The following is a 119225-nucleotide window of genomic DNA, read 5'->3' as shown; positions in this document are numbered from 1 at the left end:
TCTACTTCTCAGCCTGCCACGAAAATAGCCACTTGTTTCTTTGAGCCATGGAGCTAACTGATTTCTCACCATCTAGGCTTCAGGTGAGGGGCTCCTCCAGATCATTGGACACTTGAGTTGCTTTTTGTCCAGGTGTGAAGCTGACACCTTGAGTGGCACATGGAAAGGCACAGCCTAGTCTTGTTTCTAGAAGCAGCAGGTTGGCTGGAAAGTGCTTGAGGTGTAAAGGAGATGACAAGTTTCCTTTTGGGTCCAGGTGGTGTGATCCCAAGCAATCACATTTCTGAGTCACAGTTTATTTATCTAGAAAATAGAGGATTGTGTATGCAGTTAGGGAGAGGTTTGTGATTGGAGGCCTTCTGAGGGCTGGCAGTGTTCAATCTCATGACATGGGAGGAAGTTATGCAGACATTCACCTTATGATAATGTATTATTATACCTCACATGGTGTGTTTACATGGTGGGCACTTTTGTGTATGTGTGTTATATTCACATGAAAGATTTTATTTAAATAAAGAAAATGAGAGTAATGATGGTATTTCACAGGATTATTGTGAAAATTAAAAGCAAGGATAGCCCTGGGTGGATAGTAAGCAGTGCTGTGCGGGTGGCACAGTGCATGAGAGTGAGCCCGTCACTGTCACCACTGTAGCCAGTGCACATAGATATCACAGGACCACAGAATAGCAGCGGAATGTGTGCAGAATGTGGAGTTGGCATCCTTCTGATGGTTGTGCACTGGTCTCAAATCCCTTCCTGTGCCAGTGAAGGATTTAAGGGTTGGGAATTCAGAAGCAGAAGCTCCTGAAAAGGTGTTATCGGTCAAAGCCGTATGTCTTATTTCTCTCTCTCTTTCTCTCATCTTTACCCATTCAAACCTTCCCCTCATCGTGGACCCATCTGCTGTATCATCACAGAAGAAGCCCCCAACCCCTTCCTTCCTCCAACCTCCTCTATCCACTCCCATCCCCCACCTCATGCCATCCTCCTTACCTCTCTATGCCACATGTTCATCACATCCCTCTCTTCTCGGGCCTCCTCTCCCTCTCTCATGATCTCTTTCTAATCCATTTATTCTCTAAATTCTTGGACACCTAAACTGGCCTGGCCAGGCAGCAAGCTATGCAGTTAGGTGAGCATCTGAAGGAATGTCAGTCCCATGCAGTTGACGACTCTGCACAGACTTTGAGAGCTGAGAGATGTGAGGTTGGGGCTCAAGTGTGGTATGGTTGGGGATTGGCTAAGGAAGAGACTTCTCTTGTTGTAACAGTGCCATCAAGCTAGAACTCGTTACGGAATTCAGTAGTGCTCAGTTCCATTCCTTATTTTTACCTGTATTTTATTTCAGTGTGGTTTCAATCCATCCATTCCACTTGACAAGCCTGAAGTCTTTAAATGTATATAGAGGAAGTTATGATAGAGCTTTCAAATCCATTAAATTTGCCCAAGTAATAGTTTGTAGCACAAAGTCTACAGTTACTTTTTTCAAAGCTCTAAAAGCATTTCATAGCAAACGTGTAGCACCCAGCTGAGATGAGACCAAACCGGAAGAACTGCCAATGACTGCATTATAGGTTCTGTGAGGTGAAGATGAGATCAACAATCAGAACATCCAGTTTGCTGGGCACTTACTTGGCACTGGGCCAACTGCTTTTCAGGTATCATCTTCGCCCCAGTCTTCAGCACAATGTCAGAGTTCAATACTTATACCATTCCTAACACATAGATAAAGAGATGAGGTTAAATCTAACCTCTCCCCAAGGTAACACAGCCAGTAGTGGAAGGGCTAGGATGGGCACTGTGTGTGTCACTTTCCAGAGACTGGCATATGTACAGTGCTCTCTCCAGAGTCTTTGGCTTTGTGAAAAGAGACTAGATCCAGGACATCCAGTTTTAGCCTCTCTGGCTGTGCTGGATTCATTGGACCCTGCAGACGGAAGGCTGACCTATGTGGGCTTCCTGCTGAGTTTGGCCAGCAGAGAGCATAATCAGGAGGTGGGAGGGTGTTTATTGCTCAGCTCCTTCCTACAAGGTCCCTGAGGCCAGGAGAACCCTTTTGCCCCAGGTCACAGCCTTGTCAGGCTGCCCCTCTATATGGTGCCCTCTGGCTCCAGGGTCTGGTAACTGTGGCCTCTCCTGCCCCTTCTGGTTTCTTTAGACCTTAGGACAATTCCTCTCTTTGTAAATAATTCCTTCATATCACCCACTTTGAATGTGCCATCCATTTCCAACTGGGAGCCTGACTGATTCACCAGCTTCACTCTTAAATAGTGTGAACTTGCAAGCCATTTAAGTTCCCTGGGCCCAAATTTTGTTGTTTTTTAAGGTTTATTTATTAATTTTGAGAAAGACAAAGACAGTGCAAGTGGAGGGATGCAGAGAGAGGGAGACAGAGAATCCCAAGCAGGCTCTGCACTGACAGTGCAGTCTGGCATGTGACTTGAACGCACGAGACCACAAGATGATGACCTGAGCCAAAACCAAGAGTCAGACACTTAACCAACTGAGCCACCCAGATGCCCCTATTTAAAATTATCTTGGGGGAGGAGCCAAGATGGTGGAATAGCATGGAAGCTTTCTATGTGTCTCACGTCCATAAAATACAACCAGACCAACACTGAACCATCCTACACACCTAGAAAACTGATTGGAGGATTAACACAACAATCTGCACAACCTGAACCACAGAATTCAGCAGGTACACGCGTGGAGAGCTGAACTTGGGGAGCAAGAAGCTCCGAAAGGTAGGGAACCGCTTTTGTGCAGAGAGAGGACAGAGACTGGGGAGGGGAGGAGAATACGGGAAAATCACCCCTCCCCAAAAGCAGCTGGAGAGAAAGTGGAAAATTGGAAACAGCCACAAGGACTAAACTAAAAAGGGAGAAAGGAGAAAGGAGAGGGTTTAAATTCCATTAATACTGTAAACATGGGGAGTGCAAAGGCTGCAACTCTGCAGCTCGACAACTGGCAGTGCTCTGGTGGGAAGGGCGAGTCCCCAGGAACAGAGTGGGGTCCGGGAGGTTCTCTGGCCACATGGGGAAAAGCGGTTCCACTGCTGGAAGGACATTTGGTAGAGACTATTGAAGCCACCTGGTTCCAGCAGACCCCAGAAGGCAACCACATTTGCTGGTGCTGGGGCAAGGTTGTTAAGGGTGAAGCCTGTTGCTAGACGTGTATTGTGATTTTCCATAATCCCTGAGATGCTGCTGCTACACTGTCTCACGAACATTTTCTGGGACGGGCTGGCACCTGGCCTCAGTCTCGGGGCACCATCAACAACAGGGTCCAGCAGGTGTACCTGGGTGCAGCTGATATTCGGCCATTGCTCATTTGGCCATTGCTTCTTGAGACCCCCTGCAGAGGGGTGGAACAGGTCAAAGCTGCAGTCCTTCAGAAGTAGGGTGCCGGGGAAAACAGCCACATCTGAGACAAGGCTTGGGAGAGAGGTGCTGCCTGGGGCCTGGTCATGGAGAGTGAAGAAGCGGGGAGTGGATGAGAGCTGAAGACAGAGGACGGGTGCACAATTGCTGATCTGGGAGAACAGACTGGGTGGCTGGGTGGCGCCATTTTCACTGCTCCCATGCATGTGCATACACACCTACGAGCCCCGCAACAATCCACCCCAGTAGGCTAGCAGCACCACCTAGTGGAAAGCGCAGCTGTTACACTGAGCCCCACCCAACTGGGCCAACTTCGTCTCAAGAACACAAGTCTCACCACCGCCTGAATTTATGGACTATAAAGAGCTACATAGGCTGACTTCTAGGAGAAAACGAAGCAATTTCAGTCCTACTTCAATCTGTTAGCAGGTTCATCTATTCAATTTTCTTTTTTTTTTCCCTTTTCTCTTTTACAATTCTTTTTCTTGAATAAAGAGAAAAAATTCATTTTTATTTTCAATTTTTATTAAAAAATATTTCTTTAATTTTTATTACTATACTTTTCACTTTTGTATAAATTTTTTCAAATTCTACTTTACTTCCATTATTTTATTTTACTCTACTTAAGTGTACTCACCTTTTCAAATTCTCAATTTCCCTTTTTTTCTTTTTCTTTTTTCCTCTTTTTCATTTCTTTTCCTTTTCTTGAATGCAAAGAGAGAAAAACTTCATTTTTACTTTCAATTTCTATTAAAAATATTTTTATTTAATTTTTATTACTATATTTTTTTGCTGTTATATAAGTTTTTTCAAATTCTATTTTACTTCCATCATTTTTTTAGTCTACTATAGTGTATTCACTTTTTCAAATTTTCAAACTATTTTTTTTTTATTTTATCTTTTTTCCTTTTCATTTCTTTTCTTTTTTCTTAAATACGGAAAATGAAAAAATTCATATTTATTTTGAATTCTTATTAAAAATATTGTTCTTTAATTTTTTCTACTACATTCTTTACTTTTGTGTATATGTTTTCAAATTCTATTTTACCCCATCATCTCATTTTAGTCTATCTCGTGTATTCATTTTTTCAAATTCTCAAACGATTTCCTTCCCCCTACGCCTTTTTTTCCTTGAATCTGTCAAACCACTTTCAACACCCAGACCAAAACACACCTAGGATCTAGCATCATCTATTTGATTTGTGTGTGTGTGTGTGTGTTTAATTTTTAATTTCAATATTTTTTTATTTTAATTTTTTTATTTCAATTCTTCTACCTCATTAATTCCTTTTCTCCCTTCAAAATGACAAAACGAAGGAATTCACCCCAAAAGAAAGAGCACGAAGAAACGACAGCTAGGAATTTAACCAACACAGATACAAGCAAGATGTCTGAACCAGAATTTAGAATCACGATAATAAGAATACTAGCTGGAGTCAAAAATATATTAGAATCCCTTTCTGCAGAGATAAAAGAAGTAAAAATAGCCATAATGAAATTAAAAATGCTATAACTGAGCTGCAATCACAGATGGATGCAGTGGCAGCAAGGATGGACGAGGCAGAACAGAGAATCAGTGATATAGAGAACAAACTTATAGAGAATAACGAAGCAGAAAAAAAGAGGAAGATTAAGGCAAAAGAGCACATCTAAGAATTAGAGAAATCAGTGACTCATTAAAAAGGAACAACATCAGAATCATAGGGGTCCCAGAAGAGGAAGAGAGAGAAATAGGGGTAAAAGGGTTATGTGAGCAAATCATAGTGGAAAAAACTTTCCTAACCTGGGGAAAGACACAGACATCAAAATCCAGGAAGCACAGAGGACCCCCATTAGATTAAACAAAAACCAACCATCCACAAGGCATATCATAGTCAAATTCACAAAATACTCAGGCAAGGAGAGAATCGTGAAAGCAGCAAAGGGAAAAAAGTCCCTAACATACAAGGGGAGACAGATCAGGTTTGCAGCAGACCTATCCACAGAAACTTGGCAGGCCAGAAGGGAGTGACAGGACATATTCAGTGTGCTGAATCAGAAAAATATGCAGCCAAGAATTCTTTATCCAGCAAGGCTATCATTCAAAATAGAAGGAGAGAAAAAAGTTTCCCAGACAAACAAAAATTAAAGGAGTTTGTGACCACTAAACCAACCCTGCAAGAAATTTCAAGGGGGACTTTCTGAGGGGAGAAAAGATGAAAAAAAATATTTATATGTATACTTATATGTATATAAATTTATATGTATATTTATATGTATATAAATATGTATATTTATATATACATAAATACCAAAAGCAACAAACGATTCAGAGAACAACACCAGAAGCTCCAACTCTACAAGCATCATAATGGCAATAAATTCCTGTCTTTCAATACTCACTCTGAATGTCAATGGACTCAATGCTCCAATCAAAAGACATAGGGTAACAGAATGGATAAGAAAACAAGATCCATCTATATGCTGTTTACAAGAGACCCACTTTAGACCTAAAGACACCTTCAGATTGAAAATAAGGGGATGGAAAACCATCTATCATGCTAATGGTCAACAAAAGAAAGCTGGAGTAGCCATACTAATATCAGACAATCTAGACTTTAAAATAAAGACTGTATCAAGAGATGCAGAAGGGCATTATATCATAATCAAGGGGTCTATAGACCAAGAAGACTTAACAATTGTAAACATTTATGCACCAAATGTGTGAGCGCCCAAATATATAAATCAATTAATCACAAACATAAAGAAACTCATTGATAGTAATACCATAATAGTAGGAGACTTTAATACCCCACTCACAGCAATGGACAGATCATCTAATCAAAAAATCAACAAGGAAACAATGGCTTTGAATGACACACTGGACAAGATGCACTTAACAGATATATTCAGAACATTCCATCCTAAAGCAACAGGATATACATTCTTCTCCAGTGCACATGGAACATTCTCCAGAATAGACCATATACTGGGACACAAATCTGCCCTAAGTAAGTACAAAAAGATCAAGATCATACCGTGCATATTTTCAGACCACAACACTATGAAACTCGATATCAACCACAAGAAAAAAATTGGAAAGGTAACAAATACTTGGAGACTGAAGAACATTCTACTAAAGAATGAATGGGCGGGGCGCCTGGGTGGCTCAGTCAGTTGAGCATCTGACTTCGGCTCAGGTCATGATCTCAGTCCGTGGGTTCGGGCCCCGCGTCTGGCTCTGTGCTGACAGCTCGGAGCCTGAAGCCTGCTTCAGATTCTGTATCTCCTTCTCTCTCTGCCCCTCCCCTGCTCATGCTCTGTCTCTCTCTGTCTCAAAAATAAATAAATAAACGAAATTTAAAAAATATTAAAAAAAAGAATGAATGGGCTAACCAAGCAGTTAAAGAGGAAATTAAAAAGTATATGGAAGTCAATGAAAATGATAACACCACAACCCAAAACCTCTGGGACGCAGCAAAGGCAGTCATAAGAGGAAAGTATATAGCAATCCAGACCTTCCTAAAGAAGGAAGAAAGAGCTCAGATACACAACCTAAGCTTATGCCTTAAGGAGCTGGAAAAAGAACACCAAATAAAACCCCAAACCAGAAAAAGACAGGAAATAATAAAGATTAGAGCAGAAATTAATGCTATTGAAACAACAACAACAAAAAAAAGCAAAACAAAACAGAACAGATCAATGAAACCAGAAGCTGGTTCTTTGAAAGAATTAACAAAATTGATAAACCACTATCCAGTTTGATCAAGAAGAAAAAGGAAAGGACCCAAATAAATGAAATCAGGAATGAAAGAGAAGAGATCACAACTAACACAGCAGAAATAAAAACAATAAGAGAATATTATGAGCAATTATATGCCAATAAAATGGGTAATCTGGAAGAAATGGACAAATTCCTAGAAACATATACACTACCAAAACTGAAACAGGAAGAAATAGAAAATTTGAACAGACCCCATAACCAGTAAGGAAATGGAATTAGTAATCAAAAATCTGCCAAAAAACAAGAGTCCAGGGCCAGATGGCTTTTCAGGGGAATTCTACCAAACATTTAAGGAAGAGTTAACACCTATTCTCTTGAAACTGTTCCAAAAAATAGAAATGGAAGGAAAACTTCCAAACTCTTTCTCTGAAGCCAACATTACCTTGATTCCAAAACCAGACAGAGACCTCACTAAAAAGGAGAACTATAGACCAATTTCCCTGATGAACATGGATGCAAAAATCCTCAACAAGATATTGGCCAACCGGATCCAACAATACATTAAAAAAATTATTCACCACATCCAAGTGGGATTTATACCTGGGATGCAGGGCTGGTTCAACATCCGCAAAATAATTAACGTGATTCATCACATCAGTAAAAGAAAGGACAAGAACCATATGATCCTCTCAATAGATGCAGAGAAAGCATTTGACAAAATACAGCATCCGTTTTTGATAAAAACCCTCAAGAAAGTAGGGATAGAAGGATCATACCTCAAGATCATAAAAGCCATATATGAACGACCGAATGCTAATATCATCTTCAATGGGGAAAAACTGAGAGCTTTCCCCTCAGGTCAGGAACAAGAAAGGATGTCCACTCTTGCCACTGTCATTCAACACAGCATTAGAAGTCTTAGGCTCTGCAATCAGACAACACAAAGAAATAAAAGGCATCCAAATCGGCCAGGAGGAGGTCACTTTCAATCTTCGCAGATGACATGATACTCCATATGGAAAACCCAAAAGATTCCACAAAAAAACTGCTAGAACTGATTCATGAATTCAGCAAAGTGTCAGGATATAAAATCAACGCACAGAAATTGGTTGCATTCCTATACACCAACAATGAAGTGACAGAGAAATCAAGGAATCGATCCCATTTACAGTTGCACAAAAAACCGTAAAATACCTAAGAATAAATCTAACCAAAGAGGTGAAAAATCTATACACTGAAAACTATAGAAAGCTTATGAATGAAATTGAAGACGACACCAAAAAGTGGAAAAATATTCCATGCTCCTGGATAGGAACTAGGAGCCCCTAGTTGGCCATACATTTGTGGGTCCACTTACGGTTCTCTATTCTGTTCCATTGATCTGAGTGTCTGCTCTTGTGCCAGTACCATACTGTCTTGATGATTACAGCTATGTAGTATAGCTTGAAGTCTGGGATTGTGATGCCTCCTGCTTTGGTTTTCTTTTTCAAGAGTGCTTTGGCTATTCGGGATCTTTTCTGGTTCCATACAAATTTTAGGATTAGTTGTTCTAGCTCTGTGAAGAATGCTGGTGTTACTTTGATAGGGATCTCGTTGAACATGTAGATTGCTTTGGGTAGTATCGACATTTTAACAGTATTTGTTCTTCCAATCCATGAGCATGGAATGTTTTTCCATTCTTTTGTGTCTTCAATTTCTTTCATAAACTTTCTATGGCTTTCAGCATATATATTTTTCACCTCTTTGGTTAGATTTATTCCTAGATATTTAATGATTTTTGGTGTAATTGTAAATGGGATTGATTCCTTGATTTCTCTTTCTGCTGCTTCATTATTGGTATATAGGAATGCAACTGATTTCTGTCCATTGATTTTGTATCCTGCAACTTTGCTGAATTCTAGCAGTATTTTTGTGGAATGTTTTGGGTTTTCCACATAGAGTATCATGTCATCTGTGAAGAGTGAAAATTTGACTTCCTCCTTGCAGATTGGGATGCATTTTATTTCTTTGTGTTGCCTGAGTTCTGAGGCTAGGACTTCCAACACTATGTTGAATAATAGTGGTGAGAGTGGACATCCCTGTCATGTTCCTTGACCTTAGGGGAGAACTCTCAGTTTTTCCCCATTGAGGATATTAGCAGTCTGTCTTTCATATATGGCTTTTATGATCTTGAGGTATGATCCTTCTATCCCTACTTTCTTGAAGGTTTTTATCAAGAAAGGATGCTGTATTTTGTCAAATGTTTTCTCTGCATCTATTAAGAGGACCATGTAGTTCTTATCCTTTCTTTTATCAATGTGATGTATCACATTGATTTTTGGATATTGAATCAGACCTACATCCCAGGAATAAATCACACTTGATCATGGTGAATAATTCTTTTAATGTATGTTCAATCCAGTTGGCTGATATCTTGTTGAAAATTTTTTCATCCGTGTTCATCAGGGAAATTGGTCTGTAATTCTTCTTTTTAGTCAGGTCTTTGTCTGGTTTTGGAATCAAGGTAATGCTGGCCTTGTAGAATAAGTTTGGAAACTTTACTTCCATTTCTATTTTTTGGGAACATCTTCAAAAGAATAGGTTTTATCTATTCTTAAATGTTTGATAGAATTCCCCTTGAAAGCTATCTGGCACTAGACTCGTTTTATGGGAGATTTTTGATTACTGATTCAATTTCTTTACTGGATATGGGTCTTTTCAAATTTTCTATTTCTTCCTGTTTCAATTTTGGTAGTTTGGCCATCTCTTCCAGATTGTGCAAATTGTTGGCATATAATTGCTCATAATATTCTCTTATTATTGTTTGTATTTCTGTGGTGTTATTTGTGATCTTTCCAATTCATGTGTGACTTTATTTATTTGGGTCCTTTCCTTTTCCTTTTTGATCAATCCGGCTAGGGGTTTATCAATTTTAATTCTTTCAAAGAAGCAGCTCCTATTGATTTCTGCTCTAATCTTTATTATTGCCCTTCTTCTGCTGGTTTTGGGCTTTATTTGCTGTTCTTTTTCTAGCTCTTTAAGGTGTAAGGTTAGGTTGTGTATTTGAGACATTTCTTTCTTCTTTAGGAAGGCCTGCTATATACTTCCCTCTTATGACCACCTTTGCTGCATCACAGAGGTTTTGGACTGTGGTGTTTTCATTTCCATTGGCTTCCATGTACTCTTTAATATCTTGGTTTACCCATTCATTCTATAGTAGGGTGTTCTTTAATCTCCAAGTATTTGTGGTATTGCCAAATTTTTTCTTGTGGTTGATTTTGAGTTACATAGTGTTGTGGTCTGAAAATATACAAGGTATGATGTCAATCTTTTTGTTCTTGTTGAGGGCTGACTTGTGTCACAGTGTGATCTGTTCTTGAGAATGTTCTATGTGCACTTGAGAAGAATGGTTATTCTACTGCTTTAGGATGAAATGTTCTGAATATATCCGTTAATTCCACCCAGTCCAGTTTGTCATTCAAAACCATTGTTTCCTTGTTGATTTTCTGCTTAGATGGTCTGTCCATTGTTGTAAGTGGGATGTTGAAGTCCCCTACTATTATGGTATTATTATCAATGAGTTTCTTTATATTTGTGATTAATTGATTTTTATATTTGGGTGCTTTCACATTTGGAGCATATATGTTTACAATTATTAGGCCTTCTTGGTAGATAGATCCCTTAGTTATGATATAATGCCCTTTTTCATCCCTTGCTACAATCTTTATTTTAAAATCTAGTTTGTCTGATATAAGTATGGCTAATCCAGCTTTCTTATGATTACCATTAGCATGTTAGATGGTGCTCCATCCCCTTACTTTCAATATGCAGATGTCTTTAGGTCTAAAATAGGTCTCTTGTAAGCAGTATATAAATGGGTCTTGTTTTCTCTTCTTTTTTAAAAAAATTTTTTATGTTTATTTATTTTTTAGAGAGACAGAGAGAGACAGAGAGAGAGAGAAACAGAGAATGAGCGGGGAAGGGACAGAGAGAGAGGGAGACACAATATGAAGCAGGCTTCAGGCTCTGAGCTGTCAGCAGAGCCCGATGCGGGGCTCAAACTCACAAACTGTGAGATTATTACCTGAGCTGATGTCGGATGCTTAACCAACTGAGCCACCCAGGCACCCCTGGGTCTTGTTTTCTTATCCATTCTGATACCCTGTGTCTTTTGATTGGAACTTTTAGTCCATTGACATTTAGAGCGAGTACTGAAAGTTAGGAATTTAGTGGCATTGTGTTGCCTGTAGAGTTGGTGTTGTTCTCTGGTCCTTTCTAGTCTTTGTTGCTTTTGGCCTTTTTTTTAAATGTTTATTTTATTTTTTTTTATTTTTGAGAGCCCACAAGCATGGGAGGGGCAGATAGAGAGACACAGAACGTGAAGCAGGTTCCAGGCTCTGTCCTGTCAGCACAGAGCCTGATGTGGGGCTCAAACCCACAAACTGTGAGATCATGACCTGAGCTGAAGTTGGACGCTCAACTGACTGAGCCACCCAGGTGCCCCAGTTTTTTTGTTTTGTTTCATTTCTTTCCCACTCAACGAGTTTCCCTTAAAATTTCTTGCAGGACTGTTTTAGTGGTCAGGAACACCTTTATTTTTTGTTTCTCTGGGAAACTCTTTATTTATCCTTCTATTTTGAATGACAACCTTGCTGGATAAAGAATTCTTCATGCATATTTTTCTGATTCAGCACATTGAATATATCCTGCCACTCCTTTCTGGCCTGCCAAGTTTCTGTGGATAAGTCTGCTGCGAACCTGATCTATCTTCCCTTATAGGTTAATGACTTTTTTTTCCCTTGCTGCTTTCATAATTCTTTCCTTCTCTGTGTATTTTGTGACTCTGACTATGATATGCCTTGGTGATGGTAGGTTTTTGCTGAATCTAATGGGAGTTCTCTGTGCTTCTTGGATTTTGATATCTGTGCCCTTTCCCAGATTAGGAAAGTTTTCTGCTATAATTTGCTCACATAAACATTCTGTCCCCTTTTTTCTCTCTTCATCTTCTGGGACTCCTATGATTTGGATGTTATTACTTTTTAATAAGTCACTGAGTTTTCTAAATCTTGTATTGTGCTCTTTTGCCTTCCCCCCTTTTTTCCTGCTTGTTTATTTTCCATAATTTTGTTTTCTCTATCACTGATTCGCTGCTCTGCTTCATCCATCCTTGCCACTGTAGCATCCATTCAAGCATGCATCTATGCTGACAGCTCAGAGCCTGGAGCCTGCTGTGGAATCTGTGTTTCCCTCTCTCTTTCTGCCCCTCCCCTGCTCACACTCTGTCTCTCAAAAATAAATAAACGTTAAATTTTTTTTTAAATAAAAACAAAGTTAAAAAAATAAAGATGTGAATGGAACTGGAGGGTCTTATGCTGAGTGAAATAAGTCATTCAGAGAAAGACAGATACCATATGTTTTCACTCATATGTGAATCTTGAGAAACTTAACAGAAGACCATGGGGGAGGGGAAGGGGAAAAAAGCTACAAACAGAGAGGAAGGGAGGCAAACCATAAGAGACTCTGAAATACAGAGAACAAATAGGTTTGATGGGGGGTGGGGGGAAAGGGGAAAGTACTAATGGGAATTGAGGAGGTCATTTTTGGGATGAGTACTGGGTATTATATGAAGCCAATTTGACAATAAATTATATTTTAGACAAATTAAAGACAAAACAAAAAATCAAAGGAAGCTCAATCCTAGGTGTGCTTTGGTCTGCTTGTTGAAAAAAGCATGATAGAATAGACAAAAAAAGGGAGAGAAAAGAAAAAAAAGGTAAGAAAAATTTTAAATTAAAAAAATCATGGAATAAAATAGAATAAAATGAAATACGGAAAATGAAATAGAATAAAAAGTTTAAAAAATAAAAAAAGAAAGCAAAGATAATTTTAAAAAATTTTAAAAATTAAAAAAAGAAAATAAAAATAAATTTTTCTCTTTCTGTATCCAGGAAAAAGAAAAGAAAGGAAAAAAAGAGAAAACAATGTAAACAAAACCAGAAGAAAAAAAAAAACAGAAAACCGGACTAATAAATTAACCAGCAAACAGAATGAAACCTGAATGAAGTTACATCCACTTTCCCCTAGAACTGAAACTATGAAGCCCTTCTATAGTCCGTATACTAAGCAGATGGAGGGACTTGTCCTGGTCTTCTAGGGGATGTACTTGGAGGGCACAGGGGGCGGGGCTTGGTATAATGTCCCCGTTCTCCACTAGATGGCACTGCTTAGCTTACTGGATCAGTGTGGTAAGCATGTGTATGCGTGGGAGAGGTGGAAATGGCTTCATCCAGCTCCCTAGTCTCTGGCACAGGAATATTGTGCCCTCACAGACCTGTAATCAAGCACCCCTGCTTTGTCTCAGTCCTCTGTCCACTCCCCACCTCTACCTTGTCAGGTGCTAGGTGACACCTCCCTCCAGAGTTTTATCTCAAATGCAATGTTCTTTCAAAATCCCACACTTCAGAGACCCCTGCAACTTGGACCCACACTGATTCTCTGGGGGAGAGTCTTGCTGAGCAATGGATGGGTGCCGGCTTCCCCAGAAAACATTTGTGTGATCACACAGCAACAGAGGTTCAGAGATTGTGCCAAACACAACACACAGCCAACACCAGGTTTTACAATACTCTGGCATCTTTGTCCCAATACCAGCAAACTGGCTGCTCTCTGGGGTCCACTGGGACCTTTGCCTGTGGGGAAGGCATATGGCCTCTACCAAATGCACTCCAAGCAGAGGAACTGCTTCTCCCAATGTGGCACATGGACCCTTCAGACCCCACTGCCTGCTCCTGGGGATTCACCTTATTTCCTCACCAGAGCACCACCAGGCACTGAGCTCCAGACTTTCTGACTCTGCTCTCCACTGTTTATAGAATCCTAGTGGTATTGAGACCCTCTCCTTTCTCCCTGTCCGTGGTTTTGGGGAACAGATTTCTTATTCAGTCCCCTGCAAGTGTTTTCACTCTTTTTCTTTCTTTCTCTCCAGCTAATTTTGGGAAACTGTTTTTCCTGTACTTTCCTGATGTGCCTCATTCTCCCCTTTCTCTGTCCTTTCTCTGCTATAACAGCTCCCTACCCTTGGTGGCTTCTCTCTCCCACAATTCACTTCTATGTACTGCATACCTGCTAAGTTTTGTGGCTCAAGTTATACAGATTGTTGTGTTAATCCTCAGATCAATTTGCTAGGCGTGCAAAGTGGTTTGGTGCTGATCTAGCTGCGTTTCAGGGATGAGACAAACTGAGGTTCTCCATGCTGCTTCACCATCTTGATCCAAAGCCCAGACCTAACTTTCTTTACCTGTCAGTCAGGGATCGTGATCCCTGGCCTCACTTGCTGTGAATGTTGAAGAAAATAACAGATGGAAAGGCACTTTGGAAAACATAAAAAGGGTGTGCTATCAATGTAATTCTGTGAGGCACAGAATGGGCATTTAATGCATAACCTGATTTGAATTAGAAGATCTTTCATGAGAAAAATGGGACTCTGAGATGGTGAGTATGATTCTATTCTGAAGAGCCTAATAAAAGCAAAATAGCAGAAATAATATTACAGAAGAGAATGAGAGGAAACAAGATCTTTGTTTTATTTTTTGGTTTTTGGTGGTAGTGGTGTTGTATTTAAAAAGCCCCTTTACTTAGGATCCTGTGATAAAACTACACATAATAAAAACATCAGAAAGTCAAGGCTGATTTCATCCAAGGTGATGGTCTTGGCCAAGAAGCAAGGTAAACACACCGCAGCTGTCCTAGCGGGTTCCTCTCGGTGAGTGTGTGCCAGAGGCCATCTCCCTCCCCTGCCCAGCTAGAACTCTCCAGCAGCTGTGGTTGCAATCTTCAAGCTGGGAAAGGCCACTTGGCCTTTTTCTTTCCCTTTCAAATGCCAGGCCGCTGTGAGTCCAGGCATGCCACCTCTGGGTGCAGGCACAGGAATGGAAGGTGTGCCTGCCAAGCCAAATTCCCTCATTTGAAAAAACCTTTGCTCTGTGGCCAGGTGTTTCAGCACCTCCCCACTCTCTGTCAGCAGAGGCTTCTGGAATTTCCCTGTCTGCAGAATGAGAACAGCCACACCAACATTCCTTCCCAGGGAGCTAATCCAAATACTGCCAACAAAAATCTTTGCAGAAGACTGAGGCCGAGAGACGCTGAATTATGATTCAGCGGATATAGTTTACTCATCAGTGTCTCCTTCCCGGGAAATCTGATGGGAGCTAGACCTCTGAGCTTTCTTTCTGTTCACTCTACCAGCGCTTGACTCCTGATGATGAAGTTGTGCTTGGACATTTTATTGTTTGGGAACCAAATACATTTTTAAAAATTATCTTTAAAAAATGGCTGTTAGAAAGTGTTACATATGTTTTAAACAAATAGGCTTTGAGTCTCCTAAACATTGTCTAAAAATTAAAGAACAAAACATTATAGCTCCTCAAGCAGTTTTTCTTTATTTAGATGTGTCTTGTCTACCAACTTAATAATGAAATGTGACTTGTACACATCAACAACTTTGAGAAATTTTCCAACTGCATTTTGTATGGACAACTGTCCTGTTTACTTGAAGAAAATGCTCTGAGTGAGGATGATGACTTTGTGTTTGATGTAGGTTATTTCCCCATCGTGTTTTATAAATTGAAAGGGTAAGTGGAGGAAGATTTCTGATGAATAACCAGCTTGGGGTAGGGGAATTCCAGTGCACATAGCAGATGCTACTGTTAGTCTGCACCCACTCTCCCCTTCTGCCTTCCTAACAAAATTCTGAGTTGACTGAGGGTAATGACTTAGTTAAAAGACTCAGCTTGCCAGATTGCCTTGCAGTTACGATGGCTGTGAGACTCATTCTGATGATGAAATGAAGTTACTAACAGGGCTTCCAGAAGAGCTACTGGGACTGTACCCACCCCCAACATCCTGCCTGGGCTGTGGCCCCTACTCTTTGTTCAATGCATAAACACAGTGGGAGCCTAAGTCTCTGCTGGCCATGCTGTGGGCTGCCCCTCTAGACTTCCTGTTACAGGCAAGAATAAACCCTAGAGTTCTGCCACTGTGCTTGCCTTACTGTTATACAAGTAGCTGGGAATAATCCTAGCACAGAAGGTCATGCCCAGGATGCCAGGCCTTTTTAACCTGGGCCTTAGAGGTAGGTTCAAGTGATCTACCTCTAGTCTCGGAGGAGATGAATAGTTAATGTTTATCAGCATCATGAGTATAACAAGGGGAGAAATTTGCACAAGAAGTCCAATTACCCCCTACCTGCCCTTTGGCAAGCTGCTCCATTTTGGTCACCCTCTCTTTGAACCTTGAGCCTTGCTCCCAACCCACTCTCAGACCTGAAAAGTCTGCCAGGGCAGGGCTCCTGGAGAGCCCTGATAGGAGGTCAGAGAGAGGGGAGAGCAGGGTGGGTTATGGGATTCCCCACATCCTTCCCATGGAGCTACATTGTTGGCGGAGTCCTGGCCTCTCAAGATGGCCTTCTATTCACAACTTTCTGCTTCAAGATTCTGGAAACTGCTCCCTACGCTCTCCAACTCCCTGCCCATCCCCCTTGGGCCCAGGGCTGGGAACAGCTGGTCTGGAACTGCATTTATGGCTGTACACCCTGGGCATATGTTGGTAACCAACCTTTCATGAAACCTCCCTTATCTTGTCCTGATTTGGGTGCCGTCTGTGCCTGGGGGCTCTGGCAGGTACACAGACTAAAGCATAGGGAGGTCAGCATGGCATCATCACTGGACAGCCCATTCCCCAGCAGTGCTCTGTCCTGTCACACTTCCCCCTTCACGCAGGATCGTAGAGGGAAGGGACCTTTTTATCAGTGATACTTAATGTATCCAGTTATTCATTCATCAGCAGTTTGCATCTATTTTGTTATGAGACAGATATCACAGTTTGCTCTAAGCTCGCTTGGCTTTTTTCTTTCCTACCATTCCTCTCCCTGATGCGGCCTCCTGCTCCATCCCCTCTAGCCTCCCCTTTTTGGGCCATGTGCCCTTTCTTCCAGGAAACTGCTTTGCTGGATGCCCTCCCCAAGACATACACACATCCACTTTGCCTGCTCTCTCCCTGATGTGGGACTCAGGTCTCTAGGCTCATTTGGATAGGTAACAAAGACTTCTATTAATATATTTTGCTTATTTAGATTTCAGAATACAGGAGGCCATTTTTATCTCTAGTTTTAGATTCCCTTATAGTGTATTTAAAATTTGTCTTATATGACATCTCTCCAAGAATTTGTTACTCCTTTTTCTTTGGTGTTCCCCATATTTGATTTTTAAACTTAATTTTATTTATTTCATTTTGTTGAGATTGTCTTTCTTATTGAGATATAATTGACATAGTATACTGGTTTCAGGTGTACAAAATTATGATTTAATATTTGTATCTATTATGGTATGATCACAATATGCCTAGTTAACATCTACTACCACACATAATTAGCTTTTTTTTCTTGTGATGAAAACTTTTGAGAGATCTACTCTCTTAGCAACTTTCAAATATACAATACAGTATTATTAACTATAGTCACCTTGCTATACGTTGCAATCCATGAACTTAATTATTTTATAACTGGAAGTTTGTACCTTTTGACCACTTTCACCCTTTTCACCTACCTCCACACTGCATCTCTGACAACCACCAATCTGTTCTCTGTATATATGAGTTATTTTTCTTTTCTTTTTTTAAAGATTCCTCATATATGTACAGTTTTATTTGTCTTTGACTTATTTCACTTAGCATAAAGCTCTCAAAGTCCATATATATTGCTATAAATGACAAGGTCTCCTTCTTTTTGTGGGGGAATAATATTCCATTTGTATATATTATAGATATATGAATCTCTTCATTCATCTATCAGTAGACACTTAGACGTTTCCATCTATTGTAAATAATGCTGCTCTGAACATGAGGGTGCAGATATTTTTTGAGTTTGTGTTTTCACATCCTTTGGATAGGTACCCAGAAATGGAATTACTGGATCATATGGTAGATCTATTTTAATTTTTAACGTTTATTTATTTTTGAGACAGAGAGAGACAGAGCATGAACAGGGGAGGGTCAGAGAGAGGGAGACCCAGAATCTGAAACAGGCTCCAAGCTCTGAGCTGTCAGCACAGAGCCCGACGCGGGGCTTGAACTCACGGACTGCGAGATCATGACCTGAGCCGAAGTCGGCTGCTCAACCGACTGAGCCACCCAGGCACCCCATTCTATTTTAATTTTTAAAGGAACGTCCATACTGTTTTCCACAGCGGCTACACAAATTTGCATTCCCGCTAACAGTGCACCGGGGTTCCCTTTTTTCCATATCCTCACCAACACTTGTTTTGTCTTGTCTTTTTGACAATAGACATTCTAACAAGTGGGAGGTGATATCTTACTGATGAATAGTGATGTTGAGCATCTTTTCATATACCTGTTGGCTTTTGGAAAAATATCTGTTCAGATCCTCTGCCTATTTTTTAAAATTTTTATTTTTTCCTGAGGATGTTGTGCTTTGGGGTTTTATGTATTTTTAAAAGTAATCTCTACACCCAGTGTGGGGTTGGAATTTGAGTTCATGACCCCATGATCAAGAGTCACATGCTCTACCAACTGAACTAGCCAGGTGCCTCCACCTCCTATTTTTTACTTGAATTATTTTTTGTGCTATTGAGTTGTAGGATTATCTTTTTAACATATATAGATTTTGTAAAAATATATCTCACTTGACTTTCTAACTTGGAATTTTGGAACTAGTGATCCTAATACTTTCTAGGTACAATTTTTACCCTATCAATCTAGTAATTTAAATATATTTATAATCATCTACCTTATATAACATCCCATCAGCTCCATTTTATCCTTGAAATATAGTAATGAAATATATTAGATGGAGCCAGTCCTCTAGACTTGGAAATTTAGCCTAAATAAAAACTTCAAAGAAGGAATATGTGTTAAAAATGTTTCTGGCAACATATTTTTTAATAGAAAAAAAATCCCTAGAAACCTGTTACACGTCTAAGTATAATAGAGCTTAAAGCTTGATGGTTTACTTGAAGTATTATGCAAACATTCACAAAATAAACTCAACAGCTGTCTACATGCATGGGGAAATTCAAACGAAATAGCATTAAGCAGAAAAACTTAAACTAATATATATATTTACTGTGGATCCAGCTACATATAAATTGTTACTTTAAGAGAGAAGGACATGGGTCTACATTTGTTGGCATAAGTGCCTTCCAATGAAAGCAGCCAGCACCTTGGATAGTATGGGTACTGAGTGGTGTTTCTTGGAGCCTGATCCTTAGAAGATGAGATATCTAGAAGACCCTCCCCAGTGGAGAAGGCTAAGAGCTGAACCACAAACCTAATTATGTACCTGGGAGCTTGGATTCATGAGGAAAGGCCTAGTGAGAAGTAAGTTTAGTTTGGCTCAGTTGCACATCCTCATGTCTCTAAAAACCATTAACTTGAAAGAGAGGGTCAGAGCCTGATTATAAGAAATAATCAGAACAAATATGGAAGGCTTAAACGATCTGATTTAAAAATGACTATTAAGTCACAGTAATCAAGGCAGTATGGCATGAAACATATAGATCAGTGGAATAGAACAGGACTCCAGAAATACACCCACACTTCTATAGCCCTTTGATTTTTGACAAATGTGATAAAGCAATTCAATGGGGAAAGAAGTAAGTGGTGCTAGAACAACGAAAAAAGTGAATCTCAACGCTTACTCTGCTCCATACACAAGTATTAGTTTGAAACAGACTCTAAACATAAAAGTTAAGCATATAAAGCATTTATAAGAAATAATAGAAGAATCTTTATAACTAGTGTAGGCAAAGTCTCCTCAAAACAGTAACCAAAAAGAGGAGGTGGACGGAAGCAGTATGAGAAGGGAAGAAAGAAAGAGGAGGAAGAGAAAACTGAACTAATAAAAATTATACATTTTCTGCTCATCAAGAGACACTTTTAAGAAAATTAAAAGCAAGCCACTCACTCAGAGATAATATTTGCCGTACATGTACTTGACAAAGAACTTGTATCCAAAATCTACAAGAATGCCTTTACATTATTTTAAAAAGTAAACAAGAAAGCTTGCTCCTAGAATGGCCATGTGAGAAGCTACATGGATCTGCTTTCCAGGGAAACAACTGTAACTAGTAGAAGTTATCATTTAAAATCTCTGGAGGTTGGCCTGTGGGTGGGCATACATACAGCAGTTGAAAAAAAAAAAGATAAAAAGCTTCTTCACAGCAAAGGAAACAATCAGCAATGCTAAAAGGCAACCTATGGAATGGGAGAAGATATTTGAAAACCACATACAGATAAAGAGTTAGTATCCAAAATCTATAAAAAACTTATCAAACTGAACACCCCCAAAACAAATAATCTTGTGAAGAAATGAGCAAAATATATGAATAGACACTTCTCCAAGGAAGACATACAGATGGCCAATCAACACATGAAAAAATGCTCAACATCACTCATCATCAGGGAAATACAAATCAAAACCACAATGAGATACTACTTCACGCCAGTCAGAATGGCTTAAATGAACAACTCAGGCAATGACAGGTGTTGGTGAGGATGCAGAGAAAGAGGAACCCTTTTTGCACTGCTGATATGAATGCAAACTGGTGCAGCCACTCTGGAAAACAGTAGGGAGGTTCCTCAAAAAATTATAAATAGAACTATCCTATGACTCAGCAATTGCACTAGGTATTTATCCAAAGGATACGGGAGTGCTGTTTCAAAGGGGTTCCATGCACCCCAGTGTTTATAGCAGCACTATTGACAATAGCTAACGTATGGAAAGAGCCCAAATGTCCATCAATGGATGAATGGATAAAGAAGAGTTAGTATATACATAAAATGGAGTATTACTCAACAATAAAAAAAAAGAAATCTTTCCATTTGCAACAATGTGGATGGAACTAGAGTATTATGCTAAGCAAAATAAGTCATTCAGAGAAAGATAAATATCATATGATTTCACTCATAAGTGGAATTTAAGATACAAAACAGATGAATATAAAGGAAGAGAAGCAAAAATAATATAAAAACAGAGAGGGAGACAAACCATAAGAGACTCTTAAATACAGAAAACAAACTGAGGGCTGCTGGCAGAGTGTTGGATGGAGGGATGGGCTAAATGGGCAAGGGGCATTGAGCAGGACACTTGCTGGGATGAGTACTGGTGTTGTAAGTGATGAATTACTAAATTCTATTTCTGAAATCGTTATTGTACCATGTTAACTAAGTTGGATTTAACTTTTTTTTAAGTTTAAAAAAAGACTTTGAAAGAAGTAGTGTGATAGGCCACTGATCATCATGTGCATCTGTTATTATGTAGTGATTTGTGCACTGAAGAGCCAGTAAAAAATTTGTACTTTATGCAATTACTCACAGTTCATATTTCATGGTAACTAAAATCTGAACTGTGTTGTTGGAGGAGTAGTGTTTTTAACTAAACTATAGCAACTGATAAGCATGCATATTGAATCCATGGAAAGCAAGATCTGCCTGTATATTGGGATTTTTTTTAAGTATTACTATTTACCAGTATGATGATTTGAAATCACAAGGGAATGAATTTAAAATTTTCAAAAACTATTAGAAAGTTTAGCAAGGTGCCAGGTCACAAGATAATTTTTTTATCTTTTAAAAATTTAATTTAATTTTTTATTTTTTAAACTTTACATCCAAATTAGTTAGCATATAGTACAACAATGATTTCAGGAGTAGATTCCTTAGTGTCCCTTACCCATTTAGCCCATCCCCCCTCCCACAAGACCTCCAGTAACCCTCAGTTTGTTCTCCATATTTATGAGTCTCTTCTGTTTTGTCCCCCTCCCTGTTTTTATATTATGTATATATATATATATATATGTGTGTGTGTGTGTGTGTGTGTGTGTGTGTATGTGTATATGTATGTATGTATATATATATATATATATATATATATATATATATATATATACCACATCTTCTTTATCCATTCATCAGTTATGGGCTCTTTCCACAACTTGGCTGTTGTTGATACTGCTGCTATAAACATTGGGGTACCTGTGCCCATTTGAATCAGCCTTTTTTATTCTTCAGATAAATACCTAGTAGTGCAATTCCTGGGTCATAGGATAGTTCTATTTTTAATTTTTTGAGGAACGTCCATACTGTTTTCCAGAGTGGCTGCACCAGTTTGCATTCCCACAAGCAGTGCAAAAGGGTGTCCTTTTCTCTGCATTCTCACCAACATCTGTTGTTGCCTGAGTTGTACATTTTAGCCATTCTGACTGGTGTGAGGTGGTGACTCATTGTGGTTTTTATTTGTATTTCTCTGATGATGAGTGATGTTGAGCATCTTTTCAGGTATCTGTTAGCCATCTGGATGTCTTCTTTGGAAAAGTGTCTATTCATGTCTTTTGCCCATTTCTTCACTGGATTATTTGTTTTTGGGGTGTTGAGTTTGATAAGTTCTTTATAGATTTGGGGTACTAACCCTTTATATGATCTGTCATTTACAAATATCTTCTCCCATTCCATCAGTTGCCTTTTAATTTTGCTGATTATTTCCTATACTGTGCAGAAGTTTTTATCTTGATAAGGTATCAATAGTTCATTTTTGCTTTTATTTCCCTTGCCTCCAGAGACATGTCAAGTAGGAGTTGCTGTGGCTAAGGTAAAGAGGCTGTTGCCTGTTTTCTCCAAGATTTTGATGGTTTCCTGTCTTACGTTTAGGTCTTTCATCCATTTTGAATTTATTTTTGTGTATGGTGTAAGAAAGTGGTCCAGTTTCATTCTTCTGCATGTCACTGTCCAGTTTTTCTAACACCATTTGCTGAAGAGAATGTCTTTTTTCCATTGGAGATTCTTTCCTGCTTTGTCAAAAATGAGGGTCCATTTCTGGTTCTCTATTCAGTTGTATGGATCTATGTGTGTGTTGTTGTGCCTTTACCGTCTTTGTTTTAATGTCTATGTTATCTGATAGAAGTATAACTACCTTAGCTTTCTTTTGGTTCCATTTGCTCTTCACTTTCAATGTGTGTGTGTCCATACATATAAAGCTTTCACTTTGTTCAACTCTTCACTTTCAATGTGTGTGTGTCCATACATATAAAGCGTGTCTCTTATACGCGACATATAGATGGGTTTGTTTTTTAATCAACTCAGATACTCTATGTCTTTTGATTGGAGAATTGGTCCGCTTACATTTAAAGTAGTTATTGATAGGTATGTGCTTATTGCCATTTTGTTTATTGTTTTTCTAGCTTTTTTTGTAATTCCTCTCTGTTCCTTTCTTCTCTTTAATTTTTTTTAACATTTATTTATTTTTGAGAGGGAGAGAGGAAGAGCGAGCATGACAGGGGGAGGGGCAGAGAGAAAGGGAGACACAGAATCCCAAGCAGGCTCCAGGCTCTGAGCTGTCAGCACAGAGCCCAATGTGGGCTCAAACTCATGAACTATGAGATCACGACCTGAGCTGAAGTCAGACACTTAACCAGCTGAGCCATCCAGGTGCCTCAGTTCCTTTCTTCTCTTGCTCTCTTCCTTTGTGATTTCATGACTTTTTTAGTAGTAAGCTTAGATTCTTTTCTGTTTATCTTTTGTGTTTTTTATTGTTGTTTGTTTGTTTATTTTGTTTTTTTGTTTTTTCTTGCTTTGTGATTACCATTAGGCTTACATATAACATATTTATAACAGTCTATTTTAAGTTGGTAACAACTTAAGTTTCATTCCATTTAATGCTCAACATTTTTTGTTTCTCCTCCCTCATGTTATGTATCTTATATGACATCTTATCTTGTGTATCTTTTTTTTTTTTTTTTGAGAGAGAGAGAGAGAGAGAGAGTGTGAGTGAGCATGTTGGAGAGGCAGAAGGAGAGGGAGAGAGCAGATATTAAACAGCCTTCTTCATGCCCAGCGTGGAGCCTAACATGGGAATTAGTTTTACAACCCTAAGCCAAAATCAAGATTCAGACACCCCACCAACAGAGCCATCCAGGCACCCCATCTTGTGTATCTCTTAACTAATTATTCTAATCATAGTTATTTTTACTACTTTTTTCTTTCAATTTTAATCCTAGCTTTATAAGTAATTAAGCCACTACCTCTACTATATATTTACTTTTCAAGTGAGATTTGTTCTTGCTAATAATTAGGGCCCTTGCTAATAATGTGTTCTTGCTAATAATTAGCACCCTTTCTTCTTTCAGCTTGAAGAAGTCCCTTTAACATTTCTTGTAAGGTCAACTTAGTGGTGATAAACTCCTTTAACTTTTGCTTATCTGGAAAACTCTATCTTTCCTTCAATTCTGAATGATAACTTGGCTGGGTAGAGTATTCTGGGTTGGAAGTTTTCTCTTTCAGCACTTTAAATAAATACATAATGCCACCCCCTCTGGCCTGCACAGTTTCTGCTGAAAAATGTGCCTAGTTTTATGGGGTTCTCCTGTATGTTATGAGTTGTTTTATTCTTGCTGCTTTGATATTCTCTCCTTGTCTTTAACTTTGACATTTTAATTATAATGTGTATTGTTGTAGGTCTCTTTGAGTTCTTCTTATTTGGATTCCTGGATCTGGATGTGTTTCTTTCCCCAGATTAGGGAAGTTTTAAGCCATTTTTTCTTCAAATAATATTCCCCTTTTTCTTTGTTTTTTCCTGCTAGGACCCCTATAATATGAATGTTAGCCTTTTTGATGTTATCCTATCCCTTAAACTATCTTCACATTTTTTCATATTTTTTTTCTTTTTGCTGCTCTGATCGGGTGAGTTCCACTGCTTTGTCTTATAGTTGACTGATTCTTTCTTCTGCCTCATCTAAGCTGCTATTGAACCCCTCCAGTGCATTTTTCATTTTAATTATTGTATTATTCAGCTTTGTGACTTCTGTTTCATATTTCTTATAGTTTCCATCTCTTTACTGAATTTCTCATGATGTTCATCCATTCTTCTTCCCAGTCTGGTGGGAAGAAGACTATTTGTGACCATTACTTTGAACACTTTATGAGGTAAATTATCTTCATTTCATTTTCTCCCCTAAGGTTTTATCTAGTTCTTTCAGTTGGAATATATCCTTCCATTTCTTGAGTTTGCTTGATTCTCTGTGTTGGTTTCTACACAATAGATGAAACCACCACCTCTCCCAGTTTGAAGGAGTGGCCTCTTGTAGCAGATGAAACTTTTCATTCAACACTACTCCAGCTTTTGGTCATCTCTCAAACCTTTGTGCTTATCTAAGCAATCAATCCCAGTAGATGAAGATGTGCCAAGACCTGTCAGTACCCCAAACGGGAGAATGTTAGCACCTAGATTCAGGCTGACTGGAAGAGAAATACCCGGAGATCAGCTTTTTTTTTTAACTTTTATTTTTTAATATTAAATTTATTGTCAAATTGGTTTCCATACAACACCCAGTGCTCATCCCAACAGGTGCCCTCCTCAATGCCCATCACCCACCCTACCCTCCTTCCCATCCCCCCATTAACCCTCAGTTTATTCTCAGTTTTTAAGAGATCAGCTTTTAAAAGTATGCAAATATATACAGCCTTGAGGGGCCATGAGCATAAGCGCCCCCTGGCCTCCAGAGTCAGGCATCAAGAGGCATCTTCTAGGTAGCAGCTGCAAAAATCAGGGCAGCAGACACATATAAAGGCTCCTTTCTGGAAGATACTGGTGCTTTGGAGTATGGCAAAGGGAGAACGTGAATATGACACCTGCCAGTTCTGTGCCCAGAGAGTGTTCCAGCAGCAGTGTGTGTGTTGAATTAGATGTCTGTCCCTCAGGCCAAGGTGATCCTCCACTTTACTCTGAACACAATTGGGTGCCTCAGCTAGGCCCTGGGGTGGGTGAGTCCAAGTGCATGAGCCCTTTAATAGCTGTTTCTCAGATCGCTACCATTTTTTTTAAGTTTATTAATTTATTTTTAGAGAGACAGAGATAGCATGAATGGGGGAGGGTCAGAGAGGGCGGGAGAGAGAGAATTTCAAGCAGGCTCTGTGCTGCCAGCTTCAGAACCCAACGTGGGGTTCTAACACATGAACTGTGAGATCATGACCTGAGCTATAATCAAGAGTCAGATGCTTAACTTACTGAGCCACCCAGGCACCCCACAGATTACTACCTTCTTCTGGGTCTCAGGATGCATGCCCTGTTGGCTTTCATAATAAGATGTTTTGGGGGCTCTCAAGTGCATGTCTTAAAATTTGGGATGACTGATTTGCAGCAATGTGGATGGAACTAGAGTGTATTATGCTAAGTGAAATAAGTCAGTTAGAGAAAGACAAATATCATATGATTTCACTCATATGGAATTTAAGAAACAAAGCAGATGAACATAGGGTAAGGGAAGAACAAATAAGATAAAAACAGAGAGTGGGACATCTGGGTGACTCAGTCGGTTAAGCATCAGACTTTGACTCAGGTCACGATCTCTTGGTTAGTGAGTTCGAGCCTCCTGTCAGGCTCTGTGCTGACAGCTCAGAGCCTGGAGTCTGCTTCTGCTTCTTATTCTCCCTCTCTCTCTCTCAGCCCTTCCCCCACTCATGCTCAGTCTCTTTCTCTGTCTCTGTCTCTCTCAGAATAAATAAACATTAAAAAAAAAAAACAGGAAGGCACACCATAAGAGACTCATAAATACAGAGAACAGGGGCACCTGGTTGGCTCAGTTTGTTAAGTGTCCAACTTCGGCTCCAGTCACGATCTCATAGTTCATGAGATCGAGCCCCATGTGGGACTCTGTGCTGACAGCTCAGAGCCTGGAGCCTGCTTCAGATTCTGTGTCTTCCTCTCTCTCTCTCTGCCCCTCCCCTGCTCACATTCTCTCTCTCTTAAAAACAAATAAGCATTTAAAAATACTTAAATTTTTTTTAATGTTTATTTATTTTTGAGACAGAGGGAGACAGAGTGTGAGTGGGGGAGGGGCAGAGAGAGAGGGAGACACAGAATCCAAAACAGGCTCCAGGCTCTGAGCTGTCAGCACAGAGCCGAACGCGGGGTTCAAACCCACGAACCGTGAGATCATGATCTGAGCCAAAGTCAGACACTTAACCAACTGAACCACCCAGGCGCCCCTAAGAATATATATTAAATACAGGGAACAAACTGAGAGTTGCTGGGGGAGAGGTGAGGGGGGATGAGCTAAATGGAGGATGGGCATTTAAGGAGGGCACTTGTTGGGATGAGCACTGGCTGTGATGAATCACTGGGTTCTACTACTTCTGAAACCAATACTACATGGTACGTTAACTAACTCAAATTTAAATAATTTTTTTTAAAAGTTGGGGTGACCGATGTGGGGTTTGAACCCTTCATCCTTCAGGGAGAAGCTCTAGGTTTGAGTACACTTCAAGTTATGGGTTGTTCTGCCATGGTGTGGTTTATGGTGAGATTGTGTCCCAGTCTCTCCTATCTGCTTTGATGTGGTTTTCTTCTCATTTGTCCAATGCATAGTCACCACTCAGCCACATTTGATATTTTGAGAGGAAATTGTTCCATATGTAGCTTTAGATTCAATATGCCGGTGGGAGGAGGTGAGTTCAGGATCTTCTAGTCACCATCTTGAATCTTTCAGATGAACCTAAGAAGTAGTTCTTTGAAAAGATAAAGTGACAAACCTTTAGCTACGCTCACCAAGAAAAAGAGAGCACTCAAATAAATATAATCAGAAATGAAAGAGGAGATGTTACAGCTGATACCATAGAAATGCAAAGGCTCATTAGAGACTACTATAAATAATTATAAGCCAGCAAGTTGGACAACCTAGAAGTGGATAAATTCCTAGAAACATATATAGCTTATCAAGACTGAATCATAATAAAATAGAAAATCTGAACCAGAAAGGAGATTGAATCAGTAGTTAAAAACCTCTCATCAAGCAAAAATTCAGGACCAGATCGCTTCACTGGTAAATTTTACAAAGCATTAAAAAATGAATTAATACCAATCCTTCTCAAACTCTTCAACAACAACAACAACAACAACAACAAATAGAAGACAGGAAACTTCCAAACACATTTTATGAGGCCAGCATTAGGCCAACCCTAATACCAAAACCAGACAAGGATACTACAAACAAAATTATAGGCCACTATGAACATAGATGCAAAAGTCCTCAACAAAATATTAGCAAAGTGAATTTCAACAATACATTAAAAGGATCTTACACCATGAGCAAGTGGGATTTATTCCAGTGATGCAAGGATGGTTCAACATCTGCATATCAGTCAGTGTAATACACCACATTGACATAAGGATAAAAATCATGTGATCTTTAAAAGAGTCCCACACTAGTGACTATGAGTGAACAAGAACATTTTCCCTCAGTGGAGGAGTTATCCTGTACAAGTGATGCTGACCAGCATTTTGAAAACAAGAATAGACAGAACATGAATAACCTGTTTCATTGGAATCACTACATAACTTTTAGTCTGAGTGACAAACCAGGCTTAGGGTGACTCTCAGCAAAATGGTTTTAAAGCTTGTCTCCATTTTCACCCTCTGGTTATCTCTCCCCTGGGTTTAAAAAAAGTGAAATACTTATATTACTTGAACTCCTCACAAGGTCTCTTGACACCAGAATGTTACGCTAAGCAGGATTCCTCTGACACTCGAAAATGCATTTTTAATACAATGTTTGTGCTATTTCCAGATTTTCCTTATTCATAAAGCATTCCAACATAGAGGAAATAGTACCAGGACTATTGCATTTTATTACAAAATGCAAGATGTCTTTGAAGGGCCCCAAATGCATAGAGTGAAGCCACAAAATACAGGTTATATGTTGGTTTTTACATAAAGCCAACAATTCATTGAAGCCTCCAAAAGCCATAGTTGTTGCCAAAGTAATTCACTAGAAATGTTTGGGGAAGAATAGTGTAAACAAAGCCCTGAATAAAGAGATGTTGTCCAATCCAAACTGGGTGTTCATGAGACTCTGCCACATCCCCCTGGACCACTGAGGCTGAAGGTGGAGGAGAGTGGGGCTCATAGAAGCAGGTGGTTCACTGAAGTCTTTGCTGCTGAGCACCTGCAGCCCAGCTCGTCCATCCCTTCTTCATAGTTCCCAGTGGGAAGGCCACCACTGCTTAGTTTACATTTATTCATATAATAAAATAGCCCCAGCTGGAAAGTATGCTTTGACAGCACACTTCCTCTGATGGTGTTATGTTGTTATATTCCACAGCCACTTACATACTTATTGTGGTTGGTAGAACAATGAGCTCTCAAAAGCATATACCCTCTAAGCCCTAGAACTTGTGATACATGATGTTACAAAAAGACTTTGCAGAGATGATTAAGGATCTTGAGATGGAGAGATGATCCTGGATTACCCAGGTGGGTCCTGTGTGATCACAAGGGAGAAGAGAGGGAAGCAGGAGGGTGTCAGGGAAGGAGATTTGACAATGGGAACAGAGGTTGGAGAGATGGGATTGCTGGCCTGGAAGGTGGAAGGGAGGCATGAGCCAAGGAATATGGACAGACTCTAGAAGTTAGAAAAGGCAGGAAAACAGATTTTCTTCTATAGTCTCCACAAGGAACACAACTGTGTTAAAACTTTGGAGTCCTCTAGAACTGTAAGATAATAAATTTGTGTTGCTTGAAACCACTAGGTTTGTGGTAATTTGTTACAGCAGCCATAGGAAATGAACATAACTGTAGATGTTTACATTTTCTGCCTTAATATTTTGCCTTTTGTGAGTTAACTTTATTGCTCACAGAGTTAGAGTGGAGCCTGTTTTCCTACTCTTGATTCTGGGTTGGCCCTATGATTTGCTCTGGCCAAAAGAATGAGCTAGAAGTGATGGTGTGCCAGTTCTGGGTGTAGGCCTGAAGGAACTTTGTGTGTCTGCTCACTATTGCACTTCTGTCATTGCCATGATGAAGGCAGGCATAGGCTAGATGTTGGTTTGAGGACAAGGATGGGGGACATTGGAACACAGCAACCCCAATTAAAGTATCCCAACAGCCATAGGCCCCATCTAAATCATAGCCAACTGAGCCCAACTTAGGTCATCTGGGATCCTTAGTGACCTCTGAACTATAATAATAAATTGTCACTTTAAGCCATTGAATTTTGGGATGGTTTGTTACATAGCAGTACCTAAGTGATACAGTGATGGCAACTTGGAAAGCAAAGCGTTTTTTTTTGTTTTGTTTTGTTTTGTTTTGTTTTTGTTTTACAATCTCACTGTAATGTTTGCTTCTGTTGAGTGCATGGCCCAGGCCATAAAAATTTAGGAAGTTCATTTAGGCTGGTCACAATCATACGGTCTCATCTTACACGTGCAATAACCAGGAACGGAGCAATCAGAGGCTTCTCCACTCACCTGCCCTCTCCCTCCCTCCACCCCCAGAAAGAACTCACATTGTAGCAGTCTGTAGATCTCCTTTTTATTAGTTTATTGAAACAGTAAAATATAATAAGTTATATATACAGGATGAGACAAAACTATTAACAATTAAGACTTCACTGGCTAAGGCCCACAGCTCCAGCTTAGGGTGTTTCCTAAAAGTTTTTAAGTATAGCAAAATAATGAATGTCTCCATACAAAATGTCAGGGTGGAAGTCCCTGTTCTGGTCAGTGATAATCATTATGGTCGCATTGATTTGAATTCCACAATGTAGGCTAAAGCTCATCAGAATAGACTATTCTTGGATTTATGTCCAAATAAGTAAATGACAAAGGAATGTTTAGCTCTATAAGGACTAACTTTCTAAAAATGGCAGGTTGAGAATCACTGAAACATGGCATGATGCTGGCTAGACATCTGGCCCCAGCATTGTAAGTGTGAAATGAGGCAAAGCTCTGGGTCCAGGAACAGCCGCCTCTGCTTCTTCACTGAAAATATTGTTCTTGGGAAACTGCAAGCTGTCTCCCTGGAACAGCATTCTCATCACATGTGACATTTGCAGCCTGATTCAGGGGGACAATCTCATCATCATCATCACAAAGCAGGAGAAAGGGGTGCCATAGGATTTCAAAGAGGGATTAAAAGGATAATTAAGTTTTGTCATGGAGTACTTAGCTTGTAGGATATAGCAAATAGGTTCTGAAAAACAGCAAAGAGACACAGAAAATGATGATATTAAATATTCAGGATCTAATTATGATCCTATCACAGTATGTTCTACATTCATTGGTGGGAAATTGCTTGTTGGCTCTAAATGTATGACTGATTTCCTCTCCCCAAAGCATTTGCTCAGTCATGTGACTTATAATTTTAAAAACATTGCTTTGTAAGTCAGAGACTGGTTTTAATTTGGTAATAACTATAGTCGGATCTGTCATTAGGAAGCTCAGCAGTGAACTCTAAATTAAACCCCTGGTATGATCACTACCCCGGCTCCCATGTTCTTGGCAACTGCAGGTGTAGTAAGAGATTTTGCCAAGAACAATGCCAGTTTATTACTTTACCTCTAAGTGTATGTCAAACAATTATAGTTACTCCGAGTTTTTCTGCTTCTAGTCTCATCTTGGTGACTCATCTGTGTTCACTTCAATGTGCACCTTGAAGGCCTGGCATTTCCTGAAGTCCACTTTCCTGTTGCCCACCTAAACCTTACTTTTCCTGATTACAGAATCACAGACTAATCTCTCTTTTGCAAAAGAGAAACTGAAGCCCAAGAGGGAGAAGAGAATGGCCCAAGCTGGCACAACTAGAATCAGGTCCTTGGATTTCAAGCCCAGGGCCTGCCTGTGTTGTGAGGCTCCATTTTCCTTGACTGGCTCAGAAACCCTTATGTCACAAGACTCATTCACAAGTCTCAGACAGAATCTAAAATTATACATGGCTGAATTCCTAGGAAGTCACAATTTCTCTTTCCACATATAGCTGACCACTCATTTCTGTTTGAAGCAAAAACAGGCTGACACATAATTTAAATGGACTGTGTCTTTGAACATTGCTGCCCCCAAAGGGTCAAATCTGACTAGGGATGAGAGTGGAAAGCAATTCATGTGTAATACAAAACCACTGGGTCTCAGGCCTGGGAATCAGGCAATAGGTGAAACTGGCCACTGGACACAGGTCTACTGGACTGGACAAACACATGCCTTGTAGATCAGTGACAGAAGGCAGGCCACAGAGTGAACTCTTCCATTAGTGATTGGAAGGGCTGTAGGAATACGAATGACCTTAAGAACAGCCACTTAGGATATTAACAGACTTGTACCAAACCTGACACACTATGTGGAGTGTGGCATCTGCCTTTGGTAGCCATTTCACCAGGCATTTGAGCTTCTTTCTTCATGATGCTGCCCTCCTTCATCACCCCAGTGGGGAGCCATCTCCCTCCCTCAGAACTTATTATGTTTTCTTAGTATCCCTTCGTCTAGACTGTTTGATGTTTTCTAGCAAGATGGTTTGTAGACACACCTTCTGTCTCTCCTGAGGTTGTAAACTCCTTAAAAACAGGTACTAGATTCTTCACCTCTGTCATCCCCACATTGTTTGGTTCATCTGAGCACCCAAAAACATCCCTTAAATGAGTTGAATAAATATTCATCCTGCCTGGTGAGGTACAGGTGGGTAGCTGGGACTATCCCAACTTTAATCTTTTATTTTTGGTTAGATTAGAAGACAGGCCTCATTTCCTCTTGTTCCTTGGAATGGCCTAAGGCAAATCCTCATGACAGCAGAAAAAGCCTGACTCTTGGCAGTCTGTCGCCAGCACTCACAGCTCCAGAGCCCTTGGTAGATCCTTGGTGCCTCCCAGGGAGGGCAGACTATAGGCAGGCTCCTCAGGATGTAGTGGGTGGTTGGGAGGCAGGTGGCACAAGCCCAGCCCACTCCAGTATGTCTGCACACAAGGACTCCACAGCATCCAGCCGTTCAATCTGCACCAGTTTTGTGAGCAGCTCTGGGATGCTGTAGCCTGCTGTGCTGATGCGATCAAAGAGCTGCATGCCATCTGTCATGCCCCCAATCTCATCCCTCTTGAGTCCAAAACTCTCGGCAAGGTGGCGCCATGTTTTCACAACAGCCTTCTCGGAGTTGTACGTGGAACTGAGCATTCGGCTTGTCTTCTCAAGGCAGTCAAATGGCAGCTCTGTGGGGCTGAGACCTGAGGACAAATAGCCATAGTCAGACATTGCAAATGGCAGTCAATAGAAGCTCAACACCATTAAAAATTATTTTTAAAACTTAAAAAAAGATTGTAAAATAAAACACAGGTGCAGAAAACCATATAAAATAAGTGCATAGCTTGAGATGAACTACACCCAGGACTTTGCCAGCCACATGAGAAGCCTTACCATGGATCCTAACCCCAATAACAGCCCCTTCCTCCTAGGAAAATAGCCACTATATTGACTGTTACAATAATCCCCTCAAGAACACTGTCAGCAGTCACCAAAGCCTTGAATATGGGCTACCCTTAGGTTACCGTGCTTTACATGGAACTGGGCTGAGGAGGGAGTCAAAAGGACAGTATTATGCCCTTTATGGAGACAGCAGTCACCTTTATGAAAAGTGCTTTCAAAGACAGCCCAAAATTGGTGTTACCTGAGCCAACTCACTGCAACCTGAGTGGTCCAATGGTTCTCAATCTTCCTGCCTGTTAGACTTCCCTGGGAGCATTTTTTAAAAATGATGTATTTTTACTTTTGGCAGCTGGAGTAGACATGCTTTTCCTGATTGCTCCTAGTAAGTACAGCTAAAAACCCTAGATGCTCTGTACAAAGCAAACACAAAGAGACTCTGGAAAGTGGTGAGAAAAGACAGACTGGTAGAGAGCTTGGGAATAAAGCAATGACATGGTGCTGAGCCTTTTGCATCATTATCCAAGACATGGAGCTGAAGAGTCCGGCAATCCAGAAATATGAACAATAACAAACCAAAATCGTCCAACAGATGCCTGCTCTAACTAAAGCACTAGGAAAAAAGAAGCTTAGCAAGAAGAAAACATTTAGACAGTAACTGCTTTGTTACAGCCAAACACCACAGAGAAAACTGTGGCCCCACCCTCAACAAGGCCAGCAAAGCCTGGATGTCCACTCTCCATAGGCTGTTACATTGCACCAGGTTTCAGGGAAGGCAAGGTCAAGAGCCTGGACTTTATCATCATCAGCTGGTAACAAGCCTCCCAGCCCAGTGGTATCAGTGGAGACCACTTGGAAAAACAGTTTCCCACCCCACCCCTCTGCCATCAACAAAAAGAGATTCCTACTTGGGTGTAAATGAAGGCTGAGTGGGAACCTAGATATTTACCTCCATAGAGGTATCAGAGGAAGCCAGATACAACAGAGGGTTTAAATAAGACACAGAGTCTCATAACATGACATAAAACTCTCCAGGTTTCAATAGAAACCCACTTATCATACCAAGAACTAGGAAGATCTCAAATGTTCTTAATTTTACTTTTGAAAATATTTCCAAAAAGGGATAAAGAGTGTGAGGCAGGGTCAGCCAAATTCTCTGTGGTTTTTGTAGCTAGAAAAATCTCAAATAAAAATAGAAAATATCAGAGATAACAGAGATGCTAGAATTACCTGACAAGGATTTTATAGAAGCCATGATACAAATGCTTCAACAAATAATTACATACATGCTTAAAACAAGTGAAAAAAAATGGGGAGCCTTAGCAAAAGATAGAAAATATAAGAACCAAGTAGAAATGTTAGAACTGCAAAAATACAATTGAGATAAAAAGTAAGTAGATATGCTCAATGGCAGAATATAGACTGAGGAAAGAATTAGTGAACTGGGTAACAGAATAGAAATCACTTATTTGAACAACAGATAAAAAATAAACTGAAAAACACAGAGCCCCAAGGACCTGTGGGGCTATAACAAAATATCTCACATTTTTGTCATGGAGGCTTAGGAGAGGAGAAAGAGAGTGTGGATGAAAAAAGAAATAATAACTGAAAGTTCCCCAAACTTGGAAAGAGACATAAGCCTACAGATTTAAGAAGCTGAGAAAACTCCAAACAGAATACACCCAAAGAAATTCATACCAAGATACATCATAAATTCATGGAACTAAAGACAAAGGAATCTTGAAAATAGCAAGAAAAAAATCAACACTTTACCTATAGGGGAAAAGTATTAGAATGAGAAAGTATTTCTCATCAGAAACCTGGAAGCCAAAGGGATGTGGCACTGTATTTTCAACTATGGAAATGAAAGAACTGTCAACACAGTGCCCCATGCCCAGTGAAAATACCTCTCAAGAGTGAGGGGAAAATCAAGGCATTCTCAAAATGAAGGAGAACTAAGAATTTGTCACCAAGAGAACTACCCTAAAAGAATGACAAAGGGAGGTCTCTAAACAGAAAGGAAATGCTAAAAGAAGGAACTTTGGAACATCAGTAAAGAGCACAGTAAGCAAAAATATTGGTAACCACAATAGCTTTCCTTTTAGGTTTTCTGAGTTATGTTTGTTAGTTTGAAGCAACTGATGTGGTTCTATATATAGAGAGAGGAAATATTTAAGACAACTATAAACAGGAAGGACATAAACAGAAGCCGTTGTTTTTTTTTTTTTAAAGTAGGCTTCATGCCCAGTGCGGAACCCAGTGGGGAGCTTGAACTCATGACCCTGAGATCAAGACCTGAGCTGTGATCAAGAGTTGGATGCTTAACTGACTGAGCCACCCAGGTGTCCCAGGACGTAAGGTTTTTATACTTCCCTTGAACTAGTGAAAGGATGACCTCAGTGGATTATATATGTATATATAATACAGTACCTAGAGAAACTGCTAAAATAGCTATGGAAAAAGATGCACTCAAAACATATAGTATACATCACTCAAAAAACATCAAAGTGTATTTCTAAATTATGTTCAAGTGACCCAAAGGAAAGCAGGAAAAAGAAAACAGAGAAATGAAAAACAGAGACAAAAAAAAGAATAAACAAAAAATAAAATAGCAATCTTAAATGCTAACATATCAATGATTATGTTAAAAATATCCTAATTATATGCTATCTACAAGAAGCTGATGTCCAATATAATGATATAGGCAGGTTGAAAGTACAAGAATAGAAAAAGATATACTATGTAAACACTTAATAAAAGGAAAGCACAAGTGGCTATTACATCAGACAGAATAGACTTCAGAATAAAGGAAATGACCAGAGATAGAGAGGGACATTAATAAAAGGGTCAATCCACTGTCTGTGAAGACATAGCAATCCTAAATCTATATGCATCAAACAACAGAGCTCCAAAATATATGAAGCAAAAAACTGAAGAACTTAAAGGAGAAATAGACAATTCCACAATTACAGTTGGGGACTTCAACACCTTTCCCTTAGTGATTCATAGAACAATTACTAGGAAATCAGCAAGAATACAGAACTCAACAACACAAGGAAAATCCAACCATGAAGAAAATCCAATCAACATTATAGAACACTTGACTCAACAATAGCAGAATACAGGCCTTCAATTTCAACAAAAGAATTTAAAAGAATTGAAAGAATGTATTTGCCTACCACAATGGAATCAAACCATAAATCAATAAATAACAAAGATAACAGGAAAATCTTCACACACTTGGAAAGTAAACAACAACCTCTTTTTTTTCTATTGTCAGGGATGAAATTTGGTTTATTACATTTATTTCTCCATGGAGTTATTGCATTTAAAGACATGGTTTATTTTTCAAATGAAGAGACTTCTTTTCAGAGATCTTTATTAGGTTCCTGTCAGTTCCCTTGACTTTCCTTTAGAAGAAAATTGCATATGGGGGTGGGGGAAGAAAAGATATATGGATCCTCCTCTTTCTGGGAGGTTTTAGAACCAAAGGCTGTTGGTGTTTCCCATGCAGGGATGAGTCACCAGCAGTCACTTTCTCCTCTGTGTCCTTCCTTCTGCCATGAAGAGAGCCACTGGCACTGGGAATAACTCCACAGTGCTGCCCTCCACTGGGCAGCTGAGGTCCCTTGGCCTTGCCAGCTTTATCACACAGGCTGACCCTGGGGCATGTATATTTTTGGAGAAGAGATGCCATATTTCAGCAGGCAGCCAAGTAGAGTTCTTGGCCCCTAGAACTTATTTCTGACCAACAGAGCACCCAGCCAGGGAGCCTGCCCCAGGCAAGGTGTGCTGGGCTCTAACTGTGCGGAGAACTGAGAGCACCAGGCTCCACTCCTGCTGCCTGGGCCAGACCTTGAAGTCCAAGGAGGGATGCCAGTGAGAGCAGGACTGAGTGGCCTGATGAAGCCGGGAACATTCCCTAACCTCAGTGATAAGGGGTTTTGTCTCCTGGGTGAATACAAAGGTGATTTAGAGCCTGGATTGAGAAGAAGTGGGCAGTGTGGATTCCTGTTTCAGGTTGAAATGTTTATATTCCTAGTCCTGCTGCCCATACCTGGAGGGTACTTGCTGTGATACAGCCTGACTTTGCTTGCTCCAGAAGCATCTTTGTGGATGGAGACCATTACACAGGGAAAGGGCAAGGCCAGCTAATTATTGGGTAAGTGACTGAAAACACCAATGTAAGGACAGGATCTGGGGACACTGGAGGACACTGTTCTCTAGATCATCCTGAATCCACAGTCCCCTAGAGAGGCTCTGCCCTGGGGATGGGTGTCATCTTCTTGTCCTGTGAGGGAAAGGGCTGTGGGGAGTGCCAGGCAAAAGTTTTAAATAGCTTCATGCCAAATCCCATGTCCTTCCACACCTGAAGTGGGTTCCCCAGCCACTGGGATAAGGAGCATGACAAGCTAGAGTGGGCGGCCTTTCTCAGCCCTCATGGGGCCTCAGGACTCCTACCAGAGCTGTTTCCTACATATTGATGATTGGGACAAGATCCTTGGGGAAACCTGGCTAAGTGTCCCCCAACAGTGCATCCATGCTTACCTTCAACAACTCCACACACATTGGCATACACATCCAATATCTTTTTCCTTCGACTTTGAATCTATAGGAAAAGTTAAGAGAATGTTAATTTTCACAAGGGAAAGTGGTAGCCATCAAAGATACAAATTCTCCATTGGAGTGTTGGCAGCTGCTCTCCCCTGACTTCTAGTCAGAAATGCTGAATGGTGCCCTCACATGAACATCTCATCAGGAAATCACAGGGAGAAAGCCTTTTCTTCAGGTCTCTGCCTGAAGCACATTCAGTATTCACAGAGGTAGAGGCTGCTGCTCCCACTGGACATTCAGGCTCACAAGACACCTGCATCAGTCTGTGTGGGAGGGTAAGTGGTGAGGACCCCAGCCAGCTGGCGGTGGCCTGAGATGCTATGGCCGTGTCTGCAGCTATCCACAGACTCTTTTCCCAGAGCACACAGCTTGGGGTAAGGACACAAGGCCCATGCTGGATGAGTGCAGAAGGGACCCTGGCTGAAAAGTCCCATGCCCCACAGGAGCCAATACCTCTCAGAAAAACTCCATAGGCCTCCAGGGTCCCTGCAAGTGATGGGTGCCATTACAGACATCCCTGAACTCAGGGCAGCCCAGAGCATGGCATCCCTGTCCAGACCCAGGCCAGATTCGGCTTCCCAATGGAGGGACTTTTTTTTACCCTAAGCTACATTACCTAGCAACATGCTGACCTGGGGTTGGGAGAATAGGTCCCAAGGGGCTGCCAACGACCCAAGTGCTACACACTCAGGCAGCCTGGGCAGACCTGTGCTTCTTTGCCCATGCACCCTGCCATGAGGGTGGGGGCCTGATTTAGGTGACAAGCCCTTTGGACAATTTTACATGAAAAATGCATATTATGTATGTGTGTGTATTCATATGCCCATTCCCACCCCCACCCCACACATATACATACGCTTGTCTGCTTAGATACACACCAGTATGTTTGCAAAGGTTTTTTCCTGTCCTATGGTATCCCAAACAATTTTAACTTTTTTTCTTTGCTTATTTTCATTTTCTTTTGTAAAGTTCTATAATAGAGAGATAAGTTTCCTATTTTTTTACTATATCGTTTTGAACCTGCCACTCTGTCTAGGTTCCTGGCGGTGGGTCTACTGGGGAATGGTGAGCGTGCGTGCGGCAGCGCCAGGGCCTCACCCCGGCTGACTTGGTGGCTGCCGACTTCTCCCGGGCCAGGTGAACCAGCGACAACAGGCACAGCTCTGGGGAGCCCTGCTTGTCAGTGGCAGGCTCCTCATCACTGTCCATGCTCCGGCTTAGCAGCTGCTCATTCTCCGATGATGCGTCATTCTCGCTGTGGAAACAGAAGGGTGTGTGTTAACTGCAGCCCTGATACGTCCTCCCAGTGGGGAGACAACCGGGTCAGGGACTTGTTCCCCATGCTTTTACTGAGCAGCTTCTGGGCATGAAGCCAGAGAGACGTGCCCCGCTCTTACTCCTCGTCCTCTGCTATTTTCCCAACTAGTGACCCGGATGTTGGGTGGCCTGCAGGTGTCCTGTCAGAGGACTCACAAGGTGTCTCATGAGCCCCGCAGGGCTGGGGTCCAACAGTGAGGGGGACGGCATCTGTTCATCTGTCCACCCCCACCTAGCTCAGTCAAGCTTTCTTAAATACATCACAGCTTCCTATATTTAATGCAGGAAAGTGCCAGGTTCAGCCTTGTGTCTAAAAGCAAACAGTTTATGTGGCCAGCACCGAATCTGTGCAAGCTCTCTGGAATAACCCAAAACAAAGCTGAATGGAGCCTGCCTGGGGACCCCTTCGTGACTAGGGGGTGACCTGGCTGAAATGTGTGCATTGTGGTGGGGGGGAGTCACAGAGAGCCTGGCGAGGGGCTCTGGAAAATCCCCCAGGAAGTCATGTGGGCCCACTTCCACCACTGCTCACTGTCCACAGCCTCAGGCACATGTGGGGTGGAGCTTAAACTCTCAAAATCATTCCAAATATATAAAAAACAGCATTCTTTTTTATAGGCATCCTGCTGGCTTCCTGTGGTCTGGCTGAAGACTTACAAAGAATTATTCTTTTCTAGCAACTGGGTTACAGTAATGAAGCCCACACTCAAACACAACTGTAGAGACCAGATAAAGGTGAGGCCCAGTAGGTTCAAGGGACTCACTTGGAGTTGGCTGGCCTGCTGCTGTCTCCACTTGACAGCAGGCTAGGAACAAAAGCATGGTTGTCCCCAGAGACCACTGACTGTCCTAGGTCCTTTCCCTAAGAACTGAGAGCAGGCAGAGGGGAGAGGAGCTCTGTGCCTTGTCTTCTATAGCACCATCGTTGGGTTTTAAGTTTTACTTGACATTTACATATGAAACAAGTATTATTTTTCCAAATATTTTTCCAAATACCCCAAATTTCCCTTATTCTTTAGATGAAGCTTAAGTCATGGGACACATCCCTGCCATTTTTAGTATTCCTTTTTCCTTACTTTTGAGAATGAGCAAAGGCTGGAAGAACAGAAGAGGAGAGGCCGCCACAACACCAGGCTGGATAGACTGGAGGGTGGAGGAGAAACTTGTCCGCAGGGAGGCACTCTGCAGAGCCAGACCCTGCATCATGGCCCCTGCATGCCCTGGTGTTCTGAAATGAGGTCAGTGGGAATGGAGGCACTCACAGGAAATACCTGCCATCTGAGGGCCTGCTGAGGTGGACACACTTTCTTTTCTTCCAGCATGCAAAGATTTCATGATTTAAGTCTGCTTTCTGACCTTGTGTCAGGGGTCTTGAGAGATGCTGGGGTTTTCCAAATGTAACATGTTTAGAAGTGCTTTATTAACACCAAAGCTCTACATGAACATGTGGATTCATGATCATTCCTACAAATGAAAGCCTTTGCAAGAGTTCACCCACCACAGGAAGGTCCCAGGCCGGAGGCCAGGACAGGAGGCATTGCTCCTCTGCTCTTCCTGTAACTAGTTTGGGGGTCTCCCATGGCCTCTGTGCCCCAAATACATGGGCATTTGGGTAGACGGTGTCCTGGAATGGCCAAGTGGGTGGAGGCTGGACAGGGTGCTGATACCATGGGGTGGGTTTTCAGAACCTAAGCAGGACCAAGTTCAAATTACCATCTAAGGGGCTAAGGAAAAGTTCACTTCCCTCTGCCCTAGACATTAGAGCCAGGGCTGATTCTACATCCTAATGTGCACTAAGTATGGTGCAAATTTCATATGCCAAACCTCTTCCTTAAGAGGCCTTACTTCATAAGCATTAGTGGTTGGTCTGGAGCCTGTACAATGTGGGCTCTGGAGTCAGAGCTCCAGGGGCTCTGGCTCTCTGCCCTGCCACTCATGGATGTGTGACCTCAGGCATGTGACAGCTTCCAGACCTTGGCTTCCCACAATCAGGGATATTAGCACCTTGCTCATGGGGTGCTTACACTTAGCATGGTGCCTGGTGGCCAGATGTCTGGTAGACATCATCATCACCTCTGCCATTCAGGGTTTAGGGATACTAGTGCTGGCCTTAGCACTAGTGATGTCAGTGTCAGTGCTGGCCGCAGTAGGCTGCTGGAGAAGAAAGGGGCACTCGCAGGCTTTGGGTCTGCATGCAGAAGGTGGATGTAGAAGAAGGCGGCCCAGGGCATCTGGCCCTGGAGCAAGGTGTTAACCACCTGCCCCTCATGCTGCCTGGCCCCTGCTGCAGGTCAGTGGTGAGGCTGAAACCTGGTACTCACTTGCCTTGCCAGTCTTGAGGCCCTGCTCCCTCTGGAGCCTCCAGCCAGTGGCTAGGCTTCTCCATGTGCTCCCCATCTGGCAACCCAGCTCCCCTTCCTGCTCAGGAACCCAAGAGGATCCCTGACGTCTCCTTGGGCTGGGGGCTGCTCCATCCCATGGTAAGTAGCTGCCTTGGCTTGGCTTACCTCTTGGCAGTCTTGGCTGGAGCGGCAGTCAGCTTCTCAAATTCATCCTTCTCGGAGAAAATCACCATGCTGTCTGCAGATAAATGGAAAGATTGGGGGTGGGAGAAGGGAGCTGGAGTCGGCCCCTGACTCTGAGCTCATCCTTCCCTGCTCACTTCCTCTTTAGCAGGCCTGACTGGTGTCTAAACCACACCACCCTCAGAGCCAAGCACAATGTGGGGGCACTGACACTTTTTCCTGCAGCCCTGTTCTACGTTGCATGGGAGCACCAGTGTCATGAGGCCAGGCTGGTGAGTGGGGCAGACAACCTCCACCCTGGAGATGGACACCCGTGCTGTGGGGGCTGTGTATGCAGACCTTGGGCCTCTTTCTTCTCCTCTTCCTTGCTCACTTGGGCTTCCACACTCTTCACTGGGTGGCTGGTGCAGCATGCTGGTTGGAGAAAGGGAAGGGTGTGAGGAGCCTGGCTCGCTGACAGGGTAAGCTGATGGAGCAGTCTGAGAGTGAGGGTTTGTGGGGTGGGTGTAGGGGCATTGGGGAGCAGTCACCTGGGGCTGAAGGCTTCGTCTTCATGATGTAGAACATGATGATGAGGACAATGGCTATGGCCATGATGAAGATGGTGGACATGGCAATGATCAGGGCTGTGGCCAGGTGCCCTTGGCCTGAGAGCTCTGCTGGAGGCAGGGAGAGAGGGCAACATAGGGCTCAGGATTCCCTACAAGAGCCCATCAGGCCGGCAGGACCCGCCCTCTGAGAAGATGGCAGTGCCTGTGGCAGGAGATGCTTCCAGGGGACCCTCAGAATCCAAAACACTTGCTTAGCCTGAGACCCAAGCTGTACAGATTTTCTTTGGGAATCATGTCAGGACTGCCCAGGAGCTCTCCTGGCTGGTCTTAACTAAGGCTGATCCAGACTTCTCTGGAACCCCATGGTTTGGGTTCACTCAGTTGTTCCTGAGGTGCTTGCTTGTGCTTCTACTACTTTGGGAGCCCTGGGTCAGGTGGGATATGGAGAGGAAGAGACCCATGAGCAAGTGTCCTGAAGACAGTTCCACCCAAGGTTTTTCTGAGGGCTAGAAATTCTATTTTTGGTTTGGCTCTGTCCTGTGTCTCATGCAATTTCAGTTGCATGTAATAATCGGAGTCTCAGGGCAAAGGTGGTACAGGTGCTGCCACACCTCTTCCTCTGTTCCATCACCTCCACCATGATTCTTCCCTGGGGCGGTTCACCAGGCGATTCTCAGTCATTTCCCCAGTAATGCCTGCTGTTGATACATACAATGCCCTGACGTGTGTTCTAATTCTCTGAAATCACAAGATTCCTGTTGTCATGAGGCAGGATCCAGGTTACCCACCATGGGAAAGGGATAAGATCTAAAGCACTGGGGACCATGTAAGGGAGGTGGCAGCCCTTTAGGAAGAGGCATAGAGCTTGTAGCCCCAGCACTGCCTGTTTCCACAGCTGCCCATCCTCCCCAGTGGGGTGTGTCTGCAGGAAAACTGGCCTCAGCTTGTCATGTGGGGAGTATCATTATTTGGATGCCAGGTATGGATGATATAAATGTTGTAATATTCTCTGTGGTGTGCTATTCCTGCCCCTCACTTGGGGTCTGGAGGAAATGAGATTCATATATCCTAGCAAAGTCTTCCTGCTTTGATGCTCTGTGAAAGTACAGGTCAGGTTTGGAGAGCAATGCCAAGGCTGGCACACTGAGTGCACTGTGGAATTTTGAAGGGCCCCCAAGCCTCACTGAGACCAGGGCTCTAAATATGCTTAAATAACAGCATTAAAACTGCCAGATGGCAGCATGAGGCCTTGATCTGAGAGAAACATGGGTCTTGGGGTCTTTTGCCCTCCTCAAGATTTTCCATCCCTAAGGGAATAGGTAGTGAAACGTAGTTACTGGAAACAAATATTAAAGTGTTGAACTCAGTAGGTTTATCTGAAAGCCAGCAACAGAATGGCTATTGCTGTCAAGCCCAGCCACGGCCAGGAAGCTGGCTCCCTTCTGAGGGGCCGCCTGTGCTCTGAGCACCACCCTGCCATCCCCGGGATGTGCTTTTCTTGCCAGCATGTTCTAAGGGGCCCAGAACACCCATGGAGAGATCCATTCCACTCCTTGCAGAGATCATGACCACCTTCCTGCTACTGGGGGCACTGAGGAGCCCTACTGCTATTCCTCATAGCTGCTTCCAGCCTCCCTTTTGCTCTTATCCAAGCCCCTCATTTCCAGCTGGCTAGCTGCAGAAGTGCAATCCTTACCTTTGTGGGCGTACTGGAAAGGAGAGAGGGTGCTGCTGCCAGAGGTGCTGGGGAAGTTGGCAGAGACTCCGGAGCTGGCTCCTGTACCTGCAATGAGAACCCAGTCACCGTGTATTCCTCGGGATGACCTGGACAAGCCCCACCTCCAAGGATGGAACGCAAGGTGTAGTCGCAGAGGCCAGAGATCTAGTATTCTAGATTATGCAGGGACTGCAGCAAGGGGCACAGGACAGGGAAACATTTTAATCTCCTAGAATGTTTCATAATCCCTAAAGAGTGTTCTGACCTCCCAAGGGTTAATCTTCAAGAGAAGACACGTAGGTAAATCTGCTAAGACTAAAAAGTGGTGCCTCACCAACTCAATATTTCTATGAACAGAGGTAAAATATATACAATCTATAAAGATGAGAAAAGTACATATACATACAAGTATTACTGGAGGAAAGTAATAATTGAGAAATTTCTTCAATTACACAAAACAGAAATGTCTTTTTAATACTTTTTCTAGTTATAAAAGTAATATGTTCCATTATTAAAAATCAGGAAAAAAATGGGAACACAAGAAAGAAGTAAAAGAATTGCTAGCTGAAGTTGAAAATTTGGTGTGTTTTCCTTTAGGATTTTCCTAGGATTCATTTTTTTTAATGTTTATTTATTTTTGAGAGAGTCAGCATGAGCAGCAGAGGGGCAGAGAGAGAGGGAGACACAGAATCTGAAACAGGCTCCAGGCTCCGAGCTGTCAGCACAGAGCCTGACCTGGGGATCAAACTCACGGACCACGAGATCATGACCTCAGCTGAATTCAGATGCTCAGCCGACTGAGCCACCGAGGTGCCCCTCCTAGGATTCATTTTTAAAAATACTTGTGCTCAAGCAGTTTAAGAATAGAGATGAACTTTGCCTTCTTTCAAAACTGTGACTCCTAAAACTTCCCTTCTCTATTCCTTCTATCACTTAGCAGGGATGAAATGGAAGCTGGTTTTGTGACCAATTGCATCACTGAGAAATTGGTTAAAACAAAGCAAAAATGTTCTGCCACAGAAAACACAACATCCTGATAGCCAATCTTCCTGTAGGCTGGACTTGAGTTTTGCCATTAACGAAAATGATCATGTTTCAAATATGCTTCCTCTGTCTCATTTTTGTCTCTGCCAGTTCTGGAGTAATTTGTGAAGTGTCCTTGCACGATCCCAAGTAAGGGCAGGTGAGCTGGCCTCTCCAAAAGTCACACACTCGGTCCCCCACCTGGCCCAGCAAGGAGTGACACCTTCCCTGGGACCCTGGTCAGCCAGCCTCAAGGCTTTCATGAGAGCCATCTGTAACACAGTTTCTTTAAGAGAAGTCATTCAGGAGAAACCACACTCTGTAAGTGGTATTTCCAAAACTACCCGTGCACACAGCTTGGGTCAACTTGGGAGATGGGCACCACAGCCAACTGGGTGAGGAAAGTCCTGTTGAATTATCCACACATCTGTGTCCAGTAAGTAGACAAGGTCACAGGAGAGCAGGGCCAGAACAAAAGAGAAAACTGCAAATACAATGGGGACAGATTGAAGATTGGCTCCCGGGGTCACTGTACTTCTGTTGGGTGCCATGGGTCTCAGGGGTGGCCTGTCACTTGGGTTTGCCAGGAATGTAACTGTTGCTGCTGGATGAGAAATGTCATCTGCAGGTGGAGGAGTCAAGAGGTGGGCTCTTTAAACCACACACCTACTGTAAGGAAGCACTGAGCGGTGTGAGGCACACATAACCCCAGCAGCCCCTGCACAGGGGCCAGCCTGGGAGCCCAAGAAGGCTTGTCAGCAAAGTTACCTTGGGGCACGCTGGGACCACCCTGCCACCCTTCCAGCCCAGGCCAGAGCAGTCTTGCTAAATCAGACCTCTCAGCACCAGAGGTGTCTCCTGTCTGGGGATCCATCACTTCTGGAGCCCAGGGGTCTAACTTATCTGGTGCTCCTGGTCTTTGCCCTTTCACCTGGTCTCTGTCACCTGCTGTGCTGCCCCAGACATGGATGTGGCTGTGCCAGGACCACCACACAATGGATGGAGCAGTCCCCTCCCCTGCACAGGGCACTCTGAGTTCTGTGGCTCCGGCTTCTCTCCTCTTTCTCAACTGATGGTTATGGGGATCACTTCTTAGCTCTGCCATTACAAGAAGGGGGGCATGCTGAGGGGTGCACGGGGCACCAAGGCAGCAGGCCCATCTGTGGTGCCCAGCTCTGTGCACCACCATGGGCTACCCTTGTGTTAGTGCAGACTGCAGAGCTGACCCGCTCAGAATGGAGGTTGCCCGCACCTTCCTCCCCCACCATCCCCAAACTTCTTAGCCTTTTCACCTGGCCTCAGAACCAGTGGCCTCTCAGGAAGTGCTGGTGGGAAGGTGCACCCCCTCTCCGTCTCCCTGTGAGGGCTATGTGCACACGGCAAACCCTGGGGCTGGGGGCTCTGCTGTGTGCACCTCACAGGCCATCCGGCTCCTCTTCATCATGGTAAGGGGCCTTCAACTGCATCCAGTCAAGTAGGAAAAGCAACATGGGGCATGGCTTTAAGCAGAACCCAATTTCTTTTTTGAAAGCAAACAGGACACTGAAAATAAAGCTAATCTATCTGTTTGGTAAGGGGCTGAAAGGAGTTTAAGCTATTCATCAGGAAAAAAAAATACCCATGGGCTCTGTTTGTGGATTTGTCATCTTTGTCTCTTCTTGTCCCTTTCTGTCAAGGCTTGCCGGCCAAGGCTGGGTGACAGAGTCTGGGGTTAGAGGCACAAATGTGCCCAGGCCTGTGGTCCAGGGAGGAACAATGAGAACAGCCCAGCCACACACAGACTTGTGAGATGACTTTGCACCCGATTGGCAGGACTGCTCACACAGCGCCATCAGCAAACAAGGTGTCCAGGCTACTGCATGTCAGTAAAACACATCTCACTACACCCAATGGACAGCTCCTGAACTCGGTCAGGTGGCAAGGTGGGCCCTGCCTCCACCCTGGTTCACTAGACGTTCCCCCAATTGAGCTCTAGCCAGTGTCAAATGAATGGCCCTGGCCTGCAGGTGCTGGGTGGGGTGTTCTCTGGCTGTTCAATGATCCCTGAGCCTACTAGAAAAATGTTCTGTTCTGAGCACATCCCAGGGAGAGAGGGAGGGTAGGCAGGAAGGCTGCATGATTAGAGGTCTATCTCTGTGGGTAGGTGCCCTGAGTACAGCAGGCCACCAGGCCACCAGGCCACTGCATGGCAATTTCCCTATTCCAGATTCCCCTTTGGTCTAATGAGGGTTAACTCAGTACTGACACAAGTATTTGGTGTCCGGGAGGTTTCCCTCCACTCCAACACATGGCACGTTTTGGGTCCACTTGGCCTCCTCAGAATGGATTGTTAGGTGAACATATTTCTCAGTAGTTTCTGTCGGGTGGCCAACTACTGGTCCATCCTACACAGCATAATGCTCCCACTGGAGCCTAGCTTTGAATAAGCAGAGATAAGTCCTTTACACACAGAGTCAGAGAAGTAGATGAAAACCGTAGGCCCAGAAAATCGGCAGACATCTTCACACAAGGTCTATATTAAAATGAAAGCAAGTGGGTCCTGGCTCTGCTTAGCTCACTGGTGTGTTCGGGGCAGACTGACTTGGACAGTAGGTAGGGGAGGTGGGGGTTCTACACGGTGTAAGCCCATTTTCTTCAAGAGGATTTTGAGAACTGTAAGCCTGTGGCTCAATGCAATAATACCTCTATTCAATGTGATGACAGGACTTACGGGGCCTTTGAGGTTTGTTAATCCACACAGTTTATAAATATGCCGTATGTGTTACAGACTGCTGGTCTTCTCTGCATAGGGCAAACAGGTTGGATTTTCAGGAGTGGTTTGATTCTTAGAGCTGTCGGCGCAGGTGCCCCCAGGATGCTGTGTTGGCCCAGTGCCCCCCAGTGGCGGAGCCTGGAACAATGGGCAAAGCTGCTGGAAACTTGGCAGGAGGGTGTCTCCAGGATCTCCCTGGAAATGCAGTCTAGGAACCCACCCCAGACCTGCCTTGTCGGGATCTCTTTCTTAGCAGGACTCTGTGATGGATGTACACATTCCAGTTTGAGAGACACTGTGTTAGAAACAGCTGGCCACTGGCATTTGGGAATGCCACAGCTCCACATTTAGTGGGCATTGCATGATGGCATCTGAATGAAACTTGCCACAGCTTTCCTAAGCAGAATTCTCCAAAACAGACTCTGGTTGAGTCTATCCTGGACCCGATGCAGGGCTTGTCGTCACGGAGGAGGGATAATAAAAATGAGGACATTGGGACAAGTGAGGACCCAGCCCCAGACCTGCCTCATTGGTCCCTCCAGCATTCTGTGAGGGTGGGCTCCTGTTGGTCTGGTCCCACTGGGGCAGGTGGGGGACAGAAAGTCAGTGTGGGCTACCTGGGGTGGGGCCACGCTCACCCATTGGGCTGTGGAACTCTGCCATCTGCTCCCTGAGCACCCTGTGTGGTACTGGGTGGACTCATCATCCACGGTTGATGCACCATCCCTCACCACATCTTATGACACAGATATCCACATTTTAAGGATGAGGAAACTAAGGCATAAAGTTAAGTAACTATCCTAAGAGGGGAAACTCATAATGAAACCCAAATCTTCCTGGCTATGGCACCAGGCCACCTCTGTGTTATCACACCACAGATTCCTTTATGAGGCAGCCCTCAGGCATGAATTCTTCAGAATGTGCGGGAAATAAAAACAGACAGTGCTGGTTCACCAAGTGAATAGTGCTCTTTGACTTGGGCTTCTTCTCTTTTTTCCATCTGGTGCTGATTTGCCAGCGCCCAGATAGGGATGGGATTGGAAGTGACTGCGGTCATTGCTGCATCTGGAAGGAAGCTGCACACTTTCCTATGGGCAGGTCACAAGCAGGGGAGGAGGGGAGGCTCCTCTGGGGGTGCTCTGAGCATCCAGGGGCCTCCCTGTTGCACTCTAGTTGGTTTAGAGAGGAGTCCTTATTTGCACTTGCTTTGTGCTTTCAATACTGCAAGTATTTTGTGCACGTAGGTCAGCCCTATTGGCATATTGAGAGGATATTAGTTCTCAATTTTACAGAAGAGAAAACAGATGGAGGGTGGTTCCTGGCTTGCAGGGTTTTTCACAGTCCCTGAATACCAGGCTCCACAGTAACGTCCACTAATTTCTGTTCTCATGAGAGAGAACAACTGGCCCAAAGGCAAGATGATCGCAAACAATGGCCCCTTCACCCTACATTTCATAGAGCTGTGTAGGGAAGATGCTTCCGTAAGATGGAAGAGGAACCCCTGTACAGAGAGAGGGGGAGTGCCCTAGAGGGTGGGGGGAGATGTGACAGCTCCTGGCTGGCCTTCTCTGGTATGGTGTCTTCCAGACTCCTGCATGGGTGTCTTTCAGGGGGCTCCTGTCACCTCTGGCCAGCTCCAGGTCTGCATTATATGCTTTGCCCAGGGTCCATGCCAGGGTCTCTGACCACAGGTTTGCACACTCTGCTACTCACTGACTCTGGGTAGTTTCATGCAGCAAGTGCCCAGGTAAATCACATCAAAACTAGAGGGAGCGTCTCAGCTTGGAGGCAAAGGAGTTCTTGACCACTGACTGTAGGCTCAGGAAAGGCAGCACCTGATGGGACTGGGACAGCCAGCCAGTGATGTCAGGATCCTGATGAATGAGGCTTCACTGACTCTCCTGGCTCTCCTGGGGTGGAGCTGTTGAAGGCAGCCCTATGGATTTGAGTCCCAGGGTCTTCATGGAGGCTGTGGTCACAACCAGCTTTTCTGATTATATTGGCTGCTCCTGAGCAGGAGTCTTGGTTTGAAAGATCTCGGGACTGAAGCTTGGTGCAGGGGGGAAGTGCAGACCCCAGAGCTGGAGACAGAAACTCTCACATGCACACTTGAAACCCTGACCCAGACAGGGCTCCATTCACCATGACACCCCACAACCTAGCTGGTTACCTCTCCCCATTTTCCAGATTGGCAGACAGAGGTGTGGAGGCTTGCCCCTTGACTCTTGGCTTCAGTGTCTTTGCTGGCCTCTTTTAGGGCTGGATGCTATGAACCCACTACAAGGCCTTACTGGAAGCTGGTTTTCAGTTAAGCAATTCAGGGCTGGGGGCTGGGGAAAGGATGCACTTATTTTCAAAGTGTCGAGGGCTCAGGGGCTCTGCTTTCTCTCCCCGTGTGATGGACCCCATTGTTGGACGGCAAGAGGAGGGAGGCACCCCTCCCCTGCCTCAGAGCTCTTCCAGCCATCTGGCTGGTTATGGAAGGCCTGGGCAAGAACAAACCTCACGTGTGTGAGCTTGTTTTCCAGGTTCTTCAGGCAAAGAGACTTTTCTGCATAGGTAGGGGAGTGCCTCACATCTTCCCAGTGAGAACTCCATCCCAGAACTATCTGGTATTGAATTAGTTGGGATCCTCTAGCAGGAGGCAGGAGGCGAGCAGACTTCACCACGGGACCTGCTGGAAGCCTGGAGCCCTTGGCCCTCCCCTAATTTGTGAATTAATGAGCATGTGGCTGGGTACAAAGCTTAGCTTTAAAGATATGCAAATCCATTACTGCCAGTGCATCTACTGAAGTTATCTAGGAAAGAGGGGTGGCCCCCCAGGGGCAACCTGCCACATGCCCACCTGCCCACTTGGGCATCTCCTCCCCCTGAACCATAAGGTGCGGGCGGGGGGCGCGGTGTGGAGTGGTGCTCCTTGTTTGCTTCTCTCCTTCCCTCCCTCCCACTGCTCTTAAGGGCAGGCCCTTGTTCTACTCCCCTGGGCAGGAATATTGTGAGAACATGGAGTGGGGGAGAGGCAGGGTCCCCGCACAGCCCCTCTTCTGCCCTGTGGTAGGAGTGGGCCTGGGGGAGAGCAAGGAAGGGCTCCTGCAGCCCAGGGACAGCTGTCCACCCACTCTCTTCCATGGCGTCTCTCCAGACCATAGATCCAAGGGGCCACATGCTACATTCTCTGGAGCAGAGGTCCCTGGCCCTTCCTCACAGATACATGCAGTGAGAATCAACCAGAATGAGAAGGGGAAAGAGACAGCTTAAGGTGGGACTCTGAATCTGCGAGCCTCACTGATTACATGGGCTTTGTGGAGTCCAGTTCATTCACTGTGACCACTCCTCATCTTTCCCTTGGTCTCATCTGGTTTGAAATGTATATACAAGAACTTAAAATTGTCTAGTACTTTGCAGGACTTTGCAAAAATACCTTGGCAACTGTGATCTCATTGGTCTTTCCAATAATTGCATGAGATGGAGGGTTCAGATTTTAAAGCCCCATGTCACAGATGACAAAACTTGTTCAAGGTGTCAGGTGACTGACTCATGGTTCAGCTATAGCAGACTTCCCTTCAGGGACCTGCTGCCTGACTGGCCAGGCCATGGGAGCATTTTTGTTTATGCCTTCACTGTATTCATCTGCCTGGGTGCTGGGACTGGCTTATTTTTACAACACCGCATAACAAGAGATACCAGTGCTGAAGCAGCAGTGTTCCAATGGAAGGACCAGGGCACTCACATTCCTTGGTGTTAGGGGGTGCCAGGAGGCAGGAGTAGCAGACCATGCCGTAGATGTTCCTGGGTCTATTTTCCAACATGTAGTAGCTACAGGGAGGGTGAGACAAGACAAAGCAGACAGGTGAGCCAGGTGTCACCACAAGCAAGTACTGATCACTTGGCATGCCCGTGATTCAGGCATGATCCAAGCATGATCAAAGTGTAACCAAAGTCAGGGATGAGACACATGCCATGGGAATCGGGAACCCTCAGAAATAGCAGCCCATTTTGACCACTGAGTTTCTCTGGGAGTTTTCAGCATGTCTTGAAATGGAAAAATAGTTTTTCTAATAATAGGCCACTTTGGGCCTTTAAATCTCCTTTCCTTTTTGATTGTTTTCACTGATGAATTTGTTGTGTGTGTGTGTGTCCTCATCATCTTCATCCACATCATCGACCAAAGTATCTGTGTGCCTACCACATGTAGACCCTGATTAGCTCTCTGGGAGTTCCAGCCAGCGAGCCAGATCCCCCTGGAGGAGGAGCTTCCCCCCCTCAGCAAAAGCCTGTCTCAGAACCTCTAGCCTGGCAGGATTACTGGCAAATATGTCTATAAGCCCCTACGATACTGGCACCTCACAGACCTTCTGCATGCCTGCTAAGATTGAACGGAGCTGGCTGCAGTGGACAGAAAGCAGCAATGTCTAGAGAGGTCAACGCAGAAGGCCTTAGGGTTGGCCTGACATACAACCAGGTCATAACTGAAATTCCTTTGTTTCCACCTCAGGAAGCACCTGACTCAGACGCTGCATAAGCTCAAGTGTTCGCACTGGGGTGGCATGTACTGAATGAAACAGAGAAATCATTCACAATAAGACTGTGAAGTCATTTACCCCCATTGATGCCACGTATTTTGAGCCTCCCAGTGTCAGTGTGCCAGCCCTGATGACCACGCTAGCCTGCAGAGCTCTGTACCCTGAGTCAGGACCCCTTGGACCTGGAGATCCTCACCTCCAGTGCTCACAGCTCTGGCTCCTTTCCACATGCAGACTTTGGCACCTCTCTTGGCATGTGCCTGCTTTTCATAAACACACATTCAGCGATGATCATGAAACCATTTATCACATCATGAGAGGTCGATTAAGTAACGTGAGCTGGTGCCAACATTTTTCCTTATGATTTCAAGAGATGAAAAATCCCTCTTCACTATTGGCTTTTTCCATGGTTGGTTTTTAATCTCTTTCTTATTAGCCGTGCACACCCAGGCCCCACTGATGGCAGGGTAGGTGGCAGCATGGCAGGGGTGCTGGGGTTGTCTTTGGACTCCAGCCGCCATGAGCTGGACCATTACCAATAACATTATGATCATAATTGCCTGCCCTTCCTCAGGGCCTTTTATCCTCAGATCCCTGTGTATCTCATAAACATTAATTAGTCAATCTTAAAACAGCCCTCAGAGAAGCCACAACAGCCAGTTTTACAGTTAAGCCTTCTGGAAAAAGCCTCTCTCAAACAAATATTCTGCCACTCTCCATAAGGCATCTGTGCCTGGGATGCAGGAAGTGACAGTGGGGCCTATGGAGCATCTGCTCCCAAGAGGTGGCACGTGTCTGTGTGTGGCCTCATGAGGGTGACAGGCTTCAGGCCAGCCCCCTGATTTCTAACATCCAGACCCACTGTTGGCACTTGGGGCTCTGAGTTAGTCCTCACCTCCCCTTCGGGCACATTCTTCTGCTGGATCAGGACTGTTGGTGTGCCTGGCCTGGGAGTCCCTCAGGGCCAGTCTTGCTCATAGCTATATTCCTACTATCTGTGCAGGGCACTGAGGAGGCATGGTTCTAGGCCAACATTGGTTGGAAAAATCAAATGAACAACACTAAGTTCTCCTCCACAGAAGTTCAAAGTTCACAGCCTGACGAGGGCCCTGAGGACATTCTGTGCATCTTTCTTCCTCCCTTTTAAAAAAGAAGCAGCACAGCTAAACCTACCCTGTTTGACACCTGAGCTCTGAGCTCTGTCTGAGATGAAGAGCCGCAGCTGCCCAGCGGGTGGAGAATGCCTGGGCTTAGAACATGGCTCCCTGATGGGTCTGCGGGGCCGCCACGCTCTGTGCACACGTGGGGGCGGGTCTGCTGCCCTTCCTCGCACACAGTTCCTTCTCGCTTTCATCCCAAGCGGGGGGCGGGGGGGGGGGGTCTGTCTGACTCCCATGGGGGCTCGGCAGGGCTGCAGCAGGGCCTCCTGTCCTGATGCTGTGTCTGGACCAAGCTGTGTGACATATTAAATAACGTAGCCAAGAAACAAAATACTGAAAGGCAATACATCGAAAAAAATAAATTGGTTCCAGAGGAACTTCCCAGCCTGAGTTGGCATGTGAACTGTCTCTCGCATTTCCAGGCATGTACCACTGCCCAGAACATTGTCAGGTGTGAGGGTTTCCTCTTCAGGGCTAACCTCAGCAACTCGTGCTGCAGCTTACACCCAAACCTCTCAGTCTGGCTACACAGGAGTGGAGGGAGAATCATTGCTGGGCTTCTTCTATCTGACAGATTCCCATCAGCCTGAAGCTGGGTGTTCATTCAGGGGTCTGTGTCCCTGCCACAGAGTATTGGGTCCCTCTGTCTTTCTGTAGAGGCCTGATTTCCTACACTTTGATCTATGTTTTGACTTTTCTTAGTTCTTTTTTGTTTTTTGTTTTTTTCCTCAAGGGTTGATTAAGGTAAGGAGAAAGATAAAACGCAGTTTAAATGGGACCTCTAGAATCTTCTATGAAGGGGTTGACTTATTCTATGTCAACAGATATATAGATTTCCCCCAAAGATTTCCTTTCCTCAGGGCTCCTAAGCTTGTAATGGATGTGATGGAGCCATTGGATGTTGTCTTCCCACACAATGAGGCACGTAGAACCGTGTCCTTCACCTGGCCCTCCAACAACCCTAGAATGCCTTATTTGAAGGGAGTGGATGTGGACTGGAAACCGGCCAACAGAAGGTAAGATGGGCCACTGCCAGCCATGGATAAGACGCTGCTCTGGCAGGGGGTGGGGGTGGGCTATGAAATAAAACCTCCATGTCTTCCTCTTCTCCTGATTTGTTCCCTGTCCTCCCACACAGCATTTCTCAACAGGAAAGCCATGTATGCTCATTGTTCTGCCAGCATCTCAGCCGCATACTGACGCACAGCAGAGAGGGCAAAGAATAAGGGGAGTGTGCCTGCCAAACCACAAGGGGGGCAGGGCCAAGGGAGCCTATGGTGTTAGGAAGACAAATCCGTGGCGGCCTGCATTGTGGCCTGGCAGCCACATGGACTCCATGAAAACAGCCTTTCACTGAGTGAACAGCGCCAGCTTACCCAGACTCCTGGTAACCCTCCCCTGTGACACAGAGCATGAGAGCCTCATTTGTTCTCTGGGCCTATGGTGGGTAACAGGAGACGGGAGGTCCTGAGGCCCTGGAGCCTTCCCCTGACAAGCACAGTACTCTATAGAGCCCCTCTGAGGAGGCTGGGGGACCAGAGATAAAGTAGGGGCCTTCTGCTACAGTGGCCTTGGGGTTGGGAGTGACTTATTTGAATGGTTTGTCACACTACAGGGCCAAACTGGAAACCAACTACATCTTCATATCTGTGAAGGATGCAGTGAGATGAAAGTCGAGACGTATCTCCGGCACAGTGGCCTTCATCCACTCAATGAGTGCCCTGGGTGATTCAGTCAAGGTGTGGAAGAAGGAGGTCGCTGTTCCTATGGAGCAGGGAGCGAGTTACTCAAGACTTCAGAGCTCAGAAGACCCTTTTAAGAGTACAGATGCTGGCTTCCCCATTAATCTACAGATGGTCATTCTTATCTTTTGAAGCCTTCTAGAAGCAGGGCACTCACAACTATTCCACTGGTAATCTTCTTTCTGGTAAATATATTGGGACCAAGGAAATTGTCTTCACTGCCACAGAACACCCTTTCTAGTGACCAAGCTGGCACCTGCTTACAGGACAAGGTTATTTACTGCATTGGTTCCCGGGCTTGTGCTTTCTGGCTAGAAAGTCTTTGTAGCCTAAAGATAAGAATGAAACAGGCTGCTCAATGTGCATTATCATTGCCCCTTCTAGATCATCTGTAATTATGCCATGGCTGAATCTCAGAGACCACTGTGGGATGCATGTATGGTCTGAGCCACTGCTGGGACAAAGCCAGCAATGCTGTGAGTGAGGCTCCATTCTGCATCTACCCATGCTCCCCTTCTGTTTCACTGGAACAGCCTGTCTGGACAACACCATTAGTGCAGAGATGACTTGCAGATCTGACTTGAACTTCATTCCTGTTTATCCATCTCTGTGTCAGATAGCTTGCTCTGGATGTTACAACCACCTCAAATCACACATACACCTCTTCCACCCTCCCTTCACCTTCCCTCCAAAATTCCTCCTCCTCCAGTATCCCACCTCTTAGCAAGTGGGTCTCACTGTCCACACAGCTGGCCAAGGAAGACATCTGAGATTCCTTTTCAAAATATACTTCCCCCACCCCCCACGCCCTTGGTCTGCAACTTCGGTCAATGCTATCTTCCAGTGAGCTCTCATGTTTCCTCTCCCTCCAATTCCTAAGGCTCCCACTTTGCCCCAGTTCTCACAACGCCCCTGAGCTCCTGTGTCTTCCCTACACAGCACATTTTCCTCACTGCTGCCAAAAGGATCTTCCAAGGTACAGTCCAATTGTGTCCTATACCAGCTTAGAAGTCTGCATGGTGGTCTGCTTCCACACTGAGCTAACGACCAGTGTCTTCAACATCGTTCTCCAGAGCCATTTTCCCTCTGGCCCCTGCCCCCCTCTCTGGTTTCTCCACAACCCCTGGGCATGCCTCCTCTGCAGCCACAGGGACCCTCAGCTCCACATCCCACCAGGTTGCTTGCCCCTTTGAGCTTTGCCCTGAGCATCTTGAGAGCTCTGTCCTAATTCTTAGCCTGACTAACTCCCACCTTCCCAATGTCACTCTGAGAAGTCTTCTGAGACCCCTTCCGACCCACCACCCCAACCATGAAGCGAGGGGTCCTTCCCGGACTTCTAGAACACCGTGTACACCTACCATACTATGCTGTGGTTACTGATTTTCTTGTCTCCTTCACAGAAAAGTGTCTTTCCTCTTTGCCTCACTAGTGCCTACCTAGTAGGCTCTGACTTCACAGGTTTACTAAAACAAATGCAGAAGCGGTTATGCTAGGTCGTGAATGCAAAGTCAGATTCTCACCCTGAGAGACTGTGAGAATAAGTTGAAATTTTGCAGAGGGTTATTTACTTTCCAACGTGAGCATGGCAAGGTGTGCACACTTTTCCTTGGCACACTTATAGTTAATCCATGAAACTCTGTGTATCTTTCGTGAATTATGTATCTGCACCAATAAAAACCAGTGAAGATGAAGTTCCAGGAAGCATATATATTTTCAGAGACTAGTTCTAGTCACCTAATGTGAAGAGCATACTGAATTTGTCTCATTCAAGCATGGCATCTGTGCAGAGCAGTCCTTCAATGGATGCTTGTACCATTGGGTGGGAATGCATTGATTCTGCTTCTCCTAACATGTTCCTTTTGGTGGAGCCCCCACAACACAACAGCCTCAACAATTAAATTAAAGACTGTCACCTATAAAACTTTTATTTTTATCACATTTTTAAAGAGAATAGTCTAATATCTTCCCTGTGTATTACCTGATTTTTTGCATATTGAAAAATAAGTTTCTGTAATAAGATTCCATGTTTTCTTTATTAATTTGACCAATATGTTTGAATCATACTCTGTGTCAGGGACACTGACATAGAGTTGTCAAGCAGATATTTGGAAATGAAGGTCTGTAGCTCTGGAGGTAGGTCTGAACTGAAGACAGAAAATGGGAGAGACTAGGGCTGGGGGATGGTCCCCAGTAGAAAGATGGTGGTGGAAGCCACGGGAATCAATGCTTCTCAGTCACAAATTTGAACTAAGGTCAATTTCTGTAATTTTAAAAGATCTCCTCATTTTAAAGAGTTATTCACTTTCAATCTATTCTGAAGTTGGTGGGTCTTTATGCCTTCCTTATACTTCCTTCTTATTACAGACTAATGCCTGGTGTTCTTGTTTGGATATATCCTCCTTGTTTTCTTTCTCCTCTTAATCCAAGACAGAGATCTAGAAAGATAATGTGCACAAATGGGTTGCAAAGTATAGTGTGCTATTCAAAATGCCACTATTACCATGACCACCATCATTATCATCACTACTACCATCATTACTACCATAACTTCCATCACCACCACCTCTATCACTACCACCCTCATCATCACCACCACTCCCTCCATCATCACCACCTCCACCATCGCCACTGTCTCCATCATCCCCACCACCTCTATCATCACTGCCACTGTCTCCATCACCATCACCACCTCCATCATCACTACCACCACACCACCTCTACCACCTGTACCACCTCTACTACCACGCCGCCTTTGTCACTGCTTTCAGTTTTATCTGTAACCCTTGCAAGCATTGTGCTATGTGGCCACTAGAGGGAGGCAGCAGCAACAGCCGTGGCTTGGTAGATCTGAGTGTCAAGATTGCACTTTGCTCTCCTAGGCAGAACTTGCTAATGTGTCCTGCCTGTAAGAAGGAAGATTTTATCTTTCTGTCTTTCACACTAACTGCATTTTCACTTTGCTTTTATGGGATAACTTTTGATAAATAACAGAATTGTGGTGGAATTATAGGCACCAAATGACTCACATATTCCTTAGTAGGAATATGTACCCTCAGATTTTTCCAGAATACCAAAAACACTAAATTTAATCAGAATTTTAGTTTTCTTTTCTCCAAAGCATTCCACATGTGTTATCTTATAGTAAGTATTCAACAAGTTTGTTTGTTTTGGGTCATCAGAAGATATTATTATGATGAACATCCGCTTAAGAGATCTGGAAGCTGAGCCTGGGTGGGCTGCCCATCCTCTGAAAGATGTGGGACTCACCATCCTAGACCCTGTACTTCCTGACTCCAGACACATGCCCTCCTCCCTGCTGAGCTGCTCCTTATAGAATGGGCAAATGCAGGAGTGATGCTACGCTGCAGCCTGAGGTGCTCACATTCAGGGCTTTCTGCACAAAGTGTCCTGGGGTGTGGTCTGGTAGCGGCCATGCTTACCCAGGAAGACACGGCCCACACTCAGCATCATTCTCCATGTCCCCTGGTGTCAGCACGGTGGCCCGGAAGAAGCCCTCACAGTCTTTGTGACGCCTGCATATCTGGTAGCCTCCTTTGGAAAACTTCTCCGCTGGGCAGGGGACGCAGCCATAGTCCTCATCTTTGGTGCCATAACCACAGGACTGGCCAAGAAACCGGACAGAGGATACAGGTGAGTACAGCAGCCACACCCACCACGACTGGGCCTTCAGTACTTGGGGGCACCAGCACACCAGGCACAGTGGGTGAATTGGGCACACTGCGCACAATGGGCACACTAGCTGTTTCCAGAAGCTTCTCTTGCTAGGCTTTGGCTTCCTGATCTGCCTTAACTGCAACCCCCCTGCATCTCCAACTCTGAGCTTCTTTCCCCAGTGTTTCTAGGCTTTAGACACTGCCCCTCTCCCAAGGGTTTCTGAATAAAGGCAGCCAGCTAAAGGGATAACCTGCCAGTGATGCAGCCTGTGGCATCTGATGTCCTCAGCTCTGTACAAGAACCGTGAATGCTGACACTGTGGGTGTTTTGCTCAGCACTTAACAGAACAACATAATGAGGCTTTCCCAAAGAAGAGGGGCACTGCAGCACTCAGGAATCAGTATGCCATTCCTGGAGGACATCAGTCATCCTCCAATCCAGATGGCTTGAAACCTATTTGATCAAAGAAGAGTAGGAAAGTAATCATCCTCTAAAAAACTAAAAACAGGTCCTCAGAAATCTGTAACAAGTGCTCGGCCATCTCCCTTGCCAGGGAGACACCGTTTCTGTGCTCACTGCTGCTTCAACCCTTTAATTGTGACATCTGAGGACTATAGACGACTAGCCTGATTTAGCTTAGGAACCACAAGTAGAGTGATACAGATGAGGGCAACACTCATGTGATAGAGAGTGCCAGGCCCAGGCACAGCCAGCAGGGGCCTTACCAGGTAGGGCTCCTCTCCAGGGCCACACTGGGGACACTCGTGGCACAGTCCCGTGGTCTGGTTGTAGTACTCATTCTCTCCGCAGTTGGAGTATTCTGCTCTGGCTGAACACAGCAGTGACACCTGCCAAAAGAAAGGGGGTCCTTTTGGCCTCTGTGCCTCCTTGGAGACACACTCAGGTGTGAGCACCCCATGCACATGTTGCAGAGGAAGGAGTCTGGGTGTGGGGGCCTGCTACCACTCATGTGGTACCAAATCCTAGAAACTGCAACTAATAAAGTGGGCAGGCCAACCCACTTCCCACCAGCTGGTCTCACTCCTGCATCTCCTTTACCCCTCCATCAAAACTCCATCCCATCTTTGAGGCCTGCTCCAAACTCTCTTCACCCATGAAATCTTGCTTCCAGCCTCTCTAAGGTTATGGATGAGGCAGCCCTCTTCCTGGAGCCTCTAGAAGGGCAGGTTTCAGTCACATGCAGCCTCTCCTCTTTGGGGAGTCCCATGATGGGGGCCTGGATCTTTCTCAGCTATAGGACCACAGGCATGGTGCTCACCACATAGGCACTGGGTTACATAGACTGCAACACAAGGAAGCATTTAAAGACCCCTAGAAAGGAAGCTACTGAGGAGAAGTCTGATTTGGACCTGGTGCTGCTCAGTGCTTTGCACTCTCAAAAGAGCCTGGTGAAGCAGGTGCCGTTAGCATTAATCCCACTGCACAGCTGTGGAAACTGAGGTGTAAGAGGCCAAGGGACTGGCCTACAGCAGTGTGGAAGGTGAAGGAGCTCCCACTGAACCTCCTCCCAGGCCATACTGCAGGTGCTCCGCAGGGTGAGGGTGCACTTACCACCAGGACAGGGAGCCAGGGCATCTGCTTGCGGTCTCCCGCGTGGGCCATCTTCTCCTGGGGCCTTGCCTGAAAGACACACTTCATGGCACCCTGGTGCCTGCAGGGCCTGAGCTGCCCCAGCACTGGCTGGCCACAGCCCAGCCCCCACCCTCAGTCTGGCTGCCTCCACCATGTCCCACTGGGTGTGAGGGGCCTCCCTGCAAGCGAGGCAGGAAATGAATGCACCCTAAAAGAAAAGGCAGGTTTTAAGCTGAGCCCCAGGCCACTTGGACTGACTCCATCCATGGCCCTCCCAGTATCACCCCTCCCCCCCCCGCCCAAGGACGAAAGGCCCAGAGTGCACTGAGAGCCAATTATGGAAGCCAGGGCAATGGCGGATGGTTCACCTGCTCACAGAGTCTGAGGAAGCCTGGCTTTACACAGTGTGTCAAGGGGTACTCAGGGCTGGTCCTGACCTTCTGGCTCCAGAGCAGTCCTGGAGATGGTGGCAGGATAGCCTCTCCCCCAAGCCCTCTGCCCTCTCTCCCTGCCCCACAGTCAGACTCTTCTTGTCTCTGTTAAGAACAGTTGTTGTCAGAGTGATTAAGGACTCAGTGCATGAGTCCAACCACTTAATTTTATAGCTGAAACAATTGAAGCCCAGAGAGGGTAGTGACATGCCCAGGGCCACACAGCCACTAAACAGACAGAGGGTGGCTACAGCCCAGGTGTTTAGATGCTTTCACCAACTGCTAAATTAATGCACTGCTTTGAAGGAGGAGGTATTGTTTTTCACTTTTCCATTTTCAGACTGGGAGGCCTGTGTTTCTAACTGAAAGCAGTCTTACCTGGGAGCCTGACTATACAAAGACATGAGACGTGATACACAGAAGTAGGTCTGGAGTGATATTCACTAAATTTTCAATAAAGATTTTTTTTTGGCAGGAGTGAAATAGGGTGGGAATGACTATGGACTGTGGTGGGTTATGGGGAACGCTCCCTTTCCACACATTTCCTAGTGTCAGAATGATGTGAACTTTGTGACCAGGAAAAAAGGCAATAAAGACATTTCACTTTGGGAAGAAGCATCTGATTACTCTGAGAACAGGCTGAGAAGGATGTCCCAAGGGTGATTCCAGAGACAGGGGCCCACTGGCTACTACTGTGTCAGTAAGGGGAATGGGGCAGGGTCCTGGGGGGCTTGGCTCTTTCCAGCATCTTGTCCCTGCTTACCTTGAGGTGTCTTCACTTGTGAATAACATTGGTAGGGAGGCTTTGGGGAAGGCTTAGGTTTCCAGAATCTCTTGAAGAGATACAAAAGCTGCCTCTTCTCTCTTTCTACCACGCTTGCTGTCTTGCAATTCAGTGCCACATTTACTTTTGAGACACACTAAATGAACTGAGGCAAGATTAAAGCACCCAGCCACCCCAGCAGTGAACTTCTGGGTGTTTTCCTTCTAGCAATGGAGCAAGCTGGGACAGGCAGGGAGGGAGGCAGAGGGAGGCCCCACCTGCAGTCCTGCCAGGTGGGGAGGGTAAGGTACAAAGTCCCAACCAGATCTTAGGAACCAACTCCCTGCCTGCCACCCCAGCTTCATGATGGTGGCAGCCCAGCCTTTGCTTCAGGATGGTGGGTAGCAGAGATGGGTTTGCACTGGGTCTACAGACGGGGCAGCGGCTCTTCCCAGAAGAGCTGCAGCCCTGGAGGCCTTCCAAGAACAATACTAAGGGTTTCTAATGTAATTGACTTCCAATTATAGCTGAGCCTGGGAGGGTTTCCCTGTAAATACTGAGAAGGGCTGGGCTGGGTGCACCGGAGTGTCAACCTAGAGCATTTATTGAAAGGCTCGTTAAAGATGTTCCCAGGCCAACCCAAGAAGACAGAAAAGAAAAACAAATACACAAGGCAAAACAAAGTCTGTCGTGTTGGATGCATTTATGCCACGATTACCAGTTCTCAAAGAAGGTAACGGGGTGGGGGGAGGAAGGCAAGGGCAGCCCTCTGGTTAGGGTTCCATTTCCAAGGTCTGACTTCCCTTGAAGCTCTGCACGTGGGAGCTGGCCTGGCCTGGGAGCAGGTGGGGCCCAAGCTGTTCCCAGAAGTGACCTCCTGGTTTTTACTCTGGGGACCCCCAGTGCCCTGATCAGGGCAGCACCCTTGCCCGCCAGCCGTCAGAGGTGACAGTGGAAGGAGCTGAGCCCCTATAGCTCCAACAGTGATGGAGAAATGGAGGTGTCCCCAAAACATCTCTTCCCACAGGTGAATCCAGCCACCACCCAGTCTCATGGCCACGATTTTGTTTCCTAGTGCCTGTGGCCACTTTCATGATAGCATGGAGACCCATGGCCAGGTGAGCCCTTTTCAGGAAAGCTCTGCCCACCCAGCCCTCGTTCACTGCTTCTCCTCCCTTCCACGGAGTCTACTGTTCCTTCCTCAGCACCATATCCTCCTAGAACAACAACACTACAATGGAAACAACAGCTGATGACTGTGGACCTCTGACCCCTCCCCAGGCACTGCTCTGGCTTAACTCTCACCACCCCAGCACAAGCTCTAACTCAAGGGTCAGTGAGAACAGGCTGGAACTGTGGGCCCACATGCAGAGGCGAGTGTGGCTAGGATTACTGGCCTGTTTGTTTCCTTTCCATTCTGTGACCTCAGCCTGCAGTCCCAGACCTGCTGTTAACCAAATAGGAAAAAAAGGGTAGTGATTAAGAGCAAGGGCTGAATCACATCTTGGCAAGTTATGTAGCCTCTCAGTGCCTCAGTTCCCTTATCCATAAAACAGGCATAAGATGAATGCCTACTTCATATGGGGAGGAAGGGAGGCCTGTGTATTCCCAAACTTGAACTTAGCCTCCCCTGCTGTGACCACGACCTTAGCTCCAGCCTCGGCATTTCTGGCACATGGTTTCCCTATAACATCCTCACTTTATGGCAAGACTTTGGCTAACACCAAGCAGGCTGACCTCTGGAGACCTGGGCTGGAAGGATGCTCTGGGAACAGCAGTTGGGACCCTGCTTCACAGTGCTCCTGGGAGAGCTTGGTGCTTAACACAAAACCAGAAGATTCAGGATGGCTCTCAGTAAGAAGCTTGTGGTTTATTAACCAGGAGGGTTGGATGGAGCTGAGATATATCAACTCTGGGATGTTGTTCAAAACTACGAAGGCTCTCCAGTCCTGGGCTAGAGCTGGGGGGCTCACAGAATGAGGCCCACCTCCTGCTCTCCAGGTGACTGGAGAGTTAAGGGGCCAGATGGTCACCCACACGTTGGGGTCTAGAGGTCCAAGATGCTCAGGGCATCCTGTGGTGTGCAGGGAAGGTGTCTGATTTGCAGTGTTTGACTATTTTAGTAAAATAAACACTCTCACCATGGCCATTTCAGCTGCTGATTGAAGCCACCCATGAAGACCACTGACTGAGAAGAAGCTTTGGAGGGGCAGCTGGCTTGCACCCTCAGAGGCACCTGATCCATTTTTGAAGAGATCAGGGCAGGCAGAGTCTCACGTAGGTCCTAAAGAGTAGGTAAAAGTTCGCTTGGAAAGAGGTGGGAAAAAGGTCTCCTAGGAAGTGGAAGTAGGGGGCCCAAATGGCTGGAGGCGAAGCCACGGCTGGACCAGAGGGCTGAGCATGAGGTCAGATGACATCATCAGATTGCCATGGGTCTCACACAAAGGCTGTGCGATGCAATGAGAGAGTGGCGGGACCAACTTGCCATTGCAATGACAGAAGAGGCCAACTCTGGCAAGAAGTGTATGTCGTAATGCCACCCAACACACACACACACACACACACACACACACACACACACACAAACACCCCAAAGCACGTGAAACAATATTTATACTTACCGAACACAATGGACTGTGATCTACTCCATCCTACTATTTTTATTCCAACAGAACAATGGCAGTGGTTGTAGCCCAAGACAGCGATCAGGAAAACCATCACTGGGACATGATCAGTAATCTGAAAACCACTGGCTTAGACAGGACAAGGCAGGAGGGAGGAAGCCTGAAAGATGCTGATGGTGGCCTGGCCTTAGGGGGTCAGAGGGTGGAGAGGAGGGCCTGGAGGGGCCAGGACTAAGGAAACAGAGCGCCAAGGTTGACCCAGGTCTCCGTTTGGCTGCTGGGTGCATGGGAGGCATGTGAAGTTCTTCCTGAGTTGGAACGAACACAGGTGGGAGATGTCACAACTGTGAACACATTGTAGAACCTGGAGGGCCTCCAAGAGGAGGCAGCCTCTGGCAGCTGCACACATGAGTTGAGCTTGTGAGAAATATCTGAGCAAGGGAGAGATGTGGCTGTCACAGTGTCAAGGCAGCCTGAGTTCTATTGGTCCATCCCTTGCTGTCATGTGGACAAGGACTTGTTCATGAGAAAAAGCCCTGGTCTAGGCCTCGAGGAGGGGTAGAGACCCCATTCTCAGGTGCCTTCTTTTCTCTGGATAGATAAGTGCCAGGCTGGAGACTGTTGGATCACTTCCTTTGCTCAAGGAGACTTTCTGGAACTCAAGAGAAAGCCAGGGTTCCTGCAGATGGGGAAGCACATCCTTCTTTGCCCACAGGGAAGGAAACCAGGGGCCAACAGACACCACATCTGGCAAAAACAATAATGAACATTTGCAACTTTTCTGTAAGGTGGAAATTATTTCAAGATAGAAAGTAAAGAAGAGACACCACATTCCAGCACACGGCTTCACCTCTAAATGCAGTTAACTTGAGAGGTGAAGAAGAGTCTTGCTTGTTTGGATATAAATTGCTCATGACAGGTGTTCCAGAGAAGCCAGGAAGTGAGGTCCATGCATTTAGCTGTGCGTGAAGCAGGACCATGTGCACAGAGAGGCTACGGGGAATGGCAGAGCTGCGGCCTCCCTGGGAGGGACTCACAGGCCCACACAGCCCAAGACCCTGGCACCGGGTCCCCACCTGGGCATAGGGTGCAGGGACTCCACATGCCAGACTGTGCCAACCCACTGCCTTGGGCCTCTCCAGCAGCACAGCCTGTGCTCACTCACTCCCTGAGGCCAGGTGCAGCCATCTCCTCAACCTCATTTACTGGTGTCGGCATACAGGATCCACCATCCTCCTTGCCAGCACTTCTAGAGTACTGAGTACCTCCCAGACACTAGGCCGGGCGGGCACCTCAGCCTGTATAACCACCTAATCCTCACCACTGCTGAGCTGGTGGGAACTTCTACAACTCCATTTGCTCACACAGAAGCCAAGGCTGTGTAACTTGCTCAAGGCTGTGCAGCGGTCAGGCAGAGCCAGGATTTGAATCTACACAGTCTGTCCCCACAGCCTGCCCCCAGTGCTCACCACTGCCCTGCTGTATGTAAGTAAACATGTTCCAGGGTACCCACGATGTAGGCAATTTTTTTTTTATTCTAAGGGAATGAGAAGGTTTGCAAGACTGTGGGCTCTCTTAGGGGCCATCCTTAGGAGGTTTTGCTTTCTTGTCCTGCTTGGTATGACCCCCTCAGGGAGCAGCACACATTCTCTATAAAAATGGAATATTTCAGCCCCCTTTCCAACTGAGTCATTGTTGTGAGGAATCCAGGAGACCCCAAGTGTGACAGTCCTGAGTGGGTCTGGCAACACCACGAAAGTAAAAAGTGACAGTGTTCTTAAGAAACAGAGGTCACAGTGACCACTGTGTGACAGCATCTCAGGCTGTGGGAGGGGGTTTGACTTTCTTAGCTCTGAGTTACTGTGGGGATGGTTGGGAGTTACTGCCATCTGCATGAGTGGCTTAGAAAGAACAATAATGCCATCTTCCTTAATAGCATTTGACAGTCTCAAACGCTGTCTCCTACACTGCTTCCTACAAGCATCATTAGATAGCAGGGCTCCCGTGTTCCAAGAGCAGGGGCTCAGGAAGGTTCTGTGACTTGTTAGCGCTCAGGGCCTGGTGGCTCCAGGTGGGGACCCTGCTGGTGGAACCCAGTCTGCTGCTCGTCTGACAGCAGTAGCAGTCTCCTCAGGAGATGACACCCCACCTCGCACTCTCAGAAGCTCTCTGTGGTATTCCCACCCATTGATAAGGCCGCATGCATAGCAGAAGGATTCTGCATGTTTGTGTGTCAGGGTCGTGGGTACTAGCCTTGCCTTGGGGATTGGACAACTGGCAGTCCGTGTGAGGTGTGAAAGCCTTCAGCATCACAGGGGGAAGAGGTTGTCCATGGTCCTCAGGCCACTGCTAGCTCATCCTTTTGCCTGTGACTGCCGAGCTTCAGACACCAGTGAGTGGGAGCAGTTTCCCTTCACACAGCCACGTGTGGACTGGGCCCGCCTCCAAGTCTGAGGTTTGCCTGGATATTCAGGTAAGGTGGAAATAAAGTAAAATCAGCAGGCAGGAAGCCACTAAGAGCAGTGTCCATCCAACCTTGCTGCCCAGGTGGGATCTCTGGGGCAGCTGCAGCACCACCCGGCTGCAGTGTTGAATCTCAGACCCCTTGCAGCCCTGCAGCATCAGAATCTGCTTTTCAGTTAGCTCCCTGGGTGCTCTGTGCGCACATGAAAACATGAGAAGTGTGGGTCCTGTGACCTCCCAGTGACTTTGTACTCAGGCTGTGTTTGAGTCCCCTTGGCAGACCCAGGAAAGGGCTTCTTCTGGGTCTCTCCCTCCTTAAATTCTGACCCTCTCCCAAGTAATGAATGCTGTCTTTAGCCTCACCCTGCCCAGGACTGTGTGCTAGACACTGGGATTCCTTTGCTTTCATTCATTCATTCATTCATTCATTCATTCATTCATGGTTTATTCAACAGTGACCACAAGCTGCTACTGTGTATAGAGACCCTGGGGATGGTGAGAGACAGAAAGGTCCCTGCCCCATTGCATCTTCATCTGCCTGGGACACAGATACAACACACACAATGACACAAAACTTCAGCCCACTTCTTGCATTTCTAAGGGCCACTCCCTCGGGTCTAGCTTCATGCTGGCTATAATGAGGTTCAGGGCAGGCCACCACTAAATATGCCACTTTTGCATATGGCATATTTTAAGTTACTCAAGAAACAGCTGGTGCAAGAAGGACACTCTGACCCTCCTCTGTCCCCCTCAAAGCAGGACATAAATCTCCCATGTGAAAGGTGCCCTTGCACCTGGAGGTAGATACATCCTCATTGCCAGAGTTGGGAATTCAGGGCTGAGAAGGCTGTGTATACAAACCCTGTACTGCTTCACTCCTTTACCACCCCAAGCCCAGACTTCCTTGTCTTGTCAATTCCTCACTAATTTACCATTTCTCTGTCTAAAAGGTACAAAGCTGCTTGCTTTGGTCACTCGAGTCCCATATTTTTATGCACTCTTATAGGTACAAAATTAAATGGTTTCCCCCCGATTAATCTGTCTTCCATCAATTTACTTATCAGGCCAGCCAAAGAACTGAGAAAGGAAGAAGGTAAAAGTTTTCCTTCCCTACAGCAGTTTGCCTTTGGGATGACCTTTGCCCTCAGGGGGCTAGCTCTGCTACAGTGGACACCTGTCATCACAGTGGCCTCCAGGGGTCCGGCAAGCACTATGGCAGGAAGGAGGCTGTGCTCCATTTTAGTCATCACCTTTGGAATACAGAGAGTCACTACCAGATACAGCAGACAGTTGAGTCTTGGTGGCTTTACCTTCTTGATCCAGTTGCCATCCCCCTCCCCCCAGCTCCATCTGACTGCCCTGGACCTATGAAGATGCTGCCTTTCCCTTAAAGGCTGCTTCTCTCTGGGAAGGTGGTATAAGCCCCAGAGCCACACCTCAGGCACTGTCTGCCCTGAATCTGTGGGAAGGGGTGGAGGCAGTTGGGCTGGGGAAGACTTTGTAGGAATGAGGGCTTCTGAGTTACCTTTCAAAGCATGTAGAGCATGGGTCCCTCTTGTTCCTGGCCCCTTCCACCTCTACAGCATGCTCACTTGCCAGAGAATTCTCAGAAGGCGGTGCTGGCTGACTGTTTGCCCTCATCCTCATCTGGTTGCAGTGACTGGGGACAGAGGTCCCACGGGCCCCCCGGGCACAGTGTTGTCCTTGTGACCCACACCGCAGGATGGGGGACAGGAGACAGAGATGGTGAGGTCTGTGGCCAGCCCACCCTGGTCCTCAGCACAAGCGCTTTGTGGAGAGGCAAGGCACTGGCAGCTGCCTGTGTTCTGGGGAGGTGGCTCCCCACTCCCTGCCCACCCAACACTACCGTCTTCTCCCCGGCCTCCCACACTCTCCCCTCCCGCAGAAGAATGCCCCGGGGGAAGGCTGCTGGTGGCCTCCTCCCCACTCATCCACAGGATTCCTTTGCTCCCCAGACTCCTCCGGAAAGGCCTCCACTTGCCACCAACAGAGACAGATTCACTCACCCTCCAGGAGCCTGTGGAGGTCATTGTAAGAGCAGCTGAAAACATTTCCATTTGATGTGACTTATGGTTCTCAGGAAGCAACCGCCCCCCATCCCCCATCCCAGTTGGATCATGCTAATTAATGCTACATTGTGAAGAAGTGAACTCATTGTCTTTCATTTCTGTTTGAGTCAAGTCAGTCTCACTGGAAGGCTTACAAGACATCCTGGGACCGTCCATCCCATTGCAGCAGGGAATGAGGACCTTGCTGTCACACCAGCCCATAGGAAGGGCCCTGAGCTTGCCATCTTGAAGTTCTTAGTGATTTTTAAAAGAGACTGCCCCCCTCACCCTGCCCCATTTCCATTTTGCACGGGCCTGCAAATTAAATGGCCTGTCTTGTTCTTAGCCACTCTGGCTGGGCAGGCAACGCTGCCACACAGGGCCTGACTACTGGGCTGCCCTGCCCAGGAAAGTGCAGCCAGGGGTCAGGGACAGCACAAGAAAAGGGGCAGAGGTGCTAATGTCTTGCCAAGACTGACAGGTGCCTCCCTGCCTCCCAAAGCTCAAAAGCAGAATCTCAGAGGGACAGAGAAGGAAGGTTGAAAGAAGTCCCTCCAATGCAGTGCAGCGGGGTGTCTTAGAGCTTTAAATCACAGCGCATGAGGGTTTTAAAGGGCCAGTCTCTGTTCTTGACCATTGCCCTGAGAAATCTGCACTTAGAGCTCCGAGGTGAAGGTTTCAGGGCCATGACAGGGAAATTGACCTTCACCAGCATCACCAATGTCCATATATTCTCTCAACAATGTGATTTTGATTGAAAACATATACACATCATATATTGTATATATATGTATACATACATACGTATGCATGCATGTGTGGGTATACAAAACAATTTTTTCTAAGGTCAAAGATCTTTCCTTGTCTGTTGGAGGCACTGTGCTCAGGGGCCACCAGGCTCCATCCACTAGAATTCACCCCTGGGACAAGTCTAGGGCTCCACCTTTTGCCTCTCAGGTCAGCCTGCAGTGGCCTAGCCTGGGTGAGAGGCCACTGGGGGCTTTGGTCAGAAGATGTTCATCTGATAGCTATACTGTAAAAGAGTTAACAGAACACAGGGTTGTTGGGTTCTCAAGGGGGAGCAGGAGGAGCTACCTCCGTGTTCCCAGAATTTTGGGGCAGGCGTGGGGAGGCAATGGAGAGGGACAGCTGGGTACCAAGGCCCAAGGAAGTCTACCTGCTCTGCTGGCAAAGCCACACACAGCCCACCAACCCGCTGCACAGGAGATCTGTCTGCAGCTGAACCCTCAGGGAGCTCTGCTGATAAAGGCTCTGCTGATTTGAGTTGAAGGTTGAAAATGAGAGTCCCCAAGGTTTAAGTTTTAACTGAAATAATACTCAGGAAACAGACATTCTTGCACAAATAAAAACAGCACATGACATTTATTTTTGATAATTCTAGCTTTTTCTTTGAAGCATCACTACTAACACAAATAAGTGCATCAAACTATTCCAGGTTCTGTGGGGAGCCTTCACTCTTCAGCAGCAGAATCGGGAAAGGCAGCACAGAGCAAGGAAAATCAGCATTTTGGACATTTCTGTTCACCAGATCTGTTCATCAGATCTTTCTATTTGACTTACCCTTTCCTGTCAGTTTTCATTTTCCTATGTAGAAACCAGTGCTGATGGTAATTGTTTATGAAGTGCTGTAGACAGCCATGGCCTAAGAACACTCCCTAAACACCAAAATTATTATTATTGTTTGTCAGACTAGGCCCGGGCTTCTTAGAATACTAATTACCTTATTAAGCAGGTGCTTCTGCATTTGTGCAGCGAGAGCTGGGGCTAGAGCCCAAAAGAGGAGGGAAGCTCTCCCCTGCATTTGGAACAGAACATGGCACTTGCATGCTACTGCAGTCTTGATGGCTGCCTCATGAAAATAACATGGCCAGAAAATACACATCTGGAAAGTTCAGAGGGAGAGCAATTATCCTTATCCAGAGCTCCTGCTGTAAAGATATGTGCTCACAGTTTCATTTCTATTTCATTTAATACCTCAAAGCTGAAAGGATCTTGTAGAAGTGATAAAGCCAGGTGAAGCTTTAAAAAGATTCCCTGTTTTATTGCCTTCCCCAAATCGACAGAAGGCATTTTTAGGGTGAAATCAGGAAGGTTACTGTAACTCGAATGTGTTGCCTTAAATTACATAACCAAGTTTTTCTAGGGCTTTTATATAAACATATAAACATGAAATTTTGTTGAGACATAGTACCAGCCACTCTCCAGCCCTTCAATATGCATGCCATCCATCCTTCTATTTGTCTAATCTGTCCTTCCATTGATCCATCCACCCATCTGTCCAGCTATCCTTTCCAGCCATCCATCCATGCATACAATATTAATTAGATACCTACTCTGGACCAGGCTGAACAAACAAATTGTCACAGTCCCTGCCCTGGTACTGTCTCACAATATGGTGGATGCGGGGAGTTGGAAAGCCTGCCCAGACCCAGGCAAGGAAGAATGGCCAGTGGTTAGCCAGGAATACATGGAAAGGGAGAGGAAAGAGGATGGGCATGGACTGAGGCTTGAGAAGGTATGTGTCCCACTGGGGCCACTGAACATTGCAGGGCATTCCCTCCAGGTCACTGCTCTGTCCTCTTCTCCAAGCAACAGACAAATGAGCTACTTCCTGAACTGCATTCTGACAAAATCAAGATCTCTTTCTTATTTTCTGCCAAGGGGCTACTGTGCCAGGTTTCTCACAGCTCATAGTCCTTGTTTCTTTGCTCTCACCAGCTCAGAGATATTTGGAAAGCAACACTTTCAGCCCATCCCATCACCCCCAAATCTGGCCATTCTTCGTGTGTCAAGATCCACTAGAGAGCAGAGCATTGGCACCTTAAAACTGTTCACTGTGTTATAGAGGTGAGGCTTGATGCACAGATGTATCTGAAACATGAAATTTTACCTAACAGCACAACCAAAATGAGAACATAATAAACAATTACTGGAAGACACACTACGAGAATCCCAAGCCCTGTCGGCCAAGTAAAAGACATTAATTTGACACTGAAGATATCCTTTAAGTAAAGGAAGTTGAAGGAGATAAACCACTTATTGGCACTGGGATCAATAGATCCTAAATTAGCTACAAAGCCGTGGCAAGCAATGAGGCAAGAAGGATCTAAAAATTGTTGCTATTATTATTTGCCCCCGAGGGGCCCTCAGACAGCCTGCTGCTCTCTGAGGATGGTTATTGTGGGTAATTGAGACGGCTCCCACTTGGGTGGCGGAGGCGGGGCAGGGGGGCCTCCCAGACGGGTGTCTGAAAGGAAAGGTGAGCTGAGGATGTGCAGAAGGCAGGCCAAGGGCATGCGGCTCCCCCGTGTCTCCACCCCCATAGCACCCCCATCCACTCTACCCTCCACGCCTCTCTTTGAAGTCTGAGCCCAGAGAGATAAGAGGGCCTTTCGCTAAGGAGGTGGCCATACTTGGCCTTTGCACTCCGGGCTCTCTGGCGGCCCTGAGCCTCAGACAGATGCTGGAGATGAAGGCAATTAGGCCTTCTGTTCTATTCATCTTCTGCAGCAAAACCTAACAGTGCCATCATACAACATCCATGTGCAGTTAGGCACAGAGCAAGAGAGAAGCCGCTTCTGAGGCAGTGTGCTCCATCATCGCACACGTGTGATGTGCTGCACATGTTATGGCCCACATGTGGACAGGCACATCCAATGGGGAAGAGTTCAAAATGATTAAAGCTGTGTTCTCAGAGTCTGCATGTCTCCTAAGAACTGATGGCTTACTGTTCTGGTTAATGGCACATATTTTTATGTCCTTATTGTTCTTACTTTTCAAAAACAATCAGCTTTCTTAAGGTATAATTCACTCACAGTAAAATCCTCATGCTTCCAGGGCACAGGTAGTGATTTCAATACAGTATATACCATGTAACCAGCACCCAATTGTGATACTTCCCAAAGGTCTTCATGCAGCCCTTTGCCATTAGCCTGCCCCTGCTGGGCCACTGTTGATCACTCCAGATGAGTTCTGCTTGTTTCAGCTCTCACGAGTGCAGTCATGCCACATGGGCTCTTTGTATCTGGCTTTTCTTTCACTGAGTGTAATTACTGTGGTTTCTCCGGGCTGTGAGAGCCAGTTCCTCTGTAATGCTGAATAATACCCCATGTATTGAAACACCATGATGTTCATTCGTTCGATTTCTTTTTGTAAGATTACATTTTTTTAAAAGTTTATTTATTTATTTTGAGAGAGAGAGAGCATATAAACAGGGGAGGGGCAGAGAGAGAGGGAGACAGAATCTGAAGCAGGTTCCAAGCTCTGAGCTGTTATCATGGAGCCCAACGCAGGGCTCAAACTCATGAACTAGGGGATCATGACCTGAGCTGAAACCAAGAGTCAGACGCTTAACTCAGTGAGCCCCAAAGATTATGTTTTAAAAGTGGTTTTTGGTTGTTTCCTGGACCTGGGCAGTCCTGACCACACATCTGGTGTAGGTGACTAAAACATCAGACAGGTTCCAAATGGGGCTGCTCCTGGTCTTGGTCTAAGTCTGCTCTAGACACATCCAGAGGAGGACTTATGGTTGCAGCCACTTTCACTTGTCACCAGAGGGGCCTGGAAGGCACCATCTGGCAGCTTCCACACTGCTTCCATTGAGCTACTCCCTTTGAGGGGCTCCACATGACCCCTCCATCCTGGCCAGCCCCCCAACTCTGTTGGGGCCTGCCACAGAGATGCTATAGAGTTGTGAGGGTCCACAGATAAAACCCACTGCCCCTTCCATACCAGCCTGAGCATATGGCCAAAAGGGAAGAGTCAAAGCACAAGAAAAATGACAGCATTTGCCCAGAGCTGAATCAACGGTGCTTTCCAGTCACTTCAGAAAGATTGCTGGTATATTTGCCATGACAAATAACCATCCTAGACAAAATTCTTCTGTCCTAAGATGTCACACAGAACTGGCTCAGAGAAAAAGCAATCACAGTGCATGTGTGTGGCCCTCACTTCTGAGGACACTGTGGTCCTGGGGACCTGAAAGTCTGGGACCTCTTCCCAGACTAGGAATGAATGTGTGCGTCCAGGGAAGTGGGAGACAGGGCTAGATGGTGGGTGTGGGGTTATCAGCAGGTGCAAGGCAAGGTTCCCCCACTCAAAGGTTCTCTTCTAGTTAGAGAAAGCAGTGGCCTTTCCTGTGCCCCTTATCTGATGAAAACTCAGCCAGGGCTTAAGAGAAAGGTTTCTTCAGGCATTATGTTTAGGGAGTAGAGCCCCCAGATGTGTTTGCTGCGGGAAGATGTCCTCTTAGGACAATACTCCTGAGAGTATTTATGGAGGGCATACCCAGCACCAGATCTGTTCGTACACACACTCTTTTTTAATCCTCTGAACATTGCAAGATAGGCACTTGCTATTCCTCATTTAATTTGTGAGCCAATGGAGGCTCAGAGAGGTTCTCAGTGATTTGCCTGAGGTCACACAGACAGAGGTGGGAGAGCTTAGGCATAAACCCAGACTTGCTTCACTTCCTACCATTCTGCTCAGTCTAGGAACAGGGGTCCCAGGAACCACAGAGGAAGCCACAGAGAGAGAGGGGAGTGGACAGGGTGAGAGAGGCAAGTCAGTAAAGGAGCCTGGGGTCGGTGCAAGGTGGACTGGGCTTCATCTAACTGTTGCAGGCCTGTGAGAGCTGGATGGTTCTTTGGGAGGCCATCAGTCTGTCTGTGTCCCCCACTGGCAGCCCCACTGAGTAGGCCTATTGTGATGAGTGAGACTCCATTCCCCTTCCACAGGGGGGCCCTTGAAGATGCCTGGAGCTGTGTGGTTCAGGCGAGTTCCTGTTATCTCCTCTCCCCTTTCAACATCGCGCCAGCTCCACGGATGCTTAACTCCTGGGTGCTCCTGCAGGAGTTTGGACTCCCTTGAAGAGTTCATGCCCTGAGAGCCTGGATAGGCGGGCACTGAGAAAACCTACCAGCAGCAACACAGACATCCTCATGTGCCCAGTCTTTGAAGTCTGAGTTTGTTTGTTCCTGAGCATATGGATCGTTTCCCTGCCCTTGATCCTGGGATCAGCCACTCCTCCCACCTTAGTCCTTAGTCTCCTGACGTGGAAATGGCCTAGCACAGGTGGTGTTTCTGTGGGCTGGTGACCCGGACAGTACAGGGCCAAGAATGCATGCCCGGTAACCCCTGGGAGGCCCCTTACCCTGAAGTAGAGTCCCACCATTAAGCAAGCAACTTGTACATTTGGATCCTTCCTGTTAAACTCGGGGTCCTGTTCTACCGGTTTGAAAGAGGACTCTTTTTTTCTGTTCTTTCTTCAAGCACAGTAACAGGTGAGCCTGGGGGAGGATGAACTACCAAAGGCCCCTTATAGGCTTATCAAGGGTTCCCCAGTCGAAGCTGGTCTGACAAGCCCTCGGGGAGAGTGAGGGGTTTGTGTCCCTCAGTGCCCGGGGGTCACTGGTGTAGAGACTGAAACCTCTTCCTGATGGCTTCATTCATTCCTCATGTGGTTAAGTTACACATGAATATGACATAGATGGCTGTCATCATGCTATATTCATGCTCCTACCCTGTGCCTTTCTTCAAAAAGCAGGAGCTGGAGTCACTGTGGAAGTGCTGAGTATCCTTTTTTAAAGGCAACTGAAAGTAGTACATTGCCCCAGCTGAGACAGGTAGCAACTAGTCTAGGTGATCCAGAATCAAGGTGAGGAGAGCCATCACAGGCTTGGGAGTGCCTGCTCTCTGAACAAGATTTTCTGAGCCAAGACTATGGTGTATTTTCCTGGGCTGGTATGTGGAAGAACAGCCCTGTGCATCCTGGGTGCTGGTGTCTGCTCTCTAGGCCATGGAGATGGGCCAGGGGCTTCTCAGGGTCTCCCTTCTGAGAGGATGTACAGTGTGTGCTATGCAGGGCATCACAGGCCTGCAGGACAGGGTTGGCTGCCATCCAGCCAGTGCTGCCCCAGGCCTGGGCTGAGTGCCAGTAGCCCAGCTGGGTCTGCCATAGGGGGCATTATCCTCTGCCAGTGATGGTCCTGAAACAGAGACTGGTGGCCTTCTGCATGATCTTGGTGCCTCAGTCACCTTATGCCTAAAATGGGGACACAGGGCTCCCTGCCTGCCCACCTCTTTGATATTAGGATAAGATGCTTTTATGTAGAAGCATTTTTTTTAAAGTTTATTTTGAGAGAGGCAGAGACAGCATGACTAGGAGAGGGTCAGAGAGAGAGAGGGAGAAAGAGAATCCCAAGCAGCAGGCTCTTCAATGTCAGCATGGAGCCTGACAGGGACGGGCTGGGGGCGGGGGGGGGGGGGGGGCGCAAACTCACAAAACTGCAAGATCATGATCTGAGTCAAAAACCAAGAGTAGAATGCTTAACTGACTGAGCCCCTCCCCCCCACACACCCCGCTAGCACTGTTGTGCAGAAATGTTTTGAATGGGAAGGCTTGATGCAGAGGGTGCTTACTAAGGAGTGTGCATACACAAGTACCATCCAGCCATACAGGAGCAAACACTCTTTTGCTCAGTGGGAATGGTATTTTCTTTGAGAAAATGTAAAATAGACTGGCCAAGCCTGCAAGATGTTGGACGTGGAGCCCATACTATTGGCTTAACCTAAAACAGCTGTTGCTCTCATAGTATACGAAGCAGGGCCTCCTGGATTGACAATGGGCTGTGGCTACACTGGAAAGGATTTGGACATTCATGCACTCAACAGACCTCAAGAAAGATGTACCATGCTCAGTGCTGGGCAGGATGGGCACTGTCAGGAGTAGGCACCAGTCTGTTTGCCACATCAGCCCACAAGGCAGTCCTGCCACGGTCCCCACTGTGTAGATGAGGCAACTGTGGCACCCTGCAGGGATCTGACCTTCCTGAGGTCACAGGGCTGGGCAAAGTGGCCAAGCCAGACACCTGACTGCAGAGGCCATACCCACAGGCCAGAGATGTGGTCTGCACCCTTGAAGAGCTGACATCTGGGGAAGCCTACAAGCTCTGTGACATGAGCACAGTGCCCATGGTGTCTCTGCTTATTGGCAGCTCCAACATTTCCCCTGGTGCAAGGAGGTGAGGGTTTTTAGGATCCCCATGTTATACCAATTTGGTGATTGCAGGTGACTACCATGCCTTCTCAACCAGAAAGTGCATGGGTACAGTGGTAGCTTTCTGACCCTGGAATATTGTAGGGAACTGTGACAATATCCTGTTGTGACAATGCCTGTTATGAAGTAGCCTCACTCTCTGTGCCCAGGGAACAGGGGTCCTCATGTGGGACGAACGGCTGTGTGGCCATCAGCCAAACCAAGGCTGTATGTGTGGGTGAGCCCCTCCTGAGCCCACTCCCTCAAGTTCTTGTTCTAGTGGAACACTGTTTATTCCAGGGGCCAAAAAGGAATGCTATGCCAATGCATCCAAGTACACAACATTTAGACACCTTTTATTAGGTGTTTCATTACATATTTCACTACTCTGGCACTCTTAATGCCATTTATTCCCATGCCAAGAGCCCTAAGATGATGCCAAAGTATTTGGAACTAGAGTGTGCTGGTATTAAAATTTAAAAAATACATTTAAATCCTGGAAACCTGGTAATTAGAAAGAAATATTAAATTCTTAAACAAAGAAAAAGTCTCTAAGTTTTTAAGGGAGCTGATCAGAGGTCAGGGTAGAAAGAATAAATCTTAGTTTATTTGGACCACCAGAGTTTTATTTTTATTTTTATTTTTTTTTAATTTTTTTAATGTTTATTTCTGAGACAGAGAGAGAGCATGAGTCAGGGAGGGGCAGAGAGAGAGGGAGACACAGAATCAGAAGCAGGCTCCAGGCTCTGAGCTGTCAGCACAGAGCCCGATGCGAGGCTTGAACTCACAAACTGCGAGATCATGACCTGAGCCGAGTCAGATGCTCAACCGACTGAGCCACCCAGGCGCCCCAAGGACCACCAGAGTTTTAAATGTCAACCACCAAGAATACCAGGAAAAAGAATTAGAAATGATTTAAAAATAAAAATCCAGCTAATAAAAATACTGACCTATATTTATCTTCAAATGCCATGGATCCCAAATGAAGAAAAAAATATGGTATACGCCTGCAACAGAATACTATTTAGCATTAGAAAGGAAATTCAGACGCGTTCCACAACCCAGGTGAACTTGAAGACTTCATGCTGAGTGAAATCAGCCAGTCATCCAAGAACAAACACTGTATGACTTCACTTATGTGAGGTCCCTCGAATGGTCTGATGCACAGAGACAGAAAATAGGATGGTGGGCACCAGGGGCTGGGGAGCGGGTGTGGGGAGCTGGTGTGTAACAGGGACAGGGTTTCAGTTGGGGAAAATGAGAGAGTTCTGCTGGGCTGTGTTGATGGCTGCACAGCAGTCTTTGTGAAGCCTCTGCCATCCTTGGGAGCTTTGCAGAACAGAGTCCGGAGATGCTGGCTTGGTCAGGTGTGTGGGCCTAGTAATTGTGCAGGTCTGCCAGGGCGGCTGCTCTCCTGCTTGGCCACCTGTGGCCCCTCAGGGGCAGCAGGCCATGCCCATGTAGGTTTAGTGAAAAAGAGCAGGGACTTGCCATGTGTCAGTACAGCCGTGTGGCTAAGTCTCCTAGGAAGGGTAAACGCACAGAAAGGGGAGAGGAGTGCCTCCAGAAGGCCTTGCCTGACTAGCTTCACAGGGCAGATGTGACGTGTGAAGCTTTGAAGTGGAGAGGGGTGGGAATTGTGAGTAAAAGCTTAAAAGGCCAGGACAAGGAAGACTTTGCAGGAGGGGCAGAGAGCGCGGGTTTGAATATAAGTCAAACACATTATTAGTTCTTATCAGATAGATTCGGTGCTTACTAAGCCTCAGCCTCAGGTCAGAGAGAAGAAGCAAGGATCCCGGAGCCCGATGGGAGCTGAGGTGCATCCTAGTGGGGGCCATGGGAGGGGAAGGTCAGACTGCAAGGGCTGAAGGCTTAACAGAGCTTTCTCATGATGGGGATGATCCCACCCTATCCTCCCATAATGACCCTTCCTCTATCTAAAACACAATCAACTAGACTGATGCCTCCCAGCCACTGTGTGCATTTCCTCACTCCATTTCTTTGCATCATTACTGGAAGCATCTATCCTTCAGGCATGAATGAGTCAGCCACTTAGGACAACCTCCAAATGCTTGTGTCTTTGAGGACACGTCAGCCTCCTCCTCCGGGCAGTCCTCCACAGGGCCTGTGGACTAGAACTCCCATATGATCCAGCAATTCCACTACTGGGTATTTACCCAAAGAATACAGAAACACTAACTCAAATGGAGACTGATGAGGGAGAATGGGGCAAGCTGAAGGCAAAATATAGGCTAACAGCACTTCCCCAGGTGGGATATGTGTGATATTCCTCAGACAATCCTGGCTACCCAAGAACAGAGGAAAGAGGTTCAAGTGCTTGCCATGGCAATGTGGGAAACTAAGGCAAATGAAAAATTAAATTCCCTTACTGCCTATAGTGAGTGCCATTGACAAGTCCTTGAGACCGTTAGAGTGACTTCCCTCTAGGAGCTCAGCTGCCTTCGTGATGCAGCTAGGGGAAAAAGGGAATCTTAGCTTAACATTATCCCAACCTCGAAGACCCTGTAAGTTTTCTTCCTTTATTTCAACTCCCCCAAGATATATGCTGGCAATCATACTCCAAGCTATGGCCTCCCAATATACATCTGAAGGGCCTCATGACTGAGGTTTTACTAAACGGTAATAAATGGCGTTTCCCTAGCAACAGCTAGCCCCTCAAGGTCCTGGAAGCTTTGCTTCCAAAATTCCTTAGAAACTTTACCCCTAACCCCCTTCCAACCTGAGGATGTATAATCAGTTACCTCTCATGATGCCAGTGCAGCTCTTCTTGCCCATGGGTACTGTCCCCATGCTTTAATAAAATCACCTTTTTGCACTGAAGACATCTTCAAGAATTAATTCTTGGCTTTTGGTTCCAGGCCACCCCATCATCACCCCAAAACTTCATTAGATCATGCACCCCTTTGTTTACTGCAGCATTATTTACAATAGGCAAGAAATGGAAATAACCATGTCCATCAATAGATTAATGGATAAGGAAAATGTGATACACACGCACACACACACACAATTGAAATACTGTTCAGCCACAAAAAAAGAATGAAATCTTGCCATTTGTAAAGACATGGATGGACCTCAAGGGCATTAGGTTAAGTGAATTAAGTCAGAGAAGACAGAGAAAGACAGACACCATATGATCTCACTTCTATGTGGAATCAAAACAAACAAAACCCTACCTCAAATTCATAGATACAGAGAACAGAATGGTAGTTGCAAGAGATGGGGGGTGGGGTGGAGGGCGGGGAAAACAGTGACAGAAGTGGGTGAAGGGGGTCATAAGATACAAACTGCCAGTTATAAAATGAGTGAGTCCTGGGGATGTAATTACCTCATGGTGACTGCAGTTAACAACACTGTTATTGTATATTTGAAAGTTTCTAAGAGAGTAGATCTTAAAAGTTCTCATTATGAGAAAAAAATTAAACTGTAATGATGAATGTTAACTAGATGTTTTGTGGAGATCAGTTTGCAATAAATACATATATGTATCGAATCATTGTGTTGTATACTTAAAACTAATGTAATGATATTTATCAATTATATCTCAATTAAAAAACTTAAAGTAAAATGGTCTTTGAGTGACTTGTTCTCAAAAGAGACTATTTTATTTTATTATTTTTTATTAAAGTAGGTTCCATGCTTAACATGGAGACCATGACCCTGAGATCAAGACTTGAGCTGAGATCAAGAGTTGGAAGCTCAACCAATTGAGCCACCCAGCGGCTCCAGAGATTACTTTTATTTATTTATGTATTATTTATTTATTAAAACAATTTTTAAATGTTTTTATTTATTTTTGAGAGAGCACAAGTTGGGGAGAGGCAGAGAGAGAGGGAGACACAAAATTTGAATCAGGCTCTAGGCTCTGAGCTGTCAGCACAGAGCCTGATGCGAGGCTCGAACTCACAAACCATAAGATCATGACCTGAGCCAAAGTCAGACACTTAACTGACAGAGCCACACAGGCACCCTGAGATTACTTAAAAAAATTTTTTTTAATGTTTTACTTATTTTTGAGAAAGAGAGAGACAGAGCATGAGCAGGGGAGGGGCAGAGAGAGAGAGAGAGAGAGACACAGAATCCGAAGCAGTCTCCAGGCTCCAAGCTGTCACACAGAGCCTGATGTGGGGCTTGAACTCACAAACCGTGAGATCATTACCTGAGCCAAAGTTGGACGCTTAACCCACTGAGCCACCCAGGCTCCCCATCCTGGGATTACTTTTAAAATAGAGGGCCTTACTACATTTCTTTCATGTACTATGGATTCCTTTACTTTTGCCAGTGTAAGAAGTAGCAAAAGTCTTCATTGAAAATATTCCAAAGACTTCACACACACACACACACACACACACACACACACACACACACGTGCGCACGTGCGCACATGCACACAGGCACACATGCACACACTTGGAATGTCCACTTAATGTTAGTAATGGTTGTTTCTGGGTGAGAGAATTAGGGATATTTTTCTTCCTTTCTTTTTTACACTTTTCTACATTGCTTGAATTTTTTTTCTATGGGCACACGCTATTTTGAATAAACAGAATAAAATAATTCTTCTAATGGAAAAAGCAAAGGCACACAAAATATCTGATGAGTTTGCTCTCTAGTTAATGGGAAAACATGGCTGTCGTGAGCCTGGCCATCCTGTCCTTACAAATAGCTGTGTTAGGCTAGGGCCTGGGGCCCATCACTTCAGAATGACTGCCTGGTGCATCCATTTACTCTAAGTAAATATCATCTTTCTGCTGTCATAGATCCTCAGAAACCAGTGCACAACTTGTGATTAACTTTATCATGAGAACATGTTTTTCCCTAACAACTGTGATGAGATTCCCACTCTTGCCCCATCAAATAAGAATAATCTGAGGGTCGAAGACTCATCTGGGGCTTCAGGAAACAATCACACCAGCCAGAGAGCCCACTTGGGGGATGGCCTTCCCCACCCCCCTCCAGACCCGTATGCCATATGGAAAACGGATGTTCTCATTTCTTCTCAAACACCAAAGAGTGACTCACTTGAAATAATGATGTATGTAGCTTATGATTTATCATGGGCTAGGTCTTCATGCCACCTTAGAAGCAGATGTGACTGGAAAATGACCTCAGAATAATATGTCCCTTCCAAATTAAAGATTCTATTGGCTCACTGAGGCTAATGCCCTCATTTCCTTAGGTTTTTGAAGAAGCTAGTGTGTCTGGGAGTAGGTGGAATGCATCCCTCTGTAGCTGTGGAGACTGGGTGTAGCAAAACGGACAAGTCAATGACCAGATGTTGTATTCACTGAGCTTTCCCTGGTGTGGGGAGGCAGCACTGATGGTGTAATTCTGAACACAGGACAGAGCTTTCCAGCTGGGGAACTGAATGCTACAGGCATAATGAAATACCCAACCCTACAAGGCAAAGCAGACAATAGACCTCTGAGATCTGTATTTCTTTCATAAGGGCTGAAGCCATTAAGAGCAGGTGAGCCCAGCCAGGGCCAGATTAATTAGGGAGGTGTAAGTGACTGTTTATTCCTTCATGTTTCAGTGTAACGTGACTGAAGATAGGATAGTGTGTAACTCCCTACAGCATGTCAGCAGGGCTCTGAGTGGTGCTTCTGAAGTGCCACACTGCCATTTGGCCTCACCTCTGTTCTTTTGGAACTTCTTCCTGCCCTCGCTCCCTTCTCAAGTCATGTTCCCCGAGAAACTCCTTGAACTGGAGACTAAATTAGAAAACATTTGTCAGGGAGAGCTTTGGGGATCAACATTTGTGAGTGTGAGAAGTTGGGTTGCAATTCAGTCCCAAGAAAGACCTCAAAGAGGTGGGTAGGACCTACAGAGTTGTCCTGAGTTGGAGCAATGGGACCAGGCCTTTCCACCTCCACATCAGCCAAGCACTGGATGTGTGATGCCCCCTGGAAGGTGGGGGTGACCTTGATGAGGCAGCCTTCTTCCCTCAAGGGCCACTGCCAGGTTAGGGGACTCAGCTGTGAGCCATCTACCATGCATCATCCCAGTCTCAGTCAGGGGGCACACCACAGGCTCTAGTATACTGCCATTTCTTGTGCTTGCTCCCAGGCTGATAACCACCTACACTGGGGGTTTCTCAGCATCCTGAAGGGATTCTATGTAGCTTGGTGCTCCTCCTTAATGGACTCATCACAGGCGAGGCCCCTCTTTCCCATTCCCCAGTCACCCACAGGACTTGTGTGTTCAGAATCATCTTGACATCCATCTTGAGCATATGTATTGGCTTCTGAACCCTAATTCCAGTGGCCATACCATAGTCCTGGTACTTGAGAAACCCTAAACTTAGCAGATAATCACAAATAGCTGAACCATTAGTTATTTCTGTTATCTGGGTAGCCCTGTATCTAGGGTCAGAAAAAGACTCAAGCAGAAAGGCCAGGATGTCTTATGTGATTATTATGCTAACAGGTAGTGAACTTCAGAACTGAGAGGAATTCAATATAAAGCACATCTTGATGGGAGAGGTTAGTCTTATCAGAATTTAAATGTGTGCTTGAAATTCTTTCCTTCAAAATCCTACAGGTAATTGTGTTCATAGATATTGGCACATAGATAGAGATAACATGGTTTAGAGGAAAGAGCACTGGACCAGGGTGGTGCTTTCCTTCCCAGAGGCTTCAATTTCTTTAACTATAAAGTGAGCATATTATAGTAGATACTTCTAAACGTTCTTTCTTCTCTATCAGTCCATGAGATTCTCTTAGAACTATGATATTCAGTGAAAGCTTTTGCCAACACTATTACAAAAACAAATGCCTGTGTTATGGACTACCTTATTATATCCTGATTAATTCAACAAACATCATCCTCCCAGAGGCTGCTGGGATACCAAAAGGAATACAAAAATGAGTAAGACACAGACTGGCCCTTGAGGCTCTTACAGCCTAATAAAAGGGCTTAAATAGTAGGCAAATGATCTTGAAAGCAGGACCAAGAATATTTCCATAAGAAAGCACAAACATGGGTTTGTTCTTGTTGTTTGCTTTGCTTTTTTGTTTGCTTTTTGGGAGGAGATCAAAAGGGAGAAATTACATTGCTAGTTGGGCACATTGAGGAAAATTTCATGGATAGAGTGACATTTGATATTGTCTTACGAATGTGAGGCAGGAAAAAGAATTTTAAGTGTGGGCATGATGCATAGAAGGGCTAGGGTGGGGAGGTAATAGGTGGTGCTGGGGTGGTTTGTTTATTGCTTTGGTTGAAAAGGTGTGTTTGCATGAAGGGTATTGGGAGATCAGGCTGGAAGGTAGTTTGGAGACTGATTGCAAAGGGCCTTAAATACTAGGATTTGGTTTTCATTAACTAGACAAGGGTTTTCCAAACAACAGAAAAACATGATGTGTGTGTTTTTTTAAATCTCTCTTCTTCAGATTTGATTATTTCAATTGATCTGAATTCAATTCACTGCCTCTTTTTTCTAGTCTCCAAAATGGTGTTAAGCCCTCTGGTGAGTATTTCATTTCAGAAATTGTACTTTTCAGGTATAGAGTTTCCTTTTTAAAAAATAATTTCTCTTTCTCTGCTGAGAATAGACATCTGTTCACTCATTGTGTCCAACTTTTTCTTTAAATCACTGAACATGTTTAATATTAAATGTCCTAAAGTCTTTAATTCTAACATCTGTGTTGTCTTTGGGTCTGTTTCTATTGAAAAACTTTTTCCTGAATTATTGGTCAAATTTTCCTTTTTCTTATGTCTGGTAGTGGTATTATTGTATGCTGGACATTATAATGATGTGTTAAATTACTGGCACATTCTCTTGAAACCGTCAGGCTTGGCTTCATTCTTTATTAAGGCAGGTCTATTTAACTTTTTGTCTTTAGTCCTAAGGCATGATCCTTATACTGAAGGCATAGACTTTTAGGGGTATCAGTTGATAGTCTGAAGTTCTCAGTGAGGCTTCTCCACCCTGGTTGGGCCAGTAATCCAAACTTCCCCAGCTCTGTGAGACTTCTGAGGTCTGTTCAGCTCATAGCTGTGCAGAAGCTACTCTCTGCTGAGTTGTGCTGAATCTTGGCCAAGGATCCATGCAGAACCCTCATGCAAGTAAATGGGAATCCTTTCAGTGTAGCTCTTTCCTACTTGGTGTTTTGTCCTACAAATTCCAGATAATTTTTCAGCCCCAAATTCCAGTATCTGCCTTTCAATCTCAGTGATATAGCCTCTCTGCTTGGCCTCACTCTGGTCTAGAAAGTGCCTCCCAGCAGAAAGCTGGGTGATGAATGTATTTCTCTTCTCTTAAGGATCATGGTCTTGTGTTGTTGGTTGCCCAATGCCTGAAAACAGTTGAAGTTGCCTCTTATATTTGTCCAGTTTTGAAGTTGTTTTTGGCGGGCCAGGACAAAGTAAGATGATATTTTAGGAAAATTAGTTTGATGGTGTCTTTGCAGGACAGCTGTGAGTGATGAGACACTGGAGGTGGGCATATGAAAATAAGGACCTAAAGTATGGTGGTGGCAATGGAAACAAAAAAGAAGCATCTAGAAAACGGGTGGAAGGGGGCAAGCTGGACAGAAGAAAACGGTTCTGAGTCTTTTCTTTGCTCTTTTACCATCAAATGTTTGCCCAAGAATCAACTGAAGGTGAACCAGAATGGTTGGTACAAGGGACAAAGAACATGGATATTCTCTGAAATAATGCTTTTCTATAAACTATTAATGGGACACAAAAGATTGCCAAAATCCTTGTACTTCTCAGCTCCCTCCTGAAAAGCATGATAAAAATTCTAGGGTCAGAAAAACAGAATTAAAGGAGCCCCTCTCTGTAAAAGGCTGTATCCTCCAAGACTTCTTACTATTGTCACTCAGGTAAGTTGATGAAAAAAAGTAACACTTGTCATCCACAACTCCTGCACTACCTCCTTATAAGATCCTTCAGTTACGACAGCCCAGAGAGCACAGGAAGCATTTCTAGAGCATGAATTCTGTGTCCTGGACCATTTTCTCTTCAGAACAAGAATCCCACTCCAGAACCAGTAGGAGGATGGGTAGTGTGCTGGGCAGATGATTATGGATCAAGACATATGATATATGGGCTGAAATTTCTGTTTATCATTTGAATGGTTTATTACTTAATGGAATTTCACAGATGTTCTGAAGCCAACCTGCCCTCTCTCTTCCAGGTTTGGAGACCCTGCTAACTTTGGGTTAGTATGGCCCCTACCCCATCCATGTGGCCATCAGCCCAGAATCTATGCTTGGAAAAAGACTTCCTACCAACTCCTCTTGGCAAAAGTGGGAACCATATGCTTTGTCTTTCCATTTTAGTCAGTGCTTTTGTCACTCAGACCTGTGTCTTGTATAGGGTTTTGCCAAGCCCCTGAATTCTGTTTTTACCTGTTTACCCATTCCCTCAGTGATTTTGATTCAGCAATCTGTCACTAAGAAAATAATTTTATACAGAAATTCATACAAGGTTGTGAGTAATTGGTACCTTTTCTTAGGGAGGCACTCACAAACTGATTTGAGTAATAGCATTAGAAGGTGATGATTAGACATATAGGACCCTGAAGTCAGATTTCTGGGGTTCAAATTCTGGCATGATCATTCACTAGCTGATGACTTGAGGCAAATAATTTAATTATCTCTGTGCTTAAGTTTTCTCATTAGTAAAATTATGACATTAATATATCCTATCTCAGAATGCAAAGATTAAGTGAGATGATATATATGAAGTGCTAACAGTTGTTGGTGCATAGTAAGTGTTAACAAATACAAGCTATTTTCCAGTTTTGGAAATTTTTTGCAATGGAAAAATTGGAAAAGAAAAGAAAAATAGGAGAAATAGAAATCATAAGCCATCCATTTGATGCATTTTCTTTCAGTCTTTTATTTGCAATAGATGTCTTTAAAAATGAAATTAGCATAGCAGTATATACGTTCCTCCTTTGCCTTTTCCTTCCCTACAGCTTTAACTATTATAAACTACATTCTTTTTAATGGGTCCAAACTATTCCATTGTATGGATGGACCATAATTAAGTCAACAAATCCCCTAATATCTGACCTTCAGGTCATTTCCCAATTTTTACTATTATAAATACTTTGCAATAGCATCTTTATGCCTGTTTGATGATATTCTAATTATAAATTCCAAAAAGTGCAATTATAAAGTTGAAGGGCATGATGTGTGAGAATGGTGCCTGTACAGGCATCCTGTAAAACCCAGAAACGACTTTTGGTTTAGTTTCGGGTAAGAACACAGTTTTGTTTTGAATACTGGGTGTTCTTGATGCCACTCAAAGCACTTCATGTCTTCTGCCTACTGTCCACCATCTGTGTACTCAGTCCTTCAGATACGAAGTTTCTGACATCTGTTAGTCCCTTCCAGTAGACACTGAACAGGGCATAATGCAAGGGGTCCCATGGGGGCTTTTCTGGCTGGATGGGTATTACCTGGCTGACTAACATTCCCTCTGTAGATACCTGATTATGGGCAGCTCCTTCCACCTGCTCAGCTACCATCCAGCATCGCCAGAATTTGCTGAAAATCTTTGATTTATGATTTGCTTTGCATCTTCTTCCTTGCCCTGGACTTTTGCTATTAGGATCTCAGGTTTGTAAAGCCCAGCAGAAAAGGTGATGACTCTAACTGACTGCCTCTGCACTAGGTTAGGTTCTACAATCTCCCCAGTCCTGTTTCCTGAGTGATGAGTGGCGTGGTTGCCACTGACAGCTGGTTCCAGCCACTCCAGGTCTCCATGAAATATCCTCGTGGGCTCCAAGGCAGTTGCTTTCAACTGGCTTCTGGAGGCAGATGAATGCCCACATTCTTTTGTTTAGAGACGGAGGCAATCCCTTTTATGCTCTCACTTGGAGACCACAGGTCTTAGTCACCAGGTCAGGAAGTCATGGGCAGGGCAGCTGATGTTGCCGTTGCAGTACCATTCATCAGTTCTATTTGGATTTCCCTCATAACGGTCCTTCACACAGAGGCTCTATGTGAAGTGGCCTGGCTGTGTTTCGTGTCCCCAGGGGGCCAGATGGTCCTGCCAGCCTCTACCTGCCATCCCGGGTTCCTCGAGGCCTACCCTGTGAGGAAGTCCTCAGACCAGAGCCACACACCTGGATACATTTCAGCAAAGTGAGGAGAGATGTGTGGTGCCCCTGACTGCATTTCAAGCATAATTGACAGGGCATTATACACCATTTGATGTCCAAACCTCATCTTTCACCGGGCCTGCAGGGGAAGGCTGGTGGAGGGAAGACACCTCATGATCCTCATTTTTTAATGCATCTGAGGTGTTCCAAAGGAAAGGATATTTGTTTTCCCTTTTGCTCTTCTAATTGATGCAGCTGTTGCCCAGCCTCATCTGCATTAAGCTAAATATTATGTCTTTGTAACGTTTTTGATCTTCATTAATTATAGCTCAGGAAAGCTGACAAAGGCAACCTGTCTCTTTAATATAAACAAGATTAATTGCACGGTTCCTGCAGAAAATGAACTACCAGCAGTTTAACAAAAAATGTTTGTCTTTAAGCAGCCTTTGGATAAAAAAAAAAAATTAAAACTGCTACAGGAAGTGCCAAAGCTGCCAAATTACCATGCCCGTGAGCCTCGCCCTCATTATCAGACTAAACGAACGAATGCACACACCCCTGCACTTTCATCCTCCTCCAGGCCCAAGGAAAAGAAAGGCGGGAGGGAAAAAAGCACCTTTATACAAAGAAGTGTCTCTGAAGTCTGGAATGCACCCTGACTGTTTGAAGACAAGATTTATACCTGACACCTTTCCTTAAGCTCATTGTTGAGACTCGTCTGTTTTCAAATCAACCGCAGACTGACTGCTTGAGGTACTTCATCTTATAACGACCACATAATCTAAGATAAATACACAAGGGATTGCTATCACTTTCATTAATAACCATGAAATATTCCTTCCTTTAGCAGGTTAAAAAAAATAAAAACAGGCAAATGCACCCAGTGGGCTGAGGTTGAAGGCCTGCAGGGAAGGGCTTACTTAGAGCAGGGAGCAGAGGGTAGAGGGTGGGGACAAGGGCAGGGGACAGAGGGCAGAGGGTGGGGGCAGGGGGCAGAGGATGGGGACAAGGGCCAGGGACAGAGGGCAGAGGGTGGGGGCAGGGGGAAGAGGGTGGGGACAAGGGCAGGGATAGAGAGCAGAGGTGAAGGCAGGGGACAGAGGGTGGGGGCAGGGGGCAGAGGATAAGAAGCAAGGGGCAAAGCACAGAGCAAAGTGTTCAGAAAGACTCAGACACAGAGTGCACAGCACACAGAGGGCGGGAAGGGCAGCTGGAGGGCAGCTCACAGCTGCTCCAATGCTTCAGGACCCTCACTTAGAAACCACAAATTCAAGAGTTGGGCACTTCTTCCTCTTGCCCTCACCCTGGAGTCAGAGGCTGAACTGTAGTTCTTTAGCCTCTGCAGGTGACATTCCCTGAGGTATTGGGTGCTTCAGGAGACCTAAAAGCCCAAGAGAGGGGCTTTGATTGGGATGCTGTGACCTTAAGGCCCATCAGAAAGACCAGTGCAGGGAGTGGGCTCTCCAGGCGCATGGCTAGCTGAGAAAAGACATCAGGTTTGGGACAAGATGACAGCATAGTTGTGAAAGAACCTGGAAACTACAGCCCCCTAATGAAATACCACCCTTCTCTGGCCAGTCCATATGAAGCGGCTCCCCAGCGGGAGGCTGATGCAGTTGGAATTGGCACCCACCTCACGGAGAATGGGACACTATGCTCTCAAGATCATGCTTAGAAAAGGGGCAAGAGCCAGAGAATCATTTGTGTCAAATCTACCTCTCTGTGGCTTCCCTGGAACTCCTGACTCCGAGAATATGTTGGAATCGTGCCTAATGGAGTGTGTGTATGGGGGGGTGGGAGTGGAGGTAAGTCAGGTGAAGCAAAGGCTTCCGTGAAGCCAATGAAGTCATTTTGAGGCTAAGTGTGGGGAGAGCGCTGATGTGCTCCATGGAAGCCCATGGCCTGGCATCAGGGGACTCACATAGCCTGGTGGGTAGAGGAGAATCGGACCTGAAGTTGGCAATTAGCTTTCCTAGTGAGCAAGCAGATGGAAAGGAAACTCGAGTTTCCTGGTGTCTGTGAGACAGAGGATGTAGTGAGCCAGACGCCTGGAGGTGAGTCTTAAAAATGGAAACCAAACTGCCGTTTAGCTGGTGTTGAGAAAGCCCCAGGAAGGTGGGGCGTGGAGAGAGGGAGCTAGCCAACCTTGGCATGCAGAAGCTAAAGTATCATGTTCCTAGGCAAGAGAAGGCTGTCTCCTGGAGTTCCCCATGCTCTGGTCCATTCTGGGGTCGTCCTGGTTTATCATAACCTGAATACTGAATCTCTCAATGCTTGGTTCTCTGTGATGTTCAAACGTGTAAGGTTTCCCGAAGGCCCTGGTTCCTGCCATTGTCACTGGGCTGAGGGGGAGCTGGGGCCTCACACACTCTGGGGCATCCAGCTAGGCGGGCACCTCATGGGTGCACCCTGAGCACTCAGCTTTGTGTGCCTGGCAAACAGCTGCCGGACCAGTGAGGCAGTCACAGGTGGGGAAATGGCCTCACAGAAGTGACCAAGGCTGAGGCTTTCCTCAGACTATGTCTGCATGTTATTCCACAGCTTGACACTGTATGAAAATGAGGAAGATGTGTCCTCCAAGACCAACTTTTGCAACGGTCTGTCTCCATGTACTTGAGTCTCTTGAACACTGTACACATAGGCACATACACATATAACTGGAATAAAATATTTATCAAACACCCTTTCTACATGATATTTTCCATTATGTGATAACAATGCTATACTATGTATTCTGGTCATTAAAAAAATAAATACTGGTCTTGACCCACTGTATCAATTTCACGATGCACTAAGGGGAGGAAATTGGCAGTATGAGGAAATGCTGCCCTCCAGGGAGAGAAGAGGGGTGCACTTGACTAGCAACCAGGATGGAATTCGGCTCATGGGAGGGACTTACTGATGTGACACAGTGCCAAGCAGACTGGGAGTCAGGAGGGTGGGTTCCAGTTCTGGCTCTGCCTGAGTACCTTAGCAACCACCAGTCTGTCTGGGCTCATTCTCCACTGGTGGGAATCACTGCAATTGATGATTCCCCAAAATTCTGTGTACTTGGGACCTGACTTGACACTTTCCTGGGAGACTGAACAAAGAGCAGGTGATCGGTACCTTAGAATTTTTAGTGGAGAATAGGTTAAGCTCACAAGGTGAAGTGAGTGCCTTTATGTATCACTGTTATGCTCCTCAAAATACTCGATATCAGACTCTCAGAGCCAGATCATCAAGCATGAGTATCTCTTAGAACTTCTGTAAGAAGCGTGAGGAAGCAGGTCAGCTGCGCACCTCTGTCGCCATCGCCCTCCCAGCAAATAGAACAATGGGCCATGACCTCATTTATCACTTGGCCTCACTGACAATGTTTCATAGTTTTCTGACTATAATAACAATACATACTAGTCACAGGAAGTTTTCAAATACATCAAACTATAAAGAAGAAACCTAGAAAGCACTTGTCTTACCATCCAGAAATATGGAGATTTTGATATATGTCCTTCTGTCTTATATATATACAATTTAGCACATAGAATTTTGTATCCTTTTTGCTTAATGATTTAATGAACATTTCCCTTTGTCATGAGATATTCTCCAGAGGCATGGCTGCATAGTATTTCACTACATGGATGTCCCATGAGTATTAATCCATCCCCCAAGCTTTTTCACTGTTACAATCAATGTTACAATATACATAACTCACACAGCATGAGGAATTCTAATCCTTTCCTTAGGGATAAATTCCTAGGCATAGAATTGTTGGGTCCAAGGTCCACAGATGCAGGAGAGCTCAGCCAGCTTACCCCCCTCCTTCAGTGCCTCTCCAAGCAGGTGTGGGGCAGATTCTGCAGAATGGCCACCACCAAGGACTTCTGGTGGTCTCTGACTAGATTTTGGAGTTGCAGAGGGAAGAAAGAAAATGAGCACGATTTGCAGCGATAGAACAAGGAATCAGACCGAAGCGGGGGAGCGCTGTCTAGCTCTCTCCCTTCTAGATGAGCAGGAGGGAAGGCCTCATGGAAGGAGCTGCATGGCTAGAGCCCAAGGTCACACCTCTGCCTGCAGGAGCTAGCGGTCCTGGGCTTGACTGGCTGTGGTCACTCAGATGGGGGCTCCTGTGTGGCAAATGGGGAGTCAGGATTGGAGTGCAGCATTGCTGGAGGCCAGCCGCCCCTGTCAAGGGCTGGCCTCTCCCAGTGGATGTGCTGCAGCTATTGTCTTCACACAGGCTCAGCTGCTCTGCGACTCGCCCGGTGGGGGAGTGGTGCTGGTGCCAGGCCCTCATCCAGAACCCTCCCAAGAACCCCTTCTGTGGTGGGCCTGTGCAATAGGGATGCTGGAGCAGAGGGGACCCAGGAGGGACAAGCCAAGTTCTTGAGGAACAAACATCAGATTTATACATGAGAGGTGAGCACTGCCTTTTTGTTTATGGAGATTCTGAAAAGGACAGATAGTTATGAGAGGTGGCACTGCCTTTTTGTTTATGGAGATTCTGAAAAGGACAGATAGTTATATCAAATGAGCATTCACTGGTGGGTGTTACAACTATTTTCTTTTCTGAAGCCCTGGGGTCAAAATGAACTCATTCTTATGCAAGGGGTCCTGGGCCTAGCTCTGCAGCCTGAATGTGCTGGGCCCACTGCCTCATCAGTGGTGGCCAGGCTGGGAAAGGGCAGAGGCATTGTGTCCGTGCCACGTGTGGCCAGGCCAGCTCTCATTTTTCCGAGCTTATATTTGTACAGAAAATCCCAGCTGTGTTCAGGGAAACCAAGGAGAGGAAAGGCAGCTGTAGGATGAGTCATGAGCTATTTCTCCCAACACCCTCTCCCAAAATATAACAGTTTGGATAAAATCCTAGAGATTTTTTCCCCCTGTTGGACTTTGCCTGTAAAGCACAGAAGGGAAATCTACAAAGAAAGATGTGATCTAAGTGGGAATATGAACTCTGTCTGGGGCCAGCATGTGGGACTCTTTCAAGGAGCCCTCAACCCTGGCCTTTCCTTGTGGTTCTGTAAATTTGCTGCACCACCCACTATAGAGGGTCACTCTCACTCCCTCCAGTGCTTCATGTATATAAATCCAAGTTATATCTCATGATAACCTTATGAAATAGGTGGGATTTGGTGTGCCTGTCTCACAGATGAAGAAACTGAGGATTGAGGAGGTTAGGTGAATTGTTTAAGTAAGCGATGAAAAAGGAAGTCCAACCAAGGCTTCCTACCCAAGGCCCATGCTCTTGCCAGCGGCCACTGTGTTATTCTCTGCTGCCCAGCACAATTGCACACACACTTTTCAGGCCACACATACCACACACATACCACCATCTGTCCAAGAGCCCGAGCATAAGTTCAAAGATCCTCACTCTTCCATGGTTGCGTTAAAAGTCCACAAATAATCCTCATGTTTTCTAGGAGGACGGAAGGCAGCAGAGATGCCAGGCTAGGGTTTGCTGACTGTGGTCACCATATCCTACTTCCTGCCAGTCATTCTGGCAGCAACAGTGCACTGAACTGGACAAAATCCTGTGTCTCAGCATGCCAGTCAAGACCGATCACCGTCATGTGCAGGTCCCACGTCCTTGTGCATTCCCTAACTTAGATCACTTGTGTTGTGTGCCTAAGCCCCACAGTAGAGATGCTTTGGTCTTGGAAAACTGCATTGTGAAGCTTTATGCTATGTATTCTTATTTGAAATTCTGTGGCAATGCAAAATGGCTGCTGTAAGTAAAACATCATCATGAACTCCAAATTTAGTAAAACTGAGGTTCTTAGGAGCTGGGAGGAGAAAATTCACTTTGTGTTTAAAGGCCGTCCACAATCTGTTTCTAGGGTATTTAAGAATGCAAACATTCTTGAATTTAAAAAGATGTGAATTGTAAGAGCTGGAAGGGGACATTTTAAGAAATTAACCTTTTTGTTTTGAGATAACTGTAGCTTCACATGCAGTCATGAGAAATAATGCAGAGAGATCTGGTGTCCTCTTTACCTGATGGGTTTCATGTTGCAACATTATAGTGTGATCCCATCCTCACATCGGTTATTGACATTCATGAAGTCAGGACACAGATCAGTTACAAGAGGACTTTTTAGAGACTGTTTTTGTAAAACTCTATCATCTGTAAGAGCGTGTTGCCATTTCAGCAGAAGAATGAATCCGGGAGCTCTTCAGGACATTGTGACGAATTTAGGGCACTACCCAGGCTGAGGGTCTCATAGGAGTGCCTGTCCCTGACCTACAACCTACAAATGAGGGGCCCCTTCTTTCTTTAAGTTCTACCCTTCCCCTGAAAAGATGTAGGCAGAGGGAGGGCAGTGGGAGCTTGGTGGAGGGATGTCTACACCCTCTGGACTAACAGTGAACCAGAGTCCAGTCCCAGATCCAGCACTGGCCAGTCCTGCACTCACTTCTCAGTGAAGTCTCAAGGAAGTCCTCTTCCTTGGCCATAAGATGGGGCAGCTGAACCTGGAGTTGCCCAGTATGGTGGCCATTGTCTACATGTGGCAGCTGAGTGCTTGAAATGTGGCTAGTGTGACTTTGGAATTGAATTTTTAATAGTAATTAGCTTTAATTGATTAAATGTAAAGCCACATGTGGCTAGTGGCTACACCACTGGGTAGGACAGGAGAGGGTCTTTCAGATCCCTCCCACCTCGCAAATGTTCTAATTATGATATCTAGACTTTTCCGGATGGGCTCCCTGGTCTCCCTATGAGACAGGGTGAGCCTTACCTCTGAGGAAGCTGCAGCTCAGAAAGATACAGGATTTTTCTGAGGTCCCACTGGCAAATCTGTGCTGGGGCTTGCTGAACAGGCTTCTAGGCCAAATCATCCCCCTCTTTGTGTTACACAGTGCTCAAAAGCAAACCCACTGACATTTTACTGCGATTTAAAAAATCAATTCATGCAACTGTTCATTCTTCCCCCACACTGAATATGAAACCCAAAATATGGGAAATAGACGTTCATATTCTAAGAGAAAGACAGGCACTTTTGGGGAAAAAACCCCTACCTGGTAACCACAACTGAAATCAGGATAAGATTTTAACAACTTAGAGACTCCTATGTAAAGAACCAGGTTTCTGTGAGCAAAATGGAATCGCAAATAGCAAACCAACTCCAAAAAGAAAAAACGTTGAAGATAAATCCACATGGAAGCTCACAAAATAAGAGATTCATGTTGCTTCTCTTAGGCTGAGTTCTCGGTTCAGTCCCTGGTGGCACCAGCCCATTGGTAGGCCTCCACCAGGAGACCTAGTCCTTCATCCTGAGACTCTGGAGAGCGGCAGATACATGTTTGGGAGAAATTATTCAAACCATGTAGCACAACAAAAACATACTTACAAGCATGTTGAAATAAGGAATAATTTATTCACTCTAATTAAATCCTATGAAGTTCAGCTTAATACTATATATATATTTTTATAACATAGGCCCTTCATCTTCAATAACACAACCTGCTTTACACTAACTTCCTAAAAACGTACTCTATATTTCATATTCCCCACTTCAGTACTGTTCCACAAATCAGAAAACGTGTGTGTTTGTGTGTATGGAGAGGTATCATGGTTAAATCTTTCTTTTTAATGATCATTAAGTGTCTCAGATACATATCTGTCCCCAGACACAGGTCTTCTGGTGAGAGAAATAAATTGCAAACACAGGAAGATCCTCAGAAGGCTTTCACCTCATAAGGATTTTCTCCTCCTGAGCTCCACGGGCTTTAGAGGGATTTGGGTATTTTCCTCTTACCTTTGGGTGTCTGTGTACTTCTTTCATTTTCCTTCCAGTGACTGCCACAGCTGACAGTCTCCTTCGCCCTTCCTTGGGTTTATGGTAATTTAATGTTTGATGTAGGAGAGGTGTGGCTCTCTGTGCATATTGGCAGGTGAAGAGAGGGAGGCCTGAGGTTTTATCACATCACAGATGAAATTCAATATTAAGGCCTTTCAAGTCTAACAGCCCACCCCCCAACCCCTCCCTGAACTCTCCCTCCCTCAGTACCCCATCACCCCAGGCCAAGATATATTTCCTGAAAACTGGAAAAACCAGGTACCAGCAACCTCAGATCAGTGCTAATTAAATTAGGTTATAAAATTCAGGCTCAGTTCCCTTATCTGTGAGTGACACCTCCCACTTTCCAACTGGGCTTTTAGCATGCACAATTAAAGCATCTGACATCACCATATCCTTGGGTCTAATGCACTTGGTGCCATTAGCACATCAAGGTGTTTTGATCAGACTAACTTTGATGTAATTCTCTCCTCTTGGTCTTTTTTTTGCTCCTAATTCCATTTCATGTATTAAATTCTAAGTATTCAACAATGTATCTGAGGCAGCATTTCATTAAGCTGCTCAAATTCAGTTTTTGTTACTTCTATTATTAATATTTTTTATTGGGTCGTCTTTACGCTGAACGTGTGGACTGCAGTGAAGGATCTAGGAATGGCGTTAAGTCACTCCAAACCTTTCAGGAGTGCAGTGGTCCTGGAGGCCCACCACAGGCTGAGCCCCTTGGGACAGCATTCCTCACAGGACACAGCAAGCCCCACTGTGTGACGTCCCTCTGGGCCACCGTGTAGTCACGTAGGGCTGGAGCATGGTGCCTGCAACCTCAGCCATACATTGGGCCCCTTCCTCGAGGCAGCACTGAGAGCCTGTGAGGAAGAAGCTGTCTTTCATCTGGACAGCAGTTATCATGGAGTTCCACGTCTCTAGTTCATCTAATAGTAAGGGAACCCATGTGGTTTCAGGAGAACCGGGCTACTGTGTTTGTTACAGTGCCGCTGAGAGAATGAGCCTCAGCAGTGCTGGCTCTCAGTGGGTGGGTGCAGGGGTTCAGGCTGCCCTTCTTCCAAACTACCTGTGATGGGTCCATGCTCCAAGTCCAGGAGCCGGCCCTGGAGGGTAGCAGAGGGAGGACCAGCCTCCTTGGGAAGAGGGCCATGAGGAAGGACCAACTCCATGGACATGGTACTCACAGACAAAGTGGGTGGAAAGGCAGGGGACAGAGTGTGGGACCCCTTTCCCCAGGGTTTCCCCCACCGACACCAGTCAATCTTGTATTTTTGCGATCAAGTCCTTGGGATAATCGGTGGTGGATTCATATTTCACACAGAAAACCAGAAAAAAAATGAAGAATATCAAAGGCTAGAATTTTCTTTTACTTTAATACTTCATGCTCTCCCCGAGGCTGCAGTGACTGCTGCAGAAAATATGGTGCGGGGTTTGCAGGTAAGAAACAGAGCAGAGGAAAGGTGAGGCCCGCTGCTCTTAGGTCTTTAAAGTTAGTGTTTACAGGTTTCTTACTTACTTTTCATCCTTTTTTATTATCAAAGAGGCTGATAACAATCCTGTGTGCAACAAGTGACTTCCTGATTTTTCTGCCCAAATGGCTATAAAACTTGAAAAGAACTGGGTGCTGTCCATGCATGGAAAAGTGTGTCTTTGTAGAAACATTTGAGGTGAATTTGATCCTTTAATTGGTTCACTTTTACTTTATGAACCACTTTCTTTCCCCCTTTCCCTCGAGCTTCAGATAATACCATCTATTGGGTAAAACTAGACAATGGATTTCTGTTTGAGGGCTTCATATGTGGATTTTTTAAAAAGGAAAGAAAGAGCCCACCAAGATAAATTTCTCTTCGTATAACAATATTACTGAGAGCAGTGACTTCAGAGACAAAAGGAGGAAAACCTTGGAGATTAGCAAGTCTATGATGTGTCAGAGACAGCTCTGGGTGATGAAGCACCCCCGCCCCAGCAGCCACAGCTTAGAGAAGAGTCAGTGCTCAGTCACACACATGGACAGACACCTAAGAATGGAATCATGGATCCTGGATGATGGAGACAGTGTACAGACATGTTCCTGAGCACTGACTATGATCAACCATCCTGTCTACCCAGCATGGTTCTGGGTTTAAAACAGAACCCTGCATCCCAGGGGCACCTGGGTGGCTCAGTTGGTTAGGCATCCAACTGTTGATTTTGGCTCAGGTCATGATCTCATGGTCTGAGATCAAGCTCTGCATCAGATTCCATGCTGAGTATTGGAGTCTGCTTGGGATTCTCGCCCTTATTCTCTGCCCCTCCCTTGCATATGTGCATGCTGTCTCTCTCTCTCAAAAAAAAAAAAAAAGAAAGAAAAGAAAAACCCAGAATTCTACATCCCAGAAGCCCCCATCCTGGCTATCCTGGGCACTGTGCCGAATGCTGCACACAGACCATTTCATTTGATTTTCACAGAACAACATGAGGGAGGTGCTGTTATTGATCTCACTTTACAGATGAGGAAAGTGGGGCTCAGTGAGGCTAAATAACTTATCTACAGTCATAATAACGAGCAAGTGATAGATAGGGAATGTTAACCAATGCCACCACTGCTCCCATCTCTTGAACGCAGGTGGACTGGCGAGCACTTCACTCCACCCTGGCATTTGGGTGCACACCACCTTCAGATGGGCTGCTGGGTCAGCAGCTTTGTACAGATTAGGAGCCAGAACCTGTCGTCTCCTCAAAGTGTGGTCCGTAGACCAGCTACATCAGTATCACCTGGGAGATTGTGTGAAGTACGGAATCTCTGCTCTCATGGACCTATAAGAATTAAAACATGCATCTCAGCTAGATTCCAGGTGATTCAGATACACTGGAATACCTGAGGAGGAATGGATTCCTACACAGGTTTCCAAACTTTTTTTGACTGCACATCCCTAATAGTAAAAATGACTGAGTAAGCATCATATTATTATGACATCCTATTAATACCTATTATAGTGAGATACTATGTACATTGTAAATATAGATACAGAAAGTAAAAAAAAAACCATGAGGTTAAGATGAAAGAGCGATATTTATTTGCTAATGGTGCAAAACTTCTTATGGTTGTTAACTTTGAAAACCAGGGTTTTCATGTTAGTAATGGGCAGGTTTTTCTGAGCTGCAAGGGAAGAATAAGGAGCACATAAAACCCCTGTGGCTCCTTGGGAGCTGAAGCAGAACATGCAGTAAGAGTCTTCCTGTCACCAGCCCCCTGGGCACTGCCCAGCCCCCAGGCCAGAATTTGGGGGGAGGCTTTCAGAGAGCAGCACCACCAGGGACATTCTGGCCTGACTGTTCATAGTCCCCTGGTTTTAGCTGTGGGGATTTCTTTTCTTCCTAGCTGCAGAGGAGAAGAGAGGCCCCTTCTTCCACACTGCTGTGCAGAGAGGGCTTATCCCCTTTACCTCTCTGGGTCACCCTGGGCTAAAGCTTGACTTTGATTCAAAGAACCAACACTTGCAAATAAGGCAAACTGGAAGGGCAGCACGGCCCACCATGACCCAGGACTGCCCAAGATGACTTAACTCTCTAGGTGAGGGTACTTGGGTGGGGCTCTGCTACCTACTGTTTAGAGGCCCAGTCACTGCAAGGTTACATGTTAGCTTGTAGATTTTGGCCTCATAGAACAGATGACCGCAAAGATTATAATTTCATCGTTCTGTAGGGTCTCAAGCAGTTTTGTTATCCTAACATTCTTTTTTAAAAAAGTGCCTGTAAATATCCAGTTCCTCCTCAGATGCTTCTGGAAGCAGCTTTGCTACCTTGTGGGCTCTGTCACTAATGAGTAAGATAAATCTCTGACACATGCTCAGCTTATGCTGTAGAAGAGTCATGGTTTTAGCTCCTTGACAGTGAGATTGCACAAGGCCCAAAGAGAAATGTCTACCTGCTTTTATGGCTCCTCTTCATCTCAGTTACCTGGCACTCTTTAAGAAAGGGTCCCACAGGAAAAGGCGCCCTCTGGTTTGATGTGCCGAAGAGAATGCATGGGACCCAACTTGTTTTGACATCTGCCTTCTTTTACTTCTGTTATTCCCTCTGCCCTGGTCCCAATCCCCAGCCCACCTTTGTTTTTTAAGATACGCAATTATATTCTGTCTCCAGGACCTATTTGGAAATTACCCATTTTCCCTTTGGTCTTGTTTTCACTGCTATTGATTTGTATGACTCATGGATGTGACGGCTGAAGACAGATTGGCTTGCAGCTCCAGTGAGAAGAGAACAGTCAGCAAACTCATGAACCATACATCTGTCAAAGGTTTATGGGGCCAGGAACCCTGCTGGGCCTCCGAGGACAGGCAGGTCACATCCTGAGGATCTAGTGAGGATGCCCATAGACAATTCCTCATACAATTCCATGAGGACTATAAAGTGGGGTGAGTTCTTTATTCCATTTCTCAGATTAATTTTTGACTAAGTGAAGGAATTTTACCTTGAGTCATTTAAAGAAATTTATTAAGTGCCTAATAAATGCACAGCACCATTTCAGTGCTGATCGAAATACAAAAGAAGTGAAAGATGAGTAAGCCACTGTCCCTGGAGCCCTACCATCTAGTTGGAAAGACTGTCAGAAGCATGTAAAAAACTGAAATAACAATGCCCGGCACAGTGTGATTAAGAGCTAAAGAACAGACGAGAACAAAGTCATGACAGATCCAAAGGGGGTGAAAGAAACGACAGCCAGGGACGCTTCAAGGGGAAGCTAGAGTTTGATGCGGGTCACAAAGATGATACAGATTTAAACACAGGGGGAGCAAAACAGGAGATCTGCTCAGGGAGGGGACAGTGGAGCGAAGGCTCAAGTTAAAGTTGAGCCTGGGCTTTTGGGCGATGCACAGAGCCCTGTGCTTCCCCATGGGATGGGTGGGGTGAACCTTGGATGGTCAGCAGATGGGTGGAGTGAACCAGATTGTGGTGAACCTTGGGTGGTCAGCTGATGGGAGCTCACCCCACAGCACCTTGCTGCCCCAACTTAGCACCAGCATGGTGAGTATCACGGGAGCTAGTTAGAGCTTCAAACTCAGTCCCCACCCCCACCCACTGAGTCTGAATCTCATTTTCACAGGACCCCAGGTGGTAAAATTAGAATCTGAGAAGTACTGGTGCAAACTTCCAGTTATAAAATAAATAAGTCATAGAGGTGAAAAGTCCCACAGGGTGAATGTAGTCAATAATATTGTAATAAGGTTGTATGGTGACAGATGGTGGCTATACTTACTGTGGTGAACACTACAGAACGTATAGAATTGTCCAGCCATATGTTGCACACCTGAAACTAATGTAACATTGTATGTCGACTATACTTCAGTTGAAAAAAAAAAAAGAATCTAAGAAGTAATTCCTTGGGATGTGAGGAGCCAGGAGCAGGCACCACATGGACACGCCTGGACAGGCCCTTAGGAGCCAGGTCAGCGCTGGGAGGTTGAGTGAGTGTGGTCAGCCCACCCACAGCAGTGAGCCCAGGAGTCAGGACTGGTTCTAAGGGAAGAGAGTAACCCAGGAGGAGCAGGGCTTCTGCTAACAACTGAGGTTCTGTGAACCTTCCAGTTTCTCCTTATTCCGGAGACAGGAAGAGGACCCAGCAAAACAAACAGAAAAACCATGAGAGAAAGAAGAAAAAATAGAACAATGGTTACTTGCAGGTTTCATTAAAAGAAATTTTACTAGAATTTCCATAAGCCTAGAATTTCAAGTTCAGAAAACACACTTTAGTGGCATCAAAAAAAGCAGGCTCGCTAAACAATAAACTCCTCTTGGGAATATTCTACAAGACCGAACAAATACAAATAATAGATTTGCTAATTTTTTTCTTTCCCTGTGGACTGAACTACTGTTCAGTTAAACACACTAACTTGTAAAAGACTTCCAGAGATCACAGTAGGGCCTGGACTTCCTGCCCACCTTCCATGTTGCTGATGGAGAGACAGGAGGGAATGATGTCTCAGCAGTGAGTGACAGTCCAGGCAGGAGTGGGATACTCCTAGGATACCCTTCACCACATCAAGCTTGATCCCTGGTATGTCACATCTGGGCCACATACTGGGCACTTAGGTCTTAGGGTGCTGTTTACATTTTCATGCTATGTCTTCCTCTCCAACTAGATTCTTTGCTCTTTGGGGGTGGGAATTATTCTTATACTTCTGCACCTTTGTCCCAGCAACGAGAAACTTGCCACTCAAAGTGTAGTCCTCAGAATGCATTGTATTACCTGGGAGTTTGTTAGGGATACAGAATTTGAAGCCTCACTCCAGACCCACAGCATCAAAATCTGCATTTTAACCAGATCCCCAGGTAATTCGTGTACCCATCAAAGTTCAAGGTTATGACTCTAAAACAATAGTCCTCAATCCTTCCTGCACACTGGTATCACGTTGGGGTGGGTATTTTAAGACCGTGGAGCTGCTGGGCTCCACCCCAGATCAATTAAAGCTGAATTTCTTGGGTGGGTTCCAGGCACCAGCATTTTTTAGAAGCTCCCCAGGTATTCCAGCATGAAGACAGGAATCAAGAAGAGAGCTAGACACAAAGTAAGAACTGAATAAATGTTTAGTTAATGAATACATAGAATGAATGAATGATAGGGCATGAGGGCTTAGGAGAGGTTCTGAGACATCTAGTCAGCTCTCTGATTTTACAGAAGAAACAGAGGCCTACAGATTTGAAGTGATTTGCCCAAGGTCACATAGTAGCCAGAGACAAGCTAGGATTAGAAATCAGGTGTCTGGTTTAGTACACGTACACAAACTCTGACACTGCCTTTCGAAGGTGGAGCCTAATTTCCCTCCCTGTGAGTATGGGTTGGTCTTAGTGACTCACTTCCAACCAGAAGAAAAAGCAGGAGAGATTGTGTGCTGCCTCAGAGACTGGGTCATAAAAGGCACTGTAGCTTCCTGCTTGCTCTGTCTTGGATCGCTCAGCTGCCATGTCATGGGAACACTCCAGCAGCCTGCGGAGAGGCTCACATGGTGAGCAACTGAGGCCTCCTGCCAGCAGCCATGCAGATGAGCTTCCTTAGAGATGGCTCCTCCACCTCCATCAAGCCCTTGGGTGGTACAGCCCCAGCCAACTGCAACCTCATGAGACTCTGAGCCAGAACCACCCAGCTGAGCCACTCCCTGACCCTGACCCTCAAAATGGTGTGAGATGGCAAAGGTCTATTGTCTTAAGTTGCCAAGTTTTGGGGTCATTTGTTTTACTTCACCTTTGAGTCCTTTGCTATTTCAGCCACACATCTGGCGAAACATCCATGTGGCATCAGGTTCTGTTCCATAGAACTTAAATAGAAATGCTGACCCCAGTTTTTTAGGAGCTTAGGGTTTAAAGCAGACAATGACAATGAAATCTAAACAGAGGGAGGCAGGGCATGGCACAATGTGGTCATGGCACAGACACAGTCATGCTGTGGTCCCCACTCCTTTCTGGAAGCCCCTCAGGCATCTGCCGTGCCCTTCTGGCTGGCTTCCATGCGAACATCCCAGCCACTGCCCTTTCCAGCCCTGCCAGGCTGCAGGAGGGCTGGGGGCAAGGCTGGGTCAGGCTGAGGCAGCTTTGGAAAACACAGCTACAACTTTGGTTCAGAAACAGGATGTCTGCCCTGCATGCCAAGAGTTGGCAGAGGCAATGTCTGCATAGGGTGGATGGAGTTTTCTCCTACTCTGTCTGTCTTGTAGCCATGGCTGTGATTGCACTGGAGTGGCAACTTGTCTGGCTAATTTGAAAAGCAAACAAACAACACCCAGCTGATTTGTTAATGACCAGACAATGGCCGGTGGCCCAGAAACTAGATTCTGAGACTCAGAAAGGGTGTGAGAAAAGGTGGTGGAGGCAAGGCTGTGTCTGTGCCTCTTCTTCCATCCATACTCCCTGACCTCTCCTTGGCTAGCAAGATTCTTCCCTGTGCCTTCATGAGCTTTCTAAGCTAGGCATGCCCAGAACACTGCAATTTAGTATTTCTTATGAGAATGCTTCACCAAGTATTCACAATGCCACCTCCCTGCCCTGCATGAAAACAGGCCAAGGGAAATGGGATTGTTCCTCCCAGCAGTGGCCAGAGGAGGCAGGTGGTAGGGTAAGAACAGCAGCTGGTAGCCCTGTCCCCACAGCAGCTCAACCTCGAGGGATCCCCAGAGCCTTCTAGTGCCCAAGGGTGTCTTGCCCTGAACCCTGGCAGTGAGTAGAGCCCCTGACTCTGCTTTGTACTAGAATAGTCCTAGCCTGCAAGCAGTGGCTCCTAGAACCACATGCCTTTCCCCCTCCACCTGCCAAGGTACTGGCTGCCTCTGAGGAAACAAAATGAAGAATGCATTCTCCAAAGAGCCAGTTGGGGAGCCCAGGGCTGCATTCATAACATGGCTCGTTCATGATGGACTCCAAACACTGCAAACTGCTTGGCTTGCAGCCACAAGCTTGGCTTTCCATATCCTCATAAGAAAAACATCTCAGAATTCTCAAAGGCCCTTTAACACTGGGCTCTCATGGACACTCTGCTGGTCTCTGGTTTTATGAAACTAACTTAATGACTTTTCCTGGGGTTCAAGATCAGGCCCCCAGGATATTTTCAGCACAAAGTTCTTATCCATCATCAACTAAGTATGGAGCTGTAAGCCTCAGCTTTGTTCACAAAAGGCTTAACATTCTATCTCTAGGAGACATAGACCTTCTTATATGTTCATTTTCCAAATAGGAATGATAAAAATGAAAGGTGTCACATATTGATGGTGGATTATAGGTTAAAGAGGTATCCTCTTTGCAAGCATTATTTCAGTCCTTAAAGCATGAAAAGTAGACATTACTCCCATTTCACTGACAATGAAACAGACTCGGAGGGGAGAAGGAACTTAATGTTAAGTGGCAAAGGTGGAATTCTAAGTCTTTCCACCATGTGCGCTGCCCCACCAGGCATGCACTGAACACATGCAGCTTGCAGGATTCTGGTGGAGATCCAGAAGTTCTTGGAGGCAGAAACCCAGTCATTTTGCAGCCTCCCACATGAGGACCACCTTCACAGTTGGCCTGGAGAACCAGAGCCCATCCCTGAATCTGCTTTTCCTCAGAGTCCACTCCTCAGTGCAAGGACACTGCCTACAGAAGTTAGGCTGTCTTCAGGGGACAAGGGATGGGCCAGCACCCCAAGAGCTGTAACCTTCCCAAAGTCTGAGGTGCTGGGGTGGGGGAAGGGGGTCTGAACCCAGGGATGGGCCTTACATTAGTCTGATACATTTATCACAACTGATGAGCCCATAATAGCACATGATAAGTAACCAACATCCACACATTAATTTTTCCCTAATGTCCTTTCTCTGTCCCAGGATGCCATTCAGGACACCACATTACAGTACATTTAATCTCCACATCACCTTAGGCTCCCCCAGGCTGTGACAGTTTCTCAGACTTTCACTGTTTTGATGACCTTGACAGTTTTGAGGAGTGTTGGTCAGGGATTCTGTAGAATGTACCTTAATTTGGGGCTCATTCCATGTTTTTCTTATGGTTAGACTGGGGTTATGGGTTTGGGGGAGGAAGATCACAGCAGTAAAGTGTCCTTTTCATTACGTCATGTCAGGTGTACATAGTGCCAATATAATATGTCACGGTTGATACTGACCTGGAGCCTGACAGGCCTTTCCATTCTAAAGTAACTTTTCTCCATTTTTAGTGTCCTGTTTGGACTCTGGGTGACTGCTGACTATGAGCTCCACTCTAAGGGGGTGGGAGTTATTCTCTACCTCCTTGAGAGGGGAGTGTCCACACAAGCTATTTCAAATTCTTCTGTATGGAAGATTTGTCTCTTGTCTCTTCCTTCCTTCCTTCCTTCCTTCCTTCCTTCCTTCCTTCCTTCCATCCATCATTTATTTATATGGATATTTATTTTAGGATGCATGGATATTTCTTTTACATTTTGGATTATAATCCACTACTATTTTATTCATCACTCAGGTTACTCCAGCTCTGGTGACTGGGAGCTCCTTCAGTTGATTCCTCTGTCCCTTTGACATACCCTCATTTTTTTTTTTTTTTAGCACTTTCTTACTTCCTGGCACTAGAGGATGCACCAGGCTTGTTTTGTATTTTCCTGACCCAACCCACTAATGAACCCCCTTTCCAAGGAATTCTGGTACCATTTGAGAATGGCATTAGAAATCTGCATCTGGGTATGGGGCAAGGTGAAGAGATGTCTGCGGGTGCCCCAGGACAACGGTTACTTCCCAGCACAGGAAAGAAACAGCTCACTGTTAGGAAGGTAACTGTGCAGTTGCAGCAAGTCAGCAACAGTGCCCTGATGATGCTGGTAGCCCACCAGTGGCTGGCCCCTACATGTTTCCAGAAAGGGGAACACCCAAGTGAACTGAAATGTCCTGGGCTCCTGGCCAAGAGCTCTGCTTTCACTGCCTTCACTGCCTTCATCAGTGCTTCCACAGAGGTCTGTGGCCTCTTGCCATTGGCTCTTTGAAGATCTTGCCCTTTCTGAATATTCTCTGAGTTGAAAAATGATTCCAGATATTATGAAGGACTTGTCACATCTGACAGTTCCCTCTTCCAATACCTGCTTCCTCAACTTCAAGTCTCACATTTACCTTCTCATTGGAAGAGTCTTTCTTGTTTCCATTGCTGAAAAAGCCTGCAAAACTCTAATTAATACAAGACTTCACGACTGACAGTGGCAACAGGCTTCAGAGTCTGCGAAAGGCCAGTATAGGTTTTCTGGGCCTTAGCACAGCTCCTGCTTAGAGGGAAAAACCATCATTTGTTTCTTCTTTTCTTGCTTAATCTCTCATTCATGCAAATAATCACTTTCTAACTTTTATTAAATGCAAGACATCATACACTATGATAGATTAGGGTTTAATAGTATGTTTTTATTCTTATATGTAGACAGGATTTGTGGCATCTATGGATAAAATGAGACCCTTCAAGGAGCCTATTTCTAATAGAAGACCCCCAACCAACCTCATCCAACAGAACTGGGTGGGCTGCAGTCATTTTTCTTCTCATGGAGGGCATCTACACAGGGAAGCACAAGGGCTGGCCCTGCATGGGTTGTGCCTCTGGGTAAGGCCTGCTAGGGTGCTGCCTTCACTGGGAAATATCTTTTAGGAACCCATAACTAGTCTTTGAAGTACAAAAGGATACAGAAAGGGTATGGGAGTAGTGCTTTAAGGGATAAAATATACTATCCAGGCCGAGAATGCCCGGTTGTACCTCTCTGGCTCCCAACAACCATAAAATTGTTAGGTGGCCAGGTCTCTCTTTAAGTCTAATTAAATACAAGAAACTCATTTAAAAAAAGCTCACAAAAAATATTGAAATTGGCAGGTTCTGGATATCTTTGCTAATCAGCATGTTTAAAAGATTTTTTTTAAAGACTCAGAATTTCACCATGTATTTCTAAAAAGTAGGCCTCCAGGGGATCTTCATGTTTGTGGAAAGCATAGATCCTCCTAATAGTTGCTGAGGCTGATGGCACTGAGAGAAGCATTTTTTTGTGTGTTACTTTGTTTTTACAGTGCTTTTTATAAATCATAAGTTTTAACTATTAAAATATTAAAACTAACTTGTTAGCATCTGAGATGTAGTGAAGTATGGTCAGAGGAAACAGGTTTTGAAGCAAATGCCAAACTGCCCGATATGGAGAGTTTCAGTATGGATACAGTCTATCAGTAAAGCCAGAGAAAATACTTAGAAAAATCCATTCTGAGCAGGAGGGCATCAATGAATGTGTTAGCACAACTGCAAATTTGGTTAAATGAAACCCAACAGGAGAATAATCCACACAGAACAAAGGAAGCAGCTAATGTAAACTCAAATGAATACAATTTGAAAGTTTTCTAAAATGAAACCATTAACTCTCAAGAGTTTTCAGCAGGGGGCAGGGGGCAGGGGTGCATAAGGAGCAGATGGTCCATTTCCAGTGAGGGCTCAGGTGTATATTCAGTAAGCAGAGAAATGCCAGCTCCAAAGATGTTCAGTGTTGTAGAAAATGAGATTCACTTAAAACTCATAGATGCTAAACCACCCAGTGAAGCTGAGGACCTCCCTCTGCCTTTCTTCACCACGCCTTCCAAGTATGTAACACTTATCTAACACTAAGGAATGGACCTCTTGCCATTAGTTAAAGGAGAATATGCAGCTTAGACCCCAGATGTGCAGGAAATAAAGGTATCACCGTCCCAGGTTTGCTGCCTCCATCTGGTGAAACTCGGCCACTCTGACCAGCTCCTTTGCTGGTGCCCACACCAGACAACTTCTGCCCCTCACTCTTCCACCCCTAGCCTGGTCTAGGCCTCATCCCAAGCTCTCATGGTTGTTGCATTTCACTCTCTTCTCTCAAAGACACACACACACACACACACACACACACACACACACACATATGCTCCACAGGCACCCCAGAGCAGCTGAGGAGGGCGCCAGGGGCTGGAGGGCAGTGATAGTGAAGCCTCGCCCCACCTGGGAATTCTGAGGCAGGGACTGCATGATTCAGTGGAGCTGTTTATCCAAACCAGGACAAATGAAGAATGTGCAAAGGGAAGGATGGGAAAGAAGCCCCAGGAAGTGGGGAGATGTCAGATGGCAAAGCTGCTGAGACCTGGACACTGTGGCTCCACCCAGGGTTCGATGAATTATGTCAAGAACTGAAGACCCAGGGGAGGGCTTGCAGATTTCAGGCAATAGCAGTCAACAGGTGAAAAGACAGGTAAGTCTGGGAAGGCAGACCTGTGGTCCTCTTTGCCCTGCTCTCAGTTCTAGAATGACTGGCCCCTCAAACAAAACTTTTTCATCTTGATCAGCTGGCATGCACCGTGTTTCCTGATGGGCTCCTGACTGGTCTCTGATGGCAGAATTTGGGGAGGCAGGGTGGCCCGTGGGTCTGTGGGGCAGGGGCAGGTGGGGAAGGGACTGCAGCCCCAACACCTGTGACAAAGTGTGATAACTTGCATCCCCCCCTCTGCCCCCCAGCCTGCAGTGCACGTGCATGATAATGCACACACCTGTGCTGAGTAGTGCCAGTGCTGCAAGGCTGCATGGGTGGGTGTGGCCTGGAGCATGGGGCCCTCCCTGCTTTCTGGGTTCCTCACTGGAAACTCAACTACGGCCATACCTCTTAGTTGTTATTTAACCTCTGCTCCATTCATCGTCTCCCCTATTTGCTTCGCTGATTCCACACTGAGCTGCAATGAGAAACTCCCAGGAAGTCTCCTGAGAGTCACATCCTGAAACCACAGCAGGGGAGGGGAGAGTGAAACCTACCTTGTGAGGCTGCAAACAGCAGAAGGAAATTCCCATTCCCAGGTTGGGCAGGCATGCCTGCATCTGGTCTCAGCAGCGATACATGCTTCTAAATGAGATTCTAACCTTGATTGCCTACCAACTTCTGGGCTTATGTATGATGATCCCTAGGTTACATTATGTGTATAGTGAGTCATCTAGTGACCAATGCTAAAAACAGGAGTTTTGGGGTGGGAGCACTCTTTTAGTCTGAGTTGAGCCAGGGAGGGTTTCTGTGATCAGGTGACTTGTTAGCAGAGACCTGAAGGGGATGAATGAAACAGAGATTCTGGGTAAGAACATTCTGGGGAGAAAGAAGAGCAGGTGCAGCATGTTGTGGCTTATGTGAGGAGCAGCAGGAAGGCCACTGTGGCCCAAGTGTGGTCAAGGTGTCACTGATAGCGGTGGCCAACCAGACACCACACCCCATGGAGCTCACAGACCCTGCCCTGTCCTCTGAGTAGCTGCTCCTTAACTGCAGGGCCCTAGGAGTATTCTGGATACTGGCCAAATTCATAGGTTGTTCCTATCACACCTCAGATGGACTTGGCCTTCATCAAACCACTGTGAATGACTGATAAGCAAAGATCTAACTGCCACATTAAATTCGGCCCATGAGTACATGCAGAGCATTGACAAGACTTACAGGTGCCCCTTCTTGTTCTAAAAGCTCTGCCTGCCTCAATTCACTTCTTTCTGCACAATGATCCCATGAGCAGAGTACTGTTATCCTTTCTCAGGTAACTGACACACATTACCCAACAACAAATGTCCACAATACCATCACCAGCACACGGAGGAGCCAGGACTTGGACCCACAACCACTGGACGCAAGAAGCTGTGCTCTGGCCCACACTTCCACATGGCCCCTGGCCTCAGCATCCTTCCTCAAGCCAGGTCACCTCCTATGGCTGTGCCCACCTCCCATGGTGTGTCCACTTCAGTATGACCCCAATAGGACAGGTCCAGTTCAACATCACAGAGGAAAGGCCTCTGAAGTTAAAGTGGATCTGGCTTGTCTTAGGTCTCCTACAGTTCTGACACTGCCATTGTGAGGACAGAGGCTTCCTGGTTTGCTCTTGGTCTTAAGGGCTGGAAAGAGAGATTCTGTTTTCTTCTCCAGCCCCAGCATCCTGCTGCCTCAAACAACATGTGCACAGACTCTGGGCCCAACTGGCAGGGCTATCTGCAAAGGGATCTGGGCAACTCAAAATATCTAGGATTTTAGACATCTGCCTAGGTAGAAATCATGTTCTACGTCTGAAAGTTATGATATAAAGTTACATTTCAATATAATTTGCAACAGCCCAACCCAGATCTGATCTTTGAAGGAGTCCATAGAAAAGGCACCAAGTTGAGGTTTGTGAACCTGGGCTGAAATGTCACTTACCAGGAGGGAGCTCTTGGGCAAGTCACCTCACCTCTGTGACACTGTGATGATAATTTCTACTTCTTAGGATTGTTACACAGGTTAAATAAAATGCAAATGTGAAGGTAGTAAGTGCTCCATAAAGGAGGGTTTATGGAAACATTTACTGAGGGCCTACTATGTGCCAGGCACATACTAGGTGCTAGAGACCATAGGTGGGCTCCCTATGGAGATATTCTCCTGGCCTCAGAGAGCACCATTCAGTGCAACTCTGGAGACAGCCCCTGAACACATGATTTCAGTGCAATGCAATGTGGGAAGCACTGTGTATTTCCATTTCTTATATGAATTGGTCTATTTGTGTGTGAATATGTGGCTATCTGTCCTTCTTCTTCCTTTTAATACAATGGGCTCTAAGAACAGGAGCCAGGTCTTCTATTTCCTTCAGATCTTCTTTAAAAACCCCAGGCAAAGTTTGTAGCCTGTTAAATTATGGCAAATGCTGTGGCCTCTCTAATTTAAGAAGGTAAACCTCCAGGGAGGCCCTGGGGAAATATTGTTCAGGCCACCAAGGCAAACAGGAAAGATGCTCCCCAAACCCACCATTCACTTTACACACAGGGAGCCCAAGTCCTCCTGACTAGAACCCAGCGGGGTGGGCAGAAGGATGCTCAGCCCGATGGAGACCTGCACCTCCAGAGGCCCCTGCTTTTATTTAATTGATGCAGGAGGCAAACAGCTGGTTCTTTAGTGAACAAGGGACATTGCATTTATCAGTGTCTCAATTCTGTTTATTCTGTAAACATAAGGAGGAGCTCCACATTCTACTATTCTTAGTTTTGCAATCCTCACAAAATAAATATTTGCCTTGAAAAGCAGCAACTGTGATAATCATCAGGGTAATATTCTCAAGTGCCGCTTCCCTCACACACGCCAGTTGCAGAAGTCAGAGAGCTGTGTGTGGTCTGTTTGGATAATGAATTTCATGTGGAAACCTCATGCTGGAAACCAACTGGCAGCGATGGTGGTGGAAGTTTGGTCTCTTGGTTCTGACTTGACTCAAAACCGAGTGTCCCGAGTCACTGGAATGTCCCTGCCTTGGTTTCTTCTGTCCATAAAATGAGGAGTAAAATTGCTTAAATGAGTGCTGTTGGGAGACCAAGACACTAGCTCACATCACAGTGGTTGTAGGAACAGGGCTGGTTCCTGCCAGAGGCCACCCGGATAGATCAGATGTCTGCTGCGTGTTCACATATCTCAAGGATGGGTCTCTCTCTCCCCATCTCTGCAAGAATGAGCTAAACTCCGAAAGGGGTTCTGCTGAAATTCCCTTAAAATCTTCTAATTTAAATGATACTGAAGATTTTATTGCCCAGGAAGGAATCCATCAAGCAGAAAACCATCAAGCACAGTTGGCTTGTGCCATTTACAAATGCCACCCTGCCCAGCTGCCTGGCGCCTTCTTTGGCTTGCACTCTTCCCAGATGCTGGCTTTCTGCAGACTGTGGAGCATCTAAACAGCCACATCCCCAAAGTGTCCATTCTGATGGATTTTCTTCATTATGGACAGGAAGGTTTAGGAACAGCCATTTCTAGCCATTATTAAGGACTAAATCTTAAAGAAAATGAACCTTGAAAGCCCTCTGAGGTGCTTTTAAGAAAGTGCAGTGCATTTCAGTATATTTAAGGATTATGGTTTTTCTGGGCCAGAAGTAATGTTTGTTATGCAAGCGCACAAAGCCTCAATCAAAATATTAAACCATAAAACCATATTTGCCAGGTAAACAAAATCAGCCAAAGCAACAGATGTGTGCATCCCATCTGACCATCCTTTGTGGTCTCGGGCCTCTCTGTACAGTATCAGGAGCCTGGCCAGATGCTAAGCCCCTGAGTCCACCCCCACTTCCTCCCTCATGACCCATCCATGTGCTCTCACTGCCCTGGGCTTCCCTGTGATAGGGTCTCTTCCTTTAGGCTGACCTTCCACCCTAATCCATCTTATTACTTGGAAAGAAATCAAACTTGCCAGGTGTTGGTGAGCCACCTGCTGCACAGGGCTGAGCATCCAGCGTTCTCCCCAGCTCCTAGGACCATGTGCAATGGACAAGAATAGCTCTGGCATGCCAAACTGGGTATGAAATTGATCTCTCAATTAGTTCCCCAACAGCATGCCCAGAAGAGGCTTCCTAACTGAATGTCAGTGCGCTGGGCTGTGCTATCAGAGCTTCTTGGCCTGCATACCTCCAAGTGAGAAATGGGGTGAGTGGAGCTGGCTTGGGGCTCAGAGTTGGCTGTGGGAGGATCAGGTAGGGTGCAAAGAGGTAGGAGGCAATGTTGGACTCTATAAGAATGTTCAGTGTTTTCTTTCTAGTTTGGGACTTTAAAAAATGTAAGCATGCGGGCATCTGGGTGGCTCAGTTGGTTGAGCATCTGACTTCAGCTCAGGTCATGATCTCGTGGTTTGTGGGTTCGAGCCCCACATCGGGCTCTGTGCTGACAGCTCAGAGCCTGGAGCCTGCTTCAGATTCTGTGTCCCCCTCTCTCTCTGCCCCTTCCTTGCTCACACTCTGTCTCTCTCTCTCAAAAATAAATAAACATTAAAAAATTAAAAAAAAATGTAAGCATGCGTTTCAAGTTGGAATCTTCAAAAATTTTCTCAGGAGGGGCCTGTTTGTTAATTGCAATGGGAACAGATGTTGGGTTGAAAGGGATCATCCTGGGGTGCCTGGGTAGCTCAGTCGGTTAGGTGTCCAACTTTGGCTCAGGTCATGGTCTCATAGTCTGTGGGTTTGAACCTCTGTGCTGACAGCTTGGAGCCTGGAGCCTGCTTCAGATTCTATGTCTCCCTCTAACTCTGGCCCTCCCCTGCTTATGCCCTCTCTCTCTCAAAAATAAATAAACAAAAAAAAATTTAAGAAAGGGGTCATCCTACCACCCTGCCAAGTTTCTCCTGCTGACTGCCCCTTCTGCTTGCTCGTCAGCCAGACTGGCCCTCTCAGAAAGAGCACACCTGAAGACCTGACTCACGACAGGTGGAGGTGGGTTTCACAACATACCAACTGGAATGCTATGGGCACTGATGGTCCCAGAATGGCACAGGGCATGAATAATCATAGCTGAACCTCAGCACTGAGTTCATGTATGGTTTTCGTTGCCTTCCCATCTCCTGCCATGAAAACCCAGACTTCTTACCACAGTCTGTAGCCTGGCATGCTCTGACTCCTGGCTCTCTTCTCTCATCTCCTGTTTTTCCCACCTTTCCCTCTGCTGTAGCCACATTGCTTTCCTGCTGGTGATGGCATGTCTTGGGTTTGTCCCACCCCAGGGCCTCTGCTTGGTTTCCTCCCTCACTTCGCTTAGGGTTTTACTCAGATAACATCTCAGGGGGCCCTTTCCCCCCAGTGCTTTCTCTCGGCTTGCCCTGATTATTTATTTCTTCATGGCATTGGATTTACCTGAAACTACATCCATGTTAATGTACTATAGCTTCCCTCTTTGCACTAGTATGTAAGCTCCATGAAACAGGGAATCTCCTGTCCTCACCCATGGTATTGTATATTAAAATCAATATGAAATCCTACCTTCATCTCTTTCTGTGCCTGACGTTTAAGAAATATGGAATTGGAAATATGGCAAAAAAGGAAATTTTAAGAGAAAAGATTTGGTACTCATCTGACAGTTGTCAAAAGTATGACACTGCCCTCCCCCCTCATCTGTTGTCTAGACCTACATGTCTTTCTTCATCTCCTAAGAAAGCACCTTTTGTCAGGATTAGAGTGTTGTCGGCAGAATTATCTCCCTATTATTTTCAGGAGACTAATATCCTATTTCAGTATTTGGGTTCACCTCTTAGTAGCTTGTGTACAGCCACTTAGTGGTATCATTTAACAGTATCAATCTTAAGGGATCTAGAAATACCACAGCTAAGCTTGGCTTCCATTCACCCTGGGCCTCGTCACTACTAGTAATGACAACATGACTGTGGCTGTTACTCCTCTGCTTGCTGATTCTATTGGAACTCAGAAGCCAAGGCACCTTCCTGCCATGTGCAGAGTTTGATTTACTGGGTTGGGAAGTGACTGGGGATGATATAAGCTTGGTGGGTGGCACAGCTGTGGCTATCAACACACATGCATTTCCCTACACAAGGCTTATTACCACTCATCTGCTTTCCACAGTGATCTGACTTGTTAGAAGTGGAAAACAAAGGCCTCCTGGTTAGTTACATGGGTAACAGTGTGTACAGACCTCTGGGCATTTCTGGGGGTGGGAAGCTGGGTAGAGGAGGCAGGGTCTCCAGCTTTGCCAGCATGTGTCTGTTCCACCTTGTAGCCAAACTGTGTTTAACACTTGTGGGCACCTACCCTTTAAGAAATCACACATGTCTCTGTACCCAGAGGGTAGCTTTGTTAATTGGAATTTGTTTGCTTGTTGATTTAGGGTACTGTGATGTTGGGAAACCCCTTGCTCCCCACTGTGTGATTAGAACAACTAGTGGCCTTTCTTGGAAGGATCTCATTCATTCATTCATTCATTGGACATACAGCTAACCCTTGAACAATGTGGGGGTTGGTACACCAACGCCTGAGCAGTCAAAAATCCACATATAACTTTTGACTCCCCCAAATTTAACTACTAAAAGCCTACTGTTGACTGGAAGCTTTACTGATAAGAAACACAGTTGAATAACATATATTTTGTATGTTATATATATTATAGAGTGTATTCTTACAAAAAATAAGCTAGAGAAAATAAAATGTTATTAAGAAAATTCTGGGGCACCTGGGTGGCTCGGTCAGTTTAGCGTCCAACTTTGGCTTAGGTCATGATCTTACTGTTGGTGAGTTTGAGCCTCGCATTGGGCTCTGTGCTGACAGTTCAGAGTCTGAAGCCTGCTTTAAATTCTGTGTCTCCCTATTCTCTGCCCTCCCCTGCTCATGCCTTCTTTCTCTCTCTCTCTCTCATAAATAAATAAATAAATAAATAGATAAATAAATAAATAAATGAAAATCCTAAAGAAAACACATTTACAGTACTGTACTGTGTATATATATATATATATATATATATATATATAATCCACACGTAAGTGGACCCATGCAGTTCAAACCTGTACTGTTCAAGGGTCAACTGCACTTTCACTGAGTATCCACTATGCTGGAAGAATTGAAGTCACCTCAGATTGTAGGTTCCCTTATTTGCTAGCAAATGAATGGCCCACCCTAATGCTAAGTCCTTGGGCAAAGCTTTTTCCTTGGCTTTCATTGTTCAGGGTCACCACCTTGGGCACTGCTCTGTGATGACCTCAGGGCAATGGTGAAAAACTAGTCCAGTCTCATTTGTTTGTACTAACAGGCCCAAATTCACTGGGATGCCTGAACCCCAAAGCCATTTATTCCTGGATTGGAGTACCTGAGACCACTGATATTTGGCTACATTTGTACTATATACAAACAGCAGCTTTGTATTTCTTACACCAATATTTCCTCTATCTCCAAGCCTTCACAGAGATGGCTCACAACAATGGAATGTAGATTACTTTCTCCTTTGCCCTGTCTCTGATGATGACAGATGCCAGCAAACAGTGTGGTGTGAGGGCTGGGATCTACAAAGGGCAGAAGTTTGCTCCTGCTACCCTCAGGTTTACCAGGTGGTTGTCCCAGAACCTTCTCCACATGTCCTTACAGAGGCAAGCGTATCAGCCGCAGAGGCAGGGAACAGAGGTCTAGTCCCTGTCCTCCTAATTATAAATTACACAGCATGATGCCCTGGGTTACTATTGGCATCATGATCATTAGAGGTTATATGGGGCTGAGCAGGTCACTTAACCTTTCTAAGGTTCCACCTCCTTATTCTGAAAATAGGGAAGACTTGTACGAAAAATGATTTGTAAAATGGTCTGGAAATGTAGGGCAGAAGTTAAACGATGGGACATCATTTTATTTTCCCTTCTTTATTCTTTCAGAAAATAATAATCAGAGATTGAATAAGAGTCCTGCCCCAGTACATGAATTCAAGGCAGACTGCATGATACACTGTGATAGGCTGTGATACGCAGCATTCTCTGAGGCAGGGTTGGGGCTTCTGTTTCCTAATTGACCTAATGTGCTAAGTGAGCTTAATGTAAGTTAATTAATGATACTATTGGAGGGTAGAATCACCTAGGAGGAGCCTCAAACAGCATCAAAGTGAAGAGCAGGCAGGTGTTCTCTGGGATAATTAAGAAAACAAGGGCCCAGAGGAAAGCTGCCGAGAGGCTTGCAGGCAAGACACTGAGGAGGCCAGGGGTTGTGAGATGGGTAGAGGGAGGGAAGGAAGGTGACGGGAGGGGCTGGCTTTTCAAATGCCATCCTGTTTACAGCTCCTGTGTTAGAATTTCAGATCTACCTGAGTCTTGGCAGCTGGGTTCCTGGGCATTTCCTTGAGAACAATTTCATTTTTTGGAAAACACAAAACTTACTCACCTGGACCTAGAAAGGAGACTCAGGTGATCTAGATTCTATCTTTGGTCTTTTGGGACCTAAGGAACTTTGATGAGAAGGTGCTTCATAGTTAAGAGTCAATTTGACTTGTACCATGTGAAATAGGGGGTAAGGCCAGGGGGTAAGACTCTTGCCTGTGGCAGGCACTGTGCTGGGTATGGGGACAGGCTGATGCTTAAGAAAGAAGGGTGAGCCCCTGACATTTCTGAGCTTTGCAAATATGTATCTTGAACAATATTAAAACCTTCTTTACTTTTAGAATCAGGTAATACCAGAGAGTGAAAATCAAACTTTTCAGGGAAATATTTTTTACTTTTCCTCCCAAAGACATGTGCTTCCAGGATTACCCTCCCACTGTGCTGTCACAAATTAATATTCCTACATACAGCCTGCCTCACTGAAGGATGGGGAGAAAGTGCCGTAGAGGCCCCAGCTGACCCAGCACGGAGCAGGGCCCCCAGTTTTCTCCTTCAGTGGGGAAGGGTACACATGGACAAATGCTAGTCTCCCAACTTTGATGAGTAACTCTCTTTTTGGTGGACTTTGTCAAAAGGTAACTCTCACTGTTTTAAATGGCTACCCCTTTGAAATCTTACAGCATCAAGTCAGGCAAGAATATTCTCTATGTTAGCTATTTGAATTGATTCCTTTCTCCTTAGTCCATTATAACTTTTTACCTTAATACGTTGAATTAGCTGCTGTTTTGTTCTTAGAGAGTGTCTCAGACATGTAACCTCAGAGCTACAGAGCAGTGGTGAGCCCGACAGCAGAAAAGCGGGGCCAACCTCCCCTCTCTGTCCTTCACTCCAGCCATGTTGTATCCTGTGTCCCACCAACTCTCAAATGTCCCTACTGACGGGCTTCTGCTCTGTCACTCTGTCTCTACACTCTGGCACCTTACTATTTTAACTGTCCCTCTTGGACCCCCAAATGCTGCCCTCCCAGTCAGCTGCCCCCTTTTGCTCTACCTTAACCTGTGAAGCCCCACCGCTCCCTCCCCCCCACCTCCCCAGGACAGGAGCAGTTGCTACAGGATGCTGGAGAATCAGAGCTGGCTCTTGTGCAGGAACCCAAACTACTCTGATCTGTCAGAGCACTGAGAAGAGCCTCTTGGCAGGAAATGAATGCCTTAATCATCAGAAATATGTACTTTCCCCACTGCGCACCCGAAAACAGAGACATCTGAGACATCGGGTCTCATACTTGATTCAAAATCACACCTGGAAGGTCTCTTAGGGCACCATAGGTAACTTGGGGCGGGGATGCAGGTACCGAGCCCAGCTAAATCCCAGCTGCTGTGTGTTCCCCATGAACCCGGCTCAAGGGCAAATCTCAGAAACAAACTTTTCATGCTCTCTGGAGACACCCGTGGTCTTAGCAGCCAAAATCTTAAAGCCAGCGAAACACACACAGAGTTTGGCTTACGAACCAAATGTGCAACCAAGAGCAAAATGGGGTTTCTAATGTTTTTCTGAAAACAAAGGAACAATCTCAAGTCTTAGATCTGGTAGTGCAGACGCACAGTAATTGGTAAAGCTTGTTCAAACGCAACCCAAAAATGACGTGCATTTCAAAAATGCACTCAGGCCGTTTCTCAGCCGATGACACCTCAGTCTCAAACAGCCGAAGAGTTTAGAAAACCCAGAGAGAAGAACCAAGGCTTACCTGGACCCTGCTGGTGGGTCAGTTTATAATCCAAGCAGAAGATGGTCTGTGGAGAAAGGCAGGCACTGTCCCGCCTGAGGCCACCAGGTTTCACAGGTGGCCGTCTGGCAGTGTTCTGAGAGGCAGGTGGCCAGCGACGCTGGAGGCCGGCAGAGCTGCCTGGGGCAACACACCTCTGTGCTGCCAGCCCCACTTTCCTTCTATTGCAAAGGACTGCCCGGGAACTCCTTGACTGCTCGTCCTGTCTGCGAGTGTGGGAACTTAGTCCTTGTGGAGGGGCTTTCCCTCACTGCAGACTCACCTGCACCATCTAGAGGCCTCTCCCAGCACTGAGATGCTGGTGCCTCACTCTGCAGGTTAGCCCCCTCTGCAGCCTGACTGGACACACACACCTGGCTCTTGACTTCCTGTCCTGAAAGACAGAAGTTGGAATTTGTAAAATCATTGATTTCTTTTTTTTTAATTTTTTTTATTTTTATTTTATTTTTTTTTTCAACGTTTATTTATTTTTGGGACAGAGAGAGACAGAGCATGAACAGGGGAGGGGCAGAGAGAGAGGGAGACACAGAATCGGAAACAGGCTCCAGGCTCTGAGCCATCAGCCCTGAGCCTGACGCAGGGCTCGAACTCACGGACCGCGAGATCGTGACCTGGTTGAAG

General features: G+C 45.3%; 1 protein-coding gene across 4 annotated transcripts; it reads right to left on the bottom strand.

The window, feature by feature from the left end:
• Nucleotides 1-31821: 31821 nt before the first annotated feature.
• EDAR (ectodysplasin A receptor) lies at nt 31822-118862 on the bottom strand. 4 transcript variants are annotated; one of them, XM_015074778.3, is made up of 11 exons: nt 60472-60727; nt 59625-59747; nt 58665-58846; nt 51530-51615; nt 44004-44090; nt 42287-42415; nt 42096-42170; nt 41739-41811; nt 39013-39169; nt 37849-37909; nt 31822-33104 (listed from the first exon to the last, which is right to left on the bottom strand). In XM_015074778.3, exons 1-11 carry the CDS (start codon nt 60556-60558, stop codon nt 32782-32784), a joined length of 1383 nt encoding a protein of 460 aa, XP_014930264.2. In that variant the 5' UTR covers nt 60559-60727; the 3' UTR covers nt 31822-32781. The 4 variants fall into 4 exon arrangements, with proteins under 4 accessions (XP_014930264.2, XP_026925208.2, XP_053056315.1 ...); XM_027069407.2 differs by having other exon boundaries at nt 42287-42412; XM_053200340.1 differs by lacking the exons at nt 42096-42170; nt 42287-42415 and adding an exon at nt 118566-118862 and having other exon boundaries at nt 60472-60540.
• Nucleotides 118863-119225: the final 363 nt, after the last annotated feature.

The sequence above is a fragment of the Acinonyx jubatus genome, chromosome A3 (assembly GCF_027475565.1).
Source record: "Acinonyx jubatus isolate Ajub_Pintada_27869175 chromosome A3, VMU_Ajub_asm_v1.0, whole genome shotgun sequence".
NCBI classification, from domain to species: domain Eukaryota; kingdom Metazoa; phylum Chordata; class Mammalia; order Carnivora; family Felidae; genus Acinonyx; species Acinonyx jubatus.
This window is presented reverse-complemented; position numbering and strand designations above follow the sequence as displayed.

Coding starts and splice junctions, on each gene's coding strand:
- EDAR (XM_015074778.3), bottom strand. CDS start 60,558: ATGAAGTGTGTCTTTCAGGCAAGGCCCCAGGAGAAGATGGCCCACGCG. Junction 42,416..44,003: donor TTTCCAGTACGCCCACAAAG/GTAAGGATTGCA, acceptor CCCTGCCTCCAG/CAGAGCTCTCAGGCCAAGGG. Junction 41,812..42,095: donor GGAGAAGAAAGAGGCCCAAG/GTCTGCATACAC, acceptor ATTTATCTGCAG/ACAGCATGGTGATTTTCTCC.